Source organism: Aegilops tauschii, chromosome 4 (genome assembly GCF_002575655.3).
Source record: "Aegilops tauschii subsp. strangulata cultivar AL8/78 chromosome 4, Aet v6.0, whole genome shotgun sequence".
Classification (NCBI taxonomy): domain Eukaryota; kingdom Viridiplantae; phylum Streptophyta; class Magnoliopsida; order Poales; family Poaceae; genus Aegilops; species Aegilops tauschii.
Window position 1 is genome coordinate 6,998,995 of NC_053038.3, and position 144,179 is coordinate 7,143,173.

The window sequence follows — 144,179 nt, forward strand, 5'->3', positions numbered from 1 at the left end:
ACGCTGGGCTACTCAATTTTTGCACTGATATATGTGATTGGAATGAAGAGCTAATTCTTCAGTTCTACGCAACGCTGCACATCACCGGCAATGCTGAAGATGTGAATTCTTGGGTGTTGGACTGGATGACAGAGAACACACACTTCAAAGCACCGACCTCTGAATTGCTTCATGCCCTGCCTGTCAGTCCTCCCCTTGAAGGTGCACGTCTCATCTATCATGAACCTGAGCTCTCTGATCATTTCATGCAAGTTTTGATGAAGCCTCTGAAGCCTGGTCAAGCCCCAAGGACCAAATTCCTCGTGAAGGAATTGCTTTATGTGCCAAGGACTATATACAAAATTTTGACCAAGACCCTGAGTCCAATCAAAGGCCACGACTTGAATGAAGAAGAGGTCGTTGGCATCATGAAGAATCTGCTATTCAATATCATGCATGGAGTTCCTGTCAACTACCATGATTTCTTCATGAGGACTATGGCCAATGTTGCTCTTTCTCCGTTTGAATTGAAGCCTTATGCTCCCTGGATCATGAGATTCATCAGATAAAGGTCTTCAATCAACTACAAGGCTGATACACTTAACCATGGCAGCTACTTGCCCCCCATTGAGGTCCTCAAACGGACCATTTCCTCAGCTGATGAGAAGGGCAAGGCCACTGTAATTGATGAAGGCATTCGTCCATTGGATGGACAGTTCCGCAAAGCTGCATCCTACTCCACCAATGATGACTCTGCCGCCAATGCTTCAAAGCAAAATCCTCAAGGCACAACTCCAAGGGTGATGACTGATAGTGAGCTTCTCCTCAGTCTTCATCAGAAGGTCGATCGCAACCACAAATGGGCCAAGCGTCAGTTTGGTTCAATTCTTCATAACATGACTGCTACACACAATTCAGTGAAGAAGAACCATTACTACCTCCATGAAGTATTTGATTGCACCTGGGCTGTTCTGTCTCATCTCTACGGTGAAGAAGATCTTAAGCAGATGGGCTTCAAGCAGGACTTTGACTGGTCTCAGCCACCTTCGAAGAAATTCAAGAAAGTCAAAGTTCCTTCCTTGGTGTCCAGCTCTTATTCTTCATCGCGCGAGACTGATGAAAATGAAGATTTGGACGACACTGCTGTTGGGGAACGTAGTAATTTCAAAAAAAATCCTACGCACACGCAAGATCATGGTGATGCATAGCAACGAGAGGGGAGAGTGTTGTCCACGTACCCTCGTAGACCGACAGCGGAAGCGTTATCACAACGCGGTTGATGTAGTCGTACGTCTTCACGATCCGACCGATCAAGTACCGAACGCACGGCACCTCCGAGTTCAGCACACATTCAGCTCGATGACGTCCCTCGAACTCCGATCCAGCCGAGTGTTGAGGGAGAGTTTCGTCAGCACGACGGCGTGGTGACGATGTTGATGTTCCACCGACGCAGGGCTTCGCCTAAGCTCCGCAACGGTATTATCGAGGTGTAATATGGTGGAGGGGGGCACCGCACACGGCTAAAATATCGTATATCGAGTGTGTATAGAGGTGCCCCCCTGCCCCCGTATATAAAGGAGCAAGGGGGAGGCCGGCTGCCCTAGGCGCGCCAAGGAGAGGGGGGAGTCCTCCTCCTAGTAGGAGTAGGACTCCCCTTTCCTAGTCCAACTAGGAAGAGAGGGGGGAAGGAAAGAGAGGGAGAGGGAGAGGGAAAGAGGGGCTGCGCCCCCCTCTCCTAGTCCAATTAGGATTCCTCATGGGAGGGGGCGCGCCACCTCCTGCGTGCTGCCCTCTCTCTCCCCTCAAGGCCCACTAAGGCCCAATACTTCCCCGGGGGGTTCCGGTAACCCCTCCGGCACTCCGGTTTTATCCGAAACTTCTCCGGAACACTTCCGGTGTCCGAATATAGTCGTCCAATATATCAATCTTTATGTCTCGACCATTTCAAGACTCCTCGTCATGTCCGTGATCACATCCGGGACTCCGAACAACCTTCGGTACATCAAAACATATAAACTCATAATATAACTGTCATCGTAACTTTAAGCGTGCGGACCCTACGGGTTCGAGAACTATGTAGACATGACCGAGACACCTCTCCGGTCAATAACCAATAGCGGAACCTGGATGCTCATATTGGTTCCCACATATTCTACGAAGATCTTTATTGGTCAGACCGCATAACAACATACGTTGTTCCCTTTGTCATCGGTATGTTACTTGCCCGAGATTCGATCGTCGGTATCTCGATACCTAGTTCAATCTCGTTGCCGGCAAGTCTCTTTACTCGTTCCGTAATACATCATCCCGCAACTAACTCATTAGTCACAATGCTTGCAAGGCTTATAGTGATGTGCATTACCGAGTGGGCCCAGAGATACCTCTCCGACAATCGGAGTGACAAATCCTAATCTTGAAATACGCCAACCCAACAAGTACCTTTGGAGCCACCTGTAGAGCACCTTTATAATCACCCATTTACGTTGTGACGTTTGGTAGCACACAAAGTGTTCCTCCGGTAAACGGGAGTTGCATAATCTCATAGTCATAGGAACATGTATAAGTCATGAAGAAAGCAATAGCAACATACTAAACGATCGGGTGCTAAGCTAACGGAATGGGTCAAGTCAATCACGTCATTCTCCTAATGAGGTGATCCCGTTAATCAAATGACAACCCATGTCTATGGCTAGGAAACATAACCATCTTTGATTAACGAGCTAGTCAAGTAGAGGCATACTAGTGACACACTGTTTGTCTATGTATTCACACATGTATTATGTTCCCGGTTAATACAATTCTAGCATGAATAATAAACTTTTATCATGATATAAGGAAATAAATAATACTTTATTATTGCCTCTAGGGCATATTTCCTTCAACTGCGGCAGGCCCTGCTTCAACAACCGATCCCAACATAGCTGGCGCTCCTCCATCGACTTCGTGATGATATTCTTCAGGGGCGTTAGTCCTTATTTTCGTCCCTTTTGGTCATTCGCTGACAAAGGGGGAGAAATTTGAGTTAGTCTTCAAGCGGGTCTATATATGGGCATTTTTTCAAAGTTACAACTCTTGTTCTTCTGAAGTTTTGTTGGATCGAGTTGTAAACTTAAACCCGATGGTGGTCTGATACTTTTGCTATGTTCTTCTGCATGCTATTTCCTCATTTATGTTAATGCACGCATGCTGAATTACATCAGTCGCCATATTTCATCATGCATTTCAAATTCTTCATTTCATCTGTTAAATGCGTGTATGAATTACAAGATATAGGGGGAGATCTCCATGATTCTACTCTTCAATGTGCATTGCTTCACAAGAGCAATTTCCTCACATATGCACATCTTCAGGGGGGATTCTTCTATATCTTGCAATCAAATTCCTCAATATCAGTATTTACACTTCATATGTTTACCCCCGTTGAAAACTTAACCTATATTGTCATCAATCACCAAAAAGGGGGAGATTGTAAGTGCATCTAGTGCCCCTTAGTGATTTTGGTGTATTGAAGACTTATAGGTTAAGGGACTAATGTGTTTGTGAGTGTACACAGGTCTATAAGTCTATGAGGAGTTTGATATTTACAGAGAAAGTCGACCCCTAGAAATGAATGTCTTCAACTGAAGACTTTGGCTTTCTGAAGACTTTGAAAGTGAAGAAATTGGTGTGACCATGAAGACTTAATATTCATGCGAGGAATATGAAGCGTGAAGACTTTTGCTTTCGTAGTTTCGATTTCTCTTTGTTGAGTCATAGGAAACACCGTACTGTTAAAGGGGGTCGAGGAAAAACTAAGGAAAAGTTTCCAAGTTATGCTCATCTCAAAATCCTACACCTACCAATCCTTTCGAGTGAAGCCATTGGAAATCTCTTGCAGTTCAGTCAATTTCTTCAGTGACAGAGATGAAGTTCTTCTGGTCTCTGAGGAATTTGTTCTGACCGAGAAGTTAGGAATTCGCCAGTGTGGATTGCCTACAAGTGAGGAACATGATAGCCCCGAGGAAGTTGATAGTCAAATTTCCGACCGTTGTTGTGCTATGCGCCAGCTGTCCCAAAATATCTACCCACCTAACGGTCATATCATTGAAGGGCATTTATGTCTTATCATGTCGGGCTACTCCTAGGCTATAAATAGCCGCCCCCTACAACCACTAGCTGGTTGGCTGCTCCAAGAGAAACTGACACTTGTCATTGGGAGCATCCCATCCTCCGAGGACTTTGAGCGAAAATCATCAAGTGAGGAAAACCCAAACCCAAACACCTACAAAACCAAAGTGATTGAGCATCACTGAAGAGATTGTTCCTGTGTGGATACGACGCTTGTTACCTTTGAAGACTGTGCATATTCCAGATGGTTAGGCATCATGGGCTAGAGCATCCAAGAGGAAATTGTGGATTGTCGAGTGACCGAGTTTGTGAAGGTTTGGAAGTCACCTGAAGACTTACCACGAGTGATTGGGCAAGGTTTGTGTGATCTTAGCTCAAGGAGAATACAGTGAGGATTGTGTGTCGGGGATTGTGTGTCCTCAGGTTTAAATACCTAGCCGCTCCAACCAGACGTACGACTGTCACAGCAGTTGGAACTGGTCTACCAAATCACTGTCTTCACCGAGCTACCGGTTCTATTTCCTCAACCCTTCCATTTCCTCAGTACTGTGTTGTGTACTTGATCGTTACTGTTTGAAGACTTTGACTGAAGACTTTCTCAATTTCCTCAGTTCAATTCTTCAGTCAGTTTGTCTTCAGCCTGCTTATCCTGTGTTACGCTGTCTGTACTCTGTGTTTGCTTTAATTTCATCATGATGTCTATACTTCTGCTCTGTTATGTTTGCATCTGAGTAATTATTCCGCTGCTAGTTGTTCTTTGCTTAGGAATTTCCTCACCCTGAAATTCCTCAGTGAAGAATTCATAAAAATCGCCTATTCACCCCCCTCTAGTCGACTTAACGCACTTTCAACGACAAGAAGAAGCCGCTCGACTTGAAGAGCAACAAGAAAGGCGACAACAAGCGCATATTCCTCGTCCTCCTCCACGCCAAGAGCGACATCTTGAAGAACAAGCATTTGAGGACCTTCCTCCACGGCAAGAGAGACATCAAAACCACTACTACGATGAAGAACTCCGCTACGGCAAGCTCAAGTTCACCATGCCCAAGTTCTCCGGAAGCAATGATCCCGAAGAATATCTCTCATGGGCCTTGAAGGTGGATAAGATATTCCGTCTTCACAACTACGACGAGGAAAAGAAGATTGCCATGGCCTCCCTCGAGTTTCAAGACTACGTCCTCATTTGGTGGGAACAAGTGATCGAGCGACGACATACAAGAGGCGAACCACCAATCACAACTTGGGAGGAAATGAAGGAAGTCATGAGAGCTCGCTTCGTGCCTACTCACTACACCCGTGATCTCTTCAAGAAGTTGCAACTCCTCAAGTAAGGCACGAAGACGGTGGAAGAATACTACCAAGAAATGGAGATTGCTATGATACGAGCCAATGTCAAGGAAGACGACGAGCAAACAATGGCACGCTTCTTGAACGGCCTCAACCACCCAATCAAGCGGATTGCCGACTTCCAACCATACTCAAACCTTCTCGAGCTAGTTAATCAAGCGACCAAGGCCGAGCGACAAGTGCAAGATGACTTCAAATACGCCAAGTACTCTTCCAAGACCTACGGCTCCTACTCTCAAGCTCCCGCAACTTCGGCAACTCCTACCTCAACTAGAGCATCACCAAGTACCGGCAACAAGTCAAGTTCCAAGCAAGCTATGCCTTCCTCGACTCGTCCTCCGGCAAGCACCTACAAATCCAAGACTCCCTCGTCTTCGGCGTCTCCCAATGATCCCGTCAAGACAAGTTCATTCAAGTGTTTCACATGTGGTGGCCGAGGACACAAGTCTTTCAAATGCACCAACAAGCGAACCATGATCTTCAACGATGACGGCACATACGACTCGATGAGTGAGGAGGAAATGGAAGCCCTTGAGCCCGTGGCCATGCACCGGCGCGTGAACGAAGATGAAGATGATCAAGTGTTTTGTGACAACGATTCAAGTCCCTCTCTCGTGGTCTCCAAGGTCTTGACGCTCCAACACCACCAAGAAGAAGACCAACGGTGCCACATCTTCCACACCAAGGCCGGCATCAACGGGCGTTCCGTGAAAGTCATCATCGACGGAGGTAGTTGTCACAACTTGGCAAGTGAAGAGCTATGTTCCAAGCTGCAATTGGTCAAGAAGAAGCACCCTCGTCCCTACAAGGTGCAATGGCTAAGCGACTCCGGCACTATTCAAGTGGAGCATACGGTGCAAGTTTCTTTGAAGATCGGTGCCTACGAGGACACCTTGGAGTGCGACGTAGTTCCTATGTCCGTGTGCCATCTTATTTTGGGAAGACCTTGGCAATTCGACCGCGGCGTCATCCACAACTGAAGAACTAACCACTATAGCTTCAAGATGAAGGGCAAGGAGTACATACTTCGACCAATGTCACCAAGCCAAGTGATCGCCGACAAGCAAGCTTCCACCCATCATGGAGATACTAGTGAGAGAGTGTACCACCAAAGAGAAAGTGAGCGCCACAAGCCCAAATTGAGCGACTCTTCACCAAGAGAGAAAAAATTAGTCCTCCTAGCCACAAAAAGAGAGATGAGAGAAGTGTGTGAGAACCCATCAAGTGTCATCCACTATGTCCTCCTATGCAAAGATGAGGTTGCAAAGACTAACACTCCTAATCCGCTTCCTTTAGTGTTTTCTAACTTGTTGCAGGAATTCGAGGATGTCTTTCCCGATGAGCTACCTCCCAGTCTCCCTCCTCTACGTGGCATTGAACATAGGATCGACCTCATCCCCGGAGCACCTCTACCTAACAAGGATCCATACCGCGTCAACCCCGAAGAAACTAAGGAGATCCAACGGCAAGTACAACAACTCATCGACAACGGCCATGTACGTGAAAGCTTAAGCCCTTGTGCCGTTCCGGTTATACTTGTGCCTAAACAAGATGGTAGTTTTCGCATGTGCTTTGATTGTAGACCCATCAATCCTATCACCGTTAGATATAGGCATCCCATACCTCGCCTTGATGATATGCTAGATGAGCTTAGCGGTGCCACTATTTTCTCAAAAATTGATCTCAAAAGTGGTTACTATCAAATCCGCATACAAGAAGGTGATGAATGGAAAACCGCTTCCAAAACTAAATTTGGCTTGTACGAGTGGTTAGTTATGCCTATGGGTTTATCTGAAGCTCCCGGTACTTTCATGCGTCTTATGCATTTTGTGCTTCGTCCTTACATCGGAGTGTTTGTTGTAGTCTACTTCGACGACATACTTGTTTTTAGCAAATCCATCAAAGATCATGTAAAGCATGTTAGGGCCGTTTTGCAAACTCTTCGCAAGGAGCGTCTTTATGCCAACATGAAAAAAATGCACTTTTGGCGTTGACAAGCTTGTTTTCTTGGGTTTCGTTGTTTCCTCAAAGGGTGTCCATGTTGATGAGTCTAAAATTGAAGCAATTAAAACTTGGACACAACCCACTAATTTGCAACAAGTGCGTAGTTTTCTTGGCCTTGCGGATTTCTATCGTCGCTTTGTGAAAGATTTTAGCACTATTGCCGCACTGTTGCATGCTTTGAGTAAGAAAAATGCTCCTTTTGTTTGGGGACCTTTGCAATCTACCGCTTTTGATGAGCTCAAATCATTGCTTACTCATGCTCCGATTCTTGCTTTACCCAACTTTGACAAAACTTTTGAGGTTCATTGCGATGCAAGTGGTAATGGATTTGGTGGAGTTTTGATGCAAGAAAAGCGAGCTATTGCATATTTTAGTGAAAAACTATCCGGTGCTCAACTTAACTATCCCATCTATGACATAGAATTGTATGCTTTAGTGCGTGTGTTGCATGTTTGGGAACATTATCTTAGACCACATGAGTTTGTCATACATACCGATCATGAAACTCTTAAGTACCTTAAAGGCCAAACCAAGTTGAATAAACGGCATGCTAAATGGAGTGAATTTATTGAATCTTTCCCCTATGTGATCAAGTACATTAAGGGCAAAGAGAATGTTTTAGCGGACGCTCTTTCCCGCAAATGCATGTTAGTTACTCAACTTGAATTGAATGTTGTTGGATTTGACCATATCAAAGATTTGTATGAGCATGATGTGACTTTTGCTACTCCTTTTGCTAAGTGTGTGACGCATACTTCTTGGGAATGATACTATATCAAAGATGGTTATCTAATGAGAGCTAACAAACTATGCATTCCCGAGTCTTCTCTTCGTTTGTTACTTTTGCAAGAGGCTCATGGAGGTGGACTCATGGGACACTTTGGACGCGACAAAACTTTTGCCACGCTCTCCAAGAACTATTTTTGGCCCAAGATGTTTCGCGATGTCTCACGCTTCACCAACCGGTGCTCTACATGTTGCAAAGCTAAGTCACAATCTCAATCCCATGGTTTACATATGCCTTTACCTATTCCACATCAACCTTGGGAAGATATTAGCATGGATTTTGTGCTTGGATTACCTAGGACTCAAAATGGCAAGGACTCTGTATTTGTTGTTGTGGACCGATTCTCCAAAATGGCTCATTTTATACCATGCAATAAGATAGAAGATGCTTCACATGTTGCAAATCTTTTTTGTAGGGAAATCTTGAGGTTGCACGGCGTGCCAAAGACAATTGTGTCGGACCGAGACGTCAAGTTCTTAAGCTACTTTTGGAAGACGCTTTGCGCCAAGCTCGGAATCAAGCTACTCTTCTCCACGGCGTATCATCCTCAAACCGATGGCCAAACGGAAGTCACCAACCGGACGCTTGCCACTCTCCTACGCGTGTTTATAAAGAAGAACATCAAGGAGTGGGAGGAGTGCTTACCCATCGCCGAGTACGCCTACAACCGCGCAAGACACTCTACCACCGGCAAGTCCCCCTTCGAGGTTGTCTATGGCTTCAACCCATTGTCACCATTGGACATCCTTCCTCTACCGCTTCAAGAGTGAGCAAACATGGACGCTAGTGCAAGAGCCACCTACCTCAAGAAGATGCATGAAGAAACACGTTCCACGATCGAGCGCCAAGTACAACGACTCGCCTCCAAGCTCAACATCCACAAGTCTCCGATGGTGTTCCAACCAGGCGATCTAGTATGGTTACACCTCCGCAAGGACCGCTTCCCCAAGGAGCGCAAGTCCAAGCTACTACCGAGAGCGGATGGACCATTCAAGGTGCTTGCACGCTACAACGCCAACGCCTACAAGGTCGACATTCCACGCGACAAGTACAACATAAGCGACATCTTCAACGTCAAAGACTTGGCCAAGTACCATGGTGATGATGATCACGATCCGTGGACGGATCTCTCCCAAGGGGGGGGGGATGATGCGGAGCATCCCTTGACTACCCGCATCGACACTCCATCACCACCACAAGCACTGAGAGGACCGACGACAAGAGCCCGCGCATGCGCCGTCGAGAACGAGGTCACTTCTTTCCTATTCGTGTCTCGTTCGGATTCGTGTGAGAATTGGATTCTACCTCAAACGGAGACATTGTTCATTCTTAGGTACCAAGTAGATGAGCGTGAGAAGGAGTGGATGGAGATTCAAGCATGCACGGAGGAGAAGAGCGAAGAAGGAAGCGGGAGGGCAAAACCCCCTGGACACCCCGGGTGCCCGGCCCTTGCAACTCCGGGTGCCCGGCCACCTTCACCTTGGCGCTGCCCCTGCTCGGTCCGGGTGCCCGGCCCCTTGGCTCCCGGGTGCTCGAGCCCCTGCCCTGCCACCAGCCGCACCCCCGGGTGCCCGGCCTCTCCCAGCCGGCCGCCTGGAGCAACCCCGGTGCCTGGGCTTGGGACCCCCGGGTGCCCGTCCACCTCCCAGCCGCGCCCCCTGTATGGGCCGGGTGCTCGGCCCCTTCGCACCGGGTGCCCGGCCGAACCTGGGCGCGGGTCTCTGACCGGTCCGGGTGCCCGGCCCCTTTGCCCCGGGTGCCCGGACCACTCCGGGAAGGCCTGCGTGTCTCTTTGGGTCTTTGCCCTTGTATCCCCTCTCCACTCTTATTCCGTCCCTAGACTATAAGTACCCATCTACTAGCTTGTTTGAAGGGATAGCAAAGTATTTAGAACACAAAGAGAGAGCTTTGCTCATCTTCCTCCTCTAGGAGATCTAGACCTCCTCTTGGAGATCAAGCCCTCCTCTTGGAGAAGATCCTCTTGGATATCAAGACCTCACCTAGTGGGAAGAACCTTACCCTAGTGCTATTTTCCTTGAATTGTTCATGTAATCTTGTGGATCTCATGTATGCTACTCTAGTGGATGTGATATTTGGGTTTGTTTGAGTGATTTGTTCCTTGTATTCTTGAGCGCTCTTCCTCTTCCCCCCTCCAAGTGTGAAAAGATCCCCTCTAGGGTTTCACCCTACAACAGCTTTGTTATTGTAACGCATTGTTTCATTTGGATTCTTTATAGTTGCACATTGTTTTCGTTTGGATTCTCGAGTTTTCGTTTGGATTCTTAAGTTTTCGTTTATTTGCAAAAGTTGTTATCACTTCTCATAGATTCATTTAGCTTGGCCTCAATTACTGCTCTATGAAGAACTCCGCCCCCACGCCCAGTTGTGCCACATAAATCCACATACCACCATGTTCCACCTTTGTGTGGGCCTGGTGATGCAGTAAGGTACATTCTCATATCCTGCCTCTTGTAAGTACGTTACCTCTTATAATCTGTTGTTGGATCTGTCATTGGAAAGAGACATGACAAATTGGAGGGAGTAATATTTTAATCTTTTTTATTTGTTTTTGGGCACTTGTATAGAAGGTTGTCTATTTTGTTATGTTGATAGATGCCAACCGGATGCAACCTTTACACATTTCTTTATGAACATGTAGAATGCCGATAATTGATAAATATGAAGACGCGGGCACAATTGTAAAAGAGGATCTAGAGTCAGGGACGATCTTTGAGGGTGACCATCTTACAGTTATGCTGGGAGAGGAAAATTTCATTTTTTACATCAATTTCACACCCTTTTGTATGCATGTCCCCCTTATGACAGTTTAGTTGTTTTGCGGCGTCTTTTATTCCAAAAAGTTATGTGTGAAAGTCGTCAACATAAGCTTGAGCCAAAAGAAAGTAGATCACACTATCCGGTCAGGAATGTTCATGTTAAATTATCTGGAGCCAAAGAGATAATGTTGCGACTGACATCAAGCTTTCATGCATTGGGTAAGCAACATTTTCAAGAAATAGGTATATAGTGTTAAACTACCAAACCAGCCCCTAACCGCAGTCAATGTCATTCCATGCAGTTAATGTCAGGATCTAGACGAACACCAAAGAAATGTGTAGCTGTCGATAACTGACGAACACCTGCAGTAACACTTCCTCAGTTATCCAACGGTGGGTATGGGAGTGGGTAAATGGAGATAGACAGCCAGGATGATAGATTAAACACCGTGTGGGGTTAACCTTGTAAGATTAAACACGTGTGGGCTTAACCGTTGTAATTCAAATGTACTCATCACTGTTTATGTTCTACCTTGTCACTGCTCTTAACTCTAACCGGGCAAACCGGGTATGTTATAAGCCAAAAGCAAGAAATGAAAGAGTGCGAAGAAATCAATCCTAATTATATCTAGTCACTCTAGCCAGGGTTCTGTACTTCCGTTCTTCCCCGACCACGTATATTTCGTCCCCATCACCGCATCGAGAGGAGGGGGACATGATCAAGGGACTCCGCCGGCGCATCGCCGCATCGAGAGGGCATCATCATCACCATCCATCTGTCTTCATCATCACAACCCCATCCCCATCTCCATCTCTTTGCAACACATCAGCCGACGCGGATGCACTTTTGTATCATTTTGGCAATACCTCCGCGGTGTTCATCGTGATTCACCCGGCGATGTTTGTGCCCTCGACGCCATCTGAAAACCAAAACCCATGGAAAATAAGAACACACGCAATTATATTATAATAAGAAAGAAAAAAGAAAAGAAAGCGGTTTTTCCTCGTTACCGCATTTCGCTCCTTGGTTCTCTCCGACGCGCAACGACCAGTTTACCCACCAGCTCCAGCCAAAGTCCGTCCCCAGTCCACGGCGAGCTCCGCTTCCCCGACGCACGGCACGGCGCGGCGGAAAAATTAAAGCGGGCACGAGGAGGGGAAAAAAGCAGTCTTGCACGCACGCACGAACTCCCACTCCCCTCCCCGCCGTCTTCCCCCGAGCAGCCGCTCGCCGGATCTCCGCCCCAGATCCACCCCCCATGCCGCCCCCCGCCCCGAGGTCCAGCTAGCCCGCCCGCCGGCCACCCAAATGGGCCGCCCCAGGCCGCTCAACTCGGGCGGCATCGACCCCATCGCCGAGGAGTCGTCGCCGTCGCCGCCGCACCACCCCCCTCCCCACGGCGACCCCGCGGCCCTGGCCTGCGCGATCTCCGCGCAGGCCAGCGCGGTGCTGGCCGTGATGCGCCGGGGCCTCCGCCACCCGCGCGCCGCGGCCGCCGACGACGCGGCGGCCGACCACCCGCTCGTGGCCTCCCTCAAGGCCCTGCGCCGGCTCGCCTTCGCCCCGCTCGCCGCCGCCTCCCCCTCGCTCCCGGCCGCCGCGCTGCGGCCCTTCCTCGACGCGGTGCGGTCCGAGGACGCCGGCGCCGACGCCACCTCGGCGGCCCTCGCCGCGCTGCACGAGGTCATGGCGCTCACCGCCCCCGCCCTCCCGGGCTCCGCGCTGCGGGAGGTCGTCGACGCCGTCGCCTGCTGCCGCTTCGAGGCCGGCGCCGAGCCCGCCGCCGAGGAGGACGTGCTCATGCGGATGCTGCAGGCGCTCCTCGCCTGCCTCCGCGCCCCCGCCGCCCCCGCGCTCGGGGACCAGCACGTCCTCACCGCCGTCAACACCTGCTTCCGCGTCGTCCACCAGGCCGCCGCCAAGGGCGAGCTCCTGCAGCGCTTCTCCCGCCACGTGATGCACGAGCTCGTCCGCCTCGTCTTCGCCCGCCTCCCGCTGATAGGCGCCGGCGACGCGGACGACGCTGCCGTCAAACCAGAGGTATGCTAAGTTCTTCGTAATGTGAGCTTCTGCTTTCGCTATTATTAGTGCATCCAGTCCACAAATGCCACTCAACTCCGCAGCTCATCCTTACAACTACTAGCACAAATTTACGATTTTCATTTTGCTGTATCCAAGAATGCAGCACCATTGCACACAGTAAATGCTACTCCCTCCGTCACATAATGTAAGGTCCTGCTTGGAATGGGTGTAAGTTTTTACACCTGTATTTATCTTGCAGGTGTAAATTACTGGTCGCCTCTTGATTCCAGACTGAAATTAAAACGACGGAAGGAGGTCTGTATCCTAAACCGGCCAAAAACGAGCTGAAACGCTATTCCAAGCAGGGCCTAAGAGTATTTTTGACACTACACTAGTGTCAAATATGCTCTTATATTATGGGACTTTTGACACTACACTAGTGTCAAAAAGGCTCTTATATTATGGCACTGAGGGATTGGAACAGATGCATTGAACCTAACTGATTATGCTGCACTGGTCCTGACCAACTGATCAAGTGAGTGAGATAAGAGATCGGGTAGAACTCAATTGGGTAGGGCAGAGAGGCTGGGAAGGTGATTGTTTTTTCCTACTGTTTGAACTAAATGATGCACAAAAAATCTAATCCCATAATGTTATTGCGTATGCGAATACTGCAATCGATGTTTGAGCCCTCCAAAATTATGTTGTTTCTTGCACCAGCCTGGCCCTTGTAAGTCTCCTATAAGTAGACAAAGTATAGCTTGTTTAAATATGTGCAAGACTAGTATGGTCAGGAAATCGCAGTTGGTTGCAAACCAAACAAGAGGTCTGTTTTGCCAAAATTTTGGATGGTCCAATGGCCACAATCCAAACATAAACAAGGTACCAAAAAATTTGTCGCTTTGGTCACACCAAATTTTTGGTGGGGCTAGTTGGGGCTCAAACCAAACATACCCTTTGGCACAATCAGTTCATTGGATATCCCAAAAGGTGTTGAAAAGTTATGCCAGCATTCACACAAGATCCGTCTACCACGACATGGAATTTCAGATCCATTTGCTACTATTCACCGCCAAATTTGCCATTTTGTTACTCGACCTGTGGTTCAGGTTCGGAATTTTTTATTCAAATTAGATGCAATCTGTAGAACTGCTATCAAAATAATTCAGGATTTAAACAAGCTTTTGGATCCCCGTATGGGCTAACGCCACAGATCACACCTCAGGTCCTGATCTTATACAAGTTTGGAATTTTGGTTAGCTTCTTGGCATTTATTTTTATATCATGTACCGTTCTCATGTATTAGATGACATTTTTGCTCCATTTGGTTACAATTGATTTCTGTGTTGTACTCGTGCAGATGGGTGGCATGGATAAGAATCATCCATTTGGTATCGGGCAAATGGAAAATGGAAACGGAAGCTATGTGTCCGAGGCAGGTACACCTGATGAGAATTCTCCGGATGGTAGTGTCCTTGTTGTGGAGCCATATGGAACTCCTTGCATGGAGGAGATTTTCCATTTCCTATGCTCTCTCCTCAGTGGTGTTGAGCTGAACGGGTATGATGAAGGTCAACCTTTGTTTGCTCTGAAGTTGATCAATTCAGCGATAGAGCTTGGTGGGTCTGCAATTGGGAGGCATCCAAAGGTGCTGTCGCTGGTCCAAGATGAGCTTTTCCGAAACCTAATGCAGCTTGGCTTATCGATAAGCCCGCTTACTCTTTCAGTGGTGTGCAGCATCGTGTTGAATCTTTACCATCACCTCCGTAATGAGCTCAAGATGCAGCTTGAGGCCTTTTTTTGTTGCATAATTCTAAGGCTCGCACAGCCCCGATTTGGAGCAACATATCATCAGCAGGAGGTTGCGATGGAAGCTCTTGTAGACTTCTGTCGACAGAAGAATTTTATGGTGGAGATGTACGCCAATCTTGACTGTGACATAACATGCAGGAATGTGTTTGAGGAGCTTGCAAATCTTCTATCAAAGAGTGCATTTCCTATTAACTGCCCCTTGTCTTCTATGCACATTCTTGCTCTGGAAGGCTTGATTGCTGTGATTCAGGGAATGGCTGATCGGATTGGGAATGCAACCTCTGGCCCTGAACTAAGGTCTGTGGAACTTGATGAATATGCTCCATTCTGGACTGTTAAGTGCGAGAATTTTTTGGATCCTCAGCATTGGGTGAAATTTGTCCGCCAAAGGAAGTATGTCAAGAGGAGGCTAATGATTGGCGCTGATCACTTCAACAGGGACCCAAAGAAAGGTCTGGAGTTCCTTCAAGGCAATCATCTGTTGCCCGAGAAGCTTGATCCGCAGAGTGTGGCTTGTTTTTTCCGCTACACAGCTGGTCTGGATAAGAATCTCGTAGGAGACTTTCTCGGCAATCATGACGAGTTTTGTGTTCAGGTGCTTCATGAGTTTGCTCAGACCTTTGACTTCGAGGAGATGAACTTGGATACAGCTCTGAGGTTATTTTTGGAGACATTCCGACTACCTGGAGAATCTCAGAAGATACAGAGGGTTCTTGAGGCCTTTTCAGATAGATACTATGAGCAGGCTCCGCAAGCTTTTGCAAATAAAGACACTGCTTTGCTGCTGTCTTACTCAATTATAATGCTGAACACTGATCAGCATAACATGCAGGTGAAAAAGAAGATGACTGAGGAGGACTTCATAAAAAACAACAGGAACATAAATGGGGGTAGTGACCTCCCACGTGAGATGTTGTCTGAGCTATACCACGCTATCTGCCGAAATGAGATTAAGACCACGCCCGAGCAGGGCATGGGATATTTGGAAATGTCTCCCAGCCGTTGGATAGATCTAATGCGGAAGTCCAAGTCAACACCCCAGTATATTGTTGGTGATTCTCAGCCTTTCCTCGACCACGATATGTTTGCTATCATGTCTGGCCCTACTATTGCTGCCATTGCAGTGGTATTTGATCATTCGGAACATGAAGAAGTTCTGTTGACCTGTGTGGATGGCTTCTTGGGCATCGCAAAGATCTCAGCATTTCATCATCTTGAAGACGTTTTGGACGATCTTGTTGTTTCTCTCTGCAAATTCACCACTCTTTTGAATACCTCTTTGGTCGAGGAACCAGTCACCGCCTTTGGAGATGATCTGAAGGCTAGATTGGCAACTGAGACACTGTTTACCATAGCTAATAAATATGGGCATTACATACGTACTGGTTGGAGGAATGTATTGGATTGCATCCTGAGACTGCATAAGCTAGGGCTTCTTCCTGCCCGTGTTGCTAGTGATGCAGCTGATGATTCAGAAGTTTCTGCTGAAACTGTCCAAGGAAAGCCTGTTCCTAGCTCAATCTCCACATCTCACATTCCAGTGATGGGTACCCCTCGGAAATCCTCTGGACTCATGGGAAGATTTAGTCAGCTACTCTCGCTTGACAGCGAGGAACCAAGATCACAACCAACTGAGCAGCAACTTGCTGCCCACCAGAGGACTCTTCAGACAATCCAGAAGTGCCGCATTGATGGTATATTTACAGAGAGCAAGGTTTTGCAACCTGATTCACTATTGCAGCTTGCCAGGGCACTGATATGGGCTGCAGGGCGGCCTCAAAAGGTTGCCAGTTCGCCAGACGACGAAGACACAGCAGTATTCTGCTTGGAACTTCTCATCGCCATCACGCTTAACAATCGAGATCGAATTGTGCTCCTCTGGCAAGGTGTATATGAGCATATTGCCAACATAGTTCAGTCCACAGTCATGCCATGTGCCCTTGTGGAGAAAGCTATTTTTGGCCTTCTGCGGATATGCCAGAGGTTACTTCCATACAAAGAGAACCTTGCTGATGAGTTGCTGAGGTCATTGCAATTAGTTCTGAAGCTGGACGCACGTGTAGCGGATGCATACTGTGAGAACATCACACAAGAGGTCGCACGGCTTGTCAAAGCAAACGCGGGACACATAAAATCGCAGATGGGTTGGAGAACTGTAGTGTTGCTGCTCTCCATTACAGCTCGCCACCCAGATGCTTCAGGGGTAGGCTTTGAGGCTATCATGTTTATCATGTCAGAGGGCCACCTTTCAAGATCAAATTATGCCTTCTGCATTGAAGCGTCAAGGCAGTTTGCCGAGTCCAGAGTTGGTCTAACAGACAGGTCCATTCGTGCCCTGGATTTGATGGCTGATTCGGTCACTTATCTTGCCCGGTGGTCGCAAGATACAAAAGAGCCGGGCGAAGAAGCTGATAGAGGGGTGGAAGCAATCAGGGAGATGTGGCTCAAACTTCTGCAAGCGCTGAAAAAGTTGAGCCTGGACCAGAGAGAGGAGGTGCGAAACCACGCATTGGTTTCACTCCAGCGATGCCTAACAGCGACCGAAGGGATAGGCCTCCAGTCCACCACATGGTCACACGCTTTCGATCACATCATATTCGCTTTGCTGGACGACTTGCTGGAAATCGCCCAGAACCACTCGCAGAAGGACCACAGGAACATGGAAGGATCCCTCGTGCTCGCCGTGAAACTGGTAGCAAAGGTCTACCTTCAGCTGTTACCAGACCTCTTCGGGCTGAGCAGCTTCTGCAAGCTGTGGCTGGGGGTCCTCAGCCGGATGGAGAAGTGCATCAAGACCAAGGTCCGGGGCAAGCGCAGCGACAAGCTTCAGGAACTGATCCCGGACCTTCTCAGGAACATCCTGGTCGCGATGAAGAGCAGGGGGATCCTCGCCAAGAGGAGCACGATAGGGGGCGACAGCCTGTGGGAGCTGACGTGGCTCCATGTGAACAACATCTCGACGGGCCTGCAGTCGGAGGTCTTCCCGAGCCAGGAGTATGAGCCGCCGAGCAATGCCGGTAGCCCGAGAGGGGGGCTGAACGACGCCGAGATTAAGAACTAGAAAAAGCTCATGGGTCGGCTCATCCATTGAGACGTAAGGTTTTGATATTGTAACCCGCATTTCGCCGCCTCCATTGTATGTATATTTATTCTGTCCGAGTTGCTGTTGTTGCGTAAAACTGTGGCAGCAATGTGAGCAGATTGACATGTTTGCGCTGCTGACCTGAGTGGCTGTGATGCACGTTTCATCATCAGCACTGGAAATGCTGTTGTTTCGCAGAAAGTTCAAGTTTGTGTGCTGGTTTGTATAAATTTGGCTCATTTTCTAATTGGGACTCGTTTGGAAGATATGTTTTATGTTTTTTGCACCGGTTTCTACATGAAATCTGCTCATCACAAATTCTCACCTACTGGAGGATTCCAGCTCTCACCTTGTCATTTCCCCCCCTTGTAATAGATTATCGCACATCGTTTCAGCTGGGGCACAAATATTTTGTACGAAATCATCGACTTTCGGTGCACAAATATTTTGTATGCAATCCCCGTGATTGATTTTCGCTGCCAATTGAATCAGTACATATTGGTTTACCAACAAAAATATGATTTTATTTTGTTAAGCCAATAAGACGGACAAGGGAAAAAAATGGCATCTCCCAAACGGGATCTGTACAACTTCTGTGATTTTAGTTCCACAGCATCAACTTTCAATTCATGTGTCCTTTTCTCATCACATTTGTTTCAATCATGGACAATTCATAATTCAAATCAATGGCAAAAGGAGATGACGTGAATAATAATTTACAATCACACGACAAACTGCTCTCATCTTTTATTGAGCTGCATACTTAAATACAAAGGACACACAACCTGGAAGCAGCAAAAAAAAAAGCGACAGTAATTCTCGAGAGGATTCAAATCCCTGCCGGTCTCCTCAATAATCACAAACCACCCAAGAAAGCAATGGACAGCTCCAGGACCTCCAGGCCTTCAGGGATGTGTTGCCCCTCCCTGCATATGATCATTGGCCGGTGCCGGGTTGACCACCGGGATATCCAGGCTGCTGCCTTCCGCCTCCGGGGAGACCTCCCGCACGTCGGCGATCAGCGCTTCCGGCTGCTGGAAGCCGCCCCACTCCGGGTCGCCGATGGGGCGGATGTCCACCCCGTCCACGGCCAGCTGGACCTCCGTGCTCTCGCTCGAGACCAGGACCGATCTCGAATCGCTCACGCACGCCTTGTCCACGTCGTCGTCTGATGCGTCGACATGCTTTGTCAGCGGAGGGGAGTTGTCGGCGCCAGAGCATGATTCGGATCTCTCTTCGCATACCTGCTTCGTGCTGCTTTGTTCTCTGCATCAGTACAGTTTATCTTTTAATCATCACTGGTAATGCATAGTGTAAATTCATGTTGATGGATAAATGTCTATGCAGGTTTCATTTTGAACTTGTATGCAAAAGGAATGGGACAAGACAAAAACCTCTGCACTTGTGATTGGAGAACACCAATAAGGGCTAGAAGTTCTTCTTTTTCTTTCTCGGCAGCATGCAACTTTTCAGCGGCTTCCTTTATCCGAACCGCGGCATCCGCTTCAGACACCCTTACCTTCTCCTCTGCTCGGGCAATTGCTGCTTCCTGTATCACCGCTTGTTCTCTAGCTTTTCCTAGTTCAGTGCGCCACATATATGCTTCCTGAAATGCGGCGTCTCTTTCCTTCAGCAACTGGTCGTTCTCTTTGCTCAGGCTAATTACCTTCTCTTCAGATTGCCGTAGCTGCCATACATCCATTAACCATATTTAGCATTAGAGTTCAGAGCACTTAAATCTTCCAAAATAGTAATAAGCAATACAAAACATAATATTGACCTTAAGCATGGATTGTTCCATTTGTGTTTCCATTGCTTTTTTCAGACGCTCAATCTCTGAACATAGAAGTCGTCTCTGTTCATCGATTGTATGGGCTGCAGAAGCTGCTGCTTCTGCAGCCTCTGCGGTCTCTGTTAACTTCTCTGCAATTTCCTGAATTGTGGCGTCACGAGCACGAATGTCCTTAGCCAAATGCTGCAACTCCTCATCTTTCACTCGGAGAGTCTCCTGGGAAACATTAACACGGTACACAAAGAATTGACCAAATCAATGCCCGTGCATATAACAAGGATACAGAATTATGTAGCTACCATCACACCACCATACAACTTAGTGCCCAAAGATGTAACCATTTAACAGAACTAGACATAGTAATCAAAGTTTAAGAGATTATACTGGTCAGTATATAGTTGGAAGGATGACATGCTAGCCACAAAACAAAAGGTCAAAATTGCATACAATAAGCAAGGAACATTATGTCCTAACAATGAATTCCCACGTTTATTCAGAATATGTTAGTCTGGTCTAAGACAACCGGGCTAATATTAAAAATGGCAGAGATGATGAACTTGTAATTTTTTATGACAATTACTCCCTCCGTAAAGAAATATAAGAGCGTTTAGATCACTATTAAACGCTCTTATATTTGATCATGGTTTGCAACGGCCTGTATGATATTAGTGATTTTGTGCTGGTGTGAATAACGAAGTATGTTTGATCAATAAGTGGGGTGTACATATGTACATTGTGTAATAATAAAATAAAATGCTTATTACAATACAAACATATTCGAAAATAAAGCAATATATATTATTAAGAAGTGAATCATGAGTCATGACAGCTCAGCAATGAATCATGCTGGAAATTTTTGTTTGTATGGTCACACCAGCCACAGTTAATAACAATATGGAGCAAGAGATTCAGATAAGAGATTTATCTATCTAGGCCGAGATGAATGCATACCTTCATGATAGTTAAATCATCAAGTTGACCCACATTCGAATTATTTGTACCCAACCCAAGAGCTGCCCTCATTGAAACCTTCAGTGCTGCATCTATCTCCTTCATTGCCTCCAAAGCAGTTGCATTAGCATTAGCAACTGCAGTAGCAACCGTGCCTAATGTAGAAGGAGAGCCATTCCCAGCTAAAGAATTTACTGCCTCTTTATGCGCTTGTAGTACTAATTGAGTTGCACTGTTAATTAAAGATATCATCAGTACCAAATAGTTCAACAACTGTATGTACTATAATACTCCCTCCGTTCCAAAATAGATGACCCAACTTTGTACTAAAGTTAGTATAAAGTTGGGTCATCTAATTTGGAACGGAGGGAGTATTTAGTTTAACTACTGAAAGAAGATTATCGCATAGCCCCGCAATGTACCAAACTAGTTGGGTCCAGGACTCGTAAAGTTGAAAGCAGTTTATGGCAACATATAATTCTTTGGTCCCATTCAAAAGCATTATCTTCTAGTTATACCTTACTGGAAGACAGAATTAAGAGATGCATATACAGTGCAAAAATGCAACTCTAATCACAAGCTGTACAATGAATGTAAACACATCGTTTAAATCTGCACCATGAGACACATCGTTTAAATCTGCACCATGAGAGTGCTACCTTCTACTGGGATAGTGTCACTGTTAGCGATAATCCCATTCACAATGATTGAACGACTCACCAAGTTTGCGTGTTTGGGTTGAGTTCAGCATTTGCACTAGATACTATAATGTAGAATCATAAAATAAATTTGCAAACGCCTGTACAGAGCATACAATGATATTTCACAGGTAATAGATCGGAAACTTACTGCAATGTAGATACCCAAGCTTTGGCAGCACCAGGAGTTTCAGCGCAAAGAAAGTAATCTTTTTTCTGAGGAGTTCCAATGTCTACTAGAGTAAAGGAATACCAAAGTCTAGAAGGATATAGACAGCTTGCAAAAAAATATGCTTAAAGCTCATCAGAGGTATAAAGGATACAGAAACAGCATCCGTCATACTTTGGCATGCCTCTGTAAGAATTGAAGTGGCAGTTATACAACCTTCAGAGTGAGAAAGGAAGTACCAAGAATAGTTTATGTTCAGGGACCAATCTTACTGAAAGTTTACAGGAGACAAAGTAATGGTGCTTGAAGCATCAAAGATAATGGTTCCCTTAACGGCAGTTTCATTCCTCCGAAGTCTGGAACAACAAAACACAATAGATAAGGAGATAGCTGTGGAAATGTTCTTTGGCATTCTCAGTTACAAAACACAAGGTGTTCCGTACTTGTATTCCATCTTGCCAGATGTTGGGTCCAATATTATCCATCGTTCGTTCCATTTCCGTAGCTGTTCGAAAGAAGATAATAGCAGTCCAAAAGCGAAATTAGTAGACAATTGTTCACAAGTGATCTAAACGCTCTTATATTTCTTTACAAGGGAATAATCAGTAGAACATTATATTCACTAGGATTCTCTTGAATTCATTTGGACATAGTTATTCACACGCTGGCTATCAAATTGCAAGGCCTAGGTAGGTCGCTAACTAGCATCTCATAATATTCAATTCTATCAGTTCACACATGGAGCAAGATTGACTTTGCTTTCCCAGTAATTCGCTCGCAAGGACACAGGGCAATGCAGTACTCCTAGCTGCTACTCGTCAAATTTCATATAATTCCTAGGATATCGATCAAATTACTTCAGGAAACTGAACAGAAAAGTCACTCTGCTATAATCAGACGCGACAAAAACCCAGGACGAGCAATATAAACCAACGACTTACCCTAACTCGCCAAATTGAGCCATTAAACCTAAGTTTTCGACGGCTACACCCCTCACTAGTTCAAATCTATCACCAAAATCGAACATTCACACGCCTAACAAACCCCTATATGATCCAGCGTCCCAGAGATGAGCGCCGTACCGTCTCAGATCGCTTCAGCAGGGGGCCCTGCAGCAGGTACCTCCCGGATCCCGTCGACAGCTGCCGCTTCACCTTCTCCAGGCTGCTCTCCGTGTCCCTGACCCTCTGCGGAATCCCCCGAGCAAATCGTCAGAGAAGACACCAAAGGTGGGAAATTTCAGAGACATGTGGACCGGGGCGGGACGGCGGCGTGCGTACCGGGGAGCTGCCGTTGGTGGACATGGCGGGGGCTCTGGGGCGGCGGGGCCGGGGCCGGGGCTAGGGTTTTGGGGGCGGAGGGGAGGCTGGAGGCGAGGGCGAGGGCGAGGACGACGGCGACGGGTAGGTGGTGGAGGGTCGACCGGCCGGTGGGGGCGTTCAGATCGATGGAAATTTCGGTGCCGGAAATGCTTCTGCTACGCTGCCACAAGCTACCCGCGAGCTGTGCTGGCCCCATGTCGCGTGGGCCCGCCGGAACAGCTTCTTGGTTTGTGGGGCACGGCAGGACTGCGATGTCTTGTGTGTCGGAGAAATGATTTTGTATGGACATGCTGAATTTTAAGTTCAAACACAAATTTATTTGCATGGTTTGAAAGAAAAAAAAATCAGCGGTACACAGTGTCAACCAATAAACACAACTATTTTATACCCTAAATTTTTTTATACCTCCTAAACGAATTTGTGTTTGAACTTGGAATTTCATATGCCAACAAAACATTATTATTAAACCCATTAAGAGGCGCTAGAATGGTGGCCGATCAGCTACGCCATGTGGCGCATGTTGGCTGGTCACGGTGAGAAAGTATTTTTTTAGAGTTTTTTAAAATGGCAGGGAGACTTTTTTTAGAGAAGTTTTTCTACGTTTTTCTTTCCTTTTAAGATAGTTGTGATGTCCACGTGACGCGAGAATATTTTTTAATTTTTTGACATGATGGTGAGTTGCGCATAGCTTTCTCAAGCGGCCCGCAATGGCGGGGCCCAACAACTAGTCACCATCAGAGGCAGAGACAGGGGGTGCGAGCAGGGGTCAGACACCCCCCATCGCCTTGCCCAGGTACTAGTATTACTACTCTAGCCCAAAGGGGAAGTAATATAGGCTTGCCCGTAGGCATAATCATGCTAATGACATCGGGACTTTCGAGCCCAAAGGCCCAAATTATTTGCAGCCGTCAGATCAAGTAGGAAAATTTCCTATCCCTTTTCAGAAACTTTGCAATAGATGGTGGCCCCGTGGATCAATCAACGCAGAGGCCTGGATCTACCGTCTATTTTGAATTTTTTGACATTGATATTTTGCCCATTTAACTGAATGGGAGCTTCATCTTTTAACCACTAGTCTGCATCCTTGGCCGTTTGAATTAGAAGTTGACAACTACAAGCCCACCCTGCATTTGTTTTGTATCCAGCTTGTATAACTCTGTGTCGGACCTCAAACTTTGCAATACATGATGGGCACATCCATCAAACAATGCAAAGGCTCGGGTCTACCATCCATCTCAGAGTTTTCCCCTCTTTGACATTGATCTTTTGCCCATATAACTGAATGGGAGGTTCATCTTTCAACCACTAGTGTGCACCCTTAGGCGTTCCAATACAATAAACTTTGACAACGTCCCGCTCACCAGCTTAAAGCCACAGAACTGGGATGCATAACAATTGTGTCATACATTATGCATACCAGATTCGCAAAAATAAAATAAAATAAAAAGATAGGACAAAGATTGACACTACTGCACGCTGATATAGCTTGTATCTTTCAGAATTGTTGCTCCTCCCGCGCACCAGCCATCGAGCTGCCATGGACGCCGACGTCCCGCTCCACCTGCTGCTGCTCGTGCCTCTCCTTGCTATCATACCCCTCATTCTCTTCGCCTCGAGATGATTGACGCCGCCCGAGTCGTCCGGCGTCGCGCGGCTCCCGCCAGGGCCGTGGGCGCTGCCGGTGATCGGCCACCTGCACCACCTCGCGGGCGCGATCCCGCACCAAGCGTTGCGCGACCTGGCGCGGCGCCGCGGCCCGCTGATGCTGCTCCGTTTCGGCGAGGTGACGGCCGTGGTGGCCTCGTCCCCGGACGCGGCGCGCGAGATCCTGAAGACCCACGACCCGGCCTTCGCGTCTCGGCCCGTCGGACCCATGTCACGCCTCTGGTTCCAGGGCTCCGAGGGCCTCGTCTTCGCGCCCTTCGGCGACGCGTGGCGCCAGCTCCGCAAGATCTGCACCCAGGAGCTCCTCAGCGCCCGCCGCGTCCGCCAGGACGAGCTCGGCCGCCTCCTTCGCGCCATGGCCTCGTCCTCCCCGTCGCCGTCCGAGCGTCGCCCGGTGAACCTGACAGAGATTATCGCGGCGTACATCGCCGACTCCACTGTGCGCGCCATCATCGGCAGCAGGCCGTTCAAGGGCCGCGACGCGTGCCTGAAGCTGTTCGAGGACATGTTCCGTATGAGGCCCGGGCTGAGCCTGCCGGACCTGTTTCCGTCATCGCGCCTCGCGATGCTCGTCAGCCGCGAGCCCGACCGGATCAAGCGCTGCCGCCGCGAGATGCTGCAGATCACGGACACCGTCATCCAAGAGCACCGGGAGAGGAAAGCCGCCGGCGAGGGAGACGCCGAAGACGAAGACCTGGTCGACGTGCTCCTCGGACTCCAGAAGAAGTGGGCTCCCAGCACCCGCTGACCACCAAGAACATAAAATTCGTTATGATTGTAAGGTCTTCCAGTGATCGTCGCGGCAATCTAGCTGCGATCTCCACGCCACGCCATGCATGCGCGCCACGGAATTACTAATCTTTAGCTGCTCTGTTTCTCTCACACGTGCAGGACATGTTCGCCGCGGGCAGCGAGACGGCAACGACGGCGCGGCAGTGGGTAATGGCGGAGCTCAGGCTAAAAAAAAAGACACATCCGTAACATTTTGGCCGAACGAAATTTTTTTCTGTCATACATGCACTTCTATGATAATAATTGTGACAAAATCCGGTATCATTATAGATGTGGTGGGCTCCTACTTCCATGAAAAAAATCATGACAGAAAATGGGCTTTTCGTCCTGGACGGGCGGAGACGCAGCTGCATGACATTCTTTGGGCCGTCCATGACGGAAAAAACTGTGGTAGAAGCGAGGGCGAGGAAAATTTCGGGGAGTTCCCGGTTACGGTGGAAGGTCGGGGGCCGAGCGATGCGCGTTTCTCTCGTACACGTACGCGCGTGTGTGCGAGGCGTTGGCTCTAACTGAACCCGAGCGAGGCGTTGGGCTCTAACTGAACCCGAGCGATTACACTGCAGGCTACGCGTTACTGAACCCGAGCGATCGATCGATGGCTGTTAACTGAACCCGATCGAGCGATTCCTTCGCTACTGCTGCTAACTGAAGCCGATCGATGCTGCCTCCGGATGAACAGTGAGCGTTGCTGGGGGGGTTTGGATGAACAGTTCCCGGTGGGGGTGGATGAACAGGACCCCGTGGTGTTGCCTCTGGATGAACAGGACCCTGATCGATCGAGCCGGTTCGGGCTGGATGAACAGGACCCCGTGGAGGGTAGGATGAACAGGACCACCCCGTGGAGGGCAGAATGAACAATAGGCGGTGGAGGGCTGGATGAACAGTAGCCCGTGGAGGGGTGGTTGAACAGGAGCCCGTGGAGAGGCTGGTTGAACAGTAGCCGGTGGAGAAGCGCGTGGTGGAGGCTGGATGAACAGGAGCCCGTGGATGAACAGTCGCAGGTGGAGGCTGGAGGAGGTCGACGGTGGATGAACAGTAGCCCGTGGAGGCTGGAGGGGTCGACGGTGGAAATGAATAGTATCCCGTGGAGTCCCGTTTTGCGGTACGCCACACCCCTCCCGATGAACAGGACCCCCGTTTCGACCGTAGCGCTCCAACACAAGTCCGTTACCTCCGTTTTGCGGTACGCCACACCGCTCCCGATCAACAAGACTCCCGTTTCGACCGTAGGAGGTCCGTTTCCTCCGTTTTGCGGTACGCCAGACCCCTCCCGATGAGCAGGATCCCGTTTCAAACGTGGCCGGTCGAACACAAGGCTGTTTTCTCCGTTCTGCGGTACGCCAGGCCTCGTTTTCATCGGCTGTTCCGTCCAAGCCCTCCCGATGAACACGACGACGCATTCCGTTCCGACCCAGCCGGTTGGCTCCCACGCGTTCCGTTGCCTCCCGATGAACACGACGCATTTCGTTGCCTCCCCATGAACACGACGACGACGCTGTTTCTCCGCTCCGACCCAATCATGTACACGAGCCCTGGCCATACGTATGCGCGAGTAGGCATTCGAGACCCCGCCCGTATGTACACATACGTGGCTGTATTTTCTTTCTTGCACCCTGGCCGCTGTACGTACGTGTACATGCTACGTGCGCACCTCTACTACGACACGTACGCGCCTCTACTACGACACGTGCGCGCCTCTACATCCACCAGTATATATGTACGTACACGTTCGCGACCAGAATGACAACGCTACATACGCTTCAACCAGGTGGGTCCCGACTGTCAGGCACTTCCTTGCCTGCGAAGATGTAGCTGGTGGGTCCCAGCAGTCAGGGGGCGAATCGTTTTTTTTTGCCCGGACGCACTTCCTTGCGTGCGAAGATGTAGCTGGTGGGTCCCAGCAGTCAGGGGGAAACGTTTTTTTCACGAAATACAGTGGCCCATCCAGTGGGTCCCAGCTGTCAGGTGGAGGAATCATTATTTTCCGCGTAATAAGGAGGCACTTCCTTGCTGCTGCCGTGGACCCAGCTATCAGCCTCTCCACGTACAGTCCACGTCCGATGGAAGTCGTTCCTTGACCACGTTGACCACGCCGCGCCGAGAGCACCAGGGCGGTGGACGACGGCGAGGCCTAGGAAGGGAACGACACGGAGGCAGGGAAGACTCGGCAATTGATTCCCACGCGAAGGGGAGTACGACTGTACGAGTGTTTACTGGTTCGTCTGCCGTCGCCGGAGAATAACATCAGGTGTGGGTGAGTAGAGGGATGGCTAGGCCAGCGATGTGAGTACGGTGGGGCGGTGAGGCCTGCGCGGCAGCAGAGCCGGCCGCGGGGAGGAGGGAGCAGGCAGTCCCGCCGGCGCTTGTTTGAGCGGCTGGAGCAGGAAGAGCAGAGATTGAAGAAGCACGACGGCCGTTGGATGGCCATCCAACAGTGACTGCTTGTGCGTCAACCTTTTTTTAGGAAAGCCTCAAATCTGTGGAAAACAGCATACAACCCATCTGCCATTATTTCTAATAATTTACAGCCCATTTGCTAATTATTAAGGTTTTTTTGGAGCCCGTATTCTTTTTGTTAGCATTACAGCCCATATTGTGGCCACGGTTAAAAAATTATACGAAATTTTGAATATTTCGGTGCGGTCCGAACTGTTTTTAATTCCGAAATTTCGACTCACATTCAAAATGATTTTAAAAATAAATGTATATCAATATAAAATCCAACAAATTCTCCATGCATAAAAATTAATGTAATTTAAAATCTCGAAATGAAAAAAAAGATATTTGAAACTAATTGCCGGTTTGATGTGTTTTAAAAATGTACAGCCCATTTCTCATTACTGATGGGCCATTTTCTCGACCAGCCGAATGAAAGCTCTCCTCGTCTTGAAAGATTTGCAGCCCAACAGGCCTGACAAAGCGACTTACTTGGCAAATCACAAAAAAACTGGGATGTGGCCGTGGACCCAGCTGTCAGCCTCTCCACGTACAGTACTCTTCCGATGGAAGTCGTTCCTTGACCACGTTGACCACGCCGCGCGGAGAGCACCACGGCGGTGGACGACGGCGAGGCCTAGGAAGGGGACGACGCGGAGCCGGGGAAGACGCGGCAGTGGAAGCCCGCGCGAAGAGGAGTACGAGGGTTCACTGGTTCGGCTGCGGTGTGAGGCTGCCGTCGCCGCAGGGCCTGGCCAGCGGTGGGAATAGTAGGGGGCGGTGAGGCCTCCGCGTCAGCACAGCCGGCCACGGGAGGCAGGAGCATGCGGCACGACCGGCGCTGCTTTGGGCGGCTGGAGCAATAAGACCAGAGGTTGAAGAAGCACTACGGTCGTTGGATGGACATCGTACAGTCACTGGAGCTAGAATCGTCCATATTGACTAAAGTTGACAAAGGCCCCCATCCCAGTCAACTTAGTAGGCCCACAAGTCAGCCTCCCACCATGGTGGGTCCCAGCTAGCAGGGGGAGTATTCATTTTTTGTGCGTAATAAGGAGGCACTTCCTTGCGTGCGAAGATATAGCTGGTGTAGGGGATCGTAGCAGAAATTTAAAATTTTCTACGCATCACCAAGATCAATCTATGGAGTCATCTAGCAACGAGAGAGAGGAGTGCATCTACATACCCTTGTAGATCGCGAGCGGAAGCGTTCAAAAGAACGGGGTTGATGGAGTCGTACTCGTCGTGATCCAAATCACCGATGACCGAGCGCCGAACGGACGGCACCTCCGCGTTCAACACACGTACGGTTGGGAAGACGTCTCCTCCTTCTTGATCCAGCAAGGGGGAAGGAGAGGTTGATGGAGATCCAGCAGCACGACGGCGTGGTGGTGGAAGTAGCGGGATCTCGGCAGGGCTTCGCCAAGCTCAGCGAGAGGGAGAGGTGTCACGGGAGGGAGAGGGAGGCGTCAGGGGTTGTGGTGCGGCTGCCCTCCCTCCCCCCTCCTATATATAGGCCTCCTGGGGGGGCGCCGGCCCTGGGACATCTGATCTCCAAGGGGGGCGGCGGCCAAGGGGTGGCTTCCCCCCCAAGCCAAGTGGGGGGCGCCCCCATCCCTAGGGTTTCCAACCCTAGGCGCAGGGGGAGGCCCAAGGGGGGGCGCACCAGCCCACCAGGGGCTGGTTCCCCTCCCACTTCAGCCCATGGGGCACTCCGGGATAGGTGGCCCCACCCGGTGGACCCCCGGGACCCTTCCGGTGGTCCTGGTACAATACCGATAATCCCCGAAACTTTCCCGGTGGCCGAAACTGGACTTCCTATATATAATTCTTCACCTCCGGACCATTCCGGAACTCCTCATGACGTCCGGGATCTCATCCGGGACTCCGAACAACTTTCGGGTTACCGCATACTGATATCTCTACAACCCTAGCGTCACCGAACCTTAAGTGTGTAGACCCTACGGGTTCGGGAGACATGCAGACATGACCGAGACGACTCTCCGGTCAATAACCAACAGCGGGATCTGGATACCCATGTTGGATCCCACATGTTCCTCGATGATCTCATCGGATGAACCACGATGTCGAGGATTCAATCAATCCCGTATACAATTCCCTTTGTCAATCGATACTTTACTTGCCCGAGATTTGATCGTCGGTATCCCAATACCTTGTTCAATCTCGTTACCGGCAAGTCACTTTACTCGTACCGTAACGCATGATCCCGTGACCAACCACTTGGTCACTTTGAGCTCATTATGATGATGCATTACCGAGTGGGCCCAGAGATACCTCTCCGTCATACGGAGTGACAAATCCCAGTCTCGATCCGTGTCAACCCAACAGACACTATCAGAGATACCTGTAGTGTACCTTTATAGTCACCCAGTTACGTTGTGACGTTTGGTACACCCAAAGCACTCCTACGGCATCCGGGAGTTACACGATCTCATGGTCTAAGGAAAAGATACTTGACATTGGAAAAGCTCTAGTAAACGAACTACACGATCTTTGTGCTATGCTTAGGATTGGGTCTTGTCCATCACATCATTCTCCTAATGATGTGATCCCGTTATCAATGACATCCAATGTCCATAGTCAGGAAACCATGACTATCTGTTGATCAACGAGCTAGTCAACTAGAGGCTTACTAGGGACACATTGTGGTCTATGTATTCACACATGTATTACGATTTCCGGATAACACAATTATAGCATGAACAATAGACAATTATCATGAACAAAGAAATATAATAATAACCATTTTATTATTGCCTCTAGGGCATATTTCCAACAGTCTCCCACTTGCACTAGAGTCAATAATCTAGTTACATTGTGATGAATCGAACACCCATAGAGTTCTGGTGTTGATCATGTTTTGATCTAGGGAGAGGTTTAGTCAATGGATCTGCTACATTCAGGTCCGTATGTACTTTACAAATATCTATGTCTCCATTTTGAACATTTTCACGAATGGAGTTGAAGCGACGCTTGATATGTCTGGTCTTCCTGTGAAACCTGGGCTCCTTGGCGAGGGCAATAGCTCCAGTTATGTCACAGAAGAGAGTCATCGGGCCCGACGCATTGGGAAATCACCCCTAGGTCGGTAATGAAGTCCTTTATCCAGATTGCTTCTTGTGCTGCCTCTGAGGCCGCCATGTACTCTGCTTCACATGTAGATCCCGCCACGACGCTTTGCTTGCAACTGCACCAGCTTACTGCCCCACCATTCAAAATATACACGTATCCGGTTTGTGACTTAGAGTCATCCAGATCTGTGTCGAAGCTAGCATCGACGTAACCCTTTACGACGAGCTCTTCGTCACCTCCATAAACGAGAAACATATCCTTAGTCCTTTTCAGGTACTTCAGGATATTCTTGACCGCTGTCCAGTGTTCCATGCCGGGATTACTTTGGTACCTTCCTACCAAACTTACGGCAAGGTTTACATCAGGTCTGGTACACAGCATGGCATACATAATAGACCCTATGGCCGAGGCATAGGGGATGATACTCATCTTTTCTCTATCTTCTGCCGTGGTCGGGCATTGAGCCGTGCTCAATTGCACACCTTGCAATACAGGCAAGAACCCCTTCTTGGACTGATCCATATTGAACTTCTTCAATATCTTGTCAAGGTTCGTACTTTGTGAAAGACCAATGAGGCGTCTTGATCTATCTTTATAGATCTTGATGCCTAATATATAAGCAGCATCTCCAAGGTCCTTCATTGAAAAACACTTATTCAAATAGGCCTTTATACTTTCCAAGAATTCTATATCATTTCCCATCAATAGTATGTCATCCACATATAATATGAGAAATGCTACAGAGCTCCCACTCACTTTCTTGTAAACACAGGCTTCTCCATAAGTCTGTGTAAACCCAAAGGCTTTGATCATCTCATCAAAATGAATGTTCCAACTCCGAGATGCTTGCACCAGCCCATAGATTGAGCGCTGGAGCTTGCATACTTTGTCAGCATTCTTAGGATCGACAAAACCTTCCGGCTGCATCATATACAATTCTTCCTTAAGAAAGCCGTTAAGGAATGCCGTTTTGACGTCCATTTGCCATATCTCATAATCATATAATGCGGCAATTGCTAACATGATTCGGACGGACTTCAGCTTCTCTACGGGTGAGAAAGTCTCATCGTAGTCAACCCCTTGAACTTGTCGATAACCCTTAGCGACAAGTCGAGCCTTATAGATGGTCACATTACCATCCGCGTCTGTCTTCTTCTTAAAGATCCATTTATTTTCTATGGCTCGCCGATCATCGGGCAAGTCAGTCAAAGTCCATACTTCGTTTTCATACATGGATCCTATCTCGGATTTCATGGCTTCTAGCCATTTGTCGGAATCTGGGCCCGCCATTGCTTCTTCATAGTTCGAAGGTTCACCGTTGTCTAACAACATGATTTCCAGGACAGGGTTGCCGTACCAGTCTGGTGCGGAACGTGTCCTTGTGGACCTACGAAGTTCAGCAGTAACTTGATCCGAAGCTTCATGATCATCATCATTAACTTCCTCCCCAGTCGGTGTAGGCACCACAGGAACATCTTCCCGCGCTGTGCTACTTTCCGGTTCGGAAGGGGTGACTATCACCTCATCAAGTTGCACTTTCCTCCCACTCACTTCTTTCGAGAGAAACTCTTTCTCCAGAAAGGACCCGTTCTTGGCAACAAAGATTTTGCCTTCGGATCTGAGGTAGAAGGTATACCCAATGGTTTCCTTAGGGTATCCTATGAAGACGCATTTTTCCGACTTGGGTTCGAGCTTTTCAGGTTGAAGTTTCTTGACATAAGCATCGCATCCCCAAACTTTTAGAAACGACAGCTTAGGTTTCTTCCCAAACCATAATTCATACGGTGTCGTCTCAACGGATTTCGACGGAGCCCTATTTAAAGTGAATGCGGCAGTCTCTAAAGCATAGCCCCAAAATGAGAGCGGTAGATCGGTAAGAGACATCATAGATCGCACCATATCCAATAGAGTGCGATTACGACGTTCGGACACACCATTTCGCTGAGGTGTTCCAGGCGGCGTGAGTTGTGAAATTATTCCACATGTCCTTAAGTGTGTGCCAAATTCGTGACTCAAATATTCTCCTCCACGATCTGATCGTAAGAACTTTATTTTCCTGTCACGTTGATTCTCAACCTCACTCTGAAATTCCTTGAACTTTTCAAAGGTTTCAGACTTGTGTTTCATTAGGTATACATACCCATATCTACTCAAGTCATCAGTGAGAGTGGGAACATAACGATAGCCACCGCGAGCCTCAACACTCATTGGACCGCACACATCAGTACGTATGATTTCCAATAAGTTGGTTGCTCGCTCCATTGTTCCGGAGAACGGAGTCTTGGTCATCTTACCCATGAGGCATGGTTCGCACGTGTCAAATGTTCGTAATCAAGAGACTCCAAAAGTCCATCTGCATGGAGCTTCTTCATGCGTTTGACACCAATGTGACCAAGGCGGCAGTGCCACAAGTATGTGGGACTATCATTATCAACCTTACATTTCTTGGCATTCACACTATGAATATATGTAACATCACGTTCGAGATTCATTAAGAATAAACCATTGACCAGCGGGGCATGACCATAAAACATATCTCTCATATAAATAGAACAACCATTATTCTCGGATTTAAATGAGTAGCCATCTCGCATTAAACGAGATCCAGATACAATGTTCATGCTCAAAGCTGGCACTAAATAACAATTATTGAGGTTTAAAACTAGTCCCGTAGGTAAATGTAGAGGTAGCGTGCCGACGGCGATCACATCGACCTTGGAACCATTCCCGACGCACATCGTCACCTCGTCCTTCGCCAGTCTCCGCTTATTCCGCAGCTCCTGCTTTGAGTTACAAATATGAGCAACCGCACCGGTATCAAATACCCAGGAGCTACTACGAGCGCTGGTTAGGTACACATCTATAACATGTATATCACATATACCTTTGGTATTGCCGGCCTTCTTATCCGCTAAGTACTTGGGGCAGTTCCGCTTCTAGTGACCACTTCCCTTGCAATAAAAGCACTCAGTCTCAGTCTTGGGTCCATTCTTTGTCTTCTTCCCGGCAGCATGCTTACCGGGCGCGGCAACTCCCTTGCCGTCTTTCTTGAAGTTCTTCTTACCCTTGCCTTTCTTGAACTTAGTGGTTTTATTCACCATCAACACTTGATGTTCCTTTTTGATCTCCACCTCCGCTGATTTCAGCATTGAATATACCTAGCGGTGCTTCTAGGACATAATCTTTCTTGGCAGCTATGAGGATGATCCTCAGGTTCCGGACCCAGTCCGTATAGTTGCTGCCATCATCTTTCAGCTTGGTTTTCTCTAGGAACGCGTTGAAGTTGAGGGCAACGTGGGCCATTTGATCTACAAGACATATTGTAAAGATTTTAGACTAAGTTCATGATAATTAAGTTCATCTAATCAAATTATTCAATGAACTCCCACTCAGATAGACATCCCTCCAGTCATCTAAGTGAAACATGATCCGAGTCAACTAGGCCGTGTCCAATCATCACGTGAGACGGACTAGTCAACATCGGTGAACATATTCATGTTGATCGTATCTTCTATACGACTCATGCTCGACCTTTCGGTCTTCCGTGTTCCGAGGCCATGTCTGTACAAGCTAGGCTCGTCAAGTCAACCTAAGTGTATTGCGTGTGTAAATCTGGCTTACACCCGTTGTATTCGAACGTTAGAATCTATCACACCCGATCATCACGTGGTGCTTCGAAACAACGAACCTTCACAACGGTGCACAGTTAGGGGGAACACTTTCTTGAAATTGTTGCGAGGGATCATCTTATTTAAGCTACCGTCGTTCTAAGCAAATAAGATGTAAAACATGATAAACATCACATGCAATCAAATAGTGACATGATATGGCCACTATCATTTTGCTCCTTTTGATCTCCATCTTCGGGGCGCCATGATCATCTTCGTCACCGGCATGACACCATGATCTCCATCATCGTGTCTTCATGAAGTTGTCACGCCAACGATTACTTCTACTTCTATGGCTAACGTGTTTAGCAATAAAGTAAAGTAATTTACATGGCGTTATTCAATGACTCGCAGGTCATACAAAAAATAAAGACAACTCCTATGGCTCCTGCCGGTTGTCATACTCATCGACATGCAAGTCGTGATTCCTATTACAAGAACATGATCAATCTCATACATCACATATATCTCATTCATCACATCCTTTTGGCCATATCACATCACAAGGCACATGCTGCAAAAACAAGTTAGACGTCCTCTAATTGTTGTTGCATGTTTTTACGTGGCTTCTATAGGTTTCTAGCAAGAACGTTTCTTACCTACGTAAAACCACAACGTGATATGCCAATTTCTATTTACCCTTCATAAGGACCCTTTTCACCAAATCCGTTCTGACTAAAGTGGGAGAGACAGACACCCGCTAGTCACCTTATGCAACTAGTGCATGTCAGTCGGTGGAACCTGTCTCACGTAAGCGTACGTGTAAGGTCGGTCCGGGCCGCTTCATCCCACAATGCCGCCGAAACAAGATAAGACTAGTAGTGGCAAGAAAATTGACAACATCTACACCCACAACAAGTTTGTGTTCTACTCGTGCATAGAAACTACGCATAGGCCTGGCTCATGATGCCACTGTAGGGGATCGTAGCAGAAATTTAAAATTTTCTACGCATCACCAAGATCAATCTATGGAGTCATCTAGCAACGAGAGAGAGGAGTGCATCTACATACCCTTGTAGATCGCGAGCGGAAGCGTTCAAGAGAACGGGGTCGATGGAGTCGTACTCGTCGTGATCCAAATCACCGATGACCGAGCGCCGAACGGACGGCACCTCCGCGTTCAACACATGTACGGTTGGGAAGACGTCTCCTCCTTCTTGATCCAGCAAGGGGGAAGGAGAGGTTGATGGAGATCCAGCAGCACGACGGCGTGGTGGTGGAAGTAGCGGGATCTCGGCAGGGCTTCGCCAAGCTCAGCGAGAGGGAGAGGTGTCATGGGAGGGAGAGGGAGGCGCCAGGGGCTGTGGTGCGGCTGCCCTCCCTCCCCCCTCCTATATATAGGCCTCCTGGGGGGCGCCGGCCCTGGGAGATCTGATCTCCAAGGGGGGCGGCGGCCAAGGGGTGGCTTCCCCCCCAAGCCAAGTGGGGGGCGCCCCCACCCCTAGGGTTTCCAACCCTAGGCGCAGGGGGAGGCCCAAGGGGGGGCGCACCAGCCCACCAGGGGCTGGTTCCCCTCCCACTTCAGCCCATGGGGCCCTTCGAGATAGGTGGCCCCACCCGGTGGACCCCCGGGACCCTTCCGGTGGTCCCGATACAATACCGGCAACCCCCGAAACTTTCCCGGTGGCCGAAATTGGACTTCCTATATATAATTCTGTTGGGAATCGTAGCATAATTTAAAATTTTCCTACGCTCACCAAGATGCATCTATGGAGTCTACTAGCAACGAGGGGAAAGGAGTGGATCTACATACCCTTGTAGATCGCGAGCGGAAGCGTTCCAATGAACGTGGATGACGGAGTCGTACTCGCCGTGATCCAAATCACCGATGACCGAGTGCCGAACGGACGGCACCTCTGCGTTCAACACACGTACGGTGCAGCAAAGTCTCCTCCTTCTTGATCCAGCAAGGGGGAAGGAGAGGTTGATGTAGATCCAACAGCACGACGGCGTGGTGGTGGATGTAGCGGGTCTCCGGCAGGGCTTCGCCGAGCTTCTGCGAGAGAGAGAGAGGTGTTGCAGGGGAGGAGGGAGGCGCCCAAGGCTTAGATCTTGCTGCCCTCCCTTCCCCCCCACTATATATAGGGCCAAGGGAGAGGGGGGGGGCGCAGCCTTGCCCCTTCCTTCAAGGAAGGGTGCGGCCAGGGGGGAGTCCTTCCCCCCCAAGGCACCTCGGAGGTGCCTTCCCCCTTTAGGACTCTCCCTTCTTTCTTATCTCTTGCGCATGGGCCTCTTGGGGCTGGTGCCCTTGGCCCATATAGGCCAAGGCACACCCCTTACAGCCCATGTGGCCCCCCGGGGCTGGTGGACCCCCTTGGTGGACCCCCGGACCCCTTTCGGCACTCCCGGTACAATACCGATAAAGCGCGAAACTTTTCCGGCGACCAAAATAAGACTTCCCATATATAAATCTTTACCTCCGGACCATTCCGGAACCTCTCGTGACGTCCGGGATCTCATCCGGGACTCCGAACAACTTTCGGGTTTCCGCATACATATATCTCTACAACCCTAGCGTCACCGGACCTTAAGTGTGTAGACCCTACGGGTTCGGGAGACATGCAGACATGACCGAGACGCCTCTCCGGTCAATAACCAACAGCGGGATCTGGATACCCATGTTGGCTCCCACATGTTCCACGATGATATCATCGGGTGAACCACGGTGTCGAGGATTCAATCAATCCGTATGCAATTCCCTTTGTCAATCGGTATGTTACTTGCCCGAGATTCGATCGTCGGTATCCCAATACCTAGTTCAATCTCGTTACCGGCAAGTCTCTTTACTCGTACCGCAATGCATGATCCCGTGACTAACGCCTTAGTCACATTGAGCTCATTATGATGATGCATTACCGAGTGGGCCCAGAGATACCTCTCCGTTTACACGGAGTGACAAATCCCAGTCTCGATCCGTGCCAACCCAACAGACACTTTCGGAGATACCCGTAATGCACCTTTATAGTCACCCAGTTACGTTGTGACGTTTGGCACACCCAAAGCACTCATACGGTATCCGGGAGTTGCACGATCTCATGGTCTAAGGAAAAGATACTTGACATTGGAAAAGCTCTAGCAAACGAAACTACACGATCTTTTATGCTATGCTTAAGTTGGGTCTTGTCCATCACATCATTCTCCTAATGATGTGATCCCGTTATCAATGACATCCAATGTCCATAGTCAGGAAACCATGACTATCTGTTGATCAACGAGCTAGTCAACTAGAGGCTTACTAGGGACAGGTTGTGGTCTATGTATTCACACATGTATTATGATTTCCGGACAATACAATTATAGCACGAATAATAGACTATTATCATGAACACAGAAATATAATAATAACCATTTATTATTGCCTCTAGGGCATATTTCCAACAGTCTCCCACTTGCACTAGAGTCAATTATCTAGTTACATTGTGATGAATCGAACACCCATTGTGTCCTGGTGTTGATCATGTTTTGCCCTAGGGAGAGGTTTAGTCAACGGATCTGCTACATTCAGGTCCGTGTGCACTTTACAAATATCTATGTCTCCATTTTGAACACTTTCACGAATGGAGTTGAAGCGACGCTTGATATGTCTGGTCTTCCTGTGAAACCTGGGCTCCTTCGCAAGGGCAATAGCTCCAGTGTTGTCACAAAAGAGAGTCATTGGGCCCGACGCATTGGGAATCACCCCTAGGTCGGTAATGAACTCCTTCATCCAGACTGCTTCCTGTGCTGCCTCCGAGGCTGCCATGTACTCCGCTTCACATGTAGATCCCGCCACGACGCTTTGCTTGCAACTGCACCAGCTTACTGCTCCTCTATTCAATATATACACGTATCCGGTCTGTGACTTCGAGTCATCCAGATCTGTGTCGAAGCTAGCGTCGACGTAACCCTTTACGACGAGCTCTTCGTCACCTCCATAAACGAGAAACATATCCTTAGTCCTTTTCAGGTACTTCAGGATATTCTTGACCGCTGTCCAGTGTTCCTTGCCGGGATTACTTTGGTACCTTCCTACCAAACTTACGGCAAGGTTTACATCAGGTCTGGTACACAACATGGCATACATAATAGACCCTATGGCCGAGGCATAGGGGATGACACTCATCTCTTCTATATCTTCTGCCGTGGTCGGGCATTGAGCCGTGCTCAATTGCACACCTTGCAATACAGGCAAGAACCCCTTCTTGGACTGATCCATACTGAACTTCTTCAATATCTTGTCAAGGTATGTACTCTGTGAAAGACCAATGAGGCGTCTTGATCTATCTCTATAGATCTTGATGCCTAATATATAAGCAGCTTCTCCAAGGTCCTTCATTGAAAAACACTTATTCAAATAGGCCTTTATACTTTCCAAGCATTCTATATCATTTCCCATCAATAGTATGTCATCCACATATAATATGAGAAATGCTACAGAGCTCCCACTCACTTTCTTGTAAACACAGGCTTCTCCATAAGTATGTGTAAACCCAAACGCTTTGATCATCTCATCAAAGCGAATGTTCCAACTCCGAGATGCTTGCACCAGCCCATAGATTGAGCGTTGGAGCTTGCATACTTTGTTAGCATTCTTAGGATCGACAAAACCTTCCGGCTGCATCATATACAACTCTTCCTTAAGGAAGCCGTTAAGGAATGCCGTTTTGACGTCCATCTGCCATATCTCATAATCATAGTATGCGGCAATTGCTAACATGATTCGGACGGACTTCAGCTTCGCTACGGGTGAGAAAGTCTCATCGTAGTCAACCCCTTGAACTTGTCGATAACCCTTAGCGACAAGTCGAGCTTTGTAGATGGTCACATTACCATCTGCGTCCGTCTTCTTCTTAAAGATCCATTTGTTTTCTATGGCTCGCCGCTCATCGGGCAAGTCAGTCAAAGTCCATACTTTGTTTTCATACATGGATTCTATCTCGGATTTCATGGCTTCTAGCCATTTGTCGGAATCCGGGCCCGCCATCGCTTCTTCATAGTTCGAAGGTTCACCGTTGTCTAACAACATGATTTCAAGGACAGGGTTGCCGTACCACTCTGGTGCGGAACGTGTCCTTGTGGACCTACGAAGTTCAGTGGCAACTTGATCCGAAGCTTCATGATCATCATCATTAACTTCCTCCCCCGTCGGTGTAGGCACCACAGGAACATTTTCCCGCGCTGCGCTATTTTCCGACTCGGAAGGGGTGACTATCACCTCATCAAGTTGCACTTTCCTCCCACTCAATTCTTTCGAGAGAAACTCCTTCTCTAGAAAGGACCCGTTCTTGGCAACGAAGATCTTGCCTTCGGATCTGAGGTAGAAGGTGTACCCAATAGTTTCCTTAGGGTATCCTATGAAGACGCATTTTTCCGATTTGGGTTCGAGCTTTTCAGGTTGAAGTTTCTTGACATAAGCATCGCATCCCCAAACTTTTAGAAACGACAGCTTAGGTTTCTTCCCAAACCATAATTCATACGGTGTCGTCTCAACGGATTTAGACGGTGCCCTATTTAAAGTGAATGCGGCAGTCTCTAAAGCATAACCCCAAATGAGAGCGGTAAATCGGTAAGAGACATCATAGATCGCACCATATCCAATAGAGTGCGATTACGACGTTCGGACACACCATTTCTCTGAGGTGTTCCAGGCGGCGTGAGTTGTGAAACTATTCCACATTTCCTTAAGTGTGTACCAAATTCGTGACTTAAATATTCTCCACCACGATCTGATCGTAAGAATTTTATTTTCCTGTCATGTTGATTCTCAACCTCACTCTGAAATTCCTTGAACTTTTCAAAGGTTTCAGACTTGTGTTTCATTAGGTAGACATACCCATATCTACTTAAATCATCAGTGAGAGTGAGAACATAACGATATCCTCCGCGAGCCTCAACACTCATTGGACCGCACACATCGGTATGTATGATTTCCAATAAGTTGGTTGCTCGCTCCATTGTTCCGGAGAACGGAGTCTTGGTCATCTTACCCATGAGGCATGGTTCGCACGTGTCAAATGATTCGTAATCAAGAGACTCCAAAAGTCCATCTGCATGGAGCTTCTTCATGCGCTTGACACCAATGTGACCAAGGCGGCAGTGCCACAAGTATGTGGGACTATCGTTATCAACTTTACATCTTTTGGTATTCACACTATGAACATGTGTAGCATCACGTTCGAGATTCATCAAAAATAAACCATTGACCAGCGGGGCATGACCATAAAACATATCTCTCAAATAAATAGAACAACCATTATTCTCAGATTTAAATGAGTAGCCATCTCGAATTAAACGAGATCCAGATACAATGTTCATGCTCAAAGCTGGCACTAAATAACAATTATTGAGGTTTATAACTAATCCCGTGGGTAGATGTAGAGGTAGCGTGCCGACGGCGATCACATCGACCTTGGAACCATTCCTGACGCGCATCGTCACCTCGTCTTTTGCCAGTCTCCGTTTATTCCGTAGTTCCTGATTTGAGTTACAAATATGAGCAACCGCACCGGTATCAAATACCCAGGAGCTACTACGAGTACTGGTAAGGTACACATCAATTACTTGTATATCACATATACCTTGGGTGTTGCCGGCCTTCTTCTTGTCCGCTAAATATTTGGGGCAGTTCCGCTTCCAGTGACCACTTCCCTTGCAATAAAAGCACTCAGTCTCGGGCTTGGGTCCATTCTTTGACTTCTTCCCGGTAACTGGCTTACCGGGCGTGGCAACCGCCTTGCCGTCCTTCTTGAAGTTCTTCTTACCCTTGCCCTTCTTGAACTTAGTGGTTTTATTCACCATCAACACTTGATGTTCTTTTCTGATCTCTACCTCAGCTGATTTCAGCATTGAATACACCTCGGGAATGGTCTTTTCCATCCCCTGCATATTGTAGTTCATCACAAAGCTCTTGTAGCTTGGTGGAAGCGACTGGAGGATTCTGTCAATGACCGTGTCATCCGGGAGATTAACTCCCAGCTGAGACAAGCGGTTGTGCAACCCAGACATTCTGAGTATGTGCTCACTAACAGAACTGTTCTCCTCCATTTTACAGCTGAAGAACTTGTCGGAGACATCATATCTCTCGACCCGGGCATGAGCTTGAAAAACCAGTTTCAGCTCCTCGAACATCTCATATGCTCCATGTTTCTCAAAACGCTTTTGGAGACCCAGTTCTAAGCTGTAAAGCATGCCGCACTGAACGAGGGAGTAATCATCAGCACGCTGCTGCCAAGCGTTCATAACGTCTTGGTTCTCAGGGATTGGTGCTTCACCTAGCGGTGCTTCTAAGACATAATCTTTCTTGGCTGCTATGAGGATGATCCTCAGGTTCCGGACCCAGTCCGTATAGTTGCTGCCATCATCTTTCAGCTTGGTTTTCTCTAGGAACGCGTTGAAATTGAGGACAACGTGGGCCATTTGATCTACAATACATAGTGTAAAGATTTTTTAGACTAAGTTCATGATAATTAAGTTCATATAATCAAATTATTTAATGAACTCCCACTCAGATAGACATCCCTCTAGTTATCTAAGTGAAACATGATCCGAACTCAACTAGGCCGTGTCCGATCATCACGTGAGACGGACTAGTCAAGATCGGTGAACATCTCCATGTTGATCGTATCTTCTATACGACTCATGCTCGACCTTTCGGTCCTCCGTGTTCCGAGGCCATGTCTGTACATGCTAGGCTCGTCAAGTCAACCTAAGTGTATTGCGTGTGTTCCGAGGCCATGTCTGTACATGCTAGGCTCGTCAACACCCGTTGTATTCGAACGTAAGAATCTATCACACCCGATCATCACGTGGTGCTTCGAAACGACGAACCTTCGCAACGGTGCACAGTTAGGGTGAACACTTTCTTGAAATTATTATAAGGGATCATCCTATTTGCTACCGTCGTTCTAAGCAAATAAGATGCAAAAACATGATAAACATCACATGCAATCAAATAGTGACATGATATGGCCAATATCATCATGCTCCTTTGATCTCCATCTTCGGGGCACCATGATCATCTTCGTCACCGGCATGACACCATGATCTCCATCATCATGATCTCCATCATTGTGTCTTCATGAAGTTGTCACGCCAACGATTACTTCTACTTCTATGGCTAACCGTTTAGCAACAAAGTAAAGTAAATTACATGGCGTTATTCAATGACACGCAGGTCATGCAAAATAATAAAGACAACTCCTATGGCTCCTGCCGGTTGTCATACTCATCGACATGCAAGTCGTGATTCCTATTACAAGAATATGATCAATCTCATACATCACATATATCATTCATCACATCTTCTGGCCATATCATATCACATATATCACTTGCTGCAAAAACAAGTTAGACGTCCTCTAATTGTTGTTGCAAGTTTTACGTGGTTTGTAGGTTTCTAACAAGAACGTTTTCTTACCTACGTATGACCACAACGTGATTTGCCAATTTCTATTTACCCTTCATAAGGACCCTTTTCATCGAATCCGTTCCGACTAAAGTAGGAGAGACAGACACCCGCTAGCCACCTTATGCAACTAGTGCATGTCAATCGGTGGAACCTGTCTCACGTAAGCGTACGTGTAAGGTCGGTCCGGGCCGCTTCATCCTACAATGCCGCCGAAACAAGAAACTACTAGTAGCGGCAAGAAGAATTGGCAACATCAACGCCCACAACTTCTTTGTGTTCTACTCGTGCATAGTAACTACGCATAGGCCTGGCTCATGATGCCACTGTTGGGAATCGTAGCATAATTTAAAATTTTCCTACGCTCACCAAGATGCATCTATGGAGTCTACTAGCAACGAGGGGAAAGGAGTGGATCTACATACCCTTGTAGATCGCGAGCGGAAGCGTTCCAATGAACGTGGATGACGGAGTCGTACTCGCCGTGATCCAAATCACCGATGACCGAGTGCCGAACGGACGGCACCTCCGCGTTCAACACACGTACGGTGCAGCAACGTCTCCTCCTTCTTGATCCAGCAAGGGGGAAGGAGAGGTTGATGTAGATCCAACAGCACGACGGCGTGGTGGTGGATGTAGCGGGTCTCCGGCAGGGCTTCGCCGAGCTTCTGCGAGAGAGAGAGAGGTGTTGCAGGGGAGGAGGGAGGCGCCCAAGGCTTAGATCTTGCTGCCCTCCCTTCCCCCCCACTATATATAGGGCCAAGGGAGAGGGGGGGGGCGCAGCCTTGCCCCTTCCTTCAAGGAAGGGTGCGGCCAGGGGGGAGTCCTTCCCCCCCAAGGCACCTCGGAGGTGCCTTCCCCCTTTAGGACTCTCCCTTCTTTCTTATCTCTTGCGCATGGGCCTCTTGGGGCTGGTGCCCTTGGCCCATATAGGCCAAGGCACACCCCTTACAGCCCATGTGGCCCCCCGGGGCTGGTGGACCCCCTTGGTGGACCCCCGGACCCCTTTCGGCACTCCCGGTACAATACCGATAAAGCGCGAAACTTTTCCGGCGACCAAAATAAGACTTCCCATATATAAATCTTTACCTCCGGACCATTCCGGAACCTCTCGTGACGTCCGGGATCTCATCCGGGACTCCGAACAACTTTCGGGTTTCCGCATACATATATCTCTACAACCCTAGCGTCACCGGACCTTAAGTGTGTAGACCCTACGGGTTCGGGAGACATGCAGACATGACCGAGACGCCTCTCCAGTCAATAACCAACAGCGGGATCTGGATACCCATGTTGGCTCCCACATGTTCCACGATGATATCATCGGGTGAACCACGGTGTCGAGGATTCAATCAATCCGTATGCAATTCCCTTTGTCAATCGGTATGTTACTTGCCCGAGATTCGATCGTCGGTATCCCAATACCTAGTTCAATCTCGTTACCGGCAAGTCTCTTTACTCGTACCGCAATGCATGATCCCGTGACTAACGCCTTAGTCACATTGAGCTCATTATGATGATGCATTACCGAGTGGGCCCAGAGATACCTCTCCGTTTACACGGAGTGACAAATCCCAGTCTCGATCCGTGCCAACCCAACAGACACTTTCGGAGATACCCGTAATGCACCTTTATAGTCACCCAGTTACGTTGTGACGTTTGGCACACCCAAAGCACTCATACGGTATCCGGGAGTTGCACGATCTCATGGTCTAAGGAAAAGATACTTGACATTGGAAAAGCTCTAGCAAACGAAACTACACGATCTTTTATGCTATGCTTAAGTTGGGTCTTGTCCATCACATCATTCTCCTAATGATGTGATCCCGTTATCAATGACATCCAATGTCCATAGTCAGGAAACCATGACTATCTGTTGATCAACGAGCTAGTCAACTAGAGGCTTACTAGGGACAGGTTGTGGTCTATGTATTCACACATGTATTATGATTTCCGGACAATACAATTATAGCACGAATAATAGACTATTATCATGAACACAGAAATATAATAATAACCATTTATTATTGCCTCTAGGGCATATTTCCAACAAATTCTTCACCTCCGGACCATTCCGGAACTCCTCGTGACGTCCGGGATCTCATCCGGGACTCCGAACAACTTTCGGGTTACCGCATACTGATATCTCTACAACCCTAGCGTCACCGAACCTTAAGTGTGTAGACCCTACGGGTTCGGGAGACATGCAGACATGACCGAGACGACTCTCCGGTCAATAACCAACAGCGGGATCTGGATACCCATGTTGGCTCCCACATGTTCTTCGATGATCTCATCGGATGAACCACGATGTCGAGGATTCAATCAATTCCGTATACAATACCCTTTGTCAATCGGTACTTTACTTGCCTGAGATTCGATCGTCGGTATCCCAATACCTTGTTCAATCTCGTTACCGGCAAGTCACTTTACTCGTACCGTAATGCATGATCCCGTGACCAACCACTTGGTCACTTTGAGCTCATTATGATGATGCATTACCGAGTGGGCCCAGAGATACCTCTCCGTCATACGGAGTGACAAATCCCAGTCTCGATCCGTGTCAACCCAACAGACACTATCAGAGATACCTGTAGTGTACCTTTATAGTCACCCAGTTACGTTGTGACGTTTGGTACACCCAAAGCACTCCTACGGCATCCGGGAGTTACACGATTTCATGGTCTAAGGAAAAGATACTTGACATTGGAAAAGCTCTAGCAAACGAACTACACGATCTTTGTGCTATGCTTAGGATTGGGTCTTGTCCATCACATCATTCTCCTAATGATGTGATCCCGTTATCAATGACATCCAATGTCCATAGTCAGGAAACCATGACTATCTGTTGATCAACGAGCTAGTCAACTAGAGGCTTACTAGGGACACATTGTGGTCTATGTATTCACACATGTATTACGATTTCCGGATAACACAATTATAGCATGAACAATAGACAATTATCATGAACAAAGAAATATAATAATAACCATTTTATTATTGCCTCTAGGGCATATTTCCAACAGCTGGTGGGTCCGAGCTGTCAGCGGCGGTAACGTTTTTTTCGCGAAATACAGAGGCCCTTTCGGTGGGTCCCTGATGTCAGGTGGAGGAATCATTATTTTGCGCGTAATAAAGATGCATTTCCTTGCGTGCGGCCGTGGACCCAGCCGTCGGCCTCTCCACGTACAGTCCACTTCAAATGCATGTCGGTTGTTGACCACGTGGACCAGGCCGCGCCGAGAGCACCAGGGCGGTGGACGACGGCGAGGCCTAGGAAGGGAACAACACGGAGGCAGGGAAGACTCGGCAGTTGTTTCCCACGCGGAGGGGAGTACGACTATACGAGGGTTTACTGGTTCGTCTGCCGTCGCCGGAGAATAACAGCAGGTGTGGGTGAGTAGAGGGATGGCTAGCCTAGCGATGGGAGTACGGTGGGGCGGTGAGGCCTGCGTGGCAGCAGAGCCGGCCGCGGGAAGGAGGGAGCAGGCAGTCCCGCCGGCGCTTGTTTGAGCGGCTGGAGCAGGAAGAGCAGAGATTGAAGAAGCACGACGGCCGTTGGATGGCCATCCAACAGGCACTGCTTGTGCATCAACCTTTTTTTAGGAAAGCCTAAAATCTGTGGAAAACAGCATACAGCCCATCTGCCATTATTTCTAATAATTTACAGCCCATTTGCTAATTATTAAGGTTTTTTTGAGCCCATATTCTTTTTGTTAGCATTACAGCCCATATTGTGGCCACGGTTAAAAAATTATACGAAAATTTGCATATTTCGATGCGGTCCGAACTGTTTTTAATCCCGAAATTTCGACTCACATTCAAACTGGTTTTAAAAATAAATGTATCTCAATATAAAATCCAACAAATTCTCCACGTATAAAAATTAATGTAATTTAAAATCTCGAAATGAAAAAAAAGATATTTGAAACTAATTGCCGGTTTGATGTGTTTTGAAAATGTACAACCCATTTCTCATTACTGATGGGCCATTTTCTCGGCCAGCCGAATGAAAGCTCTCCTCGTCTTGAAAGATTTGCAGCCCAACAGGCCTGACAAAGCGACTTACTTGGCAAATCACAAAAAAACTGGGTTGTGGCCATGGACCCAGCTGTCAGCCTCTCCACGTACAGTACTCTTCCGATGTAAGTCATTCCTTGACCACGTTGACCACGCCGCGTCGAGAGCACCACGGCGGTGGACGACGGCGAGGCCTAGGAAGGGGACGACACGGAGCCGGGGAAGACGCGGCAGTGGAAGCCCGCGCGGAGAGGAGTACGAGGGTTCACTGGTTCGGCTGCGGTGTGAGGCTGCCGTCGCCGCTGGGCCTGGCCAGTGGTGGGAATAGTAGGGGGCGGTGAGGCCTCCGCGGCAGCACGACCAGCCACGGGAGGCAGGAGCATGCGGCACGACCGGCGCTGCTTTGGGCGGCTGGAGCAAGAAGACCAGAGGTTGAAGAAGCACTGCGGCCGTTGGATGGACATCGTACGGTCACTGGAGCTAGAATCGTACATATTGACTAAAGTTGACAAAGGCCCCCGTCCGAGTCAACTTAGTAGGCCCACAAGTCAGCCTCCCACCATGGTGGGTCCCAGCTAGCAGGGGGAGTATTCATTTTTTTTGTGCGTAATAAGGAGGCACTTCCTTGCGTGCGAAGATATAGCTGGTGGGTCCGAGCTGTCAGCAGCGGTAACGTTTTTTTCGCGAAATACAGAGGCCCTTTCGGTGGGTCCCTGATGTCAGGTGGAGGAATCATTATTTTGCGCGTAATAAGGAGGCATTTCCTTGCGTGCGGCCGTGCACCCAGCTGTCGGCCTCTCCACGTACAGTCCACTTCAGATGCATGTCGGTCGTTGACCACGTTGACCAGGCCGCGCCGAGAGCACCAGGGCGGTGGACGACGGCGTGGCCTAGGAAGGGAATGACACGGAGGCAGGGAAGACTCGGCAGTTGTTTCCCACGCGGAGGGGAGTACGACTATACGAGGGTTTACTGGTTCGTCTGCCGTCGCCGGAGAATAACAGCAGGTGTGGGTGAGTAGAGGGATGGCTAGGCCAGCGATGGGAGTACGGTGGGGCGGTGAGGCCTGCGCGGCAGCAGAGCAGGCCGCGGGAAGGAGGGAGCAGGCAGTCCCGCCGGCGCTTGAGGAAGAGCAGAGATTGAAGAAGCACGACGGCCGTTGGATGGCCATCCAACAGTCACTGCTTGTGCGTCAACCTTTTTTTTAGGAAAGCCTCAAATCTGTGGAAAACAGCATATAGCCCATCTGCCATTATTTCTAATATTTTACGGCCCATTTGCTAATTATTAAGGTTTTTTTGAGCCCATATTCTTTTTGTTAGCATTACAGCCCATATTGTGGCCACGGTTAAAAAATTATACGAAAATCTGCATATTTCGATGCGGTCCGAACTGTTTTTAATCCCGAAATTTCGACTCACATTCAAATTAATTTTAAAAATAAATGTATATCAATATAAAATCCAACAAATTCTCCACGCATAAAAATTAATGTAATTTAAAATCTCGAAATGAAAAAAAAGATATTTGAAACTAATTGCCGGTTTGATGTGTTTTAAAAATGTACAGCCCATTTCTCATTACTGATGGGCCATTTTCTCGTCCAGCCGAATGAAAGCTCTCCTCGTCATGAAAGATTTGCAGCCCAACAGGCATGACAAAGCGACTTACTTGGCAAATCACAAAAAAACTGGGCTGTGGCCATGGACCCAGCTGTCAGCCTCTCCACGTACAGTACTCTTCCGATGGAAGTCGTTCCTTGACCACGTTGACCACGCCGCGCGGAGAGCACCACGGCGGTGGACGACGGCGAGGCCTAGGAAGGGGACGACACGGAGCCGGGGAAGACGCGGCAGTGGAAGCCCGCGCGGAGAGGGGTACGAGGGTTCACTGGTTCGGCTGCGGTGTGAGGCTGCCGTCGCCGCTGGGCCTGGCCAGTGGTGGGAATAGTAGGCGGCGGTGAGGCCTCCGCGGCAGCACGACCGGCCACAGGAGGCAGGAGCATGCGGCACGACCGGCGCTGCTTTGGGCGGCTGGAGCAAGAAGACCAGAGGTTGAAGAAGCACTGCGGCCGTTGGATGGACATCGTACGGTCACTGGAGCTAGAATCGTACATATTGACTAAAGTTGACAAAGGCCCCCGTCCGAGTCAACTTAGTAGGCCCACAAGTCAGCCTCCCACCATGGTGGGTCCCAGCTAGCAGGGGGAGTATTCATTTTTTTTGTGCGTAATAAGGAGGCACTTCCTTGCGTGCGAAGATATAGCTGGTGGGTCCGAGCTGTCAGCGGCGGTAACGTTTTTTTCGCAAAATACAGAGGCCCTTTCGGTGGGTCCCTGATGTCAGGTGGAGGAATCATTATTTTGCGCGTAATAAGGAGGCATTTCCTTGCGTGCGGCCGTGCACCCAGCTGTCGGCCTCTCCACGTACAGTCCACTTCAGATGCATGTCGGTCGTCGACCACGTTGACCAGGCCGCGCCGAGAGCACCAGGGCGGTGGAGGACGGCGAGGCCTAGGAAGGGAACGACACGGAGGCAGGGAAGACTCGGCAGTTGTTTCCCACGCGGAGGGGAGTACGACTATACGAGGGTTTACTGGTTCGTCTGCCGTCGCCGGAGAATAACAGCAGGTGTGGGTGAGTAGAGGGATGGCTAGGCCAGCGATGGGAGTACGGTGGGGCGGTGAGGCCTGCGCGGCAGCAGAGCCGGCCGCGGGAAAGAGGGAGCAGGCAGTCCCGCCGGCGCTTGAGGAAGAGCAGAGATTGAAGAAGCACGACGGCCGTTGGATGGCCATCCAACAGTCACTGCTTGTGCGTCAACCTTTTTTTAGGAAAGTCTCAAATCTGTGGAAAACAGCATACAGCCCATCTGCCATTATTTTTCTAATAATTTACAGCCCATTTGCTAATTATTAAGGTTTTTTTTGGAGCCCATATTCTTTTTGTTAGCATTACAGCCCATATTGTGGCCACGGTTAAAAAATTATACGAAAATTTGCATATTTCGGTGCGGTCCGAACTGTTTTTAATCCCGAAATTTCGACTCACATTCAAACTGATTTTAAAAATAAATGTATCTCAATATAAAATCCAACAAATTCTCCACGCATAAAAATTAATGTAATTTAAAATCTCGAAATGAAAAAAAAGATATTTGAAACTAATTGCCGGTTTGATGTGTTTTAAAAATGTACAGCCCATTTCTCATTATTGATGGGCCATTTTCTCGGTCAGCCGAATGAAAGCTCTCCTCGTCTTGAAAGATTTGCAGCCCAACAGGCCTGACAAAGCGACTTACTTGGCAAATCACAAAAAAACTGGGCTGTGGCCGTGGACCCAGCTGTCAGCGTCTCCACGTACAGTACTCTTCTGATGGAAGTCATTCCTTGACCACGTTGACCACGCCGCGCGGAGAGCACCACGACGGTGGACGACGGCGAGGCCTAGGAAGGGGAAGATGCGGCAGTGGAAGCCCGCGCGGAGAGGAGTACGAGGGTTCACTGGTTCGGCTGCGGTGTGAGGCTGCTGTCGCCGCTGGGTCTGGCCAGCGGTGGGAATAGTAGGGGGCGGTGAGGCCTCCGCGGCAGCACAGCCGGCCACGGGAGGCAGGAGCATGCGGCACGACCGGCGCTGCTTTGGGCGGCTGGAGCAATAAGACCAGAGGTTGAATAAGCACTACGGCCGTTGGATGGACATCGTACGGTCACTGGAGCTAGAATCGTTCATATTGACTAAAGTTGACAAAGGCCCCCGTCCCAGTCAACTTAGTAGCCCACAAGTCAGCCTCCCATCATGGTGGGTCCCAGCTAGCAGGGGGAGTATTCATTTTTTTATGCGTAATAAGGAGGCACTTCCTTGCGTGCGAAGATATAGCTGGTGGGTCTGAGCTGTCAGCGGCGGGAACGTTTTTTTCGCGAAATACAGAGGCCCTTTCGGTGGGTCCCTGATGTCAGGTGGAGGAATCATTATTTTGCGCGTAATAAGGAGGCATTTCCTTGCGTGCGGCCGTGCACCCAGCTGTCGGCCTCTCCACGTACAGTCCACTTCAGATGCATGTCGGTCGTTGACCACGTTGACCAGGCCACGCCTAGAGCACCAGGGTGGTGGACGACGGCGAGGCCTAGGAAGGGAACGACACGGAGGCAGGGAAGACTCGGCAGTTGTTTCCCACGCGGAGGGGAGTACGACTGTACGAGGGTTTACTGGTTCGTCTGTCGTCGCCGGAGAATAACAGCAGGTGTGGGTGAGTAGAGGGATGGCTAGGCCAGCGATGGGAGTACGGTGGGGCGGTGAGGCCTGCGCGGCAGCAGAGCCGGCCGCGGGGAGGAGGGAGCAGGCCTAGACGGGGCAGGCCAAAACCACGTCCAACACTTGCCAAAACTTTGTCCCTCGTTTTCTCTGTGTTTCGCACACTCGACATTGTGTGGGCATTTTGACTGTGCATCATATGAAGATGTGCTATGCATGAATGTTTATTAGCATGATGTTAACTGGCTGGTAGTTCCATTTTCGACCATGAATAAAACTTCCAACATGATGTTAACCCTGTTTGAAAAGGCCGTGTTAATATAAATGTTCTGCCTCTGAAAGTTGCAGTTTCTTATCTGAAACTGAACTTGCAGTTTCTTATCTGAAACTGAAACTTGCAGTTTCTTCTCTGAGAATCACATTGCTGCACTTTTATACTCCTATGAAACTACATGTTTTAAGTGCTAAAAATAGATCTTTAGAATTCATAAAATACTTCATATGCTCAATACTGCAAATCTGAAATTCAAAAGACATTCATATCTGAAAGTACTCTCAAAATACACAACACAAAACACAATTCACAACCTGCTAATACTGACAACCCTAAGCTCCTCCTGACAATTCACAACCTGCCCAACTATTGGGTTGGGGGGGGGGGCAGCCCCCTCCTATTCCTCGGCGGCAGACAGCCGCCCCGTGAGACGATGTGAACGGCGAGGGAGACGATGGCGGGGAAGCGTCGTCGGGCCAACTGCTTTTCTCCTCTTGCAGTTGGGTTCGGTCAACGAAGACTCCACCGGCTCGCTCTGGCAGAACACCCTCACAAACGGCACCCTGTAGATGCTCGATCCTTCAATCTCTGGTGGATGCTCCATCTGGGATCGATACTCCCACCACCGCTCCCTCACGATCGGATTCGGTGAATCTGTTTGCTCCATGGCCCAGAGGAGCAGCTCTATGTACTCCGGCGCGACTCCCTCCGGGAGTATCGCCGCCTTTTCGCTCTGTTGCAGATATTTGGCCATGGATGTCGCCGTCGCCGCTAGTTGGTCCTTGTTGTCAAACCAAGACTGTATCTCCAACACCTAGCTAGCTTCACAGGGTCGCCGTCTGCGATCCTCACGTATCGGTTGTACTCCTCCATCGATCTTCTTCTCCACAGCACCTTCACTCGCCGGCGGTGGTTTTTGAATGGAAGAGGAGAGGAGCAGCGCTGGTTTTGGATTAGAACGGGAGAGGAGCGACGCTGGTTTTGGACTGGAACAGGAGAGGAGGGGCGGTGGTTTTGAAATGGAAGAGGAGAGGAGCGGCGCTGCATTTAGATTGGAACAGGAGAGGAGTGGCGGTGGTTTAAGAGGAGAAGAGCGGAAGAGCGGCACTGGTCTTGGAAGTATTTTTTTTTTGTTGTTTTGCGTATTTTGGGTCAAAGTTTTACCACGTACTGTATTTGACAAGCAAAATGTGAATGCATGTCACCAAAAATTGTATCGTTTGGTTCGTATCTGAATGTACTTTCAAATTATATCATTTTTGCAACGTATAACATATATTTTATGTGCGAAAATCATGGTCAATTATGACCCAGAATAAAAGGGAGACTAGTTAATGTGGGGTCGCTTTCTTAATTGAAGGGTAAATTGATTTTGATTTTGATCCAGTCACAGCGCGCCGGCCCTCTCGTCCAATCCTAAATCGCTGCCGCACGCTCCTCTCCCTCTTCTCCATTGCAAAACCACCTCCTCTCCTCTCCATCATCTCCATTTCAAAACCACCGCCTCGCCTCTCCCTCTTCTGATCTTCTCCATTGCAAAACCACCTCCTCTCCTCTCCATCATCTCCATTCCAAAACCACCGTCTCGCCTCTCCCTCTTCTGATCTTCTCCATTGCAAAACCACCTCCTCTCCTCTCCATCATCTCCATTCCAAAACCACCGTCTCGCCTCTCCCTCTTCTCTATTGCAAGACCACCGTCTCTCCTCCCATCTTCCAAAGCTAGCACCGGACCACTCAGAAGGACATCTATGGAGAGGATGCAGCAGCGAATCAGGCAGATCGCCGGCGGCGACCAGGCAAAGTTAGCCAGGTTGAAGGAGATCCTTAGTTGGTTTGACAATGAGTGGGAGATTTCGAGGATGGTGTGGGCCATGTGGCAATGTATGCGAAAGAGCGAGACGGCGGCGATGAGGGCGGCGATGTACATGTACTCCTCGGCGACAGTCACGCCGCAGTCCTCCGAGTTCATCGAGTATCTCCTCTGGGCGATGGAGCAGACAGATTCGCCCGAGGCAACAGTCAGGCGGAGGTGGTGGGCATACAGGTCGAAGGTTGAGCACCCAGAGGATAACGAATCGATCGAGTATGGTGTGCCGTTCGTGAGGGTGCAGAGCCAGCCGGAGCCACAGGAGTATTCGTTCTCCCACCGCAAGAGGAGGCCGGATGGCGCGACGTCGCTTCCCCGCCGTTCTCCACGGTTCCCTCGACGCTCGCCTCGTTTCAACGGCGGCGGTAGGGTTTCAGGTAAGCTTTGCACTAACCTAATCTTCCACCTGCTCATGCTTACAATCAGTGTGACAGTTAATGAAAATCATGCTTACAATCAGTCTCTGAGTACTACGCCAATCACCCTAAAATAGCTTTGGACCTTTGGGTCAAAGTTGTGACACAGCGTACAAATAAAGAAAAATAGATTGGTGCTTCTTTCAGAAAAGAGTACTCCCTAGAAAACTGCCAATATAAGCTACTAGTATTTGGTTAGATGATTTGCTGCCGAGAAAGATCCGTCCACAGAGAGCACCACACATCCCACTGGTGGTGGTGGTTGCCAATGCGTGCATGCAGCATGGTTGGTGTCGGTAATTTTTACTTGGCACACCTCGCACTCTGCATATATGCCGGTTCCATACGTACATTTGTGCAGTTCCACCAAAATGCAGCTGAATAACCCTGTTTGCACAGATAATGAAAAAGCGTGATTACATTATAGTGGCACTAGTTGATGAAACACACAAAATAAATAGAAGAAAATATTGCGATAGTATCATAGTATGCCATGCTGCGAGGGCGAGATGGCCCCTGCGACGCCTCATACGGTACGCCTCATACTGGACATCGTCCCAAGTCTCCCAGATACACCTTCTGCGAGTGATGAACATCAGTGTACAGCGGTAGTGCAAGGAGGCGCCTTGAGACATTCAAATCTCTATTTTTGTACATATCAACTAAAATTAAGCACCCCAGTTTGCAGAAATGCTTAAACATTAACAATGGGACTAGTTGATGAAACATACATTAACAAAGAGAAGCACTTTCTTTATCTACATTGGAAATGAAATGATAGAGATGACACTCGCTCTATTTTAACTGTATTATTACTTCATTTTATCAGTGACCCTGGGGTCGAGCAGGTGGCAAACGAGGTGTACCGTGCGTCGCAAGGATGGAGGCCGGGGGTGCTTAGACTGGGATGCTGAAGCTGGCTCTTTCAGTCACCAACATGGATGATTCAATTCATGGGACCTTTTGGTGCAGTTCACCTAAAATGAAGCAATGTCCCGTGAGCTAGCAGCTTCTTCTTCAATTTTTTTTTAAGAAAAGGGCTCCAGCCCCGGTTCCATTTCCATCAGAAAACGAAACCCACAGAGCTTCTTCTTCATTAGTTGCAATAAAATTGAGCAACATCAAGGTTGGTTGTGAAGCTCCTGGAATGCTCAACTATAATTTGGATATCATTTGTGCAGTTCAACTAAGATCGAGCATGAAATGTATATCTCTGTTTGCACAAAAAAGGTGGAAAGGAGGGTGACTAACAAGTGATGAAACATGCATCAAATGAAAAGAAGCATGTTCCTTATCTGAATGGCAATCCTACCAGGACAGTAGCAATTTCTAAAGCACTGGCATTGCTAGATATTAGTGTGAGCATTATGATTAACTATGACAACCGTTAAATACGACATTACTTTGGGCACGGGAGAGTAGGCGGACCAGGACAGTTGCATTTCTAACGAAAAGAACCAACTTATCTTAATGGGAAATTTTAGCAGGACATGTAAAGAAGTGCCATTGATTCATATTACTGGAGGCATTACATTGAAAACAACATTGGTTTAACGTGTCCTTACTTTTAACAGTGCGACTGCTACATTTTACCAGTGGCATTACATAAGAGTGGCTCGGGGCAACAAACATCAGAACAGGATATCTTGGTTGGTCCCATTTTTGTTCGGTATAGCCACCTTATACTGTGTGAGGCTAGCAAATCTAGTGCTAGACTTACTCTGTTGACTTGTCCCCCAGTCCCCACTTTCTTTCCTTTTTCAACCAATAGATCGGGTTTATATTGAGTTTGTACTGCGTTTCCCTTTATTTCCCTATTAGACCTAGAGACCAGTTGGATAGCCAGTCTCTGCTACTTTTTGCCCCCATTATTTCCTCTTTCGACCAAGTCCTAGATTCAGGTAACAAATCCTCCCCCACTCCACCCCTTTCTTCCTTGTTTGAACCAAGTAGTACTAGACTCGAGTGCATGAACTAGTTTTACCTCTTAAACGTAAAAAAATTAGGTGGTTTTCGAACAGCCGATCGATCCTATCTACGAGGGGGCCTGAGAAATAGTAAAAGATACAAATGCAGCGACGTCAGGAGCTCGGGAAGTAGAGCAAGGCCGGTTTCGAAGGAAGTTATACCTGATGGTCGCCGGGATGTTGCTAGGTGGGCGGCGAGAGGCCGGATCTGTCCACACTACGGCAGCGAGGAAGAAGGGGTCGGAGGCCCTCCCTCGCCAGCGGTGCTTGGGAGAGAACGACAAGGCAGGCTGATCGGGACGCGCCCAGCAGTGGGTAAGAGCCGTCGCCGAGGACGACCGCGTGAACGTTGCACCTTCTCACCTTCCCCGGCGGAGAGGATCCGGCTGGATCTGTGACCAGCGGTGAGCAGAGAGAGAGAGAGTGTGGCCACCGCTGTCATGTTTAGATCTGGAGAGGCCGAGACAGTGTGAAGAGAGCAACACTAGCAAGCAAGCGTGGAGGCTCCTGCCTATATAGTGGAGTAGTACTAGTTTTCTTTTGTCTACCGGAGCCGGCTTGACCTCGTCAATGACTGTCGAGAAGTCTTCATGCACGTGGCCCGGAGGCGCAGTTGTCGTCATTTTGATCTGAAGCGCCGGATTATAACATATAACACAAAAAAATGCCACATGACAAGAAATCATAACCTCACTGCCCAAAGGAGACAACATGAATCCCGACGGACAAACTAGACGAGGAACAAAGCTCAAATTAAAGATAAACTCGTAGAAAAGGGGTTCGTCGATAGATGTCCTAATTAACATAGCCGGCTTGACCTAGATGGCAGCCGAGTAGTCACTGTTCGTGCATGTGCCCCCAATGACTAGCCCAACTCAGTTGTCGCTGTTTAACCCTCGCAGTGATCCGAAGCACATGACACCTAATTTTGCGAGATGACAAGAAACCTTTTTTTAGATTTCTCACCACAACTACAGCCATGTACAACACAGCCTGCACGATATGTAGACGATAGCCAATCCAGGCGTGTCTGCTGGAGTCTGGTCACATGCATGGACGAACTGATCTTCTGTGTCTTGCAGGGATCGTCCAGGCACCAACGTAGTACAACACTTCTCTAGTACTATCGCTCGTCTCCCTCTTCTATTAAGTCACCCGACTTGCGGGGCCGGGGAGTGTGCCTATGGTCGGTTCTCAATTGCCGTCCCACATGTGTGTGCAAACGCAATATGACGCGCGTTCCATTCGGAGAGCAGCGTGCCAGACCGACCGACCGTCTGGGGTGCGACGCGAACGCGACGGGCGTGCTGTATACTCCGTACATGTGTACCACCGTTTTCTAGACGCTTTGCTCCATGGCGCGGGCGCAATCCATGGATACAAAATTAGTATACTGTATACTATTTAAAAGTCGAGGGCGGGGCTTTTCCTGCGCAGTAGGCGGGGAAGTTCCGCCTAGTCGGTTCGACAGAGACGCGAGAAGATGAGGGAGTAGGCTGCTGCAAATGTAGGGCTGTGTGATTTGACAGCGAGTTACTGCTGGACAGGTGGGGCCCCGTGATTTGACTTGCCATTATCAGTTTAACTGCGGCGCTACGACCGGCGTGAGTCTCGCGATTCTTGACCACCTCCATACAGGTGCCTCTCCCAATGCTCCACCATGTAGTAGAGGCTGGCTCTTGCATGAGAGCCCACTTCTCCACTTTTTCCTTGCCTCTCTTTCCTCCACATATGCAAAAATGCCATGTAAAGCGCACTATTGTACTTACTTTTACTTGCTCCTACAGGTGCTTAAGCTTGCCACATAGGCATAAACTCTGATGTGGCAAGTTAATCAAGAAGAGAGACTAGTTTGGTGACCCAAGGAAGAAACGGTGCTAAGCGCGTGTACCTAGGTGAAAAGAAAATTTTGAGTCTATAGCTAAGTAAATGAAGCAAACTTAGCAACACCATTTCATTGGAAGAGGTCACTCCTTGGCAAATGCAATAAATACTAGTACTCCCTGTGTCCCATAATATAAGAACGTTTTTGGCACTACACTAGTGTCAAAAACGTTCTTATATTATGGGACGGAGGGAGTACGAAGAAAGAGATAGAGAGGAGTAAAAAAATACACTTATAGCCAACCTTATAGCCAACCTTGTTGTAGTATGAGTGACTAAGTGATGACTATGTATGACATGCCAACATCAGATAGCCTAACACACCGTGTTAAATCTCCAAGGGCGTGAGCGACGCGACGGTCGTGGTAGGCGCGACCATGATACGGGCTGCTGGCAGCCCTTGGATCTGAGATCAAATGGTCGCATGCTAAGTTGCTGAAAATTTGCAGAATAACCCTCCAGGATAGGATATTCACCCATAGGTCTAGAATCACGCAATGCAACCGTTCGATCTCAGATCCAAGGGCTCTCGAAAGCCCGTATCATGGGAGAATGCTAAGCCACTACCCTGCCGTTCGCACGCTGGCAGTTCGCTCCTACTCGTCCCCGCACGTCCTTCAATACTACGGCGGTTCGCTCCTAGTCGTCCCGTCCATTCACATTTCGACAGTTCCACTAATCCTAACCCTCCTCCCAAATCCATGGCGTCCCAAATCTCCACGATCGGCGGTGAGTACAAGGTTAGAACCATCACCGAGATGAGTTCGACGTCATCTACACCCGTTCTTCCGCGACGGTGAAAGGATGCCTTTCTCGCTTCAGACGCATGTTCGAAAACTCAGATGATGAGTGGGTCGCTGGGCTAGATGTTGAGTACACCACAGTCCTGGGACGAGAGAAGGATCTAAAGGACGAAGAGAGGAAGAAGCCCGCCGTGATCCAGGTTTGCGTACATAACGTTTGCTTGGTCTACCACATATGCCATGCCGACGTTGAGTGCCAGGATTTTAAGAACTTCCTCAAGGACAAAATAGTGAAATTCGTTACTGTAGACTTTAAGAACGACAAAGAAGTCCTGGGTCGGATAGGCCTCGTTATAGGCAACCCCTTTGACCTCCAGAAGAATCGGCTGGTGCCCTCTCGTCAGCCTTCAATGCTGACCCTGGCAGGAGCCATGGTTCATCCTTCGTACCGTAAACTGGAGAAACCTCATTACACGTTTCATCGTCAAGCATGGCAGCGGAATGTACTAGATATAGACCACATCCACTACGCTACAATGGATGGCTACCTTTGTTTCCATATCTACAAGGGTTGGATGAAGAGCAACAGCCAAGTGTGCGGTTCAAGCAAAGAAGTATCGGCCAAGAGGAAGAGGGACAAGGACGAAGTCGAGGACGTGGACGAGGACTCCGAGTAAGGTGGCAGTGTCGTTGCTCATGGTGGTTCTAATGCAGTGTCTACCGGAATAGTTGCAAAGTTTAATTTCAGGTGTGCTTAATTTAATTTGAGGGGTGTGTTGTGCTGAGCCCCCAGCAGAACTATGTTATGTTTCTTCTCGTTACTTTAACTCTTCAGTATGTACATACTAGTATTTCTTACATTTCATCTTTTAGTTGGTATAGTACTACCACTCGTTTCTTCACATCATATACGTACAATATATATGGCCAACATCATATAGCCAGCAGTTTAGTTGTCAAAGAATTTCAAGGTGCTTAGTTTTGTCAAAGAATTCCAGGATGCTTAGAGGGTTCTTGGATCCAAGGGACTTATTTTAGTCTGACTAAAAATAGTCTCTTTAAGAGGCTAAAGTTCCAAGCACCCCTGACTAAAGAGGGGCTAAAACTAGTCGACTAAATTTCTCCTTTAACACAGGCGAGTTCTGGATTGGAGGGTTTGGAGGATAATAAATGCTCATTAACTTGATTTTAGCCTTTTTAGTATTTGGATCCAAGCATGGGTGAGGAGAGCATGTTTTAGTCCCACTACTTTTAGTCATGGGACTAAAACGTATCCAAGCACCCTCTTAGTTTTATTTGAGGGGTGGGTTGTGCTGGACATCATTATTGTGACTAGCCTTTTTAATAGTACTATATGCATAATTTGGCGATGAGCGCTCTCTATATGTACCACTTTTTTTTAATTTCAAGTTTTGCTCCATGGCGCAATCCATCGATACTACTGATGTACAAAAGTATACATTTTTTAAAAGGCTAGAGGGCGGGGCAGTCTAGCTTGGTCGGTTTCACGAGAGGCGAGGGCCTTTGTGATTTGACGGCTCATTACTACTGGAAGGCGGGGCCTTGTGATTTGACTGCTCGTATAAATGCGCCGACGACCTGATCGAGGAGGAGCAAAGAACCGTGCGGTATACTCAAGTTTTCCACTGGAGTAGTACTGCGACGGAGGAGCACGAAACACGGCAGCCCAGTGCCATATGGCGATAAAAATGATCTAATTTGCTAGTCATCTCATTGTTAGCATTGTTCTATTCATTCCCTCAAAAAAACCATTGTTCTATTCATGCCTCGCAGAGAACGTGACACGTGCGGCGAAACACCCGAAGCAAAAGATGAAACACAGGAGCAAAAGAAGAAGGAAGATTATCACCCCAAATGATCTAATTCGTCGCGGAGTCGTAACTGCTTCTTCATCGCCTCCACGACCTCCATCTCCTTGCGCGTCTCCTCCGCCATCTTCTTCATTCTGTCCATGACGCGGGATTTCTCGACGCGAGCCTTCATCATCTGTTCCACGGCCGCATTACGTACCTTGGCAGCAGCCGGGTGCTCGATGCGGAGCTTCGCCAACTCCTGCTTCTGTTCCATGACGAGGGTCTGCAGCATCTTCATCGAGGAACTACTATTCTCATGCAGCTTCTTCCAGCCGGCGTTCTTCTCCTTCAACAGGTCGATCTCCTGGCAGAGCTTCGCCTTGTCCTCCTGAAGTCGCAGGATTTCGCCGGTCGCCTTCTTCTCCGAGGCAATGCTCTTCTTCAGCAGCATCACCAAGCCGGCGGTCAACTCCCCCTGCTGATTGAGCTCAGCGGGCATGTCGTCGAGGCTCTCCTTCAGCAACTCCATCAAGCCTTGGATGAACTCCTTCTGCTTATTGAGCTGATCGGGCATGCCGTCGAGGGATAACGACTCCAGCTCCGCCGGCTCGGCATGTTCGCCTCCGCGGCTAGGGCGCTCCTGGGAGCCATTGCCTGCCCATGAGAGATCTTTCGAGGTCTCTGCGTGGCGGCGAGCTCTTTTTTTTCCGCAGCCTTGGTTGCCGCTCCCTTGTTACGAGTAGTTCTCGACCTAGAGCTCTGCTCACCGGCCATGGCAATGACGGAGGAAGAAGAAGCACTTATGAGGAGGAAAGGTAGAGTAATTTTCGGTTAGGTAGTTCCCCTTTTTATAACCTAAGTACTAGCACTAGTACTAATACCTGCATAGTGGGAACACGTTCAGGTTTGGTACGTACTAATAGGTGTGAGCAGGCTTTCGAATGTGATGGGAACAAGGTAAAAATTAATTGATGGTTTTGGTTTCGAGGCCCGAAACGGCTCCCGATGAGTTTAGTGGAACATAAATTTCAAGTACTACACTGCTCAAATGCGTAAATATTATGTTACTGTCAAAAATTGGCACAAAATACGAAGGAGACCAATGGAAGTACTACTAGCAACCCACGATTTAACTACTCGCATGCGCGCAGTGGAGTAATAATGTATTTCTTCCGCCCTCACGTCCACTCAATTTGCATGCGCTGTATTAATTGACCATCAATGAAGTGAACGACTTTACACGCGTCAAATTATCACATGGGGTGGATCTTGGTACAAAATTGCGTCCGCCCGTGTACCCGCGTGTGCGTGCGAGGGAATGAGTGCGTGTGTGGCGTGCGTGCACATCTTCGCTTCGTGCATGTACCGCCAGTATGGCTCAGGGAGGACGAGTACATTCTTCTGGAACCAGTAGCACGTCACTGTGATCAATCCACGCAAGGAGGTCGCGACAACGCCTCCACATGTGCCACGTGGCTTCATGAACTATAAGAGAGACACTGTGTAGCGTGCCATTGGTATTCTAATTTACGTGTTTTGCACATACTCGAAGTACTAGTAAGGTACACGTGCATTGCACGCATCAGATTTTGCAACCAAATTATGAATAAATACCACACTATAGCATGTAAGCTCTGAGTCATATATGCCTGATGTAGCCCTTCGTTTAATTCTTATAGTTCATCTCATTCAAAATCAATTAGTTTTTATAAAAAAGCTAAGAACGCGGGAATAGGAAAAACATGGGATTATAGTGGAATGTCATCTTGAATCCTACAAGATTGTACGAGTGTTTGATTGTGCATAGAAAAAACGCAGAATTCTTTCAAAGAGGTTTGAGTGGATGGGATGTTTCCTATGAAATCTAGTGCAAATGAATCATATGGAAAAATTCCTATGGTTTACAATCCTACGAATCAAACAACCAAGATAGGAAAAATTCCTAATGATTAGAATCCTCCAAAATTCCTTTGAGAATCCTTTGAATCAAAGAAGCCCTCAATCTATATTATGATTCATGGAATTGTGCGTTGTAAAGCATAAAGTAAAAACAAATAATGGCAATTCAACTAGAAAAAAGTTTGGCAGTTATGATACGGAAGATTCTAGAACAAAAGAGAACCACTGTTGTTTTGAGGTTTGTGCATTATGCTTAAGTTCAACCATGGAGTCTGCTAGATTGTACATGTGGCAAAATCCGGTGGGGGGCTAGAAGATGGTGCGAGGGGCCGAGTGGAGGGAGACTATGAAGGAATGCACAAGTGCGAGATCGATATTTAGAGAGAGGGGCGAACACGTGCGCTGTTGCGCGCAGTGGCGGAGCCATGAAAAATAAATGAGCTAGGGGGCCAAGCATTGCTAATCCTTTACGAGGAGGGTCAATTCATGAACTTAAACCATTTTTAGCAGCAATTGTCTAATGATCACATTCATATTAGCCTCGATATATAGTGATGTTAGGGGGGAGGGGGGCAGGGCCCTTACTGCCCCTGTCTTCGCCATTGTGCACACGTGTGAGAGATGAAGCGGTAGGCATGGATGATGAGAGGGGGACGTTGGATATATAATTAATGTGGGTGTATTAGCTATATATGTTAATCCTATATAGAGAGGTATAGATTGATCGATGTGGACGTGGGAAAGAGGGTGAGACCTCACTGGATATATCGATTGATCGGTTTGTGTGGAAAACTATGAAAGACCTAGCTATATACACACATACATAGAGGAACATCGATCGTTGCGCATGCACGCGTGAGAGATAAAGAATGCACGATATGATGGAGAGGGGGATGTGTGTGGGTGTGTGCCTTCATGGGAGACCGACCTGAAGAAAAAGATTGTATGCGTGCGATGGATAATGCCGACTAGTAGTGTGTGTGCATGCATGCACGAGAAAAAGTTAGTGGTACAATTATAAAGAGAAGACTACTGTGTGGGTGTAAAAGAATAGGTGAGGTCATAATCAATGTAAAGTTGAATTCAAATATTTGAATAAGAGATCCTGATGTTTGAAACCCATGCATGCATGAATATAACGGAGATCTGCGCGATGTGTTTTGGAAACGAGCATGTTGTAATGTATACACATTGAACAAGGTCGGACTGATTTGAATTTGAGATACCAATGACAAACATCATTAGGCCACGTCGCATCCGTGCATGGACACACTATTCTAATTGGAGATGATGGGCGGCTTTCGCATCACATATCTATATCTATACCCCTATATATATATATATATTATATTGTGTGCGGGTAACTTTAACTTTGAAAGATGGTCGTTGGATGAGGCGAATCCGATGGTCCAAAGATGGCAAATTTGAGCACTACTGGCCGTTGGATATCATCTAGATTCCACCAGATTTCGCCACATGTATAATCTAGAAGACTCCATGGTTGAACTTAAGCATAATGCACAAACATCAAAACACAAGCACTTCTTATTTGTTCTAGAATCTTCCGTATCAGAATTGCCCAAATGTTTTTCTACATGATTTGCCATTATTTGTTTTTACTTTATGTCTTACAACGCACAATTCCATGAATCTTAAAATAGATTAGCTTTCTTATAAAAACTAGATGATTTTGAATGAAATGAACTATAAGAGTTAAACGAACATCTACATCATGCATATATGACTCAAAGCTTGCATTCTATAATATGGTATTTATTCATAATTTGGTTGCCAAATCTCATGCGTGCAATGCACGTGTACCTTACTCTAGTCTAAATGGTGTTTGTGTGTGTGTTGTGCGTGTTGAGGTGCAAATTGTCTTTTTTTGGTACACGTTAAGCTTGTTCTTCCGAAATTTCAAGCCGCGCCTTGTTATGCCAAAAATTCAAGCTAGCGTCTCTGTCTATCGTGCTGCGAAACTCCCGCCTCTTCAACCCGCGCCTTGTTAGCCCGAAATATTTAAGATATATCTTTGTCTCGTTGTGCTCCGACAACTCCCTCCATCTCAACCCGCGCCTTGCTATTCCGAAATTACAACGCGCGCGAAAACTCCCACCTCCTGTGAAATCCCGACACGCGAAATGCCCGTGGTACCCCTGAACCGAAAGAACCGCCTCAAATCGGTGGGGGTACTTTCGTAACTTACCCCACATTTCGGACAAGCGCGTCTCTAAGCCATGGTTCCCCACTGCCATCCCATCCGCCCACCCATTCGTACACCGAGGCCGCGAAAAGCCGCGACGAAACCCCACACCCTGCTCCGTCCGCCACCCAGCCGGAGCCTCTTCCCCGACGACGTTGTCCACAGCAACACCTCGACGTCCCTCATCCACCGTACCGGATGAGGATCCGTCATCGATCTCATCGTCCCGCCGGTTCAGCCACCCCGTCCTCCACCTCCAAGGAGCTGCGCCGACGTTCCCCTCGTCTTTCGCACCACCTCCATTCCCACACCGCCGTCTTCACCTGCACCACCGGAAGAGCATCATCATCACCGTTTCCTCGGATGAAGCTGCGGCCTAATCGGCGCCGCCAAAGAGGTTGTACACTAATCGCCGCATTTTCTACTTGATTCGATCTCACGGTGCTGCCGGCGCTCGGTCCCGAGCCGACACGGCGCGGCTCCATCCACGGCGGCATCGCCGGCCACTTCCTCCATGGTGTCGCTCCCTCGGCGGCGACGTCCACATCAGTAGGAGCTGCTGCTGCTTTAGCTCTCGCTCGCGCTGCTGCTCTGCTCTTGCTCTCGGTCCCCTGCCTGGTGTGCTCTTGCTATTGCTCTTGCTCGCGCTGCTGCTCTCGCTCTTGCTCTTGCTTGCGATGCTGCTCCGATTTAGCTACACTTCAGTCGACTGAATCGACTTTTGGGTCAGTCGATTTTCAGGGGGGGCTCGCCGGGGTGAAGGAAGAACCAGCCGCAGCGGGGAGGGGGGCTCGCCGGAGAGGTACCCCACTATCTATCTTAGGGTTCAGGATGGGGGCGGTGGTCGCCGGCGGTGGCGGGGCGTTGGCGGGGCGGTGGCATGGGGATCGCCGCAGAAAAAGCTCGGCACGGGGGGGCCTAGAGGGATGGCCGGGGCGGCGGCGGACCGGCGGTGGGGAGTGTTTTCGGGGCGGGCGGGGAGGCGCACCGCCGGCCGCGGGCGGCGGGGGGCTGCTGTTTGGCCGGTGGTGGCTGGCGGCTCAGGGGGGTGCAGGTTGAAGATGAACCGCAGGCCCTTGATTTCGTATCCAACGACTGCAAAATCGACTGACCAGAGATGAAAAAGTCAGTCGACCGATGTGTAGCCTCACCTTGCTAGTGCGTTCAGTTTCGACAGCAAAATTCAGTTTCGACAGTTAAGTTCAGTTTCGACAGTTAAATTCAGTTTCGACAGTTAAGTTCAGAGATGAGCGGCTAATGTATTTTACATCTAGCACTTTGTGGTTATGTATTTTACGTCATGTATTGGAGATGCTATTAGAATTCCACTCAGGTTAACGTTGTTCGTTGTCTCTCTTGTCCTGCTTCAGCCTCGGCGTCGTACAACTCACCGGAGCTGCTCCAACGACGAAACCCTCCATCACAGCGGAGCAGTACCTCGGGCTCCATCTCCAGACGCCTAAGATCTTCTTCCCCTCCTCCGACAGCCAAGTCAGCCGGAGCATCCTCACCGGCCAACCCAATCACGCTAAGATCGACATGGCTTCGCCAAAGAGGTTGTACACTTGTTGCATCTCTTTTTTACTCTACATGTTATATATATTGTCCACTGAGCACTCGTAGTAACGGGAAATACGATTATTTTATCCTACTATATGACAAGCAGTGAGGTACCAGGCAACTTAGCTATCCGTGATGGACTCTCTTGAATGCCATCATTATTTATCTCTGCGCGTTTGAGCTGTGCATTTGTCGATGGGCCTGGGAGTTGAGCTAGTATGGCAGTGGCCTGGGTCCAAAGTAATAGAAGTAGCACAAAAACATTTTTTAGTGTAGGATTTTCCTTGCTCAAGCCTGCCTACTAGAATCGCCAGTGCTTGAAAGGAAAAGTGAATGAAAAACATCGGAATTGGAAAGTTTCCTATGGTACTACTTTTCATGAATTTGGTGCAAAGGAATGGAGCAAAGGAAAACTGTAGGATTTGTTCCTTTAGTGTCTCCTTGAAAGAAAAACCGTAGGAATTCTAATTTCCACTTCTCCTCCTTTTCATATTCCTATTCATCAAGCACAAGACTAAGAGATAGTAGCATAATAGCATTATAACCGTACATTTTCTTGTGGTTTGACTTAACCTCACCATGCTTTTTTGCATCCTGTGATCTTCCAATTGTTGTGAATCAAACACCCAGATTGGCAGAAATCCTGTGTTTTTAAATTCTATATTTTGCACGTGCATTCCTATCCTATTCCTATCTATTTCCTATCCCTGCATTGTTAGAATCCTCAAATTCAAACAAGCCCTTACTCAATTACTTCTGTTACAGATATGTGTCAAAGAAAACCTTGTGTGGTTTGTCCTGCTCCTGCGACGCTGTGTTCCACCCCAGCTCAGCTGCTCCAATGACGGAAGGGTTCACCACAGCAGGGATCCGCTCTCCAGACTGTCTTTCGCCGCCTCAGATCTTCTTCCCCGCCGCTGGCAGCCACGGCAACTGCATTACCATCATCAACTGAGCAGATGACCTTGAGGACTACACGGGTCCGCAAGAGAGGTCGCACTCTTCCGTGTCTGCTTACGTTATGCGTCGCTTAATATGATGACATGCTACATTATCGTTGTGTTCACCTATTAGACTCCGAGTCAGGTCCAAACTAATGCTGAAACTTGAGTTTTTAAATGGTTGTGGGGTACATATTGGGGCAGCAATCAGTACTATCTGTCTACTATCTGGTTAATCTCCGGTGTCTACTATGAGTTTCATGTTGGGTGCAAACAAACATTAAAGGAGCCATTATTTGTATTTTTTAACTAAAGCTATTATCTGCCTGCTATCATTGGTTTTGGGTCTATCCACAGTTTGCTACCATCACTTTGGATTTGTGCATGCACTCCTTACATAATCTCACTATGTTTTATTCCTATGCATGCCAGTTATTGTACACAATGGAACTGATCATGTAGAGCAAAAGAGACGAGCCTTGCGTGGCAATAAAATTTCATGCAGACGTCGTTCCATGGTGGGCGCAAAGGCAGCCCCCCTTCACCCATTTCGGATCGTAATCAAGAGGAAGATAACTGTTCCGAGGGGGATTCAGAAGGAGAAGACCACTCCTATTTACCCCATGAGGTCTTCGCTCTAACTTGGCATGCTGATGTTGGTAATATCATGCATATGGTGCCTTGCATTGCTTACTGTATACATTAAAGATGTCATCTGCTTAGTTTAGACATGCTTTGTGTCAATGCCATCTGTTTAGTTTCTTTATCGTATATGTGAATCATGCAATGCCATCTTGTCTAGCCAGGCATCATATATGTGAATTTTGCAATGCCACCCTGGTTAGCCAGTCATCTTATATGTGAATTATATCATGCCATCATTTTTTATTACGTGTTAAATTTGTCAACAATTTTAGTACATTCAATTACTCTTCCTGTGCATCAGCCATTCGGCACGGTCATGGAAAAATCTGGAGTGGAAACAAGGTCTTCAGAGCAGACAATGCTATCTGACGAAGCGCATGTCTTGCTGGTTACCGATAGCTCCTCAGAGGAGGATTCAGAGACAGATGACCAGTCATATTTCTCCCCCGAGGTGCATGCCCTAACTTGGCAGGGTTATGTTGCTCATATCGTGCGTATGGTATCTTGCATTGCTATGTCATTTTCTTAGTTTAGACATGCTTTGTGTGAATGCCACATGTTTAGTGTCTAATTACCATATATGGGAATTATGCAATGCCATCTTGTTGCAAGACATTATATATGTGAATTATGCAATGTTATCTTGTTGCAAGGCATTATGTATGTGAATTATGCAATGCCATGCTGTTTAGGCAAGCGTCATATATGTGAATTATATCATGCCGTCCTTTTTTTGTATTTCTCATTGCTTTTGTCGACAATGTTTGTATATTCAACTGCTCTTCCTGTGCATCAGCCATTTGAATTGGTGATGGAGAAATCTGGAGTGAAAACAAGGTCTTCAGAGCAGACAATGCTACCTACTGAAGCAGATATCTTGCTGGTTACAGATAGCTCTTCAGAGGAGGATTCAGAGGCAGATGACCAGTCCTATTATCCCCCTGAGGTGTATGCTCAAACTTGGCAGGGTTATATTACTCATATAATGCATATGTTGTATTACAATGCTTAGTTTTACATCATATACACAATATTGAATGCCATCTCCTTAGTTGACACATCATATATGCGATTGCCCTCTGCTCACTTCCTTAGTATATAAATCATATATTTGAATTATGTCATGCCATGATGTTTACATAGACAGCATGTATCTGAATTATGGCATGCCAACCCATTTTCTAAAGACATAATATAGTTATATCATCTCATCCTGTTTACATAGTCATCATATTTTAAATTATGTCATTCTATCCGTGAATTATATCATGCCATCATGTTTCCGTCGACGGCATGTTTGTGATTTATGGCATGCCAACCACTTTAATAGACACATCGTATAGTTATATCATGTCATCCTGTTTACATAGTCATCATATTTTGAAATATGTCATTCTATCCTCTTTAGTTAGCCATCATACATATGAAATTGTGTCATGCTATCCTGTTTAATTAGCCATCATATATGTGAAATTATGTCCTGCTATTCTGTTTGCTTAGACAACATAAATGTGAATTATTTCATGCCCTGTTTTCTTCCCTACTATCCATTACACCTATCTATCTTACGATGTCTGTACATTCAATTACTTTTCTTGTTTATCAGTCATTTCAATTGGAGGGAGTGATGGCAGTATCTGTGGGAGTAAAAACACGGTCTTCAGAAAAGATCGTGCTACCTGTCGATGCAGATAGAACCACGGTTGTACTTGCCCAAGAACCAGCCCCACCACACATAACCCATACTCATGCAGATTGTACCCCTACCCAGTTGGACAGAGAACTAGCTACACCCCTTCTAACCCCAACCCCAGCAGATAGACACCCAGTTCCCGTTGACACAGCACCGTCTCCACCACAGAGCACCCAAACACGAACGGTTAGTAAGGCAACTGCAGTGCCCAAATCACGAGGACCACCACTCCGAACCCGAAGTCAACGCTTAAAGAAGAAGAAGAATTGTTCTCAAGTCAGGTTCCGTAGCTATGGTTCATATTTACTGATACCAACTAATTTCAAATTTGAAGGATGCAATTGAAACTCCAATGGCGCAACAGGTATGTTTTAAACCTGTTTCTTCAACGTGTTTGGCTGTTTGCTGTTGTAACTTGCTCTATGTTGATTTCAGTTTCAATTGAATAAACAGTTATGTTCTCATGCCATGCACATTACAAGTGTTGTTATTGCTATGTAGTTTCCCACACTTATATTCTGTCTATGCTGCTTTGTCTTAAATAGATATGATTCGAACTGTATCTATCTTGATTTGGCAACATAAACTAGAATGATATAGACCATACAGTGACCATACTACATAGATATATGTTTGTTTCATGCTGTTATCTTGTCCACCTTACTACTGAACTGGTTTACCAAAATGAGTTTCATATACTACATTGTAAACCTGAGATGTGTTTGTTTGTTTCTCTTTTAGAACGCGAATAAAATATTGGAGAAGAGTACCCTGTTATGCAATGGTAAAGGAAGTAATGCAGATAAGGTTCAAGATAGTGAGACATCCATGTTGGTCTCCAAGAAAGCTGATAAAAACTATATTGAAGACACTGAGACAACCCCAAAGTCCTGTCTTGATGTAGTGTTCGAGTTACTGGCTACCACTGCTGGCACCAGCTCTTCGAACTCGTTGCCTGAATCAGTTCGGCTTCTTGAGTCTCAACTTCAAGTTGAAAGATATCGATCAGATGTTATGCGACAGGAAGCCGAAGGACTGAGGAAGTCCCTGCAGAATTCAGATGCATACTTTCTGGTGCAACAGCAAGCCCTGGAGGACTTAAGCGCCAAACAAGAGAAAGTTAATAAGCTTGCTAAGCATCTTGCCACCATTATGGGTACCCAGGATATTGTTTCTTGAGCTCTTCTGAAGTGGTTTCAGTTCTGGACTTGTTTTGCTGCGGCGTTTATATGCTGCTGTGTTCCCTATATTTGCACTGGTGGCGAACTTTGATGCCCAGTGGATGTAATATGTGTAATAGCCGTGATAGCCTAGTGTAAGTTGCTTGCTTATTTATTTCCTTATTGTCTTGTTTATTTATTTGCTTGTAGTCAGTGCAGTTCTTTTTCTGCGGTTTGCTAGTGGCTGCAATAACCTATTTTTTAAAACTAGGCCATAATAACCATGGGCTAATATTTACTGTAGTGACACTGGGCCTCCTACGGGCCGTAAAAACAGTGGGCCTTCTATGGGCCGTAGAAACAGTGGGCCTTCTACGGGCCGTAGAAACAATGGGCCTTCTACGGGCCGTATCATCAATGAGCCTTATACGGGTCGTATGATCGATTGGCCAAACATGGGCCAAACAGACCGCATTCTGGCCGTAAACGGGCTAGAGTTGGAATCGTCCGTTCATGGGCCGACCATAACGGGCCATCGTTAATAGGCCGTATTTGATGACGCTATGAAAATGGCCCAACGTATTAACGGACCACAAACGGGCCGACTGTAACCACGGGCTGAATTTGGCCCACAAGCAGAAAATGACAGTAACGGGCCGTAAGTAAACGAATGCTGGAAAATAGCCCAAGAATAAATAGGCTCTGAGAAGGCCGAAAGATAACATGGGCTGGAAACGGCCCAACGGAATAACGGGCCGTTAATGGGTATAAAGTGATACACTGTCCTTTACGGGCCAGTTTCACCACAGGCCGTTAATGGGTGTAAAGTGATACACTGTTCATTACGGGCCAGTTTCACCACGGGCCGTTAATAGGCCAATAGTTACATAGGGCCTCATATGGGCCGAAAGACGTCATGGGCCATACATGGGCCAGAAGTGAAAACGGGCTGGAATCATATTGGATAACCCAGATGACGCTACTGGGCCTAATTCGAATAGGGCGTAACGGGCCTTGGGTTAGCGGGTTGTAAATGGGCTATATGCGAACAGGCCGTTAACAGACTTTCCATGGGCCGGCCCGCCACCTTTTCACCAAGTCAAACGGGCCGGCCTTTTCACAGGAATGGGCCTCTGTTGGGCCGTGCCACGTGTCGACGTATCATAGGCGCCTTCTGTCCAATGAGTGGATGACATTTGTCCCAGCGATGAGCCGACACGTGTTTCCTCCAGCCAATGATGATTTTACACGTGGAAAATCCCCATTGGTCGGGGCTGTTAACGGGTTATCGGATCCAAAACCCGACCCGATAGCTTAACGGTGTTCCGTTGCGGTGGATGCCACGTGTCGGTCACCCTTGACGAAAGCACTTCTGTGACGCGCGATTTATCGTCATGGAAGTGGACACTTCTGTGATGATAATTTTGGTAATGTCATGGAACACTTCTACGACAGCACAGGTATTACTATCTTGATTCTGTCATAAATTTGTCATGGATGTACATGCATGACAAAAAACGCGACCTACTGTGACAAACACGTATCATCACGGAAGCGTATTTTTTTGTAGTGTCATGCGGAACCCGAGGGTTCGGCATAAGGCGCAGGAGGAGGTCCGGTGAGCGATGGCCGGCCACAGCAAGGTGACGGAGGACGGCCTCGGCAACCTCCACTACCCGCACATGGTCGTCAAGGAGTCTCTCCGGCTGCACGTGCCGGGCCCGCTGTTGACGCTCCGCCAGTGCAGGAGCCCGTGCCAGGTGCTCGGGTACGACGTGCCCGCGGGCGCCATGGTGCTCGTTAACTCGTGGGCGATCGCCAGGGACCCCGCGCACTGGGACGCACTGGAGGAGTTTCTGCCGGAGAGGTTTGACCAGGAGCAAGGTGGCGCCGGGAGGGACTTTAAGGGCACAGACTTTGAGTTCATACCGTTCGGAGCAGGGCGAAGGATGTGCCCGGGGATGATGTTTGGGCTGGCGCACATCGAGCTCGCGCTCGCCGCGTTGCTGTTCCACTTCGACCTGGAGCTGCCTGCAGGCGTGGACGCGGCGGGGTTGGACATGACGGAGGAGGCTGGCATCACCACGCGGCGGAGGTCCGAGCTTCTCGTGGTGGCCACCACGCTTGTTCCTGTACCATAGTACTAGATATCAGCGATCACTACTATGCCAGCAAATAACAATGATAAACAAGGAGATCTATAATATAAACAGTACAAAGGTACTACATATAATCATCTCGTGAAATTGCTTCATGCTTGTTGGCCTTAGACTACCCACAGTGGGAGTAATATAGGTAGTAACATCACACATATCTAAATAAATTAGATGATGTGGCAACCAATAAATGAAGAAAGAGAGGAAAATGGTAACATAGCTAGTTACTAGTAAGATGAGTAACATCGCACGTATCAAAGCAAGATGAGTCTATAGGCTAATAAATGAAGTGTTGCATGTTACCACACATATGTTACTCCCCACTATAGAGGTAGTAACATAGACTAGTAACATAGGAATGTTAGACTAGTAACTTAGGCATGTTACTAGTCTATGTTACTACCCATTGTTGCTAGTCATAAAAAAACGTTTTTGCTATTTATCAGTCACTTAAAAACTAAGATGATACTTCGTGCGATTGCCGCGGGTATCGATTGCAACAATATTTCAAGAGATTTTTTTTAGAGAGATTTAATTGCGTGAAGCATAAATATTTGAATTGATAATATATGAACTAACAGTTTTGCTATTTCATATCCAGATGTGAAATACTTATCTCACATCTAAGAGGCGCTAGAATGGTGGCCAATCAGCTACGCCATGTGGCGCATGCTGGTGGGTCACGGTGAGAAAGTATTTTTTAGTTTTTTAAAATGGTAGGGAGACTTTTTTTAGAGAAGTTTTTCTACATTTTTCTTTCCTTTTAAGATGGTTGTGATGTCCACGTGACGCGAGAATATTTTTAAATTTTTTGACATGATAGTTAGTTGCGCATAGCTTTCTCTCAAGCGGCCCGCAATGGCGGGCCCCAACCACTAGTCACCATCAGAGGCAGAGACAGGGGGTGTGAGCAGGGGTCAGACACCCCCCATCGCCTCGCCCAGGTACTAGTATTACTATTCTAGCCCAAAGGGGAAGTAATATAGGCTTGCTCGTAGGCATAATCATGCTAATGACATCGGGACTTTCCAGCCCAAAGGCCCAAATTATTTGCAGCCGGCAGATCAAGTAGGAAAATTTCCTATCCCTTTTCAGATATATTTCGGACCCAACAACGCTTGAAGCATTGGCAGTTAGAGAAGCTATGGATCTAGCAGATGATCTCTATGCCCAAAGAATTCATGTGACATCGGACTGCAAGGTGGTGGTTGACGGACATTCAGAAGAAAAATTTGTCGAGTTATGGGGCTATAGTTCAAGAGATTATAAGCCATTCTCTTTCCTTTACTTTCTGTAATATAGTTCATGAACATAGGAGCTCAAATTTTGAAGCTCACAATTTAGCGAAGCATGCACTTACCTTGGGGGCTGGCCGCCATGTTTGGCTGGGGCATCCAGGGAATCTTCCATCCCTCCCTGTAAACATTGTGACGAATTAATAAAGCTTCGTGGAATTGTCTCAAACAAAAAATTCCTATCCTTCCCGTAATCACGTTCGTGGCTCCGAACGTCGTGCGCGGTCGCCCGTCGCCTCTCGCTGCTACCGCCGTCGTGGGGATGAGGCGCGGAGGGGTCCAGTGCTCTACTGCAGCCGTAATTGAATCCACGAGAGAGACCATACCTGCTTAACTCTTCACCGGCATCTTACATCAACATGTTAACTTCAAGGAATCAAGGTACGTCACTGTTAAATCTTTATGAATTAGTACACTTCGTTCGAAGCAATGCTTAGTTTACTAATTAGATGCAGTAAGATTATGATTTAGAAATCTAGTTTCACTCATTATTTAATGTTTCAATAACTAACGGATGAGGAGGAACACGCAAATATTACTGAACACGCAAGCCAACTTGAAGAGCAACTTATTGTAGATGATATTTCTAACCACAATCCAGCTGCTACGCAAACAGATGATCAGCATATTGTGGTATCATTAGAAATTTCACGACAAACTAGAATTGGAAGAACAAAATATAAGAGAAATCATGGTACAGTTTTGAGACTATATTTTGTATTATGTCTCTAGAATGATAATTATCTTGCTCGCCCTTCTCATGTCCAAATTCTGGCTCCGCCCCTGATCACCATCTTTTTTTTCCGCAAGGACATGTTTCCATGGTCTTTCCGTTGTAACTTGATTTCCCCTGGATAGTTTCCCGGTGTTGTTTTTTTTCTTTCAAAAAAATGCATGTGGAAATCCTTTTTTTATTACCTGAGTAAGAGAGTTCATGAAATTCAAACAAGCAATCTAAACCATCCATTTGAATGTAAGTTTGGTGGCTCATGATTTTTTTAACCTTTAAGATTTAGTTTTACTGCGCACTAAGATGTAATTTTGACCAATATAGTCCGTACTATAATAACCTCTCCATGCTTGTAAGATTGATGACCTGCATGCTCGCACTACTAGGGAAAAGGCTAGCAGTAGCGCGGGTTTTGCCTTAGTAATAGTGCGGGCGCCTGCGCTACTGCTATGGCGCTACAGCTAAACTTTATCAGTAGCGTGGGTTTACCCGTGCTACTGCTAACCATACATAGCAGTAGCGTGCTTCCTGAAACGCGCTGCTGCTAATAGCAGCAACGCCGCTATTCTGAACGCGTTGCTGCTAAACCCACGCTGCTGCTATGTGCATGCCCGTGCTACTGCTAAAAACAGTTGTCAACCAATAAACACAACTATTTTATACCCCACTTTTCTTTTCATACCTCCTAAACGAATCTGTGTTTGAGCTTGGAATTTCATACGCCAACAAAACATCACCATCCTCTTTTGCACGGCACATGTTTTCATGGTCTTTTCATTGTAATTTTATTTCGTCCTGGATATTTTGCTAGTCTTATTTTTTCAAAAGAAAAAAAAAGCATGTGGAAATTCAATTTTTTTACCAGAGTAGGGGAGTTCATGAAATTCAAACATGCAATCTAAACCAACCATTTGAATGTAAGTGTGACACCCCGATTCAGAGAACCGAAGGCCCTCATGTTCCAACCCAGAGATCCATGTCTTCTGAAACACGACTATAGTTTGGTACAAAATAACCACATTCTAATAGAGTACCCATAGGGTACAAAGTTATATTACAGTACTCTTGCTCAGCAAGGTAGTACAATCCGAGCAGTAGTGCTCGCTTATTGAGCCTATGGCTTAGTGGCAAATGAAACACTAGTAAGGAAGGGGTTATGACACGGCGGAAGGCGGGACTCTAGTGGGACTCCAATCCAAAGGGACAGTACTGGGACACAATCTAGCTCTCGCTCTGGATAAACTGAGCTCCTAAGTTTTATCATATCATTATTGGTTTCAATATTTAGCAATTGTGGAGAAGAAAACGGCGCCAGAGTACGTGAGAGAAAATTTTACATCGCTTGTTAAAGCAGCGGCAGCTGCGGTGATGCAAAATCTTCTCTCTTACCCTACAATGTTTTCACATTACATCTTGAAGATGCTCTCAGGACAATCGGCTTTCGCAGCTTTCTCAACAAACCGCGATAGAAAACATTGTGCGCTTCATAGCATGCCCAACCAGCTTCTTAAATTTCACATCCCTTCTTCAATTTCTTAGTTTTATTTGTTTCTTCTCTTTAGTGTTCACATGCTTTCCTCGGGGTGTTTTATTTTTCTGTTTAACACAAGTCTAGTTTTTTCATACGCATTATACTTTTCCCATATACACCAGGGACATTTTTTTTAAATAAATGAGACATTTTTTTCAAATATATTTTTTGATACCTACATTTTTCATACACATTTTCGATTTTTTATATATTTTTAAAAAACCTATATATGTTTAGCATTTTAAAATACATGATTAACAATTTTGAAATACATGTTCTGAAACATTTTTTAATAAATGTTCAAAAAAATAAATACACTTCAAACTTTTTTTGAATGATACACAACTTTAAAAAAACTATGGGACATATTTCACATTGTATAAATATTAATGGAAAATCACAAACATATTTTTGCAATGCATGCAATTTTTTAAATGTAACATATTTTCTGAATTATACAAACAGTTTTTTACATTGTATAGCTATTTCTCAATACTATCTTGTAAATTATTTTTAAATAGGTGAACATTTTTAAACGTCATCTTCTTGAATGTTACAAACATTTTTTAAAATTCAAATCAACCTGGGGGCTAATGTTGGAGATATAACTCTGCGATATGACCGGCTCGTTTAGGGCCGGGTCATTCACACACGACTTGGCGAAGGTATGATTTGATAATGGGTTGAGGTGACCGCGAGTTCAAGGCCCAGGACATGAGTCGCCAGATGGGCCGACTCATGGCCTAGAAGCACAAGCCGCCAGTGTCAGCCATGACGCCAAAGAAAGTTTCTTACTTAGGAAACATGACAAATAGGAAACATACTAGGTCACGGATCGTAGTACAATCCGGACTCTGTTGTAAGCCCAGGGTCTCCACCTGTATATAAACGGGAGCCCCTGCGGTAGAAAGAACAGGTACATGTTCCCGAATATTAGGTTAGCCAAGTCGCACCCTTCTAATCGAGATCATCATCATCAATAGAAATCAAGCAGGAGTAGGCTTTTACCTCCACCGTGAGGGGCCGAACTTGGGTAAATCCTTGTCTCTCGATTCCGATCAACCCCATTCAAGCTACTTACTTAGCGGCGATGGCCTCACAACTAAGTCCTTTCACGAGGACATCTGCCGTGACAAAACCACGATGGTAGAGATAAGTATTTCCCTCAGTTATGAAACCAAGGTTATCAATCCAGTAGGAGGACCAAGGAACACTATGTAAGCAATACTTGCACACAAGGTAACAAATCCTTGCACCCAACGCGAACAAGGGGTTGTAAATCCTTGGCGGTTAATTGCAAGATTAAATTGTATGGTGATAGATAAATAGATCGCACAAAGTATAAAATAAAATAAATAAAGTAAAAGTTGCAGCAGGTATTTTTGAATTTTTTATATGATAAAAGATAGATCCGGGGGCCATAGTTTTCACTAGAGACTTCTCTCGAGAAAATATTATATGGTGGATAGACAAATTACTGTTGGGCAATTGATAGAAAAAGAAATAATTATGACGATATCCAAGGCAATGATCATGTATATAGGCACCACGTCCAAGATAAGTAGACCGAAACGATTATGCATCTACCACTATTACTCCACACATCGACCACTATCCAACATGCATCTAGCGTATTAAGTTCACAAGAAACGGAGTGACGCCTTAAGCAAGATGACATGATGTAGACAAGATAAACTCAAGTATGAATGAACCCCATCTTTTTACCCTTAATAGCAACGATACATACGTGTCATGTCCCTTTACCCCAAAAGGCTTCTGCCCCGCTTTATATATAAAGCAACGATCCACAACTGTCGGTACAAACGCACGCCACCATAACACACGCACATATCCAAGGCAGGGTACATAGGCGCTGAGCGCAGCAACACCATCCCTATCTACGAAGAGATGAAGCCGCGTACGACGAACTGTGGACTCTAAGATGGCGCCTTCAAGAAGTAAACGACACCGGAGCGCCGCCACCGCCCAACCCGAGGGTCAGAGTTTCCCCTGGAACAACACAACGGGCAATGAGAGCTGCGACGACGCCTTCAAGAAGGGAGCGAGCTTCGCCGCCGCCGGTCCGTCCGAGGATAGAATAGGTTTTCACCCCGGCCAACACTCACCGCCACACCCCGGAAACCACGCCGCCCACACGGCCATGGCCGCCGGGCAGCACCAAGCCACGACTTTTGCCCACGAGCACCATGCTACCACCACCAGGGCCGCCGCCCCGGCATCCAAGACCAATACACCAGCTCACTCGAGACCCGTCGCTACCCCAACCAAAGAGACGAGCGGAAAGGCCCGGCCTTTCGCACCCCTGGGTAGCCCCCAGCGCCCAGACCCAATAGGCCGGCCAAAACTGGCCACCATCACCGCGTCCTACAACACCGGGCGCGAGGCGAGCTCGGTCCTGTAGGGGATCGTAGCAGAAATTTAAAATTTCCTACGCATCACCAAGATCCATCTATGGAGTATACTAGCAACGAGGGGAAAGGAGTGCATCTACATACCCTTGTAGATCGCGAGCGGAAGCGTTCCAATGAACGAGGTTGATGGAGTCGTACTCGCCGTGATCCAAATCACCGATGACCGAGTGCCGAACGGACGGCACCTCCGCGTTCAACACACGTACGGAGCAGCGACGTCTCCTCCTTCTTGATCCAGCAAGGGGGAAGGAGAGGTTGATGGAGATCCAGCAGCACGACGGCGTGGTGGTGGATGTAGCGGGATCTCGGCAGGGCTTCGCCAAGCTTCTGCGAGAGGGAGAGGTGTTGCAGGGGAGGAGGGAGGCGCCAAAGGCTGTGGTGTTGCTGCCCTCCCTCCCCCCTTTATATAGGCCCCCTGGGGGGGGCGCCGGCCAAGAACCCATCTATGGGGGGGGGCGGCGGCCAAGGGGGGGAAACTTCCCCCCCAAGTCAAGTGGGGCGCCCCCCCCACCCTAGGGTTTCCAATCCTAGGCGCAGGGGGGAGGGCCATGGGGGGCGCCCCAGCCCACTAAGGGCCGGTTCCCTTCCCACTTCAGCCCATGGGGCCCTCCGGGATAGGTGGCCCCACCCGGTGGACCCCCGGGACCCTTCCGGTGGTCCCGGTACAATACCGATAACCCCCGAAACTTTCCCGATGGCCGAAACTGGACTTCCTATATATAATTCTTCACCTCCGGACCATTCCGGAACTCCTTGTGACGTCCGGGATCTCATCCGGGACTCCGAACAACTTTCGGGTTTCCGCATACTCATATCTCTACAACCCTAGCGTCACCGAACCTTAAGTGTGTAGACCCTACGGGTTCGGGAGACATGCAGACATGACCGAGACGCCTCTCCGGTCAATAACCAACAGCGGGATCTGGATACCCATGTTGGCTCCCACATGTTCCACGATGATCTCATCGGATGAACCACGATGTCGAGGATTCAATCAATCCCGTATACAATTCCCTTTGTCAATCGGTATGTTACTTGCCCGAGATTCGATCGTCGGTATCCCAATACCTTGTTCAATCTCGTTACCGGCAAGTCTCTTTACTCGTACCGCAATGCATGATCCCGTGACTAACTCCTTAGTCACATTGAGCTCATTATGATGATGCATTACCGAGTGGGCCCAGAGATACCTCTCCGTCATACGGAGTGACAAATCCCTGTCTCGATCCGTGCCAACTCAACAGACACTTTCGGAGATACCCGTAGTGTACCTTTATAGTCACCCAGTTACGTTGTGATGTTTGGCACACCCAAAGTACTCCTACGGTATCCGGGAGTTGCACGATCTCATGGTCTAAGGAGAAGATACTTGACATTGGAAAAGCTCTAGCAAACGAACTACACGATCTTTGAGCTATGCTTAGGATTGGGTCTTGTCCATCACATCATTCTCCTAATGATGTGATCCCGTTATCAATGACATCCAATGTCCATAGTCAGGAAACCATGACTATCTGTTGATCAACGAGCTAGTCAACTAGAGGCTTACTAGGGACACGCTGTGGTCTATGTATTCACACATGTATTACGATTTCCGGATAACACAATTATAGCATGAACAATAGACAATTATCATGAACAAAGAAATATAATAATAACCATTTATTATTGCCTCTAGGGCATATTTCCAATAGTCTCCAACTTGCACTAGAGTCAATAATCTAGTTACATTGTGATGAATCGAACACCCATTGCGTCCTGGTGTTGATCATGTTTTGCTCTAGGGAGAGGTTTAGTCAACGGATCTGCTACATTCAGGTCCGTATGTACTTTACAAATATCTATGTCTCCATTTTGAACACTTTCACGAATGGAGTTGAAGCGACGCTTGATATGCCTGGTCTTCCTGTGAAATCTGGGCTCCTTCGCAAGGGCAATAGCTCCAGTGTTGTCACAGAAGAGAGTCATCGAGCCCGACGCATTGGGAATCACCCCTAGGTCGACAATGAACTCCTTCATCCAGACTGCTTCCTGTGCTGCCTCCGAGGCTGCCATGTACTCCGCTTCACATGTAGATCCCGCCACGACGCTGTGCTTGCAACTGCACCAGCTTACTGCTCCTCCATTCAAAATATACACGTATCCGGTTTGTGACTTCGAGTCATCCAGATCTGTGTCGAAGCTAGCGTCGACGTAACCCTTTACGACGAGCTCTTCGTCACCTCCATAAACGAGAAACATATCCTTAGTCCTCTTCAGGTACTTCAGGATATTCTTGACCGCTGTCCAGTGTTCCATGCCGGGATTAATTTGGTACCTTCCTACCAAACTTACGGCAAGGTTTACATCAGGCCTGGTACACAGCATGGCATACATAATAGACCCTATGGCCGAGGCATAGGGGATGACACTCATCTTTTCTCTATCTTCTACCGTGGTCGGGCATTGAGCCGTGCTCAATTGCACACCTTGCAATACAGGCAAGAACCCCTTCTTGGACTGATCCATATTGAACTTCTTCAATATCTTGTCAAGGTACGTACTCTGTGAAAGACCAATGAGGCGTCTTGATCTATCTCTATGGATCTTGATGCCTAATATATAAGCAGCTTCTCCAAGGTCCTTCATTGAAAAACACTTATTCAAATAGGCCTTTATACTTTCCAAGAATTTCTATATCATTTCCCATCAATAATATGTCATCCACATATAATAAGAGAAATGCTACAGAGCTCCCACTCACTTTCTTGTAAACACAGGCTTCTCCATAAGTCTGTGTAAACCCAAACGCTTTGATCATCTCATCAAAGCGAATGTTCCAACTCCGAGATGCTTGCACCAGCCCATAGATTGAGCGCTGGAGCTTGCATACTTTGTTAGCATTCTTAGGATCGACAAAACCTTCCGGCTGCATCATATACAATTCTTCCTTAAGGAAGCCGTTAAGGAATGCCGTTTTGACGTCCATCTGCCATATCTCATAATCATAGTATGCGGCAATTGCTAACATGATTCGGACGGACTTCAGCTTTGCTACGGGTGAGAAAGTCTCATCGTAGTCAACCCCTTGAACTTGTCGATAACCCTTAGCGACAAGTCGAGCCTTATAGATGGTCACATTACCATCCGCGTCTGTCTTCTTCTTAAAGATCCACTTATTTTCTATGGCTCGCCGATCATCGGGCAAGTCAGTCAAAGTCCATACTTTGTTTTCATACATGGATCCTATCTCAGATTTCATAGCTTCTAGCCATTTGTCGGAATCCGGGCCCGCCATCGCTTCTTCATAGTTCGAAGGTTCACCGTTGTCTAACAACATGATTTCCAGGACAGGGTTGCCGTACCACTCTGGTGCGGAACGAGTCCTTGTGGACCTAAGAAGTTCAGCAGTAACTTGATCCGAAGCTTCATGATCATCATCATTAACTTCCTCCCCAGTCGGTGTAGGCACCACAGAAACATCTTCCCGCGCTGCGCTACTTTCCGGTTCGGAAGGGGTGACTATCACCTCATCTAGTTCCACTTTCCTCCCACTCAATTCTTTCGAGAGAAACTCTTTCTCTAGAAAGGACCCGTTCTTGGCAACAAAGATCTTGCCTTCGGATCTGAGGTAGAAGGTATACCCAATGGTTTCCTTACGGTATCCTATGAAGACGCATTTCTCCGACTTGGGTTCGAGCTTTTCAGGTTGAAGTTTCTTGACATAAGCATCGCATCCCCAAACTTTTAGAAACGACAGCTTAGGTTTCTTCCCAAACCATAATTCATACGGTGTCGTCTCAACGGATTTCGACGGAGCCCTATTTAAAGTGAATGCGGCAGTCTCTAAAGCATAGCCCCAAAATGAGAGCGGTAAATCGGTAAGAGACATCATAGATCGCACTATATCCAATAGAGTGCGATTACGACGTTCGGACACACCGTTTCGCTGAGGTGTTCCAGGCGGCGTGAGTTGTGAAACGATTCCACATTTCCTTAAGTGCGTACCAAATTCGTGACTTAAATATTCTCCACCACGATCTGATCGTAAGAATTTTATTTTCCTGTCATGTTGATTCTCAACCTCACTCTAAAATTCCTTGAACTTTTCAAAGGTTTCAGACTTGTGTTTCATTAGGTAGACATACCCATATCTACTTAAGTCATCAGTGAGAGTGAGAACATAACGATATCCTCCGCGAGCCTCAACACTCATTGGACCGCACACATCGGTATGTATGATTTCCAATAAGTTGGTTGCTCGCTCCATTGTTCCGGAGAACGGAGTCTTGGTCATCTTACCCATGAGGCATGGTTCGCACGTGTCAAATGATTCGTAATCAAGAGACTCCAAAAGTCCATCTGCATGGAGCTTCTTCATGCGTTTGACACCAATGTGACCAAGGCGGCAGTGCCACAAGTATGTGGGACTATCGTTATCAACTTTACATCTTTTGGTATTCACACTATGAATATGTGTAACATCACGTTCGAGATTCATCAAGAATAAACCATTGACCAGCGGGGCATGACCATAAAACATATCTCTCAAATAAATAGAACAACCATTATTCTCGGATTTAAATGAGTAGCCATCTCGAATTAAACGAGATCCAGATACAATGTTCATGCTCAAAGCTGGCACTAAATAACAATCATTGAGGTTTAAAACGAATCCCGTAGGTAGATGCAGAGGTAGCGTGCCGACGGCGATCACATCGACCTTGGAACCATTCCCGACGCGCATCGTCACCTCGTCCTTTGCCAGTCTCCGTTTATTCCGCAGTTCCTGTTTTGAGTTACAAATATGAGCAACCGCACCGGTATCAAATACCCAGGAGCTACTACGAGTACTGGTAAGGTACACATCAATTACATGTATATCATATATACCTTTGGTGTTGCCGGCCTTCTTGTCCGCTAAGTATTTGGGGCAGTTCCGCTTCCAGTGACCACTTCCCTTGCAATAAAAGCACTCAGTCTCAGGCTTGGGTCCATTCTTTGGCTTCTTCCCAGTAACTGGCTTACCGGGCGCGGCAACTTCCTTGCCGTCCTTCTTGAAGTTCTTCTTACCCTTGCCCTTCTTGAACTTAGTGGTTTTATTCACCATCAACACTTGATGTTCTTTTCTGATCTCCACCTCCGCTGATTTCAGCATCGAATATACCTCAGGAATGGTCTTTTCCATCCCCTGCATATTGAAGTTCATCACAAAGCTCGTGTAGCTTGGTGGAAGCGACTAAAGGATTCTGTCAATGACCGCGTCATCCGGGAGATTAACTCCCAGCTGAGACAAGCGGTTGTGTAACCCAGACATTCTGAGTATGTGCTCACTAACAGAACTATTTTCCTCCATTTTACAGCTGAAGAACTTGTCGGAGACTTCATATCTCTCGACCCGGGCATGAGCTTGGAAAACCATTTTCAGCTCTTCGAACATCTCATATGCTCCATGTTTCTCAAAACGCTTTTGGAGACCCGGTTCTAAGCTGTAAAGCATGCCGCACTGAACGAGGGAGTAATCATCAGCACGTGATTGCCAAGTGTTCATAACGTCTTGGTTCTCTGGGATTGGTGCTTCACCTAGCGGTGCTTCTAGGACATAATCTTTCTTGGCAGCTATGAGGATGATCCTCAGGTTTCGGACCCAGTCCGTATAGTTACTGCCATCATCTTTCAGCTTGGTTTTCTCTAGGAACGCGTTGAAGTTGAGGACAACGTGGGCCATTTGATCTACAAGACATATTGTAAAGATTTTAGACTAAGTTCATGATAATTAAGTTCATATAATCAAATTATTCAATGAACTCCCACTCAGATAGACATCCCTCTAGTCATCTAAGTGAAACATGATCTGAGTTAACTAGGCCGTGTCCGATCATCACATGAGACGGACTAGTCAAGATCGGTGAACATCTCCATGTTGATCGTATCTTCTATACGACTCATGCTCGACCTTTCGGTCCTCTGTGTTCCGAGGCCATGTCTGTACATGCTAGGCTCGTCAAGTCAACCTAAGTGTATTGCGTGTGTTCCGAGGCCATGCCTGTACATGCTAGGCTCGTCAACACCCGTTGTATGCGAACGTTAGAATCTATCACACCCGATCATCACGTGGTGCTTCGAAACAACGAACCTTTGCAACGGTGCAAGTTAGGGGGAACACTTTCTTGAAATTATTATAAGGGATCATCTTACTTACTACTGTCGTTCTAAGCAAATAAGATGCAAAACATGATAAACATCACATGCAATCAAATAGTGACATGATATGGCCAATATCATTTTGCTCCTTTGATCTCCATCTTCGGGGCACCATGATCATCTTCGTCACCGGCATGACACCATGATCTCCATCATCATGATCTCCATCATTGTGTCTTCTTGAAGTTGTCACGCCAACGATTACTTCTACTTCTATGGCTAACGCGTTTAGCAATAAAGTAAAGTAATTTACATGGCGTTATTCAATGACACGCAGGTCATACAAAAAATAAAGACAACTCCTATGGCTCCTGCCGGTTGTCATACTCATCGACATGCAAGTCGTGATTCCTATTACAAGAATATGATCAATCTCATACATCACATATATCATTCATCACATCTTCTGGCCATATCACATCACATAGCACATGCTGCAAAAACAAGTTAGACGTCCTCTAATTGTTGTTGCAAGTTTTTACGTGGCTTGTATAGGTTTCTAGCAAGAACGTTTCTTACCTACGTAAAACCACAACGTGATATGCCAATTTCTATTTACCCTTCATAAGGACCCTTTTCATCGAATCCGTTCCGACTAAAGTGGGAGAGACAGACACCCGCTAGCCACCTTATGCAACTAGTGCATGTCAGACGGTGGAACCTGTCTCACGTAAGCGTACGTGTAAGGTCGGTCCGAGCCGCTTCATCCCACAATACCGCCGAAACAAGATAAGACTAGTAGCGGCAAGAAGAATTGGCAACATCTACGCCCACAACTGCTTTGTGTTCTACTCGTGCATAGTAACTACGCATAGGCCTGGCTCATGATGCCACTATAGGGGATCGTAGCAGAATTTTAAAATTTCCTGCGCATCACGAAGATCCATCTATGGAGTATACTAGCAACGAGGGGAAAGGAGTGCATCTACATACCCTTGTAGATCGCGAGCGGAAGCGTTCCAATGAACGAGGTTGATGGAGTCGTACTCGCCGTGATCCAAATCACCGATGACCGAGTGCCGAACGGACGGCACCTCCGCGTTCAACACACGTACGGAGCAGCGACGTCTCCTCCTTCTTGATCCAGCAAGGGGGAAGGAGAGGTTGATGGAGATCCAGCAGCACGACGGCGTGGTGGTGGATGTAGCGGGATCTCGGCAGGGCTTCGCCAAGCTTCTGCGAGAGGGGGAGGTGTTGCAGGGGAGGAGGGAGGCGCCAAAGGCTGTGGTGTTGCTGCCCTCACTCCCCCCCTTTATATAGGCCCCCTGGGAGGGGGGGCGCCGGCCAAGAACCCATCTATGGGAGGGGCGGCGGCCAAGGGGGGGAAACTTCCCCCCAAGTCAAGTGGGGCGCCCCCCCCACCCTAGGGTTTCCAACCCTAGGCGCAGGGGGAGGCCCATGGGGGGCGCCCCAGCCCACTAAGGGCTGGTTCGCTTCCCACTTCAGCCCATGGGGCCCTCCGGGATAGGTGGCTCCACCCGGTGGACCCCTGGGACCCTTCCGGTGGTCCCGGTACAATACCGATAACCCCCGAAACTTTCCCGGTGGCCGAAACTGGACTTCCTATATATAATTATTCACCTCCGGAACTCCTCGTGACGTCCGGGATCTCATCCGGGACTTTGAACAACTTTCGGGTTTCCGCATACTCATATCTCTACAACCCTAGCGTCACCGAACCTTAAGTGTGTAGACCCTACGGGTTCGGGAGACATGCAGACATGACCGAGACGCCTCTCCGGTCAATAACCAACAGCGGGATCTGGATACCCATGTTGGCTCCCGCATGTTCCACGATGATCTCATCGGATGAACCACGATGTCGAGGATTCAATCAATCCCGTATACAATTCCCTTTGTCAATCGGTATGTTACTTGCCCGAGATTCGATCGTCGGTATCCCAATACCTTGTTCAATCTTGTTACCGGCAAGTCTCTTTACTCGTACCGCAATGCATGATCCCGTGACTAACTCCTTAGTCACATTGAGCTCATTATGATGATGCATTACCGAGTGGGCCCAGAGATACCTCTCCGTCATACGGAGTGACAAATCCCAGTCTCGATCCGTGCCAACTCAACAGACACTTTCGGAGATACCCGTAGTGTACCTTTATAGTCACCCAGTTACGTTGTGACGTTTGGCACACCCAAAGTACTCCTACGGTATCCGGGAGTTGCACGATCTCATGGTCTAAGGAGAAGATACTTGACATTGGAAAAGCTCTAGCAAACGAACTACACGATCTTTGAGCTATACTTAGGATTGGGTCTTGTCCATCACATCATTCTCCTAATGATGTGATCCCGTTATCAATGACATCCAATGTCCATAGTCAGAAAACCATGACTATCTGTTGATCAACGAGCTAGTCAACTAGAGGCTTACTAGGGACACGTTGTGGTCTATGTATTCACACATGTATTACGATTTCCGGATAACACAATTATAGCATGAACAATAGACAATTATCATGAACAAAGAAATATAATAATAACCATTTATTATTGCCTCTAGGGCATATTTCCAACAGGTCCTGCCGCCGAGCGCGAGACGAGCTCGGTCCTGCTGCCGGGCGTGAGACGGGCAATGGACCACAGCTGGGAGCGTCCAACCCTTCAATGCAAGTAGTGCCCGGACGACGAGGAGATGAAGCGAAGGTCGATACGACCCGACCGCAGACGAGCCGACGACGGAGGAGCCGGACGCCACCGCGGGTAGAGCCGCCAAGCCACCGTGTAGCCGCCGCGCCACCAGGAGGCCACCACCCCATGCCGGACGTCCCCACGCCGCCGCCCACGGCCGGAGCAACAGCCACGCCCGGCCGCTGCCCCCACTCGGAGTAACTACCACGCCGGACAGCTGCCCCCATCCCGCGTCGCCCGCCGAGCTCAAGGCGTCAGATCCGGCGGGCACGCACATCTAGACCACCACCACCAACGCCCACAGCCGAGAAGGCCGCCGCCGCTGGTCCACGCAACTCGCAGCCCGCAACCCGCGCCTGACAGATCTGGAGCACCCAGCCGCCCTGGAGGAAGCCCCAGCCCAGCCAGGCCTCGCGGCCCCTAGCACCGCTGCACGTGTGCACCGCCGCCCCGCAGTCGCCGCAACCCCGCCGCCCCACTGTGCGTCGGGTGTCGCCGCCGTGCCCTGAAGGAAATATGCCCTAGAGGCAATAATAAAGTTGTTATTTATATTTCCTTATATCATGATAAATGTTTATTATTCATGCTAGAATTGTATTAACCGGAAACTTAGTACATGTCTGAATACATAGACAAACAGAGTGTCACTAGTATGTCTCTACCTGACTAGCTCGTTGAATCAAAGATGGTTAAGTTTCCTAGCCATAGACATGAGTTGTCATTTGATTAACGGGATCACATCATTAGAGAATGATGTGATTTACTTGACCCATTCCGTTAGCTTAGCACTTGATCGTTTAGTATGTTGCTATTGCTTTCTTCATGACTTATACATGTTCCTATGACTATGAGATTATGCAACTCCCGAATACCGAAGGAACACTTTGTGTGCTACCAAACGTCACAACGTAACTGGGTGATCTACAGGTGTCTTCGATGGTACTTGTTGAGTTGGCATAGATCAAGATTAGGATTTGTCTCTCCGATTGTCGGAGAGGTATCTCTGGGCCCTCTCGGTAATGCACATCACTATAAGCCTTGCAAGCAATGCAACTAATGAGTTAGTTGCGCGATGATGTATTACGGAACGAGTAAAGAGACTTGCCAGTAACGAGATTGAACTAGGTATTGAGATACCGACGATCGAATCTCGGGCAAGTAACATACCGATGACAAAGGGAACAACGTATGTTGTTATGTGGTTTGACAGATAAAGATCTTCGTAGAATATGTGGGAGCCAATATGAGCATCCAGGTTCCGCTATTGGTTATTGACCGGAAACGTGTCTCGGTCATGTCTACATAGTTCTCGAACCCGTAGGGTCCGCACGCTTAACGTTCGGTGACGATCGGTATTATAAGTTTATGTGTTTTGATGTACCAAAGGTTGTTCGGAGTTCCGGATGAGATCGGGGACATGACGTGGAGTCTCGAAATGATTGAGACGTAAAGATCGATATATTGGACGACTATATTCGGACATCGGAAAGGTTCCGAGTGATTCGGGTATTTTTTTGGAGTACCGGGGAGTTACCGGAATACGGGGGAAGAAATATTGGGCCTCATGGGCCAAGTGGTGGAAGAGAGGAGGCAGGACAAGGCAGGGCGCGCGGCCCCCCTAGCCCAAACCGAATTGGACTAGGGGGCCGGCCCCCCATTTCCTCCTTTCCTCCCTCTCCTTCCTTCTCCCTCCCTTCCTCTTGGTGGACTCCTACTAGGACTGGGAGTACTAGTAGGACTCCAGACTTGGGCGCGCCTCTAGGGCCGGGCGGCCTCCCCTCCTCTCCTCCTTTATATAATGAGGCAAGGGGCACCCCATAGACACACAAGTTTATGATTGATCTCTTAGTCATGTGCGGTGCCCCCCTCCACCATAATCCACCTCGGTCATATCGTCATAGTGCTTAGGCGAAGCCCTGCGCCGGTAGCTTCATCATCACCGTCATCACGCCGTCGTGCTGACGAAGCTCTCCCTCGACACTCTACTGGATCGTGAGTTCGTGGGACGTCACCAGCTGAACGTGTGGAGATCGCGGAGGTGCCGTACGTTCGGTACTAGGATCGGTCGATCATGAAGACGTACGACTACATCAACCGCGTTGTCATAACGCTTCCACTTACGGTCTACGAGGGTACGTAGACAACACTCTCCCCTCTCGTTGCTATGCATCACCATGATCTTGCGTGTGCGTAGGAATTTTTTTGAAATTACTACGTTCCCCAACAGTGGCATCCGAGCCAGGTTTATGCGTTGATGTTATATGCACGAGTAGAACACAAGTGAGTTGTGGGCGAGACAAGTCATACTGCTTACCAGCATGTCATACTTTGGTTCGGCGGTATTGTTGGATGAAGCGGCCCGGACCGACATTACGCGTACGCTTACGCGAGACTGGTTCTACCGACGTGCTTTGCACACAGGTGGCTGGCGGTTGTCAGTTTCTCCAACTTTAGTTGAACCGAGTGTGACTACGCCCGGTCCTTGTTGAAGGTTAAAACAACACTAACTTGACGAAATATCGTTGTGGTTTTGATGCGTAGGTAAGAACGGTTCTTGCTCAGCCCATATCAGCCACGTAAAACTTGCAACAACAAAGTAGAGGACGTCTAACTTGTTTTTGCAGGCATGTTGTAATGTGATATGGTCAAGACATGATGCTATATTTTATTGTATGAGATGATCATGTTTTGTAACGGAGTTATCGACAACTCGCAGGAGCCATATGGTTGTCGCTTTATTGTATGCAATGCAATCGCCCTGTAATTGCTTTACTTTATCACTAAGCGGTAGCGATAGTCATAGAAACAATAGTTGGCGAGACGACAACGATGCTACGATGAAGATCAAAGTGTCGCTCCGGTGACGATGGTGATCATGACGGTGCTTTGGAGATGGAGATCAAAGGCACAAGATAATGATGGCCATATCATATAACTTATATTGATTGCATGTGATGTTTATCCTTTGTGCATCTTATTCTGGTCTGATTGACGGTAGCATTATAAGATGATCTCTCACTAAAAATTTCAAAGTACAAGTGTTCTCCCTGAGTATGCACCATTGCCAAAGTTCGTCGTGCCGAGACACCACGTGATGATCGGGTGTGATAAGCTCAACGTCCGTATACAACGGGTGCAAGTCAGTTTTGCACACGCACAATACTCAGGTTAAACTTGACGAGCCTAGCATATGCAGATATGGCCTCGAAACACTGAGACCGAAAGGTCGAACGTGAATCATATAGAAGATATGATCAACATAGTGATCTTCACCATTGAAAACTACTCCATTTCACGTGATGATCGGTTATGGTTTAGTTGATTTGGATCACGTGATCACTTAGATGATTAGAGGAATGTCTATCTAAGTGGGAGTTCTTAAGTAATATGATTAATTGAACTTTAATTATCATGAACTTAGTCCTGGTAGTATTAGCATATCTATGTTGTAGATCAATAGCTCGCGTTTAGCTCCCCTGTTTTATTTTAATATGTTCCTAGAGAAAACTAAGTTGAAAAATGTTAGTAGCAATGATGCGGATTGGATCCGTGATCTGAGGATTATCCTCATTGCTGCATAGAAGAATTATGTCCTTGATGCACCGCTAGGTGACAGACCGATTGCAGGAGCAAATGCAGACGTTATGAACGTTTGGCAAGCTCGATATGATGACTACTTGATAGTTTAGTGCACCATGCTTTACGGCTTAGAATCGGGGCTTCAAAGACGTTTTTGAAACGCCACGGAGCATATGAGATGTTCCAAGAGTTGAAATTAGTATTTCAGACTCATGCCCATGTCGAAAGGTATGAGACCTTTGACAAGTACTTTGCCTACAACATGGAGGAGAATAGCTCAACTAGTGAGCATGTGCTTAGAATGTCTGAGTACTACAATCACTTGAATCAAGTGGGAGTTAATCTTCCAGATAAGATAGTGATTGACAGAGTTCTCTAGTCACTATCACCAAGTTACTAGAACTTCGTGATGAACTATAATATGCAAGGGATAACGGAAACGATTCCCAAGCTCTTCGTGATGCTGAAATCGACGAAGGGAGAAATCAAGAAAAGCATCAAGTGTTGATGGTTGACAAGACCACTAGTTTCAAGAAAAGGGCAAAGGGAAGAAGGGGAACTTCAAAAAGAATGGCAAGCAAGTTGCTGCTCAAGTGAAGAAGCCCAAGTCTGGACCTAAGCCTGAGACTGAGTGCTTCTACTGCAATGGAAATGGTCACTGGAAGTGGAACTATCCTAGATACTTGGCGGATAAGAAGGATGGCAAAGTGAACAAAGGTATATTTGATATACATGTTATTTATGTGTACTTTACTAGTGTTTATAGCAACCCCTCGGCATTTGATGCTGGTTCAGTTGCTAAGAGTAGTAACTCGAAACGGGAGTTGCGGAATGAACAGAGACTAGTTAAGGGTGAAGTGACGATGTGTGTTGGAAGTGGTTCCAAGATTGATATGATCATCATCGCACACTCCCTATACTTTCGGGATTAGTGTTGAACCTAAATAAATGTTATTTGGTGTTTGTGTTGAGCATAAATATGATTTGATCATGTTTATTGAATACGGTTATTCATTTAAAGTCAAAGAATAATTGTTGTTCTATTTACATGAATAAAACCTTCGATGGTCATACACCCAATGAAATTAGTTTGTTGGATCTCGATCGTAGTGATACACATATTCATAATATTGAAGCCAAAAGATGCAAAGTTAATAATGATAGTGCAACTTATTTGTGGCACTGCCGTTTAGGTCATATTGGTTTAAAGCGCATGAAGAAACTCCATGCTGATGGGCTTTTGGAATCACTTGATTGTGAACCATTTGATGCTTGCGAACCATGCCTCATGGGCAAGATGACTAAAACTCCGTTCTCCGGAACAATGGAGCGAGGTACTGACTTATTGGAAAGAATACATAACGATGTATGCGGTCCGAGAAGTGTTAAAACTCGCGCCGGGTATCGTTATTTTCTGACCTTCACAGATGATTTAAGCAGATATGGGTATATCTACTTAATGAAACACAAGTCTGAAACAGTTGAAAAGTTCAAAGATTTTCAGGGTGAAGTGGAGAATCATTGTAACAAGAAAATAAAGTTTCTACGATCTGATCGCAGAGGCGAATATTTGAGTTACGAGTTTGGCCTTCATTTAAAACAATGTGGAATAGTTTCACAACTCACGCCACCCGGAACACCACAGCGTAATGATGTGTTCGAACGTCATAACCGTACTTTATTGGATATAGTGCAATCTATGATGTCTCTTACCGATTTACCACTATCGTTTTTGGGGTTATGCATTCGAGACAGCTACATCCACGTTAAATAGGGCACCATCTAAATCCGTTGAGATGACACTGTATGAACTATGGTTTGGCAAGAAACCTAAGCTGTCGTTTCTTAAAGTTTGGGGTTGCGATGCTTATGTGAAAAAGTTTCAACCTGATAAGCTCGAACCCAAATCGGAGAAATGCGTCTTCATAGGATACCCAATGGACACCTTCTATCACAGATCCGAAGGCAAGATATTCGTTGCTAAGAATGGATCCTTTCTAGAGAAGGAGTTTATCTCGAAAGAAGTGAGTGGGAGGAAAGTAGAACTTGATGAGGTAATTGTATCTTCTCCCGAATTGGAAAGTAGTTCATCACAGAAATCAGTTCCAGTGATGCCTACACCAATTAGTGAGAAAGTTAATGATGATGATCATGAAACTTCAGATCAAGTTACTACCAAACCTCGTAGGTCAACCAGAGTACATTCCGCACCAGAGTGGTACGGTAATCCGGTTCTGGAAGTCATGTTACTAGACCATGACGAACCTACGAACTATGAGGAAGCGATGATGAGCTCAGGTTCCGCGAAATGGCTTGAGGCCAAAAAATCTGAGATGGGATCCATATATGAGAACAAAGTATGGACTTTGGTTGACTTGCCCGGTGATAGGCAAGTCATTGAGAATAAATGGATTTTCAAGAGTAAGACGGACGCTGATAGTAGTGTTACTATCTACAAAGCTAGACTTGTCAAAAAAGGTTTTTGACAAAGTTCAAGGTGTTGACTACGATGAGATTTTCTCACTCGTAGCGATGCTTAAAGTCTTTCCGAATCATGTTACCAATTGTCATATTTTATGAAATCTGGCAAATAGATGTCAAAAACTTTCTTCCTTAATGGATTTATTAAAGAAGAGTTGTATATGATGCAACCAGAAGGTTTTGTCGATCCTAAAAGTGCTAACAAAGTGTGCAAGCTCCAGTGATCCATTTATGGACTGGTGCAAGCCTCTCAGGGTTGGAATATACGCTTTGATAGTGTGATCAAAGCATATGGTGTTATACAGACTTGCGGTGAAACCTGTATTTACAAGAAAGTGAGTGGGAGCACTACAACCTTTCTGATAAGTATATGTGAGTGACATATTGTTGATCGGAAATGATGTAGAATTTTCCGGAAAGCATAAAGGAGTGTTTGAAAGAAGTTTTTCAAAGAAAGACCTCGATGAAGCTGCTTACATATTGAGCATCAAGATTTATAGAGATAAATCAAGACGCTTGATAAGTTTTTTCAATGAGTACATACCTTGACAAGATTTTGAAGTAGTTCAAAATGGAACAGTCAAAGAAAGAGTTCTTGCCTGTGTTACAAGGTGTGAGATTGAATAAGACTCAAAGCTCGACCACGGCAGAAGATAGAAAGAGAATGAAAGTCATTCCCTATGCCTCAACCATAGGTTCTATAAAGTATGCCATGCAGTGTACCAGATCTATTGTATACCCTACACTTAGTTTGGCAAGGGAGTACAATAGTGATCTAGGAGTAGATCATTGAATAGCGGTCAAAATTATCCTTAGTGGAATAAGGATATGTTTCTCGATTATGGAGGTGACAAAAGGTTCGTCGTAAAGGGTTACGTCGATGCAAGTTTTGACACTGATCCAGATGACTCTAAGTCTCAATCTGGATACATATTGAAAATTGGAGCAATTAGCTAAAGTAGCTCCGTGCAGAGCATTGTAGACATAGAAATTTGCAAAATACATACGGATTTGAATTTGGCAGACCTGTTGACTAAATTTCTCTCACAAGCAAACATGATCACACCTTAGTACTCTTTGGTTGTTAATCACATGGCGATGTGAACTAGATTAATGACTCTAGTAAACCCTTTGAGTGTTGGCCACATGGCGATGTGAAGTATGGATATTAATCACATGGTGATGTGAACTATCGGTGTTAAATCACATGGCGATGTGAACTAGATTATTGACTCTAGTGCAAGTGGGAGACTGAATGAAATATGCCCTAGAGGCAATAATAAAGTTGTTGTTTATATTTCCTTATATCATGATAAATGTTTATTATTCATGCTAGAATTGTATTAACCGGAAACTTAGTACATGTCTGAATACATAGACAAACAGAGTGTCACTAGTATGCCTCTACTTGACTAGCTCGTTGAATCAAAGATGGTTAAGTTTCCTAGCCATAGACATGAGTTGTCATTTGATTAACGAGATCACATCATTAGAGAATGATGTGATTGACTTGACCCATTCCGTTAGCTTAGCACTTGATCGTTTAGTATGTTGCTATTGCTTTCTTCATGACTTATACATGTTCCTATGACTATGAGATTATGCAACTCCCAAATACCGAAGGAACACTTTGTGTGCTACCAAACGTCACAACGTAACTGGGTGATTATAAAGGTGCTCTACAGGTGTCTCCGATGGTACTTGTTGAGTTGGCATAGATCAAGATTAGGATTTGTCTCTCCGATTGTCGGAGAGGTATCTCTGGGCCCTCTCGGTAATGCACATCACTATAAGCCTTGCAAGCAATGCAACTAATGAGTTAGTTGCAGGATGATGTATTACGGGACGAGTAAAGAGACTTGCCGGTAACGAGATTGAACTAGGTATTGAGATACCGACGATCGAATCTCGGGCAAGTAACATACCGATGATAAAGGGAACAACGTATGTTGTTATGCGGTTTGACCGATAACGATCTTCGTAGAATATGTGGGAGCCAATATGAGCATCCAGGTTCCGCTATTGGTTATTGACCGGAAACGTGTCTCGGTCATGTCTACATAGTTCTCTAACCCGTAGGGTCCGCACGCTTAACGTTCGGTGATGATCGGTATTATGAGTTTATGTGTTTTGATGTACCGACGGTAGTTCGGAGTTCCGGATGAGATCGGGGACATGACGTGGAGTCTCGAAATGGTCGAGACGTAAAGATAGAAATATTGGACGACTATATTCGGACATCGGAAAGGTTCCGAGTGATTCGGGTATTTTTCGGAGTACCGGGGAGTTACGGGAATACGGGGGAAGAAGTATTGGGCCTCATGGGCCAAGTGGTGGAAGAGAGGAGGCAGGACAAGGCAGGGCGCGCGGCCCCCTAGCCTAAACCGAATTGGACTAGGGGGCCGGCCCCCCATTCCTCCTTTCCTCCCTCTCCTTCCTTCTCCCTCCCTTCCTCTTGGTGGACTCCTACTGGGACTTGGAGTCCTAGTAGGACTCCACACTTGGGCGCGCCTCTAGGGCCGGCTGGCCTCCCCTTCTCTCCTCCTTTATATACTGAGGCAAGGGGCACCCCATAGACACACAAGTTGATGATTGATCTCTTAGCCGTGTGTGGTGCCCCCCTTCACCATAATCCACCTCGGTCATATCGTCGTAGTGCTTAGGCGAAACCCTGCGTCGGTAGCTTCATCATCACCGTCATCATGCCGTCGTGCTGACGAAGCTCTCCCTCGACACTCTGGTAGATCGTGAGTTCGTGGGACGTCACCGAGCTGAACGTGTGCAGATCGCGGAGGTGTCGTACATTCGGTACTAGGATCAGTCGATCGTGAAGACGTACGACTACATCAACCGCGTTGTCATAACGCTTCTGCTTACGGTCTATGAGGGTACGTAGACAACACTCTCCCCTCTTGTTGCTATGCATCACCATGATCTTGCATGTGCGTAGGAATTTTTTTGAAATTACTACGTTCCCCAACATGCCCCACGCTACAGCACGGCGTCCTCGCCAAGCGGCCGCGCCCCGCGTCGCGACCCGCAATAGGAGGAGGAAGAGGAGTCCCCATCATCGCCAACACCAGCCAGGCTTTGCCTGGCGACGCCTCCGGGCGGCGGCGAGGGAGGGAAGACCGGGGGGAGGTGACTAGAGAGGTGGCGGCTAGGGTTCGCCCGAACTCTCGCAGAGAGGCGCGGGGCGAACGAGTCGGAGGGGCTTCCCCAAGTATGTGTGTCATGTCCCTTTCTGTCACTGGGATTGAGCACCACAAGATCGAACCCATTACAAAGCACCTCTTCCCATTGCAGGATAAATCAATCTAGTTGGCCAAACCAAATCAACAAATTGAAGAAGAAATACGAAGCTATATTAGTCATGAATAAAAGAGTTAAAAAAAACTCAAATAATATTCATGGATAGATCTGATCATAAACTCACAATTCATCGGATCCCAACAAACACACCGCAAAAAAGAATTATATAAGATAGAACTCCAAGAACATCAAGGAGATTATTGTATTGAAAAACATCGAGGGAGAAGAAGCCATCTAGCTACTAAATATGGACCCATAGGTCTGTGGTAAACTACTCACACATCATTGGAAGGGCAACACGGTTGATGTAGAGCCCCTTCGTTATTGAATCCCCCTCCAGCGGAGTGCCAAAAAAGTTCCCCAGATGGGATCTCTCGAGAACAGAGGTGTGTGGCAGCGGAAAAAGTATTTTGTGGACTCCATGGTAGATTTCTGATTTTTGAGAATTTATAGAGGCGGAGTTAGGTCAAATGGAGGCTTGTGGGCCCCACAAGGTACCAGGGCGCGTCCTGGTGCCTTGTGGGCTACTGCTCCGTCTTCTCGTCCCCTCCCGAAACTTCCAGGGTTTCTTATTGCCAAAAAAGAGTCTTCAAAAAGTTTCGTGGCATTTGGACTTTGTTTGGTACTCATATTCTGCAAAGTCAAAAACAAGCAAAAAACAGCAACTGGCACTGAGCACTAAGTTAATAGATTAGTCCCAAAAAATGATATATTGTTGCTTGTAAATATATATAAAACATCCAAGATTGATACTATACTAGCATGGAACAATAAAAAATTATAGATACGTTGGAGACGTATCATTGATGAAGATGACAGAGTTGTTGGAGTAGGTCGCCGTCACACAATGATTGCCCCTGCGGCGTTCCGACGCTGCCGGGAGAGAGGGGGAGAGAGCCCCCTCATTCTTCTTCTCCCCCGCCTAGATGGGAGGAGAGTTTCCCCTCTGGTCCATGGCCCGCATGGCTCCCGGAGGGCAGGAGCCCCTCCGAGATTGGATCTCTCTCTCTGTTCTCTTCTGTTTTGTGTTTCTGTTTTCTGGCCGAAATCTGTTTCTTAAAATCCGGAGATCCATAACTCCGATTGGGCTGAAATTTTGAGGGGATTTTTATCCGAATATTAGCTTCCTTGTGGCAAAAGGACACCCCCAACCAACCTACGAGGTGGCCACAAGCCTGCTGGGCGCGCCCAGGGTGGGGGGTGCGCCTTTTGAGCTTGTGGTCCCCTCGGGTATCGTCTCGCGTTGATTCTTTTTCCCAAAAATCACATATATTCCAAAACAAATCTCCATAAATTTTTATCGCATTTGGACTTTGTTTGTTATGGATTTTCAGCGAAACAAAAAACATGCAGCAAACAGGAACTAGCACTGGGTGCCGGATCAATATGTTAGTCCAAAAAAATCATATAAATTGTTGCCAAAAGTATGTGAGAGTTGTAGAATATTGGCATGGAAGAATAAAACATTATAGATACGACGGAGACGTATCAGGACCAAGCAGACAAAAGACGCTCAGAATGACCTTTCGTTGTGGGGGATGGGGTTTATGTGAAGCTACAACCATATGTGCAAGTCTTAGTCGCACCTCGCGCTAACCATAAACTTCCCATAAGATTTTTTGGTCCATTCCAGGTGACGACGCGGATCGGGAGTGTGGCCTACGGACTGAAATTGCTGGACGGCAGCCACATAAACTCGGTTTTTCATGTGTCGCTATTACGAGGAGCGCTGCCACCGGACACAGATGTGGTGATGGCCCTTCCGGAGCCACTAAGGCCACATTCCGCTCCAGACTTTCCCGAGAAAGTGTTGGCCTGACGATTGGTCACGAAAGGTGCTTCCAAGATCCCGCAAGTCCTGATCAAGTGGTCTTCACAACCAGAGGAGCTGGCATCGTGGGAGGACTTCATTGAGCTAAGGAGCCACTTCCCAGGCGCTGCGGCTTGGGGACAAGCCATTGTTGAAGAAAGGGGGGATGTCATGCCTAGCACTGCACCACCATGATGCGGCTTGAACTACGTCGGTATTTCCTCAAAGAAGAAGGGATGATGCAGCACATCAACGATAGGTATTTCCCTCAGTGATGAGTCCAAGGTTATCGAACCAGTAGGGGAACCACGCAACACTACATGAACAGCACCTGCACACAAATAACAAATACTCGCAACCCGACATATTAAAGGGGTTGTCAATCCCTTTCGGGCAACGGCGCCAGAAATTGGCAAGTAGACGGGAGAAAGTTGTAATAGATTGAATAAATAGATCGCGAATAAAATAAAGTGCAGCAAAGTATTTTTGTATTTTTGAATTAATAGATCTGAAAATAAAAGCAAATAAAATAGATCCCGAAGGAAAATATAATAAAGAAGAGACCCAGGGGTCGTAGATTTCACTAGTGGCTTCTCTCGAGAAAAATAGCAAACGGTGGGTAAACGAATTACTGTTGGGCAATTGCTAAAACTTTAAATAATCATGACGATATCCAGGCAATGATCATTATATAGGCATCACGTCCAAGATTAGTAGACCGACTCCTGTCTGCATCTAGTAATATTACTCCACACATCGACCGCTATCCAGCATGCATCCAGTGTATTAAGTTCATGGAAAAATGGAGCAATGCAATAAGAACGATGACATGATGTAGACAAGATTTATTTATGTAGAAATAGACCCCATCTTGTTATCCTTAATGGAAACGATACATACGTGTCGGTTCCTCTTCTGTCACTGGGATCAAGCACCGTAAGATCGAACCCATCACAAAGCACCTTTTCTCATTGCAAGATAAATAAATCAAGTTGGTCAAACAAAACCCAAATATCGGAGATGAAATACGAGGCTATAAGGAATCATGCATATAAGAGATCAAAGAAGACTCAGATAACTTTCATGGATAAAAACATAGATCTGATCATAAACTCAAAGTTCATCGGATCCCAACAAACACACCGCAAAAATAGTTACATCATATGGATCTTCAAGAGACCATTGTATTGAGAATCAAAAAGAGAGGGGAAACCATCTAGCTACTAACTACGGACCCGTAGGTCTATAATGAACTACTCATGCATCATCGAAGAGACACCAATGGACTTAGACGCTAAGTAGACTCTCTTGCCGGCCGGACGCGCTCGCATCACCGGTACAAACAGACGCTGTGGTCGTTGCCAACTTGTCATCTCAATTAATAATGTGCTCTGTCAAACCATTAGTATATACATGCCCGTAATTCGTACGCACGTATTCGCTGGATCAAAGGAAGAGTGAGTGGGAGTAGTTGCCCTCGGTCTTTACGCTGCACATTTGAGCTAGGAGTGAGATACATCAACGTTGAGCTAGGATGGAGCGAGACGAGATCGGGAAGGCGGATATAGAACAAGCGCTTAAGCTATGGGAATGAGATATAAGCTGCTTGATCAACAAGTATATTTCCTAATTCTCGGGCACGGATCCATGCACATACAAGCTAGTGCAGATCCAACAAGTGTGCTAAAGAATGAACAGTAACTTGAGGAGCAGCATGTACAGTTTCACAACGAACCTTTGGGAGGCCCGAGGAAGTACGATGGACATCTGTTCCCTATGCAGAAGCACATTTTTACTTTTTTCTTTCTGAATTTTATTGCATCAACATGAAGCATTAAGAGAATACAAACACAATAATCACGTACCTGCCCAGCCGTGGCGGGCTCCCAATTTTGCCTCGCGATTCTCAAAGTCGATGGATCCCGCACGTGGGCACATCAAGTTTTGAGTCTTAGTTTTTGAAACTTATGATTTTTAGAGCTCATCATCAGGTATTCAAAATGGATCTCATTTGAAAGCCCTCGTCACCAGAAACATGAACATAAAAACAAAACTTATGATTCAATATGAAAGTTTGAATATCGAGAGCCAAAAGAAAAAAAGGGGTTGCATGCCCATGCACCCGCGTACTAAAAATCCCCTTCGATTCTTTACTAGTGAAGTAGTAAGACGCAAAGTGTTTTTATAGATGAAACCAAGAATGCACATTTCGCCGAAACACTGTGTCAACTTCCTTCATGCCTACAAAGTCCGCCAATTCTGGCCATTCACACATCGCACATCAACTCATCCTGGTCTCCATCATGGAGTACCCCCATCATCGTGCTTGCTCCAAAGAAACAACGATAACTTAAAAATGGTCAATGGCATTTGGACAAACACTTGCCGGGTGTATTGTTCGGCATGGACGTCATTGGCTGGGGGCGAAGGATGCATGGCTACAGACGGATCCGAGCGGATGGCGGCGTAATCCAAGGTGGGCAAGCGCGAGGGCCGACAGATGTCTGACAAGGCTTGGGCGGCGGCCGAAGTGGTACAATGGCGACGTCGGACTAGGATGGTGCGGGTTACAAAGTAAGGGGAGGGATGGAGCGGGACAAAAATGGTACGGGCGAGGGAATTTGAGCGGGCCAAGAGTGTCGAGTTCTACGTTGTGGAGATTCGGATGCCCGCAAACCTCACTCCAATTTTTGTCCGGTTTGCAAGAATTTGGACGCGCATACTCCATGGACATTTGCGCACCATGTTGAATGACAAAAAACATTGAAAGCCTCGATGTCCTTATCCTATGTACCTAAATAGTTCATCCTCACTACCTCTATTACTTAACATGCACACATGCTACCTCATCAAAGGACCACCACCACATGCATGAGAAGTTTTTCATTTTTAGTTGATCACATGCACACGTCCCATCTCACCACACCTGTCACCTCACTCTAAAGGTCCACTCAACATGTATGCAAAAAGTTTTCCATTATATTATGCCACTTATATCCAAACTATTTTCCGAGTCCACAATAATTAAATGTAATACTTTATTTTTAGTACAGCTATTATTAATTCAACAATGCATGTTTCATACAATCAAATCACCGAAGTATAGTGCAATTGAGGAGTAGGATCGTCTAGTTACTATATGATCACATGCACCTAAATCCACACATGAGCTAGGAGTAGCTAGCTAGCTGGCTGCGCCCTGCACCCCGGCCGCTCCTTGATCCTTTCTCGCTCAGCCTTTTTCTGCCACCACACCCACTGCCTCCATGTGATGCCTCTGATCAGCCCGTTGTACATTTGCTCGCTCTCCCCAAGACCAAGACCCATCTACACACCCACCAACGTACCACATTACCAAAGAGATGCCACACTTATTACTACTGTATGTGTTAACACGAGAGCATGGGGGCCTTGCATGCTCATAATACCACATGAAACCACTCCACTGCCTCGCCAAATGATTAGTTGCCCATTCCAACAAAAAGTGGTGATCTTTCTTTTAAAAGCTTTACTAACTATGCTGTTAACAAGCTCTGTTAAGAATGGAGGTGGAGGTCGATAATGCACAGACAATATTCAGATTCATCTATTAGGGACATGGAGTAAGATAGTCAAACGCTAATAGACCCCCCACAAACCAAGTCAAAAAAGCCCACAAAAGAGGGGCGCCAGTGAGTGAGTGTGAGGTGATGAAAAGGCATGCGTAAAGAGCCAAACGGATGTGAGCTCATGACACTTTTTTCTGGTCATATCACCTCATACCTTCTTGATGCCGGCCAGCCCTACATGCATGCATGAGGTAGTTACTAGGGAGGGAGTACTTGCCTCCATGGATCCCACTTCAAACACATCGCTCAGCTAGCTAGCTGACTGATAGTATGTAGCTAGCTCCACTCACTCTCCTTTGTGATCTCACCGTGGCCATCACCGTCAAATAATGCCTCCCGAGCCCTGACCAGCGCCCAGCTCACCTCAAGCAGTACGCCTTGACTCTTTTTGAGCCATGGACACGAAGGGATCCGGCGCGCATAGAGAAGGAGAGGAGACCGGGAACTCCAACGCCGGCGCCATGACGGTGGCGAGGGAGTACCGGCGGGGGAACTGGACGCTGCCGGAGACAATGCTGCTGATCGAGGCCAAGAAGCGGGTGCACGAGGAGCGGCACCCGGCGGACCTGGGCCTGGCGCGCTGGCGGTGGGTGGAGGACTACTGCTGGCGCGCCGGGTGCCGGCGCAGCCAGAACCAGTGCAACGACCGGTGGGACAACCTGATGCGGGACTACAAGAAGGTGCGCGCGTACGAGCACGCCGGCGCCGGAGGGGAGGCGCCGAGGCCGAGCTACTGGGAGATGGCGAGGGCGGAGAGGAAGGCGAGGTACCTCCCCTCCAACCTCCTGCGCGAGATTTACGAGGCCATGGGCGAGATCGTCGAGCGGCGGATGGGCTTCTCCGGCCCCGGCGGCCCGTTCTTGGGCGCACCGCCGCCACCGCCGATGGGCAGCACCGGCCTCGTCGGCGTCCCTATGCAGGCCTCGCCGCTCGCTCAAGTCCAGCCCCGACCTCTAGGTACGCCTCATGCATACATTCTCTGTCTCTTTGGCCGTTGCATTTTGATCACGAGTTTTTGGGTACGGTCACCATCACGAGTTCTTAGTACTGATGGACACTACATGGTTTGTTGGTTTCTTTCATGGGCAATCATCAAGAAGACCAAGAAGAAACGCGTGGCAGCTCGGAGTCGTCGCCGGAGAGGAAGAGGCTGCGGCTATCGCTGGACGGCCAGCCGGGGAGCAGCACGCCAGCGTCGGCCGCAGGGCACAACGATCGGCACCAAGAGCCCCAGGGCGACGACAGGGAGATCAGCTCGGACGACGCCGAGGAGCACGAGGAGCTGAGCGGGGCGATCGGGCAGTGCGCGGCGATCCTGTCGGGCGCGCTGGAGAGCCGGGAGGCCGCGGAGGAGCGGCGGCACAGGGAGGTGATGGCGGTGGAGGAGCGGCGCAGCGTGGCCCGGCAGGCGCGGCGCGAGGCCGGCGAGCAGTGCATGGCCGGGCTGGCGGCCGCCGTGGGCCAGCTCGCCGGCTCCATGCTCGCGCTGGCCGCCAAGCACGAGGAGGGCCCCGCCGCGCCCAAGTGAGACAAGCGAACAAACCCCGGCCAGAGCAATAATCCAACAGGATCTCTCTCTCTCCCTCTCTGTGTGCTGCACGATGATGCCGCCCCGCGCCGCGCGCGTGCAGTGATCGAGTGCGCAGCGGCATGCATGCACATCTTGCACGCACGGAGCTCGAGACCAGTGCGCGCTACGATCGGCGAGCCCGGGCCTTGCATGTGATTGACATGTAGCTACTCCAGAGCGGTTGCTAGGGATCCATCCATGGCACGTACGTACGTACATGGACCTTAATTAGTACTACGTACTTTGTTCATGTGCTGGTTTGCTGGGGTTTATGCATGCATGCATGCCATATCGCCGTTCATGATTCGACGGTGGTGTGTGTGATCGAGTGATGGCATGCTAGCTGCATGAGGGTTTAGCATCTGGAAACGTCTTTCGTGCTGTCAATGTAAAGTGCATCCAATATTCTTTTTTGCAAGCATGTTTGTGTTTATATATAGCTTGTAGTAGCATCCAAAAAGTATTTGCTTGGCCGAAACAGTTGCAAGAACCGTCTTATTCATGCGGATCTTCCAAGATTATATTCCGTGGAACACTTATTCATGCGGATCCGCAAGTGTATACATGGGGGCGTCCTTTCTTTTCGCTCATTTTGAGCCATGCACTGTGTCAAGCCGCCGGCTTCTTCGTCTTGATGGAATATAAAGGAGGCCTAACAAAAGGGAGGCCCAAAAGTCTACCGTGCTCGGTGTAGCACATGCCACACGATCGGGGAGAGAGGAGGAGATCTCACATTGCAAACGGGATTTTCTTACCCTTTGTTGGTGGACCGTGGCTCATTGCACATGGTTTGAGCATTTTGATCGTGCACATTGTAGTTGGGTGTTATATAAGTCCATCACTCCTCGCTAACCCTTAAACCATCTCAGATCTCACACCCCCCCACCCCCCCCCCCCCCCCCCCAGAGCATGGCAATGGAGTGTGTTTTCTAGCATAAGAGGAGGTTCATCGTGCAATCTACGATTGAGGAAGGAGCCCAATTTGTGGGCGACGCGACACTCTTGGATCTTGTGAAGATGTGAGGGGATACCCTAGTTGTCACATGCCTGCCCGAGTAGAGGACCCGACGCCTGGTGCAGAGGATGATCGACGATGGCCACTTTGTCCATGACTGCAACGACGACCCTGACCTGGGCTACCATTAAACCCATGCGTGTTGTTACAAAGACTAACATTTGCAAATTAATGCTTAGTAATGCTTGTTAATAAAGCCATTTCTACACTTATATGTTAATTTTAGGGTAGCCAACTAAATATACATAGGTACATCAAACTATATACATATAGAATGCCACAAGCACAAGAACGCAAATGATTCCGAATATGAACATGAGCTAGTTGTTCCTCTTGGCAATCTTTTGCACCTCCACACATAGTTTTTTCTCTCTCGGAATTGGACTTGACCCTACAAACTTCAAGCTTTTTCGCAAGGTTGGCAACAACTTCGTACATGGAGGCTTGAAGCTCATCCAAAAACTTATGGTCACTGAATTTTTTGTTTAATGCCACCTGCTTTACATCATCTAACAACCTTTTAGTCTCTCGCATTGGAACATAAGAGCAGGAGACAAAATTCCAAAATGGAAAAAAGCAGAAGAAAATCCCAACAGTGCGTACCTCTTCATCCTTTCCAAACGGGCCCGAAACATGTGCATAGTTCAATGACGACATCGTCAAGCATCCACCACCAAGGCCCTAGCTTCAGAGAGAATGAAGATGTTCATGGAAGAAGAAGATTGTGTGGTTCGGGGAGCGATACTAGAAGAATATGGTTGGAGGGGGTATATAACATGGTAAAGATATAGTGATAACAGGATGGCCATTTTGGATCTGGGGTGCATATGCTCTCGGATGAATAGTAAATTCAAAGTAAATAGTAAATGAATTTGAATTTGAATTTTTTTTGTGGATGTTCTTGTCAGTGCGACAAGCGCGCTTGAAAATTTTCATGTGAAACGACATAGTGGTGCTTCGTCGGTGAAATAACAAAATTAAGTGTAACATTTGGAGGTAACATTTGGCGTTCAACTTTTTTTTTTGCACTTGTCAAAATGCTTAAACTTTTCACCTAAAAATTTGCAATTAGCATTTGGGTGTGACAATGAACATATCTATTTTTTCCAAATTTTGTTGACATTTGCATAAAACATTTTTGGTGAGCAGGTGCATATGCTCCCAAGAGCCGAATTGGACTTCCATAGTGATAACCGTTGTAGATGCTCTTAGAATTATCCCTGATGCTGCGTCAACTCGAAGCATAAACATGTGGTTGGATGGTTACGAGGACAGTGGTATCCCCAATCCATCAGGGTTCAAGTCCTGGACTTGACAAATGGTGCTTGCATTTTTCTGGATTTATTTCAGACTTTCTGGCGATGTTCGTTTAGTGAGAGAAGACGTTCCCGTCGACTACGAGGCGCTTGTGGTAACTTCGTCAATCTCAGAATGATATGCCGACTCAATCTTTTGAAGGTGCTCATATAGATAGGGTGTGCGTGCATGCATTTGTATAGGGGTGAGTGTATGCTCGGGTATGTGAGCGACTCCGATTTGTTTTGTGTTCTTGGACCTGTCCTTCGATTAAGGAAAACGAATAACAAGACAAAATCGAAGCGTGCCTTTTACGATGCTTCTTTTTTCCCCTCTTCCATACTCATCAGATTCGCCACGAGCTATGGCAAATCTCTCCATTAGGCACTAAAAAATGAAGTAAAATTTCAGCTACAACCACACAAGTTGTTAACAAAGGGAGTGACATAGTTGGATCTACCGATCTTCAACAAGGCTATAAAGTCCAGGTTCACCTCCTAGCACTCACAGAAAGAAATTTCTGCTTAGCCAAATCACCGAGACCTCTTTTATTCCAAAAAAAATAATATCATTCCATTCATGAAATTCTTTGGATAATGAATCCTATTAGTATGACGCACATGAAAAATGTCGAATGCCTTCTTTTGTGCGCTTCCGAACAACCTTGGTGGGACTTACTGGTGGATCTATCTGACCCCTCACTCTCAGGGTTCAAAACTTCGCACCAATTCTACAATTGCGGCATGAACAATCTGCCCACAGCCTCCACTTTCCTCCGCGCCGCCTGCCCGCCCATAGTCTCCACTTCCTTCCCCATGGCCAGACTGGGTGCTGCTCTAGAAGGAGGAGAGGCAACCCTCATCAACGATTTTGAGTAGTGGGATCGGCATTGTTCAAAATTGTACTATGAATTAAGTCGGACCTCCATTGCAAACCGTGGAAGTCTGGCTTAATACTTGGTATAATTCAAGCATTGCCGCCACTGAAATTGGTACCCTGCCGCCCAAATCGCCATCGTCGGAATCGCTCTCGCCCTCGCCGCTGTGCTTGTGGTCGTCCTTGGCTCCTTGACCTTGCCGCGTCCGTGACCTCGAGTCCTGAACGCCACCGACCTGTTGCGGATGAAGCGAAGTAGAAGCGGAGAAATTAGATAATAAGTATGTTACCAATGATATAGGGGTCCCATATGTAAATATTAAATAAATATGAAGGCTGAGATATATATGATGAATGTGAATTTGCACATTGTCTCTCCAGTCTCCCAAAGCATATGGAGTGCGATATAGGGTGTGTATAGTAGCATTCCTAGCCTAGCATGGTTATTCTCCTCTGATACATGCTGAGGATAGACATGATGAGTACATGTTAAGCTGAGACTCTGTTTGGTAGCTTGCATCTGTTTAGACATGTCGGTCAGTAATGTAGCAATCGGTATTTTCAAAGAAGTGAACAAAACATTTAAAAAACGTTAACAAATTTTTGAAACATGGAAAAAATAACATTTTTGAAAATTTAAACCTTTTTCGAAATTCTGAAGTTTTTTTTCAAAATTCAAACAAAATTTGAAGGTTTGATCTTTTTAAAAATATAAATAAATGTTAAAATAATCCCACCATTTCTTGAAAAAACGTTTTTTTTAATCCGATTTTTCAGAAAATTTAAACAAAATTTGGAATCCTGAATATTTTTCAAAAGTTATAACAAATTTTGAAAATCTTGACATTATTTGAATTTTTTATAAAAAGTTGAAAAATCTGGACATTCTTTTTAAATTTGAACAAATTTTGGAAATCTAAACATTTTTTCGTATTCTGGACATTTCCTGGAAATTAAATTATTTTTAGAAATTCTAAACATTTTTTGAAACACGTTGTCACTTGCTTCGCTCATGCATGCTGACCAGGGAACGGCTGTAGGGGTGTTCTCTCTTCGTGCATGCTAAGAGGGTATTTGGGTTGAGCTCGTGCATGCTAAGAAGGCCCCGTGTAGCCTATCAAACATCCAAAAATGGATCGAGAAGAGAACTGTTGAACTCATGCACCTTTCATGCACTCTATCAAACACACCCATAATGACCGCGGATACGAGGACCCTAGGAGGATGTTCTAAACCAAGGAATATAAATTAAACAGAGTTCATATGGCAACAAAGAACCGCTTCACCGCTTGCATGCATGCACATGTACGTACTGTGCTGAACCAAAGCTGCAAGAGCAGATAGAAAATTTACCACGGGGAGACCGCGTGTAAATTAACTCGAAGCAAAGACGGACGTACTGCACATATGCCTGACACCCACATCATGTTTGCATCGGCAAGCTTTTCCCATGTGAGATCTGTTGCAAGATACAAATGTGCATGCGAGGAAACATTAATTTCTATCAAATGTCCTTTCTTACAATAATTTCCACCTTTTTACCTCTGGTTGCCATTTAAAAGAAAATCCGTGGCATGGCAGTATTTTCATCATCAGTGATAAAACATGTGTACAACAAAAGAAAGGATGAAAAGAAGGGGAAAACAATACAAATCAACCAATTCCCTCTCTAGGCCACATCAACATCATTGGAAAGAGTTTAGGAACCATGAGCAAATTAAGGTGGCCGGTTTACCAAGAAACAAAGGTGGCCAGATTCATGAGGGAACCAAGAAGCTTATTTTAGTCAAGAAGGGTGAAAGAAACTTGGGACTTGAGGATGAAACGTTCCGCTCGACCCTGGCCAAGCATAACGTCCAAGGGGAAGATACCAATTTACATGGGTTGCAACCTGCAACAGTAGCTGACGAGAGGCATCAGGGGGCGCCAGGGCAGGAGCACTAGCAACTATTTCTCGTCCAAGTTCTTTGGTCAGAATGAAGCCGGACAAAATTGTTACCGGCCAGTGACAACTGCAGAAGCCCAGGACTCCAGCGAGTGGCAGCGGCAGCATCATGGAAATGTGAAAAGTTACCACACACGCACACATGCCGCACAATGTGGCGCCGCTGGCACCCATGCCGGGGAACCAGAGGCAGATCATGGGGGAGAGAGAGAGTAAGAGAGATGCTAGGTAGGTGGTGGTGAGCTGTTGATGACGATGATGCAAGAGGACAGGGGAGTACTTGGGCAATGGCAGGCCGCCATGGGCAGAGAGCCAGGCCAGGCAGATGAGGACTGGAGAGTGGTCAAAGGAATCTCACCGCGCCAAAGCGGCGTACGTCGTCGTCGTCAGAGTCTCTGTCTCTCTCGCTCTCTCTCGTCGAGAAATTTCAAACATGTTCGGCGGCGATCGAGCCGGCCCGGTCCTAGCTTGACGTCGGCGGCGGCTTCATGCATGCTGGACTCTCCGGGCGGTGGCCGGCGGGCTGGGCGCCGGTGGCGGACATGGCCGCCAGCCCGTGACGGCGGCTGGAATCTTTGGGTTATTTTTTGATGCTTAACGTTGCCCGTGTAGTGCAGCCGCGCATACCTGATTATCATTTGACGGGAACTTTTCATCTGTGATAATAATCGGTCGCACTATACTACCAGTACGGAACTGCGGCAGCAGTGGCAGAGCAGTCATGAGTTCAGGGGATGGGCAATGTAGCCACCGCACTGTGCCTCTGTTCAATGCTCGAAAAGCCATGGAAACGTTCGAGTTTGTCCGAGAAATTCACAAGGCATGCATCCGCCGTCTCATTTCATATAACTAGAGAAAAAAAAAACCCGCGTTGCTGCTGGAATTGGTTGCTCAAGATTTGGGTTGGTAATATGAGCACCAAAATAAAATAAAAATATATGACTTATCATATTACTTATGTATAGTTGTAGTAATATTACACTCATGTTGAGATAAATAACTTGGTGGGATGACTCTCTTAGGTGTATACATAATTTCATGAGAAAACTCATGAACATATCGAGAAAAGTATAGCGTTGCAAAAAGTAACAGCACTAAAAAACCATGCAACACTATCTATTTGTATATATAATTAACTTGCATTCTCGGGCACGCAGCTGCCTCATTTCGTTAGTGCGAGCATATACCCATCCCAGTGACACGACCGGCTGAATGATCCGGGAAGTTGAAGATAGACTCGGACATGAAGAACCAATCAATGGTTGGAGGGTTAGAGTATCTACAATTGAACTGTACAAATTGATCCACTAAATATCCGTGGGCAAGTCTAGACACATTTGCGGACAGCGGCGGTCTGCTCCTCGTTTGTCTGTCCAGACAATCACACCACTCATATTTAAACCCCCATTTTCATGCAAACAAAAGCACGCAGATCATATAGCACACGACCAATTGACTAATTCAAGAAATACGCCAGTAGTCCATTAACTCAAATTGATTACGCATTTAGGCCAACAATTTGAAAAATGTCGATCTCAACCATAAACTCATTAATGCGATTGAATAAGGCCAAAACCATCTGAAAGAGAGAGAAAACGACACGGTGGCTGGAACGCTCGCGAACTTACGATTTTTGTAGGGATCTATTTGCAAATTTACCTTTTTTTTCTTATAAACCATGCTAAGGGCGTACGAAGGAAAAATAATTGAAAAATATTGCCTTGCCTAGGACTCAAACCCAAGTCCTTGGGCGTTGGCAAGAGTCTAGCAAACCACTAAAACACTAACCGGTTTGTGTTCTTTGATGAAGCCCATCTATATATTATAGTTGATGCCTTTATAAGATTATGTACATTCTATTCCTTGGACAAATCGATTTCCTCTGGTTTTTGCTTGTTCAATTTAACAATTCATACATAAGCGATACACGAATGAATCAATCGACTCTCTTGTTGTGCTTGTTGATTTTTCTTCCTGTCGTTGAACCACTTCTCTTTCTTGAGCTCAGTTGTCTCTAATGTCTTCACATTTTCAAGCTCCCATTTTGCCCATTTCTCTTACTTCTCCATGTAAATCTTCTTCCTCTCAACTCTCAACTTCTCTTGGTCAAAAAAGTTCTCTCCCTTTGCACATACAAGAAGAGCTTGTACCTTTCCTCCTTGGTGGAAAAAATGTCCGTCTATGTGGTGGACATTTTGCTTGCCATGTTGTCATGTGCGGCCCTCTCCTTCTCCCACTTCTTTCCCATCACTTGTCGGTTCCTCTTTGATACGGTCCCTTGTCCGTCCGCCCCTCCACTTGACTCATGGTCCTCATCCAATCCAATGGATTGATGGGAGCTTGAGTAATCGTTGTTCTTCATCTTCTTGGCAGGTTTCCTGAGCTTACCGTAGTTCTTCATCTTCTTGGTGGGATTTCTGAGCTTATCATAGAGGGTCTGTGACTTTGGTTCTCGTTCAATTTCAACCAACGATGACACATAGTGAATGGCTTTTCTTAACTTGATGGTACAAAGTGAAGCCAACCCCATCTAGCAAACAAGAATCACTCAAGATAATGCAAGAAACAAAGCTAGAAATACAAATGATAATAACGCAAAGCAAGTCAAACTTACATGGCTTCAGAGTGCAATGCCACTTTACTTCCGGCTAACCACTTGTGCATAGAAACCAGAAAACTTGTTTACAGACTCTTGAAGGTCGGCCCACCTATGTTGGAGAGAGACCTCACTCCGAGTGGTATGGATAGCAACCAGCTCCGCGTAGTGCTTGTGTTTATGGCAATGTTTGTGGATCCCCCCCCCCTGATTGCTTGTATCTGCGTTGGTATTTCTCTCAAGAGGAGAGGATGATGCAGCACAACAACGGTAAGTATTTCCCTCAGTTATGAAACCAAGGTTATTAATCCAGTAGGAGAACCAAGCAACACTATGTAAGCGATACCTGCACACAAATAACAAATACTTGCAACCCAACGTGTAAAAGAGGTTGTCAATCCCTCCTCGGTATTGAGATAGATTAAACTGTATGAGATTGAATAAATAGATTTGACAAAAACACCAAATAAAATTAAGAAAATGCAACAACGCATTTTTTTAGTTTTGGGATAATAGATCTGAAAATAATATGATAGGAAATAGACCAGGGGCCGTAGATTTCACTAGTAGCTTCTCTCGAGAGAATAGCATACAGTGGGTAAACAAATTTACTGTTGGGAAATTGATAGAAGAGCAAATAATTATGATGATATCCAAGGCAATGATCGTGTATATAGGCATCACGTCTAAAATTAGTAGACCGACTTCTGCCTGCATGTACTACTATTACTCCACACATTGACCATAATCCAGCATGCATCTAGTGTATTAAGTTCATGGAGAAACGAAGTAATGCAATAAGAACGATGACATGGTGTAGACAAGATCTATTCATGTAGGAATAGACCCAATATTTTTATCCTTAATAGCAACGATACATGCGTGTCACTTCTCCATCTATCACTGAGATTGAGCACCGCAAGAACGAACCCATCACGAAGCACCTCTTTCCATTGCAAGAAAAATCAATCTAGTCAGGCAAACCAAACCAAAGTTTCAAAGAAGAAATACGAGGCTATAACAATCATGCATATAAGAGATCAAAGAAGACTCAAATAATATTCATAGACAGAACTGATCATAAACTCGCAATTCATCGGATCCCAACAAACACACCGCAAAAAAGTCATTACATCAAATGGATCTCCAAGAACATCGAGGAGAACATTATATTGAGAATCAAAAAGAGAAAAGAAGCCATCTAGCTACTGCCTACGGACCCGTAGGTCTATGGTAAACTACTCACGCATCATCGGAGGAGCACCAATGAGGATGACTAACCCATCCGTGATCGTGTTCCCACCGGCCAGGTGCCGGAATAGGGCTCTAGATTGGATCTCGTGGTTCTGGAACTTGCGGCGGCTGGAATTGTGTTTCGATGACTCCCTTACGGTTTCTGGAATATTTGAGTATTTATGGAGCTGAGAGACGGTGGAAAGGTGAAAGAACATGCGGTGCCCCCATGTTTGGTTTTGGTAATTGATGACAATCTCTATGGACTAATGGTTGCCTTGAGTTATATTTGAAGGATTTGTCCATAGGCACTTCTTGAAGTCCATGTGTTGGTTTCAAGGAGTTTATGTGGTGACCAAGGTGTTATTAAGGAATTATCCAAAGATTGGTCATGTGAGAGTTGAGCTTATTGCAAGCATGTCTTGAAGAAGAAGATTGTGTGATCATTCATGTTTATCTTCAAGACATCATCCAAATTAAGAGAGTTGGAAAGAGTCAAGGTTGATCAAGACTAAGTCAAGAGTGAATCAAGTTGATCAACACACAAAGCGCACAAGATGTACCGAGGGATCAAGCGATCCCATGGTATGGTTGCGGTGTGCAAGTTCAAGTGAAGCGGGCAAGTTCAAGTAAAGCATCACGAAGAGATCAAATGCTTGAAGCCTTTGTGGTGATAATGGACTCGTGAAGATGTGCGGAAGGGTGGCTCACCCATAGTGGAGTATGGGGGAGCAATCAACTAGTCTTCATTGAGCCAACGCAATCAAGAAAGGTGGTCCATCTTTAGGGAGTCAAGATCGTCATCATCTAGCTCAAGTGGACCATGTGCAAGGCAAAGGTTTGCCCTTGATAGGTTTTCTATTTTACCGGTCTCATGATGGTAGTTGGGAGACCGGGTTATAGGATCGATTGCCGTACTATCAAGGGGGGCTCTCGATGAGTAGCTTGATCGTATCGTTCATAGAGAGCTCAAACCATTGCATCCTTGCATCATCTTTATTGGTTCTTGTTTGGTTCTTCTCTTTGTGAGTTTTGGAGCTTATGGTCATCTTGATGACAAGCTCGAGTTCATCGAAAACGGAGTTCACTCGCATCTTCTATGATGTTTTCGATGTTGGAGGTTATGCCGGTTCTTCTCGGTTGGAGGTTTCACTCCTCTATTTGTTGGCATACCTCCCCTCCCTGTTTTGATGCTACTCGTCTTCCTCTATCCAACAAGCTTGAGTTTGCTCAATTCGGAGCTCATATGCAGAAGTTATGGCAGTTTTACTTTCCTAGCGGTAGTACCGCGGGCCGGAGCGGTAGTACCGCTCCAGAGCGGTAGTACCGCTGGTAGCCCCCAGCCGTAGTACCGCTGCGGTCTCGTGCTAGTACCGCCTCGATTCGAGGGGTCTTTTTTCGTGTCGGGTTTTACGGTACTAGCCGCGGCAGTGGGGGCCGTAGTACCGCTCGTATGCGGTAGTACCGCCCTGACCACCGCGGTAGTACCGCTTCAGGCCCAGCGGCAGTACCGCGAGGGGGAGCGGTAGTACCGCTGGCCAAGCGGTAGTACCGCTCTCTGCGGGGCTGGTGTGGGGGGTAACGGTTGGATTGTCCCCCCCCCCCCCCACTATATAAGGAGGTCTTCTTCCCCAATGAACCTTATCCGTAGAGCTCGTGTTCTTCCTCCTTGACCTTCTTTGAGCTTGCTAACTCTCAATCCCTCCATGGATTCTTGCTAGTTTTTGAGGGAAAAGAGAGGAGAACCTTATCCACATTTCCACCAATCACTTTCTCCTCTATGTGAGGGGAACCCCTTGGATCTAGATCTTGGAGTTCTTGGTGTTCTCCTTCTTGTTCTTCCTCTTATTTTCCTCCCTAGCATTAGTTTCTTCGGTGGGATTTGAGAGAGAAGGACTTGGGCACTCCGTGTGCCCTTGCCATTGCATTTGGTGCATCGGTTTGAGTTCTCCACGGTGATACGTGCAAGTTACAAGTTGAGAAGCTTATTACTCTTGGGTGCTTGGTGCCCTTGAGCTTGTTCCTCTTGGGTGCTTGGGCGCCCTAGATGGTTGGTGGTGTTCGGAGCTCAATCATTGTGGTGTAAAGCTCCGGGCAAGCGTCGGGGTCTCCAATTAGGTTGTGGAGATCGCCCCGAGCAATTTGACGGGTACCGGTGACCGCCCCAAGGGTTGCCAAAGTGTACGGGTTCGGTGACCACCCCCAAGGGTTGCCATTTGTACGGGTTCAGTGACCGCCCTCAAGGGTCCCTTAGTGGAATCACGGCATCTTGCATTGTGCGAGGGCGTGATGAGATTACGGTGGCCCTAGTGGCTTCTTGGGGAGCATTGTGCCTCCACACCGCTCCAAACGGAGATTAGCATCCGCAAGGGTGTGAACTTCGGGATACATCGTCGTCTCCGCGTGCCTCGGTTATCTCTTACCCGAGCCCTTTACTTATGCACTTTACTTTGTGATAGCCATATTGTTTCTTGTCATATCTTGCTATCACCTAAGTAGGTTTTCTTGCTTAGCATAAGTTGTTGGTGCACATACGTGAGCCTAGTTGTCGTAGGTTTTGTGCGTGACAAATTAACCGCTAGGTTTATTCCGCATTTGTTCAAGCCTAAACCGTAATTATTTAAAGCGCCTATTCACCCCCCCCCCTCTAGGCGACATCCACGATCTTTCAAAAGGACTCCCGTGCGCCCCACTTCCCACCTGGGCGCGCCAGGGGCCTCTAGCGCGCCCTGGTGTCTTGTGGGACCCACGGGCCTCCCCTCGTACACTTTCTTGGCTCCCAAGTTGTCTTCTGGGTAGAAAAAAATTCCAAAAAGTTTCGCTGTGTTTGGACTCCGTTTGATATGGATATTCTGCAAAGTAAAAAACAAGCAAAAAACAGCGACTTGCACTGTGCACTATGCCAATAGGTTAGTCCCAAAAAATGAGATAAAGTTGCTATAAAATGAATATAAAACATCCAAGAATGATAATATAACAGCATGGAATAATAAAAAAATTATAGATACGTTGGAGGTGTATCACTCCCCAATACTTTGTGCCGTTTTGCTCGGTTCCACAAATAAGATCATGCTTGTGGTCAACCAAACTTAACACAACAACACATCTTCATGGTTTGTCCTCTTACCTTTGGTCCCTTTTTTTTGTGCCCGATATTTGACCAACATCAAACAAAGGGGAATTGGTATCACACAACTCATAAGGTGAAGGCTCTTTGACCATCAACACAATGAAACAACCATCCGATTCACTATCTCCTCGCGTGTACCTCCCTAGAAGGTTGGAATACCTCATAATGAACATACATGTAGGGATCAGGTGCAATGGTCGAATATATGTTCCATGGGACGGCAGTGGGGTCCCAAGGACTCATGCGATGTCACCCTAGTGTAGCATGACGTCGTAGTGGTCAACACCCCCGGAGCGTCTCCTAGACAACGCCGGAGATGGTGGGGCGGAGGTAGATCCTCCCAATTTGTAATGGTGTTGGCAATGGTAGCAGGGACGAGCCGGCGTGGAGGCCAACCGATGCAAGTTGTAGAGAGTGTTATCCAATCCCCTCATACAAATCTCTAGTGCCTTAGTTTGCGCTTCATTATACTGAAACATTGTGCCGGGGTCGGTGACTTATTTTCTCAGCTCCGAGAGCAACACTTGCACACCTGTGAAGGAATCATGGAGCTGCTTCGACATCGCAGTGGTCATGGACTCCTGTCCACTACTCCTTCCATGGTCTAGGGCATGATGGCCTCGAAGGAATTGGGTCTCCTTAGCAGCAACATAGAGCGGTGGGTGGCTCTTTGATACGTCTGCAACGTATCTATAATTTTTTATTGTTCAATGCTGTTGTATTATCTGTTTTGGATGTTTTATATGCATTAATATGCTATTTTATATTATTTTGGGGACTAACCTATTAACCTAGAGCCCAGTGCCAGTTTCTGTTTTTTCCTTGTTTTTGAGCTTCGTAGAAAAGGAATATCAAACGGAGTCCAAACGGAATAAAACTTCACGATGATTTTTCTTGGACCAGAAGACACCCAGGGGACTTGGATTCCAAGTCAGAAGAGCCGCGAGGCGGTGGCAAGGGTGGAGAGCGCGCCCTAGGGGGAGCCCCCTACCTTGCCACCTCCTCGGGACTCCTCTGACCTAGCCCTTGGCCCTATATATTCACATATATTCCATAACCACCAGAAGCATCCAGAAAAACACTTTTCCACTGCCGCAACCTTCTGTTCCCATGAGATCCCATCTTGGAGCCTTTTTCGGCATCTTGCCGGAGGGGGATTCGATCACGGAGGGCATCTACATCAACCCTATTGCCCTTCCGATGAAGCGTGAGTAGTTTACCACAGACCTACGGGTCCAAGCTAGTAGCTAGATGGCTTCTTCTCTCTCTTTGATTCTCAATACCATGTTCTCCTCGATGTTCTTAGAGATCTATCTGGTGCAATCTTCTTTTGCGGTGTGTTTGTCGAGATCCGATGAATTGTGGATTTATGATCAGCTTATCTATGAATATTATTTGAATATTCTCTTAATTCTTATATGCATGTTTGGTATTTTTGTATTTCTCTTCGAATTATCGGTTTGGTTTTGCCAACTAGATTGGTTTTTCTTGCAATGAGAGAGGTGCTTAGCTTTGGGTTCAATCTTGCGTGATTTCACCTAGTGACAAAGTAGGAGTAGCGAGACACGTATTGAATTGTTGCCATCGAGGATAAAAAGATGGGGGTTTATATCATATTGCATGAGTTTATTCCTCTACATCATGTCATCTTACTTAAGGCGTTACTCCGTTCTTTATGAACTTAATACTCTAGATGCATGCTGGATAGCGGTCGATGTGTGGAGTAATAGTAGTAGATGCAGGCAAGAGGCCTATATTGCATAAACATTGCCTTGGATATCGTCATAACTTTGCGCTTTTCTATCAATTGCTTGACAGTAATTTGTTCACCCACCGTATTATTTGCCTTCATGAGAGAAGCCTCCAGTGAAACCTATGGCCCTTGGGTCTATTTTCCATCATATTAGTTTCCGATCTACTATTGCAATATTTTATTTTCAGATCTATAAACCAAAAAACACAAAAATATTTTATCTTTTATTTATCTATCTCTATCAGATCTCACCTTTGCAAGTGACCGTGAAGGGATTGACAACCCCTTTATCGCGTTGGATGCAAGTGTTTGATTGTTTGTGCAGGTATTGATGATTTGCACGTTCTTCTCCTACTGGATTGATACTTTAGTTCTTAACTTAGGGGAATACTTATCTCTACTTTGCTACATCACCCTTTCCTCTTCAAGGGAAAACCAACGCAAACTCAAGAAGTAGCACTCTTATACCAAGATTTGTCATGGACCTATCCTGTTCTGGAAAGCGAAATCGGATTAGAGAGGGAAGGGATCCAAGGATCGAGACAGGAAGAACTCAAATAGGAATAGGACAATAGAATTAGAGTTCTTGAATCATGTTTTTGTGGTGCAAGGTTCGTGCATTATAGTCTAGACATGTATCCTCACTTTTTTTGCGGGGTCATGTATCCTCATTTATGATATTATGTTTTAGGCAAATCCTCACTTAGATGCCAAGGAATAGTCGACTCCATTGCATACACACTTGCAAAAGCCCTCTCGGCCCATGGGCCATAGCTACACATTTTATCCGTCCAACCGACATCGTTGGGTTCATGATGCAGTATGTATGGTTGTTTTCTAATATAAAGAAATGGTCATGATATATTTGGTTAGAGTTTATGAAATTTGACTCAGAAAAATGAATCTTCTTATAGTGTATTCTGGATTGGATGGAGTATTTTCTTAGAAACGGGAAATGCATTGCGCATATGAGAAGCAGAAGCGAAGTAGTCTTTTTAGTGCTGCTATGCACACGATGCATGTTGGACGATTGCTGGACGACAGTGCAAATCAGACCATCCATGCAACGGACTAGCTGCAATACAGCCAATGGATTAACATATCGTGTGTGAATCGTCCAGCAGGCATCGTTTGTGAAGTAGTTTCCTTTCTTATAGGTATTTCCCTGACAAAGCGATCCGCGTTGGGGTTGGATTTGGAAAGCAGTCTGATCAAGCAAGCATGGTGCGGCGACGGCGGCATTATCGTGGTGGACCTGTGTCCTCAGGCTCCGTCGTTTGCTCCAGTACCGGTGTGGAGCTTGGGAGGTAGTCCAGAAGCGGATGCAGATTGTGCTCTGCATCGGCGGCATCCGGAAGATGGTGGATCGTGTGCTGTGTTCGTGGTTCGTGGCAAGCAGGTACGGTTTCCTCCTCCGATGTCTTAGTCGTGCGGGGGTGTCAGATTTGGAGTTCGATGGCGTGTCCGGGGTGTTCCCTCGGTCTGATTCCTTTAAGGGCAATGGCTTCGCTTCTATTGGCAAGCCACTTTGGATGTCCGCAAAACTGCATATCAGCGATGGAGTCGTGTCGAGCTCGTGTATGGAGGTGATCCGTCATTTTTTTTCTTTTGTGGCTGCTGTGGTGGTGCGAGAGGCAGGTGACGGACGTTGGTGTCAAGCTCAGAGGATTCTTCGGTCTTGTTTGTATTTTTACTTCTTGGCTAGCGGTTCTTTGTGCAAAGGATAGCGTTCTGCTATTTTTTTACTATGATCTTTATGATATAGATGTATGTAGTACCATGAAAAAAAAAACGAAGCGAAGATTTGCGTTGACGTAGGGAAGTGTAATTATACAGCTCTACAAGGGCTCGACTGAAAAATATATTCTTAAGCCAAAAAATAAGGAGAAACGCATTTCACACGCGCAGAGCCAACAACCAATTCCCCAATTCGCCTCCTCGCGTGCGGTTTGATCCGGCTCAAGGTTCCGCGAGAACACAGCCCTAATCCGGCGTCGAATCCGATGGCCGCCAGCGCCGGCAGCAAGATCCGCAACGCCAAACTGGTGCGAATTCTAATCCCGAGTAGCCGGCCGCAGCCATTGACCACCGAATCGCCCGGACTGGATCTTGATCGCTACCTAGTATCTGGCTAGTTTTGGTGTGATGTCTCGTGGGAGTGCTCCCGATCGTATGTTTTTGCTTGAATCTTTTTAGTGGTCGAGTGAACTATGACGTTATGACGGCTAATAATATCATGTGAGATTATGTTTGCTAGGGAATTCTCCAGTAGATATGTTCTGCGCCAGTAGCCACACTTTCTTTTTCAGTCTTTGTTAGCTTATTAGGGGCGCAGTGCTTGGGTCTTAAATATTACTCCTAACTCCTGTCTTTGGGGGTGCCAAATGTATGTGAAGATATGCTCATTAATTTCTCTTTTCTTGACTTAAATGTTTCACAAGCATTATCATTTTGAGCTCATAAATGGCTCTCAGTTCATATCTAAATTCCATTTTGATGGTGAGTTTTACGGCGAATCGCAAAATTATGTCCCGAGTATTTTTATTTCTTTTACTTTCTTTAGTGTGAAACATGTTGATTTTGCGCTGTTAGAATCTCGTGGGCTGTGAAATGCCGATGTTTTACTGTGCTCGGATTTGCAGGTTCTTCTTGGCGATGTGGGTGCTGGGAAATCCAGCCTGGTGCTTCGGTTTGTAAAAGGACAATTTGTTGAGTTCCAGGCAAGTCGTCAATACACTCCTTTTGTTAAACATAATATATCTGTAGGTTTTGTTCTGAAAAATGATCATTGTATTGGTCTATTTGCCTTCAGGAATCGACAATTGGAGCGGCTTTCTTCTCTCAAACCTTGGCTGTTAATGACGAGACTGTGAAGTTTGAAATCTGGGATACTGCTGGGCAGGAGAGGTATCACAGCTTGGCCCCCATGTACTATAGGGGTGCTGCCGCAGCTATAGTTGTCTATGACATCTCGAACCAGGTTAGTAAAATGGAATTGGCTTACCTGTTTCAGTGATAAAATAATAGGTCTCGATGACAGTCTCCTATTATTTACATCTTAGTTGCTTTGGCCAATGAACAATGGGTATGACTCCTTACAGTAGTATGTTTGAGTTGTGAGTTGAATTGGGGAATTAAAAGGGAACGAAGAACAAATGTAGTGGAGGCAGTAAAGTCAGGCAAGGTAGTTTCCAGATGGCGTGATTTAGTTCTCAGAACCCCTTTCAAAAATTTGTGGAGGGAAGCGATGGGCACTTGGGTGAAATCTGACAACTTGGTTTCTTGAGTCACTAATCTGTTCCAAGAGAAAGAGAGATAGTAAAACTATGGAGAAGAGAAAACATTATTCAAGTAGACCTGCACCTGCTTACCTTGTATTGCAAAAGAGTGGATGCCTGTGAAGAAAAGCAGGGTGCCGTACTCCATAATAGTACAATATGGCAGGGGCTACGATTTCGCATGGATGACACCATAAATGCAGTTAGCAAAATTTGGTGATGGTTAAGTTTGTTGTTTACTGGCAGCAATGAGTGGGTCTTGGTGAGAACATGATAGATATATCTAGTTTCACTTCCATGCATTCTCTGAAAGTTTTGAGCTTTTAACACACTTAAGTACTGGTGCATTTAACTGGCTACTGGTGGTTGATCCACGTGGAATACATTGGATGGTTTATATTCCTTTGTTGCACATGAGGTCAACAATCCATAGTTAACGGGCATTGATAATACTTAGTCGACGGCTAATACACAGTATTCCGCAAAATAGTTCTCGACTATGGATGTATGTTTGCTGTGGTGCTGTTTCAACGAGTTTTTCGTTATCATGGAACCTCTTCTGTTTTAGCATGTTTGTACCACATATGCACTTTGTGTTTGCTGCTTCATGGGTACATGGTGTAATTCTATTCTGTGCTTGAAAAAGGATTAACTTAATCTAGAAGCAGTATAGCTACCACTAAGTGCAGGGATGATCCCATTAAGATATCATGTAACTTTTAACATTTTTACCTTCAGGCATCCTTCACCCGAGCAAAGAAATGGGTTCAAGAACTTCAAGCTCAAGGTACTCCACTTTATCATTTGAAGACATGTCATCCCTGATGTTTGATCATGTCCGCTCAGTAACTGTATGACTAACCAGCTCCTCAAATCGTTCGCTTGTACGAAATCCATTTTGTAAGTGCTCTGTGTTTCTGGATTTGATGATAAGACTAATACGCAGTTTGAGTCACTTTAGGTTTGTGTTATCCACATGTTTATGAAATTAAGCTGCGTTTTATTTGGTCTCCACACTTTGTTTTGTTTATACTTCTATTTTGGCTACAAAGATCATCATGTTTAAGTTATTATAAATTTCCACTTATACTCACATTTGAGTTCTTTGATCATTTCACGTTTGTGATTTTGGATCTTTTCTGAAAATATTTGTGCTTTTGGATCTGATTAATGGTAGTATAAATACTAGTGTCAAAAATGCTCTTATATTCTGGGACGGAGGGAGTAATAGTTAACAGAATCGGGCCATGTGAAAGGTTTTGTCGCTTGTTAATGCAGACATATTAAATTAGCCTTTTCATTGGTGTAGGAAACCAGAATACAGTAGTGGCTCTTGCTGGCAACAAAGCTGATTTGCTCGAGGCGAGGGAGGTTCAAATAGAGGTATGTAGTCTATTTTCTTCCTGGTTGCTTTCAACCTTCCCAGTCTAGTATTGTACATGCATTATTACTTTGTCTATGTTTCACTGTTCTACTCCACCGAGGTTTAATTTGCTGCCATTGAAAATATATATGGTGTTGTCAACTAGTAATTCAAATAATCTGCCTTTCATACTATAATATGCACTATCAGCATCACATCATATCATTCTTATTTCTGTTTATTTGGGGTTCAACAGTTGTACACAGAAAATCTCTCTGTGAGCACATTAAATCCACCTTGTATTTTAATCTGTTTTGTTGTAACATTTACACAGAACCTTATAATTTGGAGGCAAATACTTGACATTACACGTTCACATCGTTAGTTTTCACAACTTCCTACTGTGAAACATCCTGATGCACATATCTGCTTTCTTTCTTGAAGACGGTGTGCCTTGCTTGCTTTAGTTACAGCGAATTTTACACATTTGCCAAGACCATCAAAAGTAATGTATTTATGTTTCCTGCAGCATGTAAACATAGTTTAAGAAATGAAAGACGGCAAGGATACTATTATAGTATTATTTACTACTATCAGCACGTTCATGCTATCTGTTTTGTTTAGTTTTGCGGAAATTGATTTGGTAGTACTATTAGTAAATTTGGTGGTACTCCTACCAACCATTTCAAATGATAAGGCACACTCCCTGAATTGCATACTGAAGGGCATGAATGTTTTCTGCTGTGATTCAGAAAGCAAGGCGCAGAGAGAAATTAGCACTAGTTTTGGCGAAAATACCCCTGACTCCACAGCCCTTTCCTCCTTTAATCATGTGCCGGCTTAATTACCTAGTGCACTAACAGCCCAATGTCCTCGAATCCAACTAGGAAAATTAAGTACAGCCCAGCAATTAATTAGGGGCAAGATTGGAAAGAAATCTAACGGAAGGGAGTATGATTTTTTCCAACTCTTTTTACAGTATTAGGCATATGAGAATTTATTGGCGTTTCTTGTTTTTGCCATTTATCACTTCTCGTGCATTTGTAAGCTATGCTCTCACTGACTAGCAGGGAATATGAAGTTATGAGAAGGATAGCTTGGTCATTTTCACATCTCTCTTTTCATGATCTGTACAGCTCATTTTGCCCAACCTGGAAGGGATTAAACTAGCCAGGCTGAGCTATTATTGGACAAAGCAAAACTCGTGTTTAGTTTGGTATCAAAGCCTCACGTTCGACAGGCAGTTGGTTGTTTCTCACGTAGCACCAGATTGCTTGCCCACGCAAGAGAGCTGATTTGGCGCTCCGCGCTGTCAAGAATTTATTGGCAGTTAAGAGCAACCATGCCAAGGAAAGCAAGACTGTTCATCTCCCTACCAAATGTCTCCTCTTTGCCCAAAAAATGTCTCCTCCTTGCCGAGCAAGGCTACAACTACTTTTTCCTAAGTTCCAAACGCACCCTTAATTTTTATGCTTACTCGGGGTCTTACAATTTGCAACGGAGGGAGTATGGAAGCAGGAAATGTGATGTTATGACAAGAGAATGTGCTACTTCATGTTGCCTGCAGCATTTGGTTTACTTGATGTGGGTGTTTTTTATCAGCTGAGGTAGCTGTTCTATATTTATGTGTGACATGAGCTTCATTTACTGCAGGAAGCCAAGACATATGCGCAGGAGAATGGCCTCTTCTTCATGGAAACTTCTGCTAAAACTGCAACCAATGTGAATGACATATTTTATGAGATTGGTGAGTCCACTTTCTATTGTTTGTTGGGCTGTTGGTTTCTGGACCGAAAATCTCTAAGCCGCAGTGCAGTCCACCATTACCTTGCTCCACCTTTTGCCCCTTAACATTGACTTTTGTCTTCTTTTTTTACTTAGATGTTAACGTTTCATCGATTCCCATTGCAGCAAAGAGATTGCTGCAGGGGCAGGCGGCGCAGAACCCACAGGCAGCGGGGATGGTTCTCTCCCAGAGACCCAATGAGAGAGTGGTCAGCGCGGCTTCGTGCTGCTCCTCCTGAAGCATCGTAAATTTGGTCACATTCGTCGTCTGTGAGAAATTTTGGGAGAGGAATCTCGACAAACTATCTTGAAAGCGCCTCTTGATCCTGTGCCTTATCTGATATAGTCTAAGCGCTACCGTGCCCGCCTGTCTTTTCTTTTTTGTTCATGCGTTTGTCATGTAAATGCCCATACTAGAATGCCTTTTCAGATATCGCAAGTGAGATACCAAAATTCGTAAGCGAGAGTTACCTCCAAAGTGGCTTGATTGTGTCTGCTCCCCAAGTTTGATGTTCAGAGAGTATGTAACAGGCTATTCAACAGAGAATACAGCTGCGTCGTGTGCGTTGGAATTTTATGTTCGATGGGATTAGTTTGGAGAATATTTGCAGAAAATTTCAACCAATTTTTTGCGGCGAAGAGCGAATATAACAAAATTTTACCAGGAAACAGGTAATGTGCAGGGGAATGCAACAACCATGGACACAAATCTACCCATTTTTACACATCCCAGGAATAACAACAGCTTATAAATAATATCTCAAATTAGATTATCAAATTTAGTATGAAAAGAGGTGCAATGGAATTATCTCCAGGCCTGGTATACACAGATTGCAGGATTGGAATAGGAACTTCAGTACATGCCAGGAAATCCCAGCTCACCGGAAAATAGCGCGATTTAGCCTAATCTAACTTGTTTGCTAGTATTTTACATATTCACTTTCCCTAGTTACGCCGATATGTTCATAACTTTGCACATCAAGGTCTCAAGCAGCACTGCAGGAACACCAACCAAGTCGGCGTTGTACTTCCGGTCCGCAAAGCCTAATTCATATATTCATAACTTCACATATTCGGGTCACACGCAGTGCAGCACAGCAGGAACACCCAGTTAAGTTGCACTTCTGGTCTGCAGAGCCTAATCCGATTATGACCATTTCGACAGTGTTTTCATCACCCCTTTCAAAATCTTCATAAACCACATTGCGTTCATGACAAAGAGCACCGACGGCACGGTCAGTGTCAGGTAATAACCAAATGCGTGCATCTTCATTATCTGTTGTGAAATCAATTGAGAAGTAGGTAAAATTGTGTCAGATGGCATATGGATGTTGTGTACTAAGGAAAACTGAATTAGCACATTTCAATGAAGATCTCTAGTACCTGGCTGTAGTGCAAATAGATGTGGTAGAATACATACAAGAACAAAAATATCCTTGCCACCTGAAAGAAGTAGACCAATGCTATGATCAAATGAAAAGATCCCACCACCAAATACTAGTGCAAGAACCCTACTAGTATAACAACCAAGCGGTGAAGTTACTTTGTCAATGCAACTATATGACTTCATGAGGTTACTCACAAATCATGAATGTAAAGCAGTTCTTCAATTTCTACTGATCTGATCCCTTTATTATACTGTTTTACTGAATTTCATGCTTTTTCTTTGTTTACAGAACATTCAAGACAGTTCAAAGAAATACTCACCAGCCATACAACAAATATCAAAATACCATTAATCAGGTAGGCGCTCGACTTCTTCAGTCCAGCGGTGTCAAGGAACCTTAAAATAAAGAACAATGCATGACAATCAACACTACAGGAGAAATTATTTCAGAGAGAAGTTGAAATTCATTCACTTGTTTACCATCTCATGTTGATTTCAGGGGTGGTTGTTTCTGAAATAAGAATCATGTACGTGTAAAACTGCCCCTCCCCTGACAACATCGTGTAAGCTATTGCAACCAGAGAAAGAGTATGATGGAGTACCTGAAATGGAAACATACAACCATAACAGTTGCAAGTCACACACAAGTTGGCAAATTTCGAGACTGTTGACAAGTAATAATTTATTCTGAACCGAATCGTTGCCAAATTATAGCATATGAACATTTTTCCAGTATAATTAGATTGAAGTTAAATCTAGTTCACTAGCGAATTGCATATATATAAGATTTGGTCACCTACATATTCCATTCCACCAAGGGAAGGAAACAACCAGAAGATCATTGCAAGATCAGTGATGAAGTAACCCACAGAAACCTGTAAAGCACGCAGCCAGGACACACATGTGAATTGAGCAATTAAACAAAAGTCGAGCATAAAAGTACAAACTTTAGTGATCAATCATAACAAGTACTCCCTCCGTCCCATAATATAAGAGCATTTTTGACACTGGTGTAGTATAAAAAACGCTCTTATATTATGGGACGGAGGGAGTACATGTTAAGAGGGTTAGCCAGTACCCCTAATGCAGAGGTGGAGATGATCGAACTGCGGAATGTAATAGGCCCATTAAGTCGATCGGAGAAAAGATCTGTAGATGCAACAAGATATACTGATACTGCTGCGATAAAGATCGCATGTGCACTGGACATACCCCTGAAACAGGTATAATCGGTTGTCAGTTTGCCACTATGAGATTTATGAAAAGAAAATATCATGCCTGGAGCAACATATATGTACTAGCTAGCTGTAAGACCGACCTGTTGTTCCATTCAACACGCTGTATTTTTGTCAAAGAAGAATAGCCCTTGAAGTAAAACGAGCTCAGTATCCGTGTGAGGTCATAAGCCTACAGGATAAAACATAACCTTTGTCACAGGAAGAAACTGGTTTGTGGCATCAAAAGTGGTTGACGCTGGTGTAAATTTATATAGACAGCAGCCAGCGGATGCTGATGTAAGTAAATTGTGTCACATTTAGAAGTTCTGAGAAAATTGTTTAGTCGTTGACGAAGATGGAAAAATATGGTTGAAGGTTGAGTCACCTACGGTTAAGTCACCTACTCCCAACCCCAAGTTTGTCTTGTTCTATGTCCTTAAATGAACAAAAGGAACACAAGTTGATTCAACTTGAGAGATATTTGTTGGATTTTAAGGGTGTTTAAACTTTCGCAGACTTATTAAAGCATACAAAGTTAAAATTGCAATAATATCAAGAATATGTATGGTGAAGAGGAAAATTAGTAGTACTATGTTCAACAGGACTTTAACTGTAAAAAGGAAGTAGTACTAAGAATTAATTTTTGTGTGCACAGTTAAGACCATTAGTTCTGTTATAACAGACCAATATCTATTCTAGTCCTATTTGTGGCAACTAGCCTGCCATAAATACTGGGCGCCCTAGTGTTATTTCCTAGGGGTGTGGTGTAAAAAGCACATGGTGTAACCAAAGCTCTTCGATATAACCAACCGATGTTCTCATGAACAAATCAACAAGGCAGAAACATGTAGCAGAGGGTTACAATCACCAATTCAATCCTAACTTAGAAACCACAGGGATGGATGAAATTAGTACCATCTTGCAGAGGAAAACGCCGATGAGCACGGAGGTGTAGGGGACGAGCGGGTCGGCCAGCAGGTAGTCCCTCATCATCGCCTGCGCTTGGTTGCTGTAGGCCGCCATCGCCATGGTCGCGGATCAAAACAGCTGCATCGTCACAGAAAAATACGCTGAGAGGATGAACCTGCATTCGCTCATTCAGCATCCCACGGAACACCCCGAGCGGATCTCGCACGCGCTGCCTCCAACACGCACTACTACTACTATTAGACGGCTTGCTATGATCATCGCGGAAAGCTATCTATCCCCATTGGCGTTTCCCCTGACCCGGTCGAGAAGGCAGAAGCCCCAATCTGATCAGACGCGCTCCTGACAAATCGATGGTGATCGAACCATGGCGCACGGCCTCCGTGCCTGTGAGCGAGCGCATTGACGAACTCGGCGCTTGCCGGAACAAATCAGCAGGGCGGGCGGATCTCCATTCGCGGGGGCACCACGCGCGGGGATAATGCAGCCGCGCGCTACCAAACGGCCAAAAGGAGCACGCCGCGTCAACAGTGGAGCAAAAGGGGAACAGAAGCCCCCAAGAAGAAGAGCAAGAAACCCCACCCCCGAAAGCAGCAGCAGCAGCAGGCGGAGGAAGCCAGCCAAATCCAAATCGCAGGAGGAGCCGCGGAGGCGCGAGATCCGGGCGAGAGGGGCCGGTCAACAAGCCAAGAAAGGGCCGGGCCAGGAGCCAAGAAACGATCCGCACCTCTTGCAGGGGAGGAGCCGCGCGGGGGGAGGGAGCGTGGATAGCCGCTACACGCGCGCCGCGGGGACGGGGACGGGGGGGAGGCCCCGCTCCATTGCTGTCCTCCCGGTGAGCTGGGCCGGCGCTGTCCGGGGCTGGCGGCGAGCACGACGAAGGTGGGGGAGAGGGAGAGGGAGAGGGAGAGGGAGAGGGGGAGAGCAGAGCGGCTGGCTGGCGAGCGAAGCGGACAGGGGAGGAAAAATATGTTGCTTGAAGAAGGAAAAGCTCGGTGCCACCACCCATCCATCCGACCTTTTGCCACATTTGTAACCACCGCATTGAATACTGATTTGGTGCGATAAACCGTCGTGTCGACCAGTAGTTTAGCACTCTTTAGCAAGTGAGATCGAGCTGGCTTCGTGTGGTTGTGTGGGGGAGAGGGGAGCTGACTGATTGCAGAGGGTTCCCGCTAATCATTGTGTGTGTGGCACGCCGAAAAGCTCGGCGGTGGGAGGGGCAAAAGGGTCATTTTACGTGGCGCGGAATCGCCGCATTCGGAGCTAGGGTTTCTTGAAACCGCCGGCTATATTATCCCCATAAAATGTAACATGTTCACATCAAAGGCATCACATAAGCCACTGGTTGATTACAATGCTCGAATCTAGAAATAGGAAAATCGCAAGCTAAGTGAAAACAGTCATAAAAAATTGCAGCTGCTGCCCCCGACGATTGTCCTCCTTCGTTCATGGTCTCGATCACCTCCATATTATCCGAGTTAATAATTATGCGGTTACAACCGGTCCTTTGCGCAAGCGGTAGGCCAAATTTTAACGCCAAAGCTTCAACCATCAACACATCTGCACACCGGTCAATCTTACCATTTCCCCCGCCGATGAACCTACCTTTGTCATCTCTTAAAACCGGCCCGATCGTACCCCTGAGAAGGTCGTGGTCAAAAGAAGCATCGACGTTAAATTTAACAAATCCCGTCGGGGAGCTAGACCATCCTCCTCTTTTCATGGAAGCCGTGTGTGAACTAACTTTCCACTTTGAAGGCTAGGTTTGCAGAAAACACTACGTTACATTTTTTTTGCAAAAAACACCGTGTCTACGATCTAACGCCGTCTCAGCCGAGCCGTTATGCCATGTCAGCAAAATCTGGACCCACCTGTCATAAACGTACTTAAAGTGTTCTAATCCGCCGATCAGTGATTTTTGCAAATGATTACGGTAGACACGGGTTTTTGCAAAAAAATATGTAACGTAGTGTTTTCTGCAAACCTAGCCTTCAAAGTGGTGGTTTCGTGCAATTTACTCCTCAATAATTCTTCTGCTGGAAATGGTCGAACCAACCGTTTGCAAGAAACTTTTATTTCTGGCGGGAAGGCCAAATGCCATGAAGCACCATCGGATCGAGGACGAGGGTGGGAGGACCTCGTTGTACGTCGATGACGCCGTCGACACCTCACCGCCGACAATTGAAACCGAAAACCAAAACTAAAAACCTCACCCTACCAACGGCTGTCCAAAAACAGCGAGGTCCCTGTCACCGATGGAGGGAGAGGGGACACGTTATCTCTCAGATGAGGAGGTAGATCGGTATCACCATGGTAGCTCATCGCGGTGGGGGTGGGAGAGAAAAAAGTCTTGGGTTTTTGAGAAAACCTTGCCTCAATTGTGTTGGTTTTGTGTACTTCCTCCGTTTCCAAATATAAGTCTTTTTAAAGATTTCAACAAGTGACTACATACGGAGCAAAACGAGCGATTCTCTACTTTAAAGTATGTCTACATACATCTGTATGTTGTGGTCTATTTAAAATGTCTAAAAAGACTTATATTTAGGAACAGAGGGAGTACTAACAACTACTCCCTCCATTCCATAGTGTAGTGCTTCCTCTATCTCCGTGCTTCAACTTTGACTGTAAATTTAACTACCAAGACTGATTGCGGCGGGAGCAAAAATTATATTAGTGAATTCGTATTCGAAAGAAGTTTTTAATTATGTAATTTTTTCACCCGCCGCAGTCGGTCTCGTTCGTTAAATTTATGGTCAAAGTTCGACCTCGAAAAGCGCGGGCGCACTATATTTTGGAATGGAGGGTGTACTGCCTTGTTGGTCATGTTTGACTTTCCACCCATATATAGCCTTGTTACCATATCATTGGGAGTTGGGTGATGCCAGCATGATGGAGATTGGACAAACCGTGCAGGTTCATCTCGGGCCGCGCTTCAAGGGAACAGAGAGTACGTACATGGCACTTAATGAATGTAGCACCCGAAATCGACGTATCGAACTTGCGTGCCCGCTACGTGATTAGTACGTATAGTGTGTAGGTCGTGTTGTGCGGGCCGTACGACGGCCCGACCGTGCCCGTGCGTGCCGTGGCGTGCAACGCAGTCTCGGCTGGCTGCTGTGGTGGCGCATGGGTGGAGTCCATTCAGAGGCGACGACGGGCGAACACGGCGCGCAAACCCAGGTGTCTCGGTGCCTTCCTTGGACTGGAGACTCGGCGAGCCCGCGTCGCCTCGCCCGCTCGCGTCCAACCGTCCGCGCCGCTCCGCCATGATGGAACGTACGTTTGTAGTACGCCTGCGTGCGCCGCACATCACGGTCTCGCTTTGTGCCGATGCCGCTCTTGTGTACGTATGCATCATCGTCATCATCGGGCGTTCGACCGAGAGAGGGCAACAATATTTGTTTACCGACAGCTGTACATGTGACCGAGAGAGGATCACATGGGGTAGCTAGCTAGCTTCGGGGGGCGCACGAGCCACGCAAAGCCGGTCTCTCCGGTGGGGGTGGGGGTGGGGGTGGATTGGATTCGACTCGACCACGGGCCCTCGTCGCTTCCACTGCAAACCCCCGAGGCGCGGGTCCATCCGTCCACGGCGCCGAGACGTGCGCAGCTCAACTCGCCTGAGAAGTAATAACAAAATTAAAGGAAAAAATAAATGATGTGGCTCGCGCGTGCCGGCGCACCTACTACTCGTCGTGTCCGCGTAAATGTCGGTGTCGGTGCCTCCGGCTCTCTTCTTCTTCTTGCCCATTTTTTTTACGTGTATTTTTTTTCCCTTTTGGTCTCACAGTCCTGAGGACGGGGCACCCGAGTTCAAGCCCCGGCTTTGACACGCGTGCTCGTGGACTTTCTTCTATAAAAAAATTGCCAACGAGGGTTAGCCGTTGGGTTGGTATTTTTTTTTGTCTTACGGTCCTTTTCCGAGAAAGGTTACAATCGTCAGAAGCAACCCGTTCACCTCGCCAGCGCGGGGATGTCGCCCAGCCAACAAACAGTTCGTTGCTGCGAACGGTCCCAACAACCGCGCTACTCCCTTCCCTTGCTGAACGGTGTACGTTTGATTTTCAAAAAAACTGACGACCACACGTGTGGGCGTTTGCACATCGCCCACACGCCTCCGTCACCACTTATTTTGCCATGTATGAACAGATGACATCATCCGATTTTTTTTTTTTTGGTTTTTGGCTTAAAAATATTTTATTTCCTAATTAAAAGCGAAATAAAAATCCGTTTTCACCATTAAATCCGTCTCGATGAGATCTTCAAAACTAGACCCCATGTTGACATGTTTTGACGAATTTTTTTTTGCCCAAAAGTTGCCATAGTGCTTAAACTAAAGTTGCCATGTGGCAATTTTAGTTTGTAGATCATGACAGTTTTATTTTTTTATGATGGCAATTCCAGTACTTTGATCATGAAAATATTTTTTTAATGAACCATGGCAATTTTAAGTGCATGTATCATGGCAATTTTAATTTATGGTGCATGGCAAGTCTAGTTTCTTAATTCCCTGTTTTATAATATGTCAAAATATACTTTTAAATGTAGAAGAAAATAGCTGAGACATGTCATGGCAACTTCAATGTAAACATCACGGCAACTTTATGAGATCTAGTTTTGAAGATCTCGTCGCGAGGGATTTAATGGTGAAAACGGATCTTCAATCGAATTTTTCATTTAAGAGATAAAACATTTTTAAAAACAGAAAATCCAAAAACATTTCCACATGCATGCATGGGGTGACATGGCATTGACTGTGTGTTATAAGGCGTGTGAGCGGGTTTGGCTTCCACCACACGTGTGGGCGTTAGTGTTGTCCTTGACTTTAACATTTGTTCATAAAAAATGTACTTCTATCTACTAGATGCATTTTAAAGTAGAAAAAATGCTTCTCTCTTATCACACGGTGATCAAGACCAACAACATTCTACATGGTCTTCTTAATTTTTACATGCGCTTAACACATTGGGGGTTGGACAGTTAAAGGGGATAAAGATGGTGGCTTGCACCTTCAATGCATTTTTTATTCCACTCTATAATTTCTTCTAAAGTTTGCGGAGCCGACAGAGGCGGGAAATTACAAAGGAATACAAGGATGAGAGGAAATAGATTACAACGGGCACAAAAAGAAGAGCAAAAAGAAAAAGGACCAAAATGCCATCATCTTCCATCGTCCTCACGAACAGACGGCTGCACAAGAACACCACCACCACAAACGAAGAGCTCCAAATCAACCAAGATCATCCATGACGCATCAAGGTTATCAGTGCAGCCCAAGGGTAATGAGCGATCGAGTCCACACCCGGACACAAGTCACACGCAACCGGGTCTACATCACAACAGTGACATCGCCGGCGAAGCCTAAGGGCATCAAGGAGCCGGGTCTACGCCCAGAGCACTTCACCGTGCTCACCGACTACCGTAACCGTACAAGGAAAACTCTGGGAGCACAGAAAATTGTGCTTTTTTGCTCTTCTTCAAAGATGGTGACGTTGGGCTCGGTTTACACACTTGCAGGTCATTCATTTGCGGAGCTTGTGTCTATCATGGCTCTATACAGGACAAAAAAGGCACTAGTGGTGGTTAACTCCACCTGTCCTAAACCAAACACGTCGTAAGAGTGGACTACATCGCGTGCCATATGAAAGGCGTCGCCCCGAGGATTCGCAACCACACTTCACCCGTGTATGAGCAATCACTAGTGCAGAGCGGACATCATTGGCACTGAGAATGGGTAACTCTTCCCCGCAAAAAAAGAAGAAGAAAAAGAGACCGGGTTACACTTGCTCCCACAATCTTTTAAAACAAAAACAATCATTCTATAGAAACAACCGCAAGATGAATTTACGCGCAACATAGCCTGTAGCCCGGTGCTGCAGCGATGCTGGTGCGTAACTCAAATTGTGATGGGCGAACAGTGCGCAGAAATGATCCTAGTAGTAACATTTATGGAAATTTACAACGGTAGTTCCTACACATTCTGTAATCTTTTAAAAAATTCTAAAGCTTGAGATACGATTCTAACTACGCAAAAAAGAAACTAAGTTTCAAACAATAAATTCGTATATGCCCCAGTCGTAAAAAGTCACTGTATCTGGACATTTTTTCATTTTTTTTTTGAGGGAGCTTCTTCACCAGTGGACAAGTGGACATGATGATTAGGGAGACAACGACTTGGTGGCAGTTGATGAAACCCCGCCAATGCATCTCACGGAAGATATTTTCGGACATCAACTGCTGGATGAGAAATGCACTGTTGACTCTGCTGCCACATGGTCTTTCGAACCAAGGACAAAAATGTTCAATAATTTATCATAGGACGTGAAAGTTTACCCGAAAAACGTTTCACGGGAGCTCCAGCCGGTAGACTGGCCAAGTGTTGTGGCGTCACTGTTGGGAACGGAGTAGGATCTGGCAAGCAGACGACATTGATAGATCTGATCGATCGATCGTTGGCCACACCGAATGCTTTTAGTCGCCACGTGAACCAATGTTACTGGACAAATGATGAGCAGATTATACTTATTATGGACGGTTAGAGGGATAATGGTATATCTCCAGCCCATCAGGGTTCAAGTGCTGGTGCTCGCATTATTCCTGAATTTATTTCAGGATTTCCAGCGATACGCTTTCAGTGGGAGGAGACGTTTCCGTCGACGACAAGGTACTTACGGTGCTCCGTAAATCTGAAGATGATATGCCAACTCAGTCTCTCAAAGGTGCTCATAGGGGTAGGGTATGCGTGTGTGCGTTCATAGAGGTGAGTGTATGCACGTATATATGAGCGATTGCATCTGTACTGTGTTTGAAAAAAATTATGAGTTCCGCGGGATGAACCGGGGTGCCGCTTGCGCCCCTCTCCCCCCGCTCTTTCCAACATTTCTTCCTGGAGAAAACCTAGTAGTACAGTAAAATTCATTGCATGTGAACGGAAATACAACGGTTCCAGAAACATTTTTCAAAAACTAGTAGTAATAGGATATGGTTGACCTGGGCCTCTCATTACCACGAACATGGCGCAGCCCTGCCTGTGGACAGCGGTACGGGTAGCGGCCAGCATGTGCTCCAGCGAGACAAGAGGGGCCACGATGGAGTCGGGTTAGGTTAGTGGGCGGCAAGTGCTCCCGAATCTCGATCGTCCCGTGCAAACGAAACGGACGCGCGACCACACGGGCGTTATCCCTTTTCTCTCTCTTCCGCCACAGCACCAACCAACCGCTGGACCTGGAACGGAACGGATACCCGGTAGCACTTGGCTGCAACAGCAACAATTATCTAGCAAGCATATCTTTCTATCTACTCCCTCCGTTCAGAATTACTCGTCATAGAAATGGATGTATCTAGACATTTTTCAGTTTTAGATATATTCATTTCTGTGACAAGTAATTCGGAACGAAGGGAGTATCCATCTACCTTCCTTTTGCCCTCTGATTTTAGGGCAGAGACCAATATTTCAATGGTCGCATGACCTTTTCAAGAGCATCTCTGATGGGATGCGGATTTTTGGAACATGGTTCCATGGAAACTCCTTGGGAATACCAAAATTGAAAAGAAAAGAAAAATAGAAAAAATAAATAATAAAATCTGATTTCTTCCCATAACATACATGGCCGACTTGTATACTACTCCCTCTGTCCCAAATATAACAACGTTTTTCATACTAAACTAGTATGAAAGACGTTCTTATATTTTGGGACGGAGGGAGTAGCATATAAAGTTTCACAAAGAAACGACACCCTTGATATTCCAGCAAAAAAAAATGACAAAATCAAAGCTACATTCGAAAATATTGTTTCAAGGAATAGTAGGGTGGGATTGTATTTATTTCACTAGGGTGTCATTCCACTTCACTAGGGTGTCATTCCTCACAAAAACATCGTGCATGAGTAGAATGGTCGACAAATGTTTGATGTACCAAAAATCCATTTTTTTTTAATTTTTTCCTAGTTTTTCTTTGATCGAATTCACTATCTGCATGGGTGTGCGTGTTTTCGATCACCAACACTACTGTTGATGTTTCATGTTTATGCACAAATCCCTGGCGTTCTCAAGATTAGCAGTCCATGCATATTCATCATGCCTGAACCTTCAAACGAACCTTCAAAATCAGTTTGATCCTACCAAGAGGCCTGAGCATGCAAGATGGATACAATGACTGTGAAGAGCGGTCACCGGCGATTAAAAATCATCTACTGAAGCCTGTCACATGTCAAACCACAGTAAACTACAAGAAATGCACCAAGCAACAAACAAACTAGAACCGATATGCTTGCTTGGTTACATACATCTACATACATGGTTTCACTGCACTACAAACTGTCAACAAAACCTTGCTAGCTTCCCCCCACCCCACCTCTCCGAAGCCATCACGCGCCTGCGCTCGACGGATCCGTCGTTAACCTACCGACTTGGCGACATCGAGCATACATATCACCGCGACAGCCTCGCCTTCTTGTGACCATGTCTACTAACCTTTCCATCACCCCTCGGCGAAGACGAGGACGTCGATGAGGCTATGGCTGCAACGGCCTTGTCTTTGCTGAAGGCCTTCCTCACATCCTCTTTGAGCTCAGAGAAGCGCGTCCTCCTGGTGTACTGGTCCTCAGCACTGCCGCTTTCAAGGAAGTGCAGATCGGTGGATTCTTCCATGAGGAACTTGTCGAGAACATCCGAACAATGCGGGAAGTACTTTCGCCCTAGCTCAACTGAAACAGAAACACAAGTTTATTTAATAAAAAAAAATACAGACTACATAGCACCAGTTACCATGTGACACATTTATCCATAAAGAAGAGTACTGGAAGAGTTTATAAGGGGTTTGCATAAGTCTCCTATTTGCAAATAGGTTCTGTATCTTAAAGCAAAACAGGTAATGTAAGTTGAGGGGACGTATGGTAAAGAAAATTTAATGTAAAAGCAAAATTGAAGACCACATATCGGTTAGTTCAAGCAAACGCGTTTTCGTTGATCAGAACCTAAGCCAAATCAAATCTTGTATGCTAGGTCATGAAAGCCATCATCGCATACCCACGGCAATCTAATCTGCCCTTTAGTTAGTTCCTATCCTACTAGATTGAACTATCCTGTAAATGGTACATGACGATACCTTGGGCTGTTAATGTGTTCTTCGTTATACTTCAAAATTGTATTCACGAGTAAAAATATTTGGAGCTCCTTAAACTAGCCAATTTTTGCTCGAAGATTCGTAAATCTATTAGCAAGGAGAAATGCTGAAGCAATACCCATTTTATAACAGATGCATGATTATGTTTAAATCACCTGTCTTTGTCAAGGCATCAAGGCGTTCCCGCAGTCTCCTGTTCTGCATTGTAGGGGTCTCATTTAGGTCAACCTCCTTCAGTTTACTGAAATTAGCTGACGTGAGACCGGCAAACTCTTCGGTTGAATCTGCTTGTGCTATACGCATGACAAGCTTGGCTTCAGAAGGGAAGAATATTCTTGCAAAGGCAACTGCATAGACACACACAAATATTTTTTAGCAATGATTTTAAGCACTGTATGCTTCTTTCTAGCTAGGAAAAGAAAAGGTAACAGCAGTATAACTCTGCTGATACTGCTTTCAGTATTAGATTTCCTCCTTTTGTGCTACACAACATAGCAAGTAACTGGAGCGTATCGCTATCACAAATAGCAAATACTACTAAGAAAAAACTAAGCCTGTCAGAAACCTGTGCTTCTAAATTCAAGAGAAGGAAAAGAGCACCGAATTGTCAAAACTCTCTCTACCATGAGATCATATATTAAAACATCACAAGCGCAAATACACCTCACTATGGTCTTACTGAGAAGTCCAACTACAAAATATATATTAAACCAAAGTAAAATGTGCAAACCTCTGTTTTCCAAGTTTATGAGCCTCATGTGGAAATTGTCAACCAGCAAAGGTGTGGCGACCGAAACCTCTGCCGAAAGGAGCTCCTCGAAGATGAAGGATTTCCTCTTGATCTCCTGCTCAAGGATGTCAATGCACAAGTAAGCCTTGCTTCTCTCCTTGCATTTCTCAAGCTTCTTGTTGCAGTCTTTCTCTGTTGTCAGTCTCTTGCAGATGGTAAGCGCGTCGCGCCCATCGTGCGTCCTCTCCACCACGGACGCGCCCTTCTCGATAAGCGAGAGAAGGATCTGCGGCTCCCGCCTCATGCAAGCCAAATGCAATGGTGTGTACCCACTGTCATTCTTCAGGTTGACGTTTACGCAGTCACCGGCAGGGTCCAGCTTCAAGAGCAAAGCTAGCACTTTGGGCTCGCAATAGGCGGCGGCATAGTGTATGGCCAATGCATCGTCCAAGGTGATCGCAGACTCTTGCAGGAGCAGGCCGACCAGGTCGACGTCGTCACAGTCCAGGGCCTTGTGGATGTTCCTGACCTTCTTGGCGTGCTCAGGGTCCAGGATGAACTCGTCCGAATCGTCGTGCAGCGAGTATCGCCGGAACTCCTTGACCTTGGCAAATGCCTCGTCTGGAAGCTCCTTCTCGAGGTACCGGCTGTCGACATTCGATCCTGCAATCCTTTGAATGCACTGGCTGAGCAGCTCATGGAGCTGGCAGGTGGACGCAACGTGAACGATGGGCACTATGTCCTCCACCAGAGCTATGTTTACAAAGTCGGACAGACGACGCTGCAAAATCAAAATCATAAATCAAAATTCTTCACATTTGGGTGATTCACTGATCAACAAATTTCTTTTCTTTCACCAGAAATGATGAACAATTTGCAGTATTTGTATTTCATTCCTGACATAACTGTAGCAATGCATCGTCAGGTGTATATGTATGTGTTGTTCAGCTTGTCAGAGGTAGTATCTGTTGCTGATTATTATTACCTGGAAGAGCGAGACGAGCTCGGAGATCTGGAAGCCGGAGGCGGCGTAGGTGGACTCCACCACGAAGTCTATCGCCGGGCGGCAGGCCTCGTGCGGGCACCGCTCGTCCACGCACACCGCGGAGTCCCGCGGCGGCGGCTTGAGGCGGCCGGTGTAGAGGTACCCAAGGACGGCGACGAGGGCGTCGCGGCCGATGTGGCGCCCGCCCGGGACCAGCTCCGCGAGCTCCAGCCGCGGCCTCTCCTTCTCCTTCTCCTTCTCGCCGGCGGCGGGGTTGGCGAGCCTATTGGAGAAGTGGTCGAGGAAGAAGCCGCTCCTAGCGGCGAGGATGCAGCGGTGGACGCCGACGACGCCGGCGTCGTCCGCGAGGACCACGTCGGCGTCCGCGCAGCTGAGGAAGGCCGGGTCGAGGAGGCGCTCGAGGTTGGCGCTGAGGCGGCCGAGGCTGACGGCGTCGAGGTCGGCGGCCTGCTCGGCCTGCTGCGGCGGCGAGGAGGAAGGGGGCGGCGAGGAGGAGGAGTAGGTGACGGTCGACGTCTCCATGTATGTATGTCGCGTGGACGGGGAGTGGGCAGGAGGAAGCTAGCAGAAGGTTCTAGAAGCTCGCTCGCGTCTACTTGATGATGCTTGGCATGGTGTCAAATCCGAGCACAAGCTTTTGTCCCCAAGGACGGAAGAAGCTTTTGTCCCATGCTCCCACGATTGAACCGCACGAGCTCAAATGATTGCGGAAGTGGTGGATCTTGCGGAGGAATCCGAGCTCTAAAAGGGGCAAATCCTCCGGCAAGAACCCAAGAAAACCATGCAAATCAAGCAAAAAAGATGACAAGATGTCACGAAGGAAGCATGAATCTCTTCCAAGAAACCCGACGAAAGGGCAGAGCAGCAAGCAGGAACTCCCAACAGGAAAAAGCGAGGATACTCCTGCTCAAACGAGGCCCCAAACAGCGCGGATTTCTTCTTGCCACAACAGGCACAAGAAGCTGGAACGGAACGGCCGGTACGCACGCCGCGGATTTTGGAGTTGGTCGAGAAGGGGAAGCCGCAGCGGCTAATCTGCAAGCAAGTGTGGCGAACCAAACGCGGAAGCGCCGCCCGCGGCTGCTCTTATCGGGAAATTTCGCGGCTGGCTGCCCGGAAAAGGATTATCCGCGGCGCGCGCCGTGATTATTTTTAGTCCCCTCCTCACTTCTCTTGGCTGCTTCTGCGAGATACCACACACGCAGGAACGTGCGGGATTTGCTTGGGTGGTGCGCGTGAGGTGAGGGGTGTGATGGGGTCACGGCCCGTCGGGGGCGGTGACCGGCTTACCGGACGTCACCGCGGTGACGTCGCCGGGAGAATAGTCGTGGGAGGAAGGAATACTCTAGTCCGAGAAAATCACCGCGGGGATCGGAGCGAGGCCCAAGTCGGCACTGTGTGTGTGTGTACCGGCGGAAGCGACGACCTGGACGACGACTTGACGGGTGATTGCTGGCTGGCTGGCTAGCTGGCTGGACATGTTCTAGAACCTCTTCTTTGCACCTGCACTGCACATGTGTGTATGGCGCACACAACTTTGCACATCTAAAGTTCAACAGATGCTGGTACAAAGAAAGATACGGCTTTGCTTGGAGTGCGACGTTTCTGCTTCCGGGCTCAGCTGCACCTGCGTGACGAAAAAAATCAAAACAAATACTACTCCCTCCATTCCATATTCTAATGCGCATAGTTTTTTTGCCCAGATTCCGAAATGTAGTGCGCATAAGCTGCTTTGGACAAAAGTAGCCCTTGGCTGTTCACAGGAACGCGGGTGCAGACACCCATGTGCTGTGACAGAGCAAGCAGTCGGAGGGCAAATCCTGTCCAAATAAGAACGCCAGCTCACACATTGGTATAAACGCTACACACAAAGGCACATTATAAAGTGGAACAGAGGGAGTACAAAAATTCAAAAATAAAAATAAAAATCGTGTGGTAGATAATTTGATGCGTGAGGTTCGATACAAATTTCAACTCATCTGAACATTTGAGCAGCTCTCGGCAAAAAGACAAAATCAGGGTCCGTAAAAAAGTTTATTGTTCATGCACTGTTCTGACCCAATTTATCTTTTTTGCCGAGTGCTGCTCAAGTGTCCAAATGAGTCGAAATTTGGAGCGGACATCACGCATCAAATTATCTACCACACACAATTTTTTTTTAAATTTTTTCTAGCATTTGTTTTGATTGTTTGGCTGGCCGGGAACAGATGAGCCTGGCCACCGAGTTGAATTTTCGCTTTGCTAATTTAAAAGTTAGTCAACCGGTGTTTCTCTTTGTAAATCGATTGTTCTAGGCCGTTCCATGCGAAACGAACGGCCAAATGGCCTCCTTAACGGCATCTTCAACTTAAGACCCGCAAAGCTTCAGTATATGTCCGGTTGGATACATTTGTTGACTTTTGCAATCAACGGGGAACCGTATCGGTCCGCGAAGCGGTCCTGACGTCCGTTTTCGGTAAATTGGAGACAAAAGGAGGAGAGATATACCGGAGTCTGGACATCCACTTGACCAACCAAAAGCCTCCGCATGGTCTTCTTCTCTTCTTTCTCTCCGCACATGCATGATCACCCTCTCCTCTGAGCCGAACAACACACCACAATATCCCACCACATGCATGGTCCTCACCTACTTTTTCTCCTCCTAGCTGCATACTTTGTAATTAGCGTTGGATGGCTCACATCCGCATCATGTTTGCGGACCACGGACATATACCGGAGGAATTGCTGGCCGGCATTGGAGATGCCCTAACCTTCTGACCATCCTTTTCATCTTCTTCCCAAAACCGCCTAAGACCACTGGCGTAAACTTCCTAACTTCACTGCCTTCGGCCGACGCCGACCCACCGTCCCCGCCCACCGCCGTGTTGGGCCCACCCCAACTATCCTTCTAAATTGCTGGATCAACAGAAGATTCCGACAAACCGGCACTCCACTCGTCTCCATCAGCGTTGAGGCCTCGATATCACTTGCCCGGGCACTGCCATCGACGGCTTCGGTGATGCGCCTCATCGCCTGCTTCATATAAGTGCCGTAGATTTGAACTGGGATTAGCTCAAAACCGCGACACGTTTTATGGATCGGAGGTAGTAGCTCGGATCAGAGAGGTAGTAGCTCCTGACATTTGAAGTCTCTGTGGTAGTGCTAGCACTAAGAGTTTGCTGGGAACAAAATAATGTCCAAATCCTGCCCCACTTGCAGCATAAAGCAAATGAGTTACTAGATGCCTAGTGAAGAATGTACACCAACTAGAATTAATATTGCCACTTCTCGGCCGGTAGCATTAATTAATTATGATCTGGCTTCCGGTTCTCCGTCTCTCGTAGTAGTATCTCTACGTACGATGACGGATTAAATACATTAAACACGGAGAGATGCGTGCTGTGTGCGTGGAACATGCGTGCGTGTGGGCTGGCACTTGATGAGTCGCAGAAGGTCAAAAAAGCCTGGCCTAGAGAGATCGAGAGGGAGAAAGATATCGGGCTCGAATCATATCTTGTCTTAGCATCGAGTGGCAAAGCGTGTTAGTTAGGCTCAATCAATCAAAGTCTCAAACAGATCTCTCACTCAAACCAGAGTGGAGGCATATATTTTCTCCCAGTCGTGGAGCCGCAAGCACGGCCCGACCAAAGCCGGACGGCGCCGACGGTTCAGACGACACGCGCCCCGATCATCCGAGCCGTGACACGGTCGGGTCGGCGGTCCCGGCGCCGGTGCACGCCCCCTGGCCTGGACCTGGATCGCACTGGCCCTACCCGTCCACGTCCGCGTCACGCTCCGAGCTCCGTGGCCGCCGTTTTCCGGCCGTCCTCTCCACCCGTTTCCCATGGCTTTGCCGATGCGATGTCACCAGCTCGTGCATGTACGGCCATCCTCGGAGCTTTCATCCGCCAGCTATGATTGATGTGATCGGGATAAGGTGTACTGCTTTTCCTTTTCCAGAAACGCACTGCAAGCTCCGCAGGTTGCGGTTTACCTACGACGATGTCTTAGAATTTTCGAACCCTGGTCTCGGCTTGGACAAAACTCTCGGAATAATCTGTGTTGGTTGGTTCGAAATGCATGAACAGAATAATAATGGAATCCAGTCCCACTTGCAGCATAAAAAGCAAGAGAGTTGGATACTGATGAAGGAATTAATGCTGCTCATATCTCTGCCGGAAGCATTTATTTTTGAAAGATCCAGCATCGCTGACATTCATTGATAATAGCAGAGAGCAACGAAAAACAACAAGGTGGTGAAGGTCCTAGGACCTGAAGATCCGAAGATCAAAGAAAAAGAAAAACAACAGCCCTAGTAGCTGCAACACTACACTCCATACAATCCACACAAGCCAACGCAGCTCTGACTCCGATGATGAACTACGAAGGAACTAGGCAAGGTTGGCATCACGGAGGATCACCGAACGAACAACCTGTCACGCGTCATCGTATACCACCTGGCCCCGTCACCGCGGCTTCGACTTCACAGCCGGAAGCATTTATAGTGTCGCTCTTCTTTCTTCCCGTGTACTGAAAGCAAGAAGTTGGGTTAAATACACAGAAGCATGTGTGTCTGACATGCATGTGTCGTGGCGTCCAGGATTGAACAAGACCTTGGCAGTTACATCCAACCCCAATGCTTTTAAACCACCACAAACCATGTATTCGAGCAAGTGGCGGTTCAAAAAACATGCTCAGCGGCTACCATGCTCCAAAAATCCGCTTTGGCTGTTATGTACCTCTTCAAAAATCCGCTTTGGCTATTAAGAAAAAATTATGACTGCCATGAGTTTAAAGAAAGTGTTTTGTGCGTTTGAAAAATGTTCAACATGTTCTTTTTATGGAAAATGTTACACATGTGTTAAAATTTTTAACGTTATTTGAAAATTTTCGTCATGCATTCAATTTTTTTTTGCATGTGTATTTAAAAAAGGTTCAACATGTTTTTTAGAATATGTTTAACACGTATTTAAAAATTGTTGTCCAAAATTATTTTTACATTACAAAGAAACATGGTTGGCATGTTTTGATACATTTTAGTAATTTAATATTATTACAAAATAATTTTGATATATGTTGAATAGTTTACAAAATACAACAGTCAAATTTTAATAATTGGGTATTTCAGAAATACAATGAAGATATATAAATTTACAAAATAATTTTTAGTATACTTTGAACAATTTAAATCGATGTAAAGTTCATTTTACCTCTTCAAAGTAGACAATAATGAAAAAAGAAAAATATTTTTATTGTATTTTTATGTTCGCGTGTCAGAAGACTAAACGTGAACTTGGAAAATAATAAATAAAATGATGGATAACGTATCAGACAAATTGCAGAGCAATGCGTGGACTTGGTCTACATATCTTTCTAGCTAATTCTTGTACGAAAAGCATATTTCACCCGCGTGGCTAGATCGTGCTGGTTGTTAATTAGGAGGTATTTTTTATGTTGTTTCTCTCTAGCATAGTACATAGCATTTGAGGGACAGATCACCAGCGGCTATTATAAAAAATTACATGAAAACTTTAAAAGAGAAGAAAAACAAAAAAAGGAAAGAACAAAATAAACACTATTAAAACCAGTGAAAACATAGAAAAGAAAGAAGCACGCGGAAAAAAGGAAAAGAAAAACAAGCGATACCTTCTCAAAACTGAAAAAACGGCCAGCCCCGAGAAGCCCAGAGACACTGACCCTTACATGCGGGGTCATACCATCCCAAAGCCCATGATGCAGCATGAGGCTTCAAATCTAGCGAGTTTAGTATCACCATAGCATCTCCAGAGCACCCGATGCACCAAGGGGCTCCAAATCTAGGGAGCTTAGTTTCTGAATAGATTAATATATACATGTAAAATAAAATCTTAGTTTTGCAGGAGGAAATCTACATCACATATCAAAGTAACAACCAAGCTGATAGGCGACAATGAATCGGATAGGCGACTATGAACTTGGTTAGCCTACTAGTCTCTCTCTCCG

At 46.8% G+C, this 144,179-nt stretch overlaps 6 protein-coding genes and 1 pseudogene across 7 annotated transcripts; 4 read left to right on the forward strand and 3 right to left on the reverse strand.

The window, feature by feature from the left end:
- The first annotated feature begins 12,037 nt into the window (after positions 1–12,037).
- Positions 12,038–18,178, forward strand: LOC109785941 (ARF guanine-nucleotide exchange factor GNOM). Its single transcript, XM_020344530.4, has 2 exons — positions 12,038–13,042; positions 14,385–18,178. The coding sequence occupies exons 1-2, from the start codon at positions 12,311–12,313 to the stop codon at positions 17,895–17,897; spliced, it is 4,245 nt and encodes a 1,414-aa protein (XP_020200119.3). The 5' UTR covers positions 12,038–12,310; the 3' UTR covers positions 17,898–18,178.
- A 339-nt stretch (positions 18,179–18,517) lies between these two features.
- Positions 18,518–23,049, reverse strand: LOC109785940 (uncharacterized). The gene is made up of 10 exons (XM_020344529.4): positions 22,809–23,049; positions 22,611–22,715; positions 21,972–22,033; positions 21,801–21,884; positions 21,683–21,714; positions 21,511–21,592; positions 20,662–20,893; positions 19,699–19,926; positions 19,313–19,605; positions 18,518–19,184 (listed from the first exon to the last, which is right to left on the reverse strand). The coding sequence occupies exons 1-10, from the start codon at positions 22,830–22,832 to the stop codon at positions 18,824–18,826; spliced, it is 1,503 nt and encodes a 500-aa protein (XP_020200118.1). The 5' UTR covers positions 22,833–23,049; the 3' UTR covers positions 18,518–18,823.
- Positions 23,050–23,347: 298 nt separating this feature from the next.
- Positions 23,348–72,362, forward strand: LOC109785937 (desmethyl-deoxy-podophyllotoxin synthase-like; annotated as a pseudogene).
- A 29,730-nt stretch (positions 72,363–102,092) lies between these two features.
- On the forward strand, positions 102,093–104,032 carry LOC109785942 (uncharacterized). The gene is made up of 2 exons (XM_020344532.4): positions 102,093–102,941; positions 103,082–104,032. The coding sequence occupies exons 1-2, from the start codon at positions 102,380–102,382 to the stop codon at positions 103,510–103,512; spliced, it is 993 nt and encodes a 330-aa protein (XP_020200121.1). The 5' UTR covers positions 102,093–102,379; the 3' UTR covers positions 103,513–104,032.
- Positions 104,033–119,261: 15,229 nt separating this feature from the next.
- On the forward strand, positions 119,262–124,401 carry LOC109785939 (ras-related protein Rab5A). 2 transcript variants are annotated; one of them, XM_020344528.4, is made up of 7 exons: positions 119,262–119,443; positions 120,041–120,118; positions 120,211–120,378; positions 121,415–121,463; positions 121,986–122,059; positions 123,693–123,786; positions 123,951–124,401. In XM_020344528.4, the coding sequence occupies exons 1-7, from the start codon at positions 119,402–119,404 to the stop codon at positions 124,061–124,063; spliced, it is 618 nt and encodes a 205-aa protein (XP_020200117.1). In that variant the 5' UTR covers positions 119,262–119,401; the 3' UTR covers positions 124,064–124,401. The 2 variants fall into 2 exon arrangements, with proteins under 2 accessions (XP_020200117.1, XP_040242354.1); XM_040386420.3 differs by having other exon boundaries at positions 119,270–119,443; positions 123,921–124,401.
- Positions 124,402–124,570: 169 nt separating this feature from the next.
- On the reverse strand, positions 124,571–128,383 carry LOC109766683 (uncharacterized). The gene is made up of 9 exons (XM_020325463.4): positions 128,083–128,383; positions 127,344–127,475; positions 126,530–126,618; positions 126,290–126,425; positions 126,012–126,086; positions 125,692–125,813; positions 125,532–125,607; positions 125,208–125,267; positions 124,571–125,100 (listed from the first exon to the last, which is right to left on the reverse strand). The coding sequence occupies exons 2-9, from the start codon at positions 127,455–127,457 to the stop codon at positions 124,972–124,974; spliced, it is 801 nt and encodes a 266-aa protein (XP_020181052.1). The 5' UTR covers positions 127,458–127,475; positions 128,083–128,383; the 3' UTR covers positions 124,571–124,971.
- A 7,127-nt stretch (positions 128,384–135,510) lies between these two features.
- Positions 135,511–139,596, reverse strand: LOC109766701 (BTB/POZ domain and ankyrin repeat-containing protein NPR3). Its single transcript, XM_020325486.4, has 4 exons — positions 138,198–139,596; positions 137,213–137,993; positions 136,638–136,829; positions 135,511–136,063 (listed from the first exon to the last, which is right to left on the reverse strand). Exons 1-4 carry the CDS (start codon positions 138,738–138,740, stop codon positions 135,789–135,791), a joined length of 1,791 nt encoding a protein of 596 aa, XP_020181075.1. The 5' UTR covers positions 138,741–139,596; the 3' UTR covers positions 135,511–135,788.
- Between the last annotated feature and the right edge of the window lie 4,583 nt (positions 139,597–144,179).

Bases quoted from the DNA above. Each gene is read 5' to 3' on its own strand.
- LOC109766683 (XM_020325463.4), bottom strand. From the start codon at position 127,457: ATGGCGATGGCGGCCTACAGCAACCAAGCGCAGGCGATGATGAGGGAC. The intron at 126,087-126,289 runs GTACTGGCTAAC...CGTGCTTTACAG, and splicing joins TCTCCACCTCTGCATTAGGG to GTTTCTGTGGGTTACTTCAT. The intron at 125,608-125,691 runs GTAAACAAGTGA...CTTTATTTTAAG, and splicing joins CCTGAAATCAACATGAGATG to GTTCCTTGACACCGCTGGAC.
- LOC109785940 (XM_020344529.4), bottom strand. From the start codon at position 22,832: ATGTCCACCAACGGCAGCTCCCCG. The intron at 21,885-21,971 runs GTACGGAACACC...TTGTTGTTCCAG, and splicing joins TCTGGCAAGATGGAATACAA to ACTTCGGAGGAATGAAACTG. The intron at 20,894-21,510 runs GTAAGTTTCCGA...TTTAATTAACAG, and splicing joins GCTTGGGTATCTACATTGCA to TGCAACTCAATTAGTACTAC.
- LOC109785942 (XM_020344532.4), top strand. From the start codon at position 102,380: ATGGACACGAAGGGATCCGGCGCGCATAGAGAAGGAGAGGAGACCGGG. The intron at 102,942-103,081 runs GTACGCCTCATG...GCAATCATCAAG, and splicing joins AGTCCAGCCCCGACCTCTAG to AAGACCAAGAAGAAACGCGT.
- LOC109785939 (XM_040386420.3), top strand. From the start codon at position 119,402: ATGGCCGCCAGCGCCGGCAGCAAGATCCGCAACGCCAAACTG. The intron at 119,444-120,040 runs GTGCGAATTCTA...TCGGATTTGCAG, and splicing joins AGATCCGCAACGCCAAACTG to GTTCTTCTTGGCGATGTGGG. The intron at 120,379-121,414 runs GTTAGTAAAATG...TTTTACCTTCAG, and splicing joins TCTATGACATCTCGAACCAG to GCATCCTTCACCCGAGCAAA.
- LOC109785941 (XM_020344530.4), top strand. From the start codon at position 12,311: ATGGGCCGCCCCAGGCCGCTCAACTCGGGCGGCATCGACCCCATCGCC. The intron at 13,043-14,384 runs GTATGCTAAGTT...GTACTCGTGCAG, and splicing joins ACGCTGCCGTCAAACCAGAG to ATGGGTGGCATGGATAAGAA.
- LOC109766701 (XM_020325486.4), bottom strand. From the start codon at position 138,740: ATGGAGACGTCGACCGTCACCTACTCCTCCTCCTCGCCGCCCCCTTCC. The intron at 137,994-138,197 runs GTAATAATAATC...TTGATTTTGCAG, and splicing joins AGCTCGTCTCGCTCTTCCAG to CGTCGTCTGTCCGACTTTGT. The intron at 136,064-136,637 runs GTGATTTAAACA...TTTCTGTTTCAG, and splicing joins TGATGCCTTGACAAAGACAG to TTGAGCTAGGGCGAAAGTAC.